Source organism: Vulpes lagopus, chromosome 1 (genome assembly GCF_018345385.1).
Source record: "Vulpes lagopus strain Blue_001 chromosome 1, ASM1834538v1, whole genome shotgun sequence".
NCBI classification, from domain to species: domain Eukaryota; kingdom Metazoa; phylum Chordata; class Mammalia; order Carnivora; family Canidae; genus Vulpes; species Vulpes lagopus.
In genome coordinates this window covers 145,008,638-145,130,533 of record NC_054824.1, presented here as the reverse complement: position 1 = coordinate 145,130,533, position 121,896 = coordinate 145,008,638, and the positions used below count along the sequence as shown (strand labels likewise).

Sequence of the window (121,896 nt, the reverse complement as noted above, 5' to 3'; positions counted from 1 at the left end):
TTCTGAGCTTCAGTTTATTCCTCTGGAAATGGGGGTAATGTTCCCTGCCCATATATTTGTGAGGATCAAATGAGCGAGCAATGGGATTGGTCTCTGGTGTGGCAGCAAATATAGGCACAGGGAGAGTTTAAGAAGTCAGCATTGATGTTATAATAACTGCTCACAATGTTGCTTCGGATCATGACCTCCATCCTCTGGATCTCCCCTCCTTCCTCCAGATTGTCCCTCCACCCCCCAGGATTGCCAGATTTTGCCCTAACCCAGTCCTATTATCTGCTGGAAGGTGAAGCCAGCCCCCCTTCCTTCCCACTCACTTCATCTCAAAGATTTCGTATGACCTCAGAAAGTCCTTCCAGAAGTCTTTCCCACATCCTTCCTGTTGCATCCCTGCCCGCGTCACTCCTCATATGTCCTAAAAGCACAATCCTGAGTAGGAATCTCCCAGGACCCCAAATATCCTTTTGAAGTTGACATCCCCATTGCTGCTGCTCAGAACAAGCTGAGGGGGAGACAGAGAGGGAGGCAGGGAGAGGAAAGGTGGTCCCAGATTGGAGCGAGGGAGTAGAGGGAGAAACAGGAGGGATGGAGGTCAGACAGCAGGCAGGACCTCCCAATACCCAACAGCCAAGGGCAGAATGACACAACTACCCACCACCACAGCATCACACCATCACCACCTTCAGCTGCCTGGCTTCCGGAGGAGGGACGAGTGTCTTACAGCTTTCCATGACGTGGGTCCTCTGCCAGGGTTAGGGCTGTGGGTAAGGCGACATTTCCTGCCCTCGGGGGCTGGGGTGAGAGAGATGAGTTGCTGAGTGTGCACATCTTTTGAGAGCACATACACACACCCTGCTCCAGGGGCTCAGTTCCTAGCCTGGCCCCATGGAGCTCCCCCTGGCCCAGATCTGTCCCCAAGGTAAGTGCGAAGCCTGGATGGCGGGTAGAGGGACATCCAGACCCTCAGATCCCCTGCTGTCTCCAGGCCTGAGCTCCCACTTCAGGGGTGAAGGACCCACCCCAAGCCAGAACTGGCTGGGCAGATGGGCAGGGAGCCTACAACTACTTCTCCCGGCGCCAGCCAGTCGGCTCAGCCCTGGGGACATAGGTGGCAGGGTCTGCTGAGCGCTCCTTAGCAGAGGGAGGGATATGAGCAGAGGATCTGGAACATAAAGAGCAGAGGTCTGCCCTGAAGAGACACACCACCCTACCCCCTCGCTGTGCCCCGCACCCCACACCTGCACTGTGGGGCTTTCTGCTTCCCCATGCCCATCTCCCTGCCAGCTTGTGCCTCCTGGACTCCTTACTCCTCCCCCTTGAGAGACCCCCAGTTGGTACCGTCCCTGTCCTCTCATCAGAGGCACACAGAGCTCCTGGGAGCCTGGGGGAGAGGTAGCCCCTCACCCAGACACCCCTCCTCTCCCCCCCCCTACCCTGTCCTCTTTGTGCTAACAGGAAGTGGCAAAGCCCCTGCCCCTACCTTCAGCACCTTCCAGCCCCTGGAACTGCCCCGAAGGAGCTGCCAGGACCTGGGCTTGCTCCAGGGGCCCAGGCTCCAGGCCCTGAAGGCTGAGGAGGCCCAGCCCAGCCCCAGGGTCCCAGCTGTCCACACTTCGGTAAGGGGGAACCCGGCTGGCACCACTTCCTCCTTGGCTCCCCTCCTCCCATCGGTGAGGACTTGAGAGTAGATAAAGGCCAATAGGGGAAAAGCAGGAATGATCTGGGGCTGCCTATAGGGCTAGGGCATGGAAGGAAGGAGGGAGGGAAGGGAGATGGGGAGGGAGGGAAGAAGGGAGGAAGGGAAGGAGAGAGGGAGGGAGGGAGGGAGGGAGGGAAGAAGGGAGGGAGGGAGAGAGAAGATGGGAAGGAGGGAGGGAGATAGGGAGGAGAGATGAGGAGGAGGGAGAGGAGATGGAGAGAAGGGAGAGATGAGGAAGAGGGAGGGGAGATGGGGGGGGCAGGAGGGGAGATGGGGAGTACCTCCTTCATTCATTGCATTGTCCCCTTACCATCCCTGGGATGCACAGGCTGAGTCTGAGGGTGACCAGGGTACAGGGTACCAAGTCCCAGAAGCAGACCTCTGCATCTCTGTCCCTGGCTTTCACCTGCCCAGTGCATCCGGGCCTCCTTCCCTCTCACCCACGGGGCCATTAGAAAGTCCTCCCTATGATCCAGCCCAGCCCCTCCCACAGGAGGCTGAGTCCTCCCTCGTTCTGTCCTCTGGGGTGAGAGGTTGTAGCATCATCTCACTGATCCTGCAGGCCAGGGAATGACTGCCTGTCCTTCCAGAAGCCTCACACTCAGGTTAAGAGCTAACTGCTACTGGGTAAAAGGCCTGCAGGCCCAGAGGGAAGTGGGCAGAAATTCCCTGGAAAAAAAAGCAAGTGCAGCTGAAGAAGGGGTTTTAAGCTGGACCCTGAAAGGCACCTCCTGGGTAGTTATAGCCTAGAATGGGCAACTGGGATGGGGAGCAGGGGTGAGGCTGCAGACTCGCAGCTGGCTGACGGTCAGGAGGAAGCCCATACATCATGGCTAACTCCCCCTCCTTGAACCTTCCCCCTGTTTCAGGCATCTCCTCAACCCCGAGAGGCTGCTTCTAGCCCAGAGGATGCCGAGAAGGCTGATGAGGTGTTTGGGGAAGGAGGCCAGTCCCTGCAGGCCGAGACCCGGGCTTGGTTCCAGAAGACCCAGGCCCACTGGCTCCTGCAACACGGGGCAGCCCCAGCCTGGTTCCACGGCTTCATCACCCGGAGGTGAGTCACAGAGGTGGTGGAAACAGGCCCAGAGAGGGGCAGGGCAAGTCCTGGGGCCCAGGCCCAGCAGAGTGTGGAGGCTGTGAGTCCAACCAGGAGTCCTGGAGGCTCCCAGGCCAGTGTCTGAGGCATCTGTCCTGGGGGAGGTCACCAGGGAGGCTACAGGCCCCCCCCCTCTGGATTTCAGCTTCGGCTCCTGTCTCTGGCCCTCCAGACCTCATGGTTTCCCCCACACACACCCCACACCCCACCCCCAGATCTCCTGACCTTTCTGCCCCACCAGCCTCTGCTCTTCCTTGTCTCTCTGGTAGGCCCTTCCTCCTGCATCCCTCAGCTTTGCCTCCTCTGCTCCAGTTCAGCCTGTGACCTTGGAAATCTACAAGTCTCTTGCCACCCCAGGGCACCCCCACCAGGCTGTCCTCCAGGATGAGGCAGGGCTGAAACCTCTCCTGTGTGGGACCTCTGGCCCCTGTGTTCTCCAGGCCCTGCACCTGGGAGCAGACCCCACTTCTCTCTGCTATCTTCTTCACCCTTCTACATCAACTGAGTCTGCTTGGCTGGGGGTTGGGGTCTGCCTTGAGAGTCCAGGACAGGCTGGAGGCTGGAGAAGTCTTCTCCACCACCCACAGGGAGGCTGAGAGGCTGCTGGAGACCAAGCCTGAGGGATGCTACTTGGTGCGGTTCAGTGAGAGCGCTGTGACCTTTGTGCTGACCTACAGGTGAGGGGGCAAGAGCAGGGGCAGTGCCCTGGCCACCCCAGCGGGGTGGGCTGGGTGCTCCTGATGCAGGAAGGGCAGGGGCCAGCCGGGAAGGAGAGAGACCCTGGCCTGGGTGGCTAGCCGGGCCTGAGGTGGCTCTGATCCAATGGGTGCCCTCCAGGAGCCGGACTCGCTGCCGCCACTTCCTGCTGGCCCAGCTTGGGGATGGGCGCCATGTGGTGCTAGGCGAGGACAGCGCTCACGTGAGGCTGCAGGACCTGCTGCGACACTACACAGCGTGCCCGCTCAGCCCCTATGGGGAGACACTCACCGAGCCCCTGGCCCGCCAGGTACCCCCAGCCCCTGGCCCCAAGGACCCTGGCCACCACCTCATCCCCCCCTGCGATGCAGCCATAGGTCTCTTGTCCACCCTGTGCCCCTAGGATCCCCTCGAGTACTGGGGAGGGGTCCTTCACGGATGAGCTCAGCCACACAAAGACAGCAGGCACTTGGGGTCATTTGTGCTTTTAAGTAAGGACTATTTACTGAGTATGGGGCTACAGGGCTACAGGACAGTGCTCCTGCTGGCAGGCCCTGGAAATAGAACCATGAATAAGACAGGCCTCAGTCCCACAAAGCTCACTTACCAGCAGCAAAGACAGATGAATAGGAGCAATCAAGTGTGAGAAGAGAGGAAATGCAGAGTGAGTGCCACCAGGGCCTGTGTGGCAGGGAGCACACCAGGGAGTGCCTCCCCCCAGGGTGGTCAGGCAGTCAGAGGACACAGGTGCCAGCCAGTGATCAGGGTCTGGCAATACAGCAGGAACAACTGACCAGGACAGCCCTGCCTTCTGGACCTTACATTCTAGTGTGGAGACAGCGCTCACATAAGACAGAGAAACAGATAATCTGTAGTATGTCCAGTAATGCATGCTAATAAGACAGGGAGTGACAGGGTTGGGGTTGTTTTACACAGGGACACCAAGGAAAGCTACTCTGGTAAGGAGACATTTGAAGGGAGGCCTGGATGAAGTAAGGGAAGGAGCCATGCAGGCAACTAGAGGAAAAACCTTCTAGGCAGGAGGAACAGCAGGTACAAATGTCCTGCAGTAGGAAGCTGCCCGAGGTGTTTGAGGAAGACTGACAGCAGTCAGGAAACTAGCATAGGTGGATGAATTGGACATGAGAGCAGTGATGAAAGAAGGGAACCCTGTATGTAGACTCTCACACAGATTTCGGATTTTATTCTAAGTGAGGGGGGATGGCACCACACAGGACTGACATGATCTGGCAAGTTTGGAGGTGGGGCAAGGAGGACAGATGGACAAACTACAATACTTCAGGTGAGCTGGTGGCCGCCTGGGCTAGGGTGGCTGAGGTGGAGGCAGAATGCAGGGTGTGGGGTTTTTGGTTTTGATTTTTTTTTAAGTTTTTATTAAATAAAAGCTTTAAGCTTTTATTTACTTATTTTATTTTTTAAGCTTTTATTTAAGAGACACAGGCAAAGGGAGAAGCAGGCTCCACGCAGGGACCCCATGTTTATTGGGGGAATCGATCCCAGGACTCTAGGATCACGCCCTGGGCCAAAGGCAGGCACTAAACCACTGAGCCACCCAGGTATCACCCTTTTTTAATGGGGATGTTCAGTAGGCAGTTAAATATGTGGGTCTGGAGCTTGGGACAGAGGTCTGGGCTGGAGATAAACACCTGGGAGTCATCAGCATATAGAAGGATTGATTGTCAAGCTTTCAGGAGGGCTGAAATTGAACTTGGGAGGGAGTGTCAATGGACAAGAAGGGAATACTAAGTCTCCAGCATTTAGAGTTTGCAGAAGGGAAAGCAAACCTATAAAGAAAATTGAGGGCAGCCCGGGTGGCTCAGCGGTTTAGCGCTGCCTTCAGCCCAGGGCCTGATCCTGGAGATCCAGGATCAAGTCCCATGTCGGGGAGCCTGCTTCTCCCTCTGCCTGTGTCTCTGCCTGCCCCCCCCCCCGTGTCTCTGTGTCTCTCATTAATAAATAAATAAAATATTAAAAAAAAAAAAGACAAAGAAAATTGAGAAGGATCAGCCAGGGAGAGAAGAGAAAAACCAGGAGCATGTGATGCTCTAGAAGCCAAGCAAAGAAAATGCCCCAAGGAAGGGCATGCCAGTGGGTCCCGAACTGACCACTGGCCTTGGCCAGGAGGAGCTCACTGGTGGTACTGGCAGGAACGGTTTCTCAGGCTTGACTGGAGTCGGTTCAAGGAAGTGTGTCTGTGGGCAAGTCTTGTGTGGACCTTCACCAGGAATGGTGGACATGAAGATCCCCAGCAGTGGGCACAGGGTGCAGGGAAGTCTGGAGGTGAGGGGAGCCGATGCACTGGAGAGCTGAAGGCAGAGCTGTCAGGTGCCAGCTCTACAACCAGGTCTCAAAGGGTCTTGTCCCAACACTCCTCTGGAGTTTGGACTTCCCCCTGGAGGACCAGCAGCTGCTGAAGATTGCCAGGGGAATTTCTTCAGCTCACCTTGGCCGCCAGTGAACAATGGGTTGCAGACCAAGATGAGGCAGGGGAGGACTTAGGAGGCCTGAGCTGGGGTAATGGTTATGGCACACAGAGAGGGGAGCAGGTGTCAAGTTGTTGAGGCAGCGGAAGGAGCAGGGCTGGTGCCCCATAAGATGAGTTGGGGGGTGGCTCCCGAGAAGCTGTCTCAGCAGCAGGGTGAGGGTGCTGCTTTTTTAGTCACAAAAGGAATGCAGAGAGAGGAGGTGGTAGGGGCAGGGAAAGAGAATTCTGACGTGGATCCAGAAAGCCCGCAGTACTGGCACATCTCCAGATGCGGACATGCACTTGGTGAACACGAGAAGCATGAGGAAAGCCTTGTGGCCTGAGTCTACCAGAAGCCCTGGGCATGTGCACAGCTAGGCTACTGAGCTATAAAGCCCAGCTATCATGGAAAGGGACCTTCCCGCCTTCAGGGTCATCTTCCTGGAGGCTGTCTCTCTGCCCCTCAAATGTCTAGCTTAAAACTCCAAGGAGTACTCCCCGCTCCTGCAGAAATAAACAGATGGGACAGTCTTGGAGATCTGTCCCCATGCTGAAAATATTTAGGCTCAAGACTTCTCAAGTCTTGTTGCATTTTTACAACCACAGGCACAAATGCAGACTGGCTGTGTTCCCGGGGGAACTGAGGTCAATGCTAGATACAGCCTGTGAGCTGAGCTGCTTTCCCCCCTGCCGTGGGGCCCCCTTACCATCTCCAACCCTGCTCCTCACCCAGGGAACCCAAGGGGTCCGAATCTCTGTGCCCCTCCCCACACGCACCCTGCACCAGCACCAGCTGATTGTCTCCCGGATGACCTGGCCACCTCCACCCACCATCCCTCCTGCACCAAATCCCTGAGGCTTCCTTTCCCTGCAGACTCCCGAGCCCGTCGGACTTTCCCTGAGCACTGAAATGCCGGACTCTGGAAACAAAAGCCAGGACTCACACCCTCAGTATGGCTTGATCCTCAAAAAGTTGCAGAACGTAACCCCCACGCAGAAGGAGGGGGCCGGGGAGCCCAAGGAGGTATTGGGCTCCGAGGGGCTGAGGGAGGGCAAAGGGCGGGTCCAGCGCGGGGCGGGGCCTCGAGGACCCGGGGGCGGGGCCCCCAGGACACCGGCTGCAGCCTCAGCCCCGCCCGGGTCGCTCTGACTCCCCCTCCCCTCCGGCCTGGCCTTCTCTCCCAGTCTCCCCAGCAGCCCAGGCCCAAGCCTCCCTTGCCTGCGAAGCCCCAGCTGCCCCCCGAAGTCTACACAAGCCCGGCTCCGAAGCCCCGCCCAGCCCCTCCCCCCAAGCCCTCCCATCCCATCTACCAGGAGCCCGACGAGCCCATCGCCTTCTACGCCATGGGGCGGGGCAGCCCCGGGGAAGCCCCGTGCAACGTCTATGCGGAGGTGGAGGTGGAGGTCCCGCCTGGGGCCGGGGGGCCCTCCTGCGTCCTCGGGCACCGGGCCCTGCGGAAATGCCGGTCCAGGCCTGTCCCGGGAAGCCAGGTAAAGCAGTGCCCAGAGAAGGAGGACCGCGGGGGGGACGTCCTGAAAGCCAGACTGGGGAGGATAGCGAAGGTGTTCGAGTGGATGCCGGGGCCAGGGTGAAGGTCCGAGATCGCGGGGCAAAGAGAGACTCCGGGCTGCCAGGAGCCCGGAAGCGGCTCCCTGTCTTCGCCCTGGGGTCACTGGGACAAGCCTCCCCTCTGTCATCCCTTTCCACTTCTCAGGAGAAATAGTGGTCCGCCCCGCTCGCCCAGACACCCCCCCCCCCCCCCATACCAGGAATCTTGGCTCCAGCCATCGTTCTCTCTTCCTCGTTGGAACTTGGGCCTCTCCCACTGGCTCCCTCCCCTCCCCCTTCACAGCCTGAGAGCTGGGAGCACTGGGAGTCCCTCCTGTTGTCTCTGATGAGCTCAAGGGAGGGGGCACCTGCTCTCCTGCTCCTCCACACACTCCCTTTGCCAACCCTCACCCCCAACCCGCACCTCTTCAGTCCTCTGATGAGTGCAAGCCAGTGTCCCAGTCCAGGGCGGCGTGACACCTCCTGGCCACCTCCACCCTTTCCCTAGGCCTCTGCCCCCTCTACAGGCCTTTCCCCACCCTCCCTGCGATGCCCCAGACCTGCCTCAGCCCCTAAGCCTGTCTCCCCACCCTCACCCCCAGCTTGGGCACTAGAGATGAACCAGCAGCCCACGTCTCCCACTCAGCCCCCAGTACCCCACAGCCTCCTGAAATTGGCACAGCAGCCCACTCAAGCTCTCACCTTTCTGCCCAGACTGCCCCTCCTCTGTTTCCCAGCCAGAAGAATGACTCTCCAGCCACCTGACTATCCCAGCCAGAACCCCAGGGCTCCCTCGACATTCCCTCTACCCTGACTCCTCATAGGCCTCAGATTCCTGCTGGGTACCACCTCCCCCCCCCCCCCCCCTGCAGCTGCAGCCTCAGCATCCATCATCAGGATTTTCCAAGCTTCCTAACTGATCTAACCACCAATCTTGCCATTTCTGATTTACTCTGCCCCAAGGAAGCCAGAATGGTCTTTCTAAAACAGCTAGCTCAGGGCGCCTGGACGGCTCAGTTGATTAAAACAGCTAGCTGGCCCATGCGGCCATCCATACTGGTGCAGGCAGAGGACCTCCTCGTCAGCCCCCCACCAGCTGCTGCCATCTTCACTAAGCTCTTTACGTCTCTCTGAGCACACCTCCCACTGCCCTAGCCATCCTTCAAGACAGTTTGTCCTTCTGTTCCCTGCAGATTTCCCAAACACAACCACAGTGGCCATCCCCCTGTGCTACATACACACCTGCCACACATACCACTGATCACCTGGGACACCCAACTCCACTCGTTCCCAGGAGAGTGCAAACCCCCTGAGCAGGGGCTGGGACTTAGTCATCTGTTTCCAGAGCACCCAGCACAGTGCCTGCCACAGAGCTGGTCCTCAGGAAATGGTTACTGAATGAATGAGAGCAGTTTAGGCCTCCTCTGTGCAGGCCAACATGCATTAAGACCAGAGGACAGCCCTTGAGGCTGCAGGTAGGCCTGAGAGGTGAAGGGTAGAGGGCGTGACCTAGGATCATCCTTCTCTCCGCAGAATACAGGAGCCTGGCGACCACAGTCTGAGAACTCTGTGACTGGACAAGGCCCTCCTGTGCCCCACCAGCCTCTGCCCTGCTGGGGGCACACCCTCCCTCACAATCTTTCTAGACAGAGGACAGAAGACAAAGGACAGGTGTGGCTTCCCCTGGGGCCTCCCCAGTAGCATGGTGAGTCTGAGCTGGGGGGGGATAACCTAGAACCCCAGGTGCCCTTCTCAGGAAATGTGCACAGAACAAACCGTAGGCAATCAGACTAGAAAGGACCTCAGCCATCATCTATTGCAAAGATGGCACAGAGGTGTCATCTCACATGCCAACTGCCATCCATTGGTCGCAGCTGCCTAGAGCACTGTGCTGTGAAGGATGTTCAGGTCATCTCCACACTCAGCAGAACAGAGCACTGTTATTGATTAGTGATGTCTGCTGTGGGCAGAGAGGGAGGCAATATAGCAGCGTCTCTTTTGCCATCACTGATCCAGGCCAAGTCCCTGGAGGTGCAGATGTGGAGACAAGCCAGAGAGGGATAGTGACTGGGCCAGGGCCAAGGACTAGAACCCAGGCTTCCTAGGTCCCTTGACTGGCACCCTTTCTTACCCCATGTCCTCCTCTCCACAGGAAATGTCAGAGATTTCCTGACAGGAAATCTGGCTGCTCTTCAGAGTTCCACAGCATGGAGGCCTGGGTGCCGGTGGAACTCCAGATCCCAGTTTAGCCCCGTTCCCTGGACAGATCAGGGCCCCCACAAGGAAGCCTGGAGTTCAGAGGAGCCGATGCAGACTCAGCTCCCTTTCAGGGACCCAGGCACTGGCCCCCTCCCCAAAGTCCCGGAGAACCCGGTGGGTGGTGGTGGTGGTGGCTCGGTGATGCGCAGTCCTCCAAGGAAGGGTGCAAGGGTGCCCCTGCTGCCTCCCACTGCCCTAGCTTCTCCTCCTGGAGTCTGATTTCCTTGGCCCTCTGAGCCTTAGAGTCTGGGCCCTGGTCCAATGCTGCTGTTGTCTGAGGAATGGTTTGGCAAGAACAGATGTTAGAACTTGTTTGTTGATTCTTGCCTGGCTAATAAATCATTGCCAACAACCTCTTCCCACAGGGATCCAAGTACTCCGGGCTCCTTCTGTCTCAGACTCTCTCTCATTCTCTCTCTCTCTCTCTCTCTCTCTCATCATGGAGGGTAAGGGCTTGAATCGCCACTGCAGTGGGGGGAGCAGGTCTGGGGGTTCAGAGACACCCGGGCAGGGGTCACAGATCTGGGCATTGTGGGGTAAGGGTGATTACACCTGGGCTGCAGGGTAAGGGGCCGCAGATTCTTCCCTGGCAGGGCTAGGCAGGCAGCTGGAGGCAGAGGGGTGGCTGTATCATCTGGGGGTCAGGCAGGAGCAGTTGGGGCCTGCACCTCATTCTCCACAGGACTGGGGGGCCCCAGCGGTGGTCCGGGGTCCCTCTGTGTCACCCCAGCCTCTTGGGCGTTAGCCTTGCCTCTGTCAGGACCTTACTTCCTCCCCTGACTCACCCCTGACCCTCTCGTGAGGCTTCTTCACTCTCTGCTCAGACCCACCTCAGCACCTGCCTGTCGCCCTGTGCAAAGCTCCCCACTCTGGGCTCCCACCCCCTGGAGGAGTCAGCCTGGGGTCTTCTTTTCCCTCAGACCGTGAGCTGCTGGAGGCAAGGCGGCATCTGCACACACACCCCCCACCTGAGGCGCAAGGCTCTGGGTGCTCCTAAGGTCCCATGTCTGCAGCCGTCCTTATGCTGTTTCCTAGGAGAGCTTGGGCAGGACAGTCTGTGCCCGTTGGGATCCCCTCCTCCTGCCAAGGAGGCCCCCACACCTGTCTGGTACACAGTGCATCACCTGCCCTGCACCTGCCTGAGTCTGTCTGCAGACCCCTCCCTGAAGCAGTGCCAGCCACAGACACACACCCCTCACCCCACACCCTGCGCTGGGGCACCAGCCCCAGTGACTAGTGATTCCCCTCCTTTCCAGCTGTGGAATCAGCCTGAGCACTTGCTGCTGAGTCAACAGTTGGGGTTCCATTCCCTTCTGTCTGCATCTCTCCTAAGAGGAGAGATGGGGGGAGGGGAGGGGAGCAGATGGCTTTGCTAAGATCAGGGAGGCTGAAAGGACAAGAAACGTCTCATAGTAGACTGGGGCGGGGCCCTGGCTGATTCTTGGCAGAGGGGGGTGCGCAGAACAAGGAGAGGCTTCCTGCAGAGCAATAGCTAGAAATCAGTCAGAACGGCATTTCCTTACACTTGGGAGTATAACAGGATGGCAGGTGCAGGGAGGGGACAGAAATGCCTAGTGACCCCCCTGGTGTTTCTGGAGGAGCAAAGTCTGTGAGGGGGGGGGAGCAGGGGTCCTCCTCCCTCTGCAGCTCAGGCTAGAGGTCAACTCACCCAAGGGGGCATTAGCAAGAAGCCTGGGTGGTGGTGTGGAGCTGTGCTAGCTGGTGGCATGGCAGTAGCCCCTGCACCACAGGTCTACGGGTCCCCATAGGATGCCTCCATGTTTGCACACGGGATGCCATACAGGTCAGAGGGGACATAGCGGCCAAGGGCTCAGGGAGGGAGGGCTGCTGGGGCTCCAGGGGACACTAAATCCTTTGTGGCTGCTCCTCCCCACCCCTTCAACCAAACAGGAGACTGAAGTCTAGAGAGGGGAGGGGACAGGGAGCTGGAGGCAGGCCCTGCTGCAAGCCCCACCCCAAAGCCCCAGGTGGGGGAGTTTCTCCTGCTCACCACAACCACCAGCGCCCATGCACTACCCTCCCACTCCACTCCCAAGCTGTGAGCTGCAGGGGTTCCGCGTCCCCTGGGTGAGAAGCTGAGGAACTGGTACAGACAAGGAGGGAACAGTTTGTGCAGCAGGTGCTTCTCCTAGCCAGAGAGCAGGGCACCACAGGGAAAGGGCATTTCACCGCGGCCTCCAAGGCCCATGGTCCTTCCAGCCTGCCCCCCGCGCTCCACACAGGGCCTTCTGGAGCCAGAACAGCCTCTCACCCCAGCTGGGGCCTCCCTCCAGCACTGGGCAGCCCTGGCGGCTCTCTGCACTTTCCCCGGGCTCCTCTCTCCCCTGAACTGTCCCTTCATCCTGCATGCTCCCTCAGCCAATGCAGCACATGCTCCATTACAGCAGCACATGCTCCATGACATGCCCTGTAAGTCTGGCACCAGGGCAGGGGGTGAGTGGCAGTTAACACATGACCACATGACCTCATTTGTCCTGGTGCACAGGGCATTGGCCCCCCACCCCCAACCCTGACCCGCTCCTGGAGGACCAGGAGCCAATCACTGCTGAGGCCCCACTCTCCACCACTCTACCAGCTGGAAGACATCTGTCTCTACCCAAAACACAGCTGGGCAAGGAAGAGGAGGCCAACAAGGCTAGGTGCAGGCCCTGTGGCGCGCTCCAGCGTCCTTGCAGCTTCCCCAGGTCCCACAGACCTTGAGCCATCCCCCCAAGGGCCTGCGGCCTCTTGCACAGCAAACAGCATACAGCCACAGTGAAGACCTTGAGGAGGCCCCTCTCCAGGGGCCAGGGCCTTGAGGGAGGGTGGCGGCTTATGAGACTTGCATCTCTGCGCAATTCCAAAGTCTGATTTTTAGGGACCTCAACCTCTGGGCTCTGCTCCTAGACCGTGCCACCCTGCACCCTCGGGCCCAGGCCAGGCCTCTGGGGCCCCCGGGCTATCTGGATCCACTGACCACAGCCTCTGCCGTTCCTCCCTCTGCACCTTGGCTGGTGCTGCCACTCCAGTTTAGCCAAGTATCACTCCTTGTTCCTTTTCTCTCCACCATCCTTTGTCTTCCCTTTGCTGTTTGTTTATCAGAACATGAGGCTACCATCTCCAGGAAGCCTTCCAAAGAACTGTTCATTTCTAATTTGTATTTCTCTTGGTGACCAGGAAATTCCAACCACCAAATAAAATGTCCCTTTTGGTAAAACTAAAAAGTGGCTTTTCAAAAAATGGCAAAGGCTGTTTGCAGAGCACAGATGTGGGGGGCCAGAGCCTCAGACAACTGGCCTGAGTCGTCCATGTCCACAAGACGCTGGGTCCCTCCGTGCCCACCATGTCCTGGCTCCCAGCCCAGAGCCCTGCTGGCTCCATCAGGATGCAGGCCCTCAAGTGACACTAGGGGCACAGCATGCCAAGAGGGCAGGGCTGCATCTGCAGCATCTGGGGCAGGAAACAAAGCTTGTGACTCCTCTGGATCTGACCTGGGGCTCTATTGAGCCCACCCCCCCACACACACACACCACCCCAGGGGAGGTGACCTCAGCCCCTGCTCCCAGTGCCTCTGTGGACAGGGAAGCAGTGGTGGGTTGCTGCTCCTTCCTGAAGACTAGCTGGATGCACGGATTTGGACAGCCCCAGTGTCCCTGTGGGATGCAGAAGCCCTGTCTGGCTCAAACCCGAAGTAGGTCAGATTTCAGATAAGTGGGTGGTTTTCCTGTAAGTGACAAAAGCCTCCTGTGTACTTAATAAGAAACAGACTCCTCAACTTACCTGGCACACAAGAATGGGGGCACAGTGAGACCCTCTCTCCTGCTGCCTCCCCCTCAGCCCCAGGTCCCCACACCACACCTTCTGATGGCCCCATGGCCGGAACCTCCAGTCCTTCCCCCCAGTGCTATACCCAAGAGAAGCCTGCAGTGACTGGAGGCGAGCTACTGTGTCTAGTCAGGGCTTCTCTCTCAACACCAAGCTTCTCTCTGCAGGGCTCCGCCAGCACCCTTGTCCCAGAAGCAGGAAGCCACTGCGGCCGGCAGGAGCCCCAGTGTCTTCGGCAACACACTGCAGTGGTGGTGTGCACAAGGACTGGCTGGTCTGGAACCGCAGGGGTGGCTCTCCCACCCCTACTGGAACCTCGGGCAAAGAGGGAGGGGCCCTGCCACCTGCCGCACTGCTGGTGGGCATCCCAGTGCTAAGCTGAGAACCGAAGCCCATGACTCTGCCACCAGTCTCCCCTGGCCACCTGCTCAACCCTCCCCTCCCTCTCTAGCATAAAGCTGCAGGCCCAGAAGTCTCTGATGAAACTGGTCTAGCCCCCCAAGCCCTACGCAAAAGTTTCCAGACAGTGAAGACCAATGGCAATCAGCGTGAACACGCATCCTCTTCAGGGGCAGATTCGCCACTCCTCCTGCTGGACTGAATTTGCTATAAGGACTCTTGTGTCACAAAAAGTACCTCCTTGACTTCATCTCGTCTTCAAACATACCTGAGATCAGCAATATTCCAGATTTGGGACCCCTGCCCCACACAAAGTTGTACATGGAATTCTTAGGGTCTTCAATGGCTGTGAACCCAGTTTAGAAGGCAGGCACAGAGGATAAGGCAAAGCTATCACTGAGGCAGCTCATGACGTTTTGGAGGGTGCTCTGCACAAGGTTAACATCAGATCCAGGAACAGGAAAACAAGTGAGAAAGCTCCACAATGGAAAAATGAGACCATGCTAAGATGGAGGAAGGGCTTAGGGCAAGCAGTGTCTGTCAGACTGAATGTTTTATTTCAACAGACATCCCTGGTTTAAAAAAAAAAAAAAAAAAAGTGGAGGGAAGAGCTCCCCATTTCATCACACCCACCAGGGAGCAACAGTCCTGTTCAGGAACTCAGAGCCCCGTCCGAAGCATCACTCGAGTCTTTGCTAGCTCCCAGACAGAGGAGCTGAATTTTCTAATTTCTGTTAAGAAAAATCTATCAAATGTGTTCATTCTCGCAGAGGCGAGGGCTGGCTCCTCAGGGACGGAGACCCTGGGCCTGGAACAGCTGGGGTCCCAGAGGCAAAGCCAGGTGCCAGGCCACAGGAGGTGCCAGAGCGGTGGGGCCCAGAGCCCTAGAATCCATATTTGGCTTGGGTCTGCCGGCGGCTGAGCCTGTTCTCCGACCAGGTGTTCTTCAGTTCCAGCTCTCGCTCCTTAGCCTGTGGGAGGGGGACAGGCAGGGGTGAGCCGACTGGGGTGCCGAGGGGCCCCTCTCTGGCCCCGAGCTTCCCAGTCTAACCTCTTTCTTCCCCGGAGCAGTTAAGGGGGAATACCAAATCCCTTCAAAGACTTCATTTTCTCTTATTCAAGTAGAAGGGGAAGACCCTGGGAAAGCAGAGAAGAAACATCTCTTTGGGGAACTAACAGCATATCTCTGAGGCTAACAGGGTTTTTTTGTTTTGTTTTGTTTTGTTTTTTATGATAGTCACACAGAGAGAGAGAGAGAGGCAGAGACACAGGCAGAGGGAGAAGCAGGCTCCATGCAGGGAGCCCGACGTGGGATTCGATCCCGGGTCTCCAGGATCACGCCCTGGGCCAAAGGCAGGCGCCAAACCACTGCGCCACCCAGGGATCCCACTAACAGGGTTTAAGCAGAAACAAAAACTGAAGAATCCTGGTCCTGAGGCGCCTGGCTGTCTCAGTCAGGGAACATGCCACTCTTGATCTCAGGCTCCTAAGTTTGAGCCCCATGTGGGGTGCAGAGATTACTTAAAATTAAAAACAAAACAAAACAAAACAAAAGGTTCCTGGTCCCTCACCTGTTGGGTTTAAAACTGAATCGCTCAGGTGGAAGAAGGACAAAGAAGAGCTAGAGTGTGTGCATCTGAAAGGAAGGCAAATCAGATGCTTGAACCACAGAATGGGAAAGGACATGAGAAAGGACGGAAGAGGAAGATGACAGGGGAGGATGGAAGAGGATAGAAGAGGATGGGGAGGATGAGGGAGGAAAAGGGTGACTGGGGAGGACAGTCTCAAAAAAAGTGGACAGAGGGGATCCCTGGGTGGCTCAGCGGTTTAGCGCCTGCCTTCAGCCCAGGGGGTGATCCTGGAGTTCCAGGATTGAGTCCCACATCGGGCTCCCTGCATGGAGCCTGCTTCTCCCTCTGCGTCTCTCTCTCTCTCTCTCTATGTGTGTGTGTGTCTCTCATGAATAAATTAAAAAATCTTAAAAAAAAAAGTGGACAGAGCCACACAGGACCCCACCCCACAAAAGCTACACCTAAAGATGCAGTTTTGTGTTGTGCTGAATATGGTGGTGGACGGGGTACCTGAGAAATTGACACCACTTTCTGACACAAATGGAAGCCATGGCAAAAGGACTGGAAAGTACTAGAACTGAGACTCCTCTGCTGACCATGATGTAGCACTCAGGGAGTAGAGGAACACCCCACGAGAGTTAGAGGATGCCTGCTCATCTCCCCTGGATGAGGGGTAAGGGTGAAGAGTTTGGGTTTAGAAGAAGTCCCTACCCTCAAATCCTTTCCCTACAAAAAACAAGATAGGGTAAGGACACAAGGGGATCCCTGAAAAGGAAGGCGAGACTATGACCAGAACAATGGAAGCAGATTTCCCACTTAAGTCACCACATAGCATATGCGCCCCCAGGGAAAGGGCCTAGACAGCGCTCAGTACAGTGGGTCTCAGAAAGATTTCTGTTTTGGGCACCTGGGTGGCTCAGCAGTTGAGCGTCTGCCTTCAGTTCAGGTCATGATTCCAGGGTCCTGGGATCGAGTTCTACATCGACTCCCCACGGGGAGCCTATTTCTACCTCTGCTGGTATCTCTGCCTCTGTCTCTCTCATGAATAAATAAAATCTTAAAAAAAAAAGTCTGTTTTATGATTAAATGAGTATTTAAAAGTTGTCAGGTCCTAGCATATAAATAACATTCTAATTCCAAAAGACATTTTTGGATTATGTGATTTTTAATTATTTGTGTTGGTATCTCCTGCCACAGAAGTGGAGAATATAAAACCAACCTCCTGGGGTGCCTGGGTGGCACAATCAGTTGAGTGACTGTTGGTTTCTGCTCAGGTCATGATCTCAGGGTGTGGGATCGAGCCCCATGTCAGGCTCTGTGCTCAGCAGGAAGTCTGGGATTCTCTCCCTCTGCCCCTGCCCCCTGCTTCTCCTCACTGAGTACTCGCTCACACATACTCACTCTCAAGTAAATAAATAAAATATATTTTTAAGATTATTTATTTACCCATGAGAGAGAGAGGCAGAGAAGAGACATAGGCAGAGGGAGAGAAGCAGGCTCCGGGCAGGGAGTCTGATGCAGGACTTGATCCCAGGACCCCAGGATCACATCCTGAGCCAAAGGCAGACACTCAACCACTGAGCCATCCAGGCTTCCTAATAAATAAATCTTAAAGAAGGAAAAAAAAAAACCTTCCTTATCAGGTAGATGTTTTGCTAAAAGCTGGTGGACCATTTTTCTTTAGAATAGTTTCTTAGGGGATCCCTGGGTGACTCAGCGGTTTAGTGCCTGCCTTCGGCCCACGGCGTGATCCTGGAGTCCTGGGATCAAGCCCCACATCGGGCTCCCTGCATGGAGCCTCCTTCTCCCTCTGCCTGTGTCTCTGCCTCTCTCTCTCTGTGTCTCTCATGAATAAATGAATAAAATCTTAAAAAAAAAAAAAAAAGAAAAAGAATAGTTTCTTAAATCCCTAAACAATAAAATTGCTGTTTATCTATTTTTGGTAAATGGGCTCTTTAAAAGAACCATATGAGAAACCACTTCACTGCCCTTTGTGTTTGTTTCAATGTCTAAATGTCTCTGCAGTGGGTGATTCAGAAGGACACATCCCCCTCTAGTGGCCAAGTGGAGGAGCCGCCAGGGGTGAGGCGGGAGGGGCGGGGGAGGCGGGTACCAGGGACTGGAAACTGGGCCTCAGCCAGCACTTGCCCAGGTGTTCAGGGCCCAGCAGGCAGGGGGGGGCCCCAGCTCTCTCACCTGATGGATCAGGTACGTGATCTGGTGCTTCCGCCGCTGCTGGCCTGTGGGCTGCTCGCCTTTCTTCTGCAAGGGAGAAAACACAATAATTAAGCCACTGGAAGAAAAGTACAAGTATCTCATGTGCCTAGATGGTGCAAGGCTGGAGACTGAGAAACCGACCACATAGCCCAGATCCTGGGGGAGAAGAGTCAGCATGGAGCTGTTTCTATGACTATACACTTACAGTTATTTTTATTAAAGCTATTTTCCAAAAAACCCAGACTCAGAAGATCTGCCTGAAATAGCCTGCTAATATCCCCACTGGCCTCGAAATACTTTGAGGTCAGTACGGTGTCTTCTGTTTCTCTGGTAACCCCACCCCACCTCACCCTTAGCAACAAGCACAGGGCTCTGCCCACAGTGGACGCTAGATGCCAACTGTAGTGCCCGCAGGGAGCTTAACACAGTGTCCCTGCAGACTGGCTCACAACCCTGCTCATCTCCCGCGTTGACCCTCTCAATCTCTACCTCCTTCTCCTGTCAGCCCGCCACCAGCCCACTCCTACCTACTGCTTCCCAAGCTCTCCTATCAATGGCTAGCAGCTGCAAGCCCGCCTCCCCCATTCTAGCCAGTGCCTATGGGACCCTGCAATTTGAAATTCCACCATCACCCCACCAGTCTCCAATATTTCAGTATCCACCCCTAGCTGGCTGAAGCCCTAACCAAGCTCTGATGCAAATGCCTTACTGTCCAAGCCTATATGGGTCTGGGTTTCATCCTGTGGTGTTCTGTCCTCCACCAGTGCTGTCTCAGACCAGAAGCTTCCTAATCTGCCCCACCCAGCTCCCAGCACTCTTCTCTGGAGTGTCCTCAGCACACCCACCATTCTGTTAACACTCCAGCGTCCTGAAGTCTCTCTCCCAGTTACGCTGTAAACGCCTCAAGGACAGGAACCGTATCTTTTTCTTTTTAAAAACTCTAGCTTTAATAGCTTTAATACAATGAGATGGTGGCAAGAGAAGCCAGACCTGGGAAAACTGTGAACTTCAATTCCTTGCTGCTGTGTGACATCATTTAATATGACCCTCAAAGATGGCAAATACTAACCACCCCCAGCCCTCGGTAAGCGCGAACAACAGTAGCTGTTACTATGTGATGATGCTTCTCGACCCATAGTCAGGAAAGCATGCTCTCCTAAGTGGTTTTTCCAGGAAACAGTGATGGATCTACGCCGATCTAACCACAATCCTTTGCTCTGTCCTGTATGACCGCCAGCATTCAGTTAAAACAAACGGCTGGGGCTCAGATGGCCATCTGTGGCCACAGAACAAAGCAGAGAAAGTCAGGGGGAGGAGAAGGGAATAAGATGCCCGACCTTGGCCTTGCTGGTGCTGGGCTCGAATCCAGGGCTCCCCCACATTTTCCCCCCTGTGGCAGGTTCATAAATGTCCACATTTGCTGTACTCAGCTACTAGGTGGAGAGGGGTTCATCACGCTGAAGAAAATGAGCACAGAAAGGCAGGAGCTCGGTGTGGGAAGCATGAGGAATAAAGCATCTGAAAAGCCCACAGCTGGCTACAATAAATAACAAAAAAGGAGAGAGGAGGGGTTGCACACGCAGAACCTAAGCCCCCAGGACTTTGCTGTTATGCCCACACCTCAAAAGGTGCTGAGCCAGGCCCCAGCGCGACAGGACAGAGGAGGGATCTGACTGTGGGCAGAGGGCAGAGCAGCTGCAGGCTCCGTCCAGCCGGGGAAGCAGCCACAACATATCAAAGTTCTTCCCAAGTGCAGGATGGGAAACTGCTCCAACTGCTCAATCTCAGCAACCAGACCCCACCATCCAGATAGGAAGCAAAGTGCTGCAAAGTTCTGGAAGGCAGAGGCTGCATCCATGAGGCTGGGGGCATGCCCCAGTACCGTGGGCAGCAGGCATGTGTGAACTGGTGCTGGGGCAGTAATGATTGGGTGTGGGCTCAGGATGGGGCCACACAGCAGATCTTCCCACTTACTTTGCTGAATGACTTCATGGTTTTCTCTTCTGTCAGTGACTTGGTCATCCACTGCTGGGCCCCACTGAGCTGGTCATCCCCTTTAATCTCCACAAAGTTGACCTCCTCCCTCCCTCGGTTCCTCTTGCCCTGCAGCCGCTTAAACTGAAAAAGGAAAAAGAAGGCAGGATGGGGGGATCTGGGTGGGGGATCAGGGGAGGTCACTAGGGGTCCAGACAGTATGGAACGGCTTTGTGACTCCCTGGCCCCCCATGCCCTTTCACCCCACCACCTACCAAGCTCCCCTGAGGCCAAAGGAAAGGCTGCTGCTCAGAACTTCTACACTCAGGGGAAGGATGCCTCGGAAATGCAATACCCCGGTCACTACTTGGAACTGGTCACTGCTTGGAACTTGTACTTGTTATATATACACTGTATCTGCCTCAAAGGAATATACACTGTATCTACCTCAAAGGACTGTGTACAATTTTCAAATTAAGAATTCAGGGTAAGGGGCAGCCTGGGTGGCTCAGCGGTTTAGCGCCACCTTCAGCCAAGGGCGTGATCCTGGAGACCTGGGATTGAGTCCCACGTTAGGCTCCCTGCATGGAACCTGCTTCTCCCTCTGCCTCTCTCTCATGAATAATTAAATAAAATCTTTAAAAAAAAAAAAGAATTCAGGGTAAAAAAAAAAAAATCTAGAATTTCTCCTCTAAAACTTGGTTTTTACACATCTGCTCCTTCCTCTTGGTTTGGTATCACAAAATCAGCAGACCCCACACCAGACTGGACCCAGAGAGGGAGCCTCATAAGAAAGGCCTGGCAGATCTTCTAGGAGACTGCTACTCTCTCCTTCCCCTCCTCACCAAAGTCACCCAAGATGTGCCTGGAAGGTAGTGTGGGTGGACTCTAAAAGCACTCAGGGGAAAAAAAAAAAGCACTCAGGGGCACCTGGGGGGCTCAGTCGGTAAGTGTCCAACACATGATCGGCTCAACTCATGATCACAGGGTCCTGGGATTGAGCCCCATGATGGGCTCCCTGCTCAGTGGGGTGTCTGCTTCTCCTGCTCCCTCTGCCCCTTCCCGTTTATATGTGCATGCTCTCTCTCTCTCAAATAAATAAAAACATTTAGGGAGGAAAAAAAAACCACTGAGAGACTTGAGTGGAACCCAGGTCCTGGTCTGAGCATTATTAGCGAGGCTCTGAGGGGCATTCCACCTACAAGAAACTAACTTTTGCCACAGTATGAGCTCAATGCTGCCTCCTGGGCTGAGGACCTAACCCTGAAACTTGCCAAGGAAATACCCACAGGGGATTGGGTGAACAGTAACTAGGAACAGTATGCAGGGCAGCTTTGGTGCCGCCTGTGGCCCAGGGTGTGATCCTGGAGACCCAGGATCGAGTCCCATGTTGGGCTCCCTGCATGGAGCGTGCTTCTCCCTCTGCCTGTGTCTCTGCCTCTCTCTGTGTATCTCTCATGAATAAATGAATAAAATCTTAAAAAAAAAAAAGTATGCAGAAGAATGGACACTCCTCTGTGAAAAGGTGAGCAGATGATTATTTTTCATAAGAACCTGTATGTAAAGAGGTAGCACCCTGGATTCCTCCAGCCCCTCCTACCAGGTCATGACCTCCCTACGAAGAGAACAATACTTTCCATCCTGCACACAGGCTGATGGCACAGGACGTGGGGTTTCCATCTCTCCCTGGGCAGAGATGATGGAGCTCAGCGCAGGGACCCACGGGTGTAGAACACGAGTTATTCACCATGGCTGTTATTCCCTCACCAAATCCATTCTCCCCTTCTTTTATGCAAGTGAGCCCGACATTCTAGCGAGGCATGTGACCACCCAACTAAATAAAGTCTACACCCCTGGGTGCCCCTGCAACCACGTGTGGCCATATGACCAGACTCTAGGCAATGTGGGAGAAGTGGGAGTGTTTGTAGGAACTTTTAGGAGGTCTCCTATGAGAAGCTGCAGAGGGTTGGCTGGAACATAGGCCTGAGAGCTGCAGCCTCACCTGCCACTGCTGGGCAGAAGAATAAAGGCCACGTGACCCAGGGACAGCAAACTAATGATCAGGAGGGGACTGGACCCCTGGGCCTACCTACCTCTCATCTTCTTTTACGAGAAGTTAGCTTCCCTGAAATAAGCCATTATGCTTTAAAGTTTCTCAGTTACATGCTGCTGCAGTAAATCCTGACTGAATATAGTTAGAAAACCTTTTTAGTTTCAGATTGAAACCTGGTGTCCATACGTCAGTCACCGTGCTTTAACTTACTGCTTCGTCATCGATGAAGGAGGCATCTGGGGCAATTTCCTGGGGGGGGACCAGAGCCGGGTCCTGTGCAGGATAGTAGCCACCACTGTAATAATCCTGCAGCCAAGAGGGAAAAAAACATACCAACTGAGGGGCACGGTGGGCAGGGGACACGGCCTGCCCAGGAGCAGAGAGAGCCTTTGTCAAACAGCAGCAGTAGTGCCAGTACCACAGACAACTCCATTGGACAGGTAAAAGTGCCAATCCCAAGGACCCAGCAGCGATCCAAGAACAATCTGCAGCTTTTCTGATGTGCACCATCCAGACAGGTGGGTATTTTTTAGGGAAAGGTGAGAAGAAATAAAGACATTCTCTCCTGCTTCAATTTCCACCCTGATCCCTCAACCCGGCTCCCCCTCAGCCCTGCTCTAGAGGCAGAAGAGACACACTTGCACTGAGCAGGGGGAGAGGTGTGAAGGCATATCACTCCTGTTCTTTGTCCTTTTAGGGCCTCTGGACCCAAGGACACTGCCTGAACCAGGAGAGGGCGCACCTGAACTAATTTAACGTTGTGCATCCACTTCCACAAAAACATGAGATAAAATAACTGGCTATAAGGGTGGTATGGAATTAAAGCTGAGACCATGCCAGGTGTGTGTTACCGGACACTTAGCAATCTGAGGACCAGCCTGAGGTGAGCTGTTACATGCTGCCATGGGTCCCAGAGGAAGAGGGGTGCAGGCAGGATGAGCCCCCAGGAGGCCAGTGGCCCTTCAGCTGAGAAACAGGTTTCTACCTTGTGCACATTTTCTCCCAATTCTTCCACTTTTGCCCCAAGCTCCAATAAATGGCCCTCTAAGAACATCCACTTTTTGGTGAGCTAAATGGAAAATAAGGTTTAATACTGACGAAGGGGCACCTGGGTGGCTCAGTGATTGAGCATCTGCCTTTGGCTTGGGGTGTGATCCCAGGATCAAGTCCCACATTGGGCTCCTTGCATGGAGCCTGCTTCTCCTTCCTCTGCCTGTGTCTCTGCCTTTCTCTGTGTGTCTCTCATGAATAAATAAATAAAATTTTAAAAATATATACTGATAAGATACATGAAAATCCAGAGTGATTGGAGCACGATTTTCTATGAAAGTATTCACGTAAGATACATGCAATTGCAGGGTCCCCGAGTATATGTCAAGTGTTTCATGTGCACAGACCTCGGTGCAGTTTATAAATGGATACAGAGCTCTCGGTCATCTCCGCTCTGGGAGCAGCTCTCCTGCTACAGCCCCTCATCCCCTGAAAATGTACACCTGTGCAAATTTCGTCTCCACCCCCTTCTTGGTCCGGAGAACCTCTCAGCTGTTGAGCCGATCACTGTCTGCAGTGGTGCTAAAACCACGGGAGACACTGACAGATAAGAGCCTCAGCAGCTTGGCAGCCCCACATCCCCTGACCTCACTTATTCCTAGCCGCAGCTTCCAAACCAGCGCCATTTCAAGGGACATTGACATGGCAGCCAAGTTCACTGGGGCTGGGGCTGCCACTGTAGGGGTGGCTGACTCTGGGGCTGGAATTGGGACTGTGTTTGGGAGCCTCATAATTGGTTATGCCAGGAATCCCTCTCTGAAGCAACAGCTCTTCTCCTACGCCATTCTGGGCTTTGCCCTCTCGGAGGCTATGGGGCTCTTTTGCCCGATGATGGCCTTTCTCATCCTCTTCGCCATGTGAAGGAGTCGTCTCCTCCCATAGGTCTTTCTCTCATGTCTTGTCTGCCCTATATGCCCTGTATGTTCCTTTTCCTATACCTCCCCAGGCAGCCTGGGAAAAGTGGTTGGCTCAGGGTTTGACAGAGGAAAGACAAATAAATACTGTATTAATAAGAAAAAAAAAAAAAAAAGGATACAGAACGCCGGTTACTCATTTAACTGGCTTTTTTTTCCTTTTGAGCTAAAGAGGTCAAAACACTCTTATCTTCCTTCTAACTATGTTGAAAGGAGACATTTTGTTCCTGATCTGCCTACAGGGTACATCGAGGCTCAACAGCAAATATTCAGGAAATACAAATACTTAGAAATTGTTCTTAAAGTCTTTGATCAGAACAGGGTCCCCCCAGGGCACCTGGATGGCTCAGTTGGTTAAGGACCTGCTTAACTTGTGCTCTCTCTCTCAAATAAATAAAATCCTAAAAAAAATAAAAAAAAAAGAACAGGGTCTCCCCAAAGCCCACCCTATGGGTCCCTAGCCATGCCCAGGATGAAGGTTAAAGCTGGCCATTTTAGAGAATCACAGGGGTTTCAGGGGACCTAAGTTTTGCAAATGTCCCGAGCTGGCAGGAAAACTGCCGCCAGCTGCCCCTGCTCAACCAGCAGCCCGCTAAGAGTCCGAGGGCCCCCGGAGTCCTCTCCACCTAGCACATGCTGGCTGCTGGGAAAGTCTTTCCTAAACCCACTCACAACCTGGCATGCTATACTCATTCTCACGCCACCCACAACAAAGCTAAGAAGCTCCTCCAAATGGCACTTGGATAAAAAATCATCACAACCAGGCAGCCCGGTGGCCCAGTGGTTTAGCACTGCCTTCAGCCCAGGGCATGATCCTTGAGACCCGGGATCGAGTCCCACGTCAAGTTCCCTGCATGAAGCCTGCTTCTCCCTCTGCCTGTGTCTCTGCATCTCTCTCTCATGAATAAATAAATAAAATCTTAAAAAAAAATCACAACCATTTACTGGGCACTTGCTCTGTCCCAGGCACCACACACTAAGCTAGCTGATGGGATAGCCTAGCAACACCACGAGGCTGCCCGTTAGGCCCCCTTGCACAGCTGAGGAAGCAGCTCAGACTCACACAGCTTGCAATTCAAAGCCCAAACTGCCCTCAGACCTCATTCTGTCCCACTGTACAAACTGCAGTCCCCTGCCTCCCCACGGTAGGCATCTCCACCCTCCCAATTTCCCAGGGCTCGGTCTCCCATGTTCTCTGTTCTCCCTTTTCCCTCTTCCCTGCTGTGTCAACTCTCCAGATCCTTCCAGCCTTCAGCATCTCCTCTCTTTCCGTCCTGCTCTCGTGTACCCCCCCTCCACCTCACTCATCACCACCATCCACACCCACGAGGCCATCCTGGATCTCCCAGACTAGAGGCCCTTCTTCTTCCGCTTTCTCCCTCCACCTCTCACCAGCTCTTCCGACAATGAGGGCTGGTTTTCAGAACAAAGTTACCAGTTATGTGCTTCTACTTGTCAGACTTTGAGACTTAGGCAATTTTAGACCAGTATGGTTCAGAACAAAAGTAGTATGTATCGAGGCTCAACAGGTACAGGAAAATCAAGACATGAGAAGACATAAACTCAGCCAAAGTGATGCCACAGAAGCTGTATCACTGGCTCAAAGCTCTCCCTGGCCATCATACCCCAGCATGCCCTGGTCTACCCTCCATGCCTCCTACCCACCTGATAATAAGCACCAGCGGCATTGGCATCGCCATATGTGGAAAACTGATTGTAGCTGTAGTCATCCCCAGGCTTAGGCATCCAAGGGGCCCCACTGGAGCCTGCTGCCATCTTGAATTCAAGGGGGGCATTGGCTGCATCGTCCTGGAAGGCTGGCTCTGGTTCCGTGCCTGGAGGCAGCTCTTCAGGGACAGTGGGGATAGGGTAAGGGTATGGCTCAACTCCAGGTGGCTCAGCCTTGTCAGGGAGGGAGAAAAAGTTCTCGGGGGCAACTTCCTCATCACTGTCGTCCTCCTCCTGCGTGATCTGCTTTGTCACCTGCAGGGCAGCACTCTTGGCGGCAGCCTTGATGGCAGAGGGTGACGGAGTGGTGGTTGTGGTACCCACGATAGAAGCAAGGGGAGAGGGCTTGGTCTTAGAAGCCTGTCTGGAGGGCTTAGTGTCAGAGGAGCCATCCGAGGGTCTCCGGGAGAAGGCATGGGGCAGGAGCAACCTGTTAGTCTCTTTCACGGTCAGGTTTTTAGGTTGGGGAAGCAGGGCGGACAGACCAGTCCCCTCACCGGATCCCTGGTGAGCGCAGGTTTGGGGAAGGAGGGAAGAAATGGGACAAGTGAGATCTTGTGATACATATTACTAACATCAAGAACACGAATCACGGACAGGTGCTGCAGCCTAAAATCTTACCAGCCCTTGCTTCCTGTTTACCTCTGCCCACTTGGCTCATCCAACAGGGCTGGAGTCCTCCCACCCCAGGCCCTTCCGCTGGCTGCTGCTCCCAAGGTTAAGATGCCATGCCTGTTCTCCTTGGTTCCATACCAAACCAGCTCCACTGTCCTCTGCCACAGACCCTTCCCTGATTCTGGGTTTTTGGCAAATACGATGCTTTTTTAAATATATTTTTATTTAAATTAAATTTAATTAACATATACCATATTACTAGTTTTAAAGGTAGAATTTAGTGATTCATCAGTTGCATACAACACCCAGTGCTCATTACTTCAAGTGCCCTCCTTAATTAAGCCCATCACCCAACTACCCCATCCCCCACCCGTTCCCCTCCAGCAATCCTCAGTTTGTTTCCTAGAGTTCAGCATCTCAGTTACAATGCTCTTAGTCCCACATCATCCTCCTTCCCCAAAAGCCCAGGGCTCTCTCCAGCCAATCACTCTACCTTTCTCCATATCTTGAAAAGTTCCTCTTAACATAGGAACCCTCTGCTTCCTTTAGATTGCTACTCAAAAGTAAAAAACAAGGCTCTGTCCAAAAGACATCCATTCTTGTTGCCCAAAGTCCTCTCCTCTGCCCAAGGAAAGGCCTACGGATTTAGTATATTCAGCTTATGGCTGAGTCAAGCATTTAACTTCTCAATTTGCAAGCAAGTTGGCTCACCCCATTCAGAGTTCCCAGGACACGTAAAAATCTCCCCGATTCTGTTTTCTGTTGCTTTAGGGCCAGCCTAGCCTAACTGTAGGGTTGAGGGAGGTGTCAGTTTGAAAAAGGAGAACAGAATAAGATCATTTCCAGAGGACCAGTATACTTCAGCCCCTTGGTCAAGCAATGCCTGGACCCTGGGCTTGGGAGTCAGGCAGGCAGAAGAGTTCATCTGGCAGGCAGGCTCCTCTCCAGGCTGTGTATCCTGGTAGACTGCAGAGACCCAAGTGTGCAGGGACCCAGCCAAGGGGCCATGTGGAGCACCTGCTCAAGCTACCTTGAGGTGTCCAACTTCTTGGATGACATCTGGGGTCACAGCCACACCCCCTGCAGCACCAAGGCCCCACTCTGCCCTCAGCTGAGCTCCCTCTCCACCTAGCCCCTCCTGCCAGCTGGGGAAACTGTTCTTTCCTCCTGAGGCCTTCTGCACTCCCATGACCAGAGCTGCCCATCCACCTCCTCCAGGCAGTCATTCTGGTAACGGGCTTCAGCTGCCAGTGGGTGCGTGTCTCCTCCTCCGTCACCCCCTATAAACAGGGCCACAATATCACTCCCCAGTCATGTCTCTCATTCCCACAGGACTGTGTCGTAAAACCTCCCAGCAGGGGAGGGGACACCTCCACAGAGTCATGCAAGAGGGCAGCTTTGGCAGCATACACCCGAGTCACCAAAGAACAAGTGTACAGAGGAAGGACCACTTTTGCTTTTGTTTTTCTGGAGACATATGATCCATGAGATCAGAGAGCACAGAAGTCCTGAAGTGCAGAGTAAAAGGGAAGACACTCCCAGGGGCCAGAATCAAGGCTCTGGGACAGGGAGAACAGGGTAAAGGGCAGGGAGGTCATCTCCTGGCACTGTGTAGTTGAGGACTTTAGGCTCCATTCTGGAGCAGGAGCCAAGCGCAGCAGGGATGAGCTTGGACTCCACCGTCAGACACCAGTGGACTCCCCACCCTGCCCCACTAGCCACTTGGCCCTGGGCGAGCTCCTTCAGCTCCTGGGTCCCTCAGGTAGGATGCGGGCATGATGCGGACACTAGGCCTTCAGCACCACTTTGAGGATTAAATCAAGTAAATGCTGATAAAGCACTCAGAACAGCGCCTGTTACACAGTGCTATTTAAGTGTTAATTTTCCAGGTTAAAAATGAGATGGGGAGAAAATGGAGAATTTTAAAATACAGACGTTCCCCATGAGGTTTTCACCCATCGCTTCTTCTACTCTACCCTTCCTGCATAATCTCTGGAGCAGAAATGTACCGATTCCAGTGGTTTCCATGCCCCCTGCCCTCTGCCCTCTAGGCGAAGGGATGCCACCTCACCAGCACCTGGGCGCAGTGAGGGGAGGTCACCCAGGGACACAAACCATCTGGTAACAGTGGGTCCCCCAGCACTGGCATCTGCTCTAAGTGTGGTGGAAAGTACTGGGTGTTGTAAATTGCTTTCCGGAAGCTGCGTGGGATGAGAAAAGGGGCTGTGCTGCGTCCAGAGCTTACCTGAAGGACAGTTTTCTTCTTTGACGGCTCTTCTTCCTCGGAATCTGACTAAGAGAAAAAGAAACAGAATAAGGCCATCCCATTCAACGGCAGCGGAGGAAGAACCCAGAGCAGATGAGGAGCAGGAGAGATCGCCTGACTGTGGGATCCTACCCCTGCCCCACAGAGGCAACCACCGAAGGCAGAGCTCTCCTCCTGCCGGAGACCTGCGTCAAAAGAAGGGGCTATGCTCACCTCCCCAGGCCATTCATCCCCCCCCCCCCCACCCAGACTTGTTGCATAGCTTTCCAGCCATCAATTTCTATTCCATCAAAGCAGAACTATTTTCTCTCGCTTAGACTTGGTGGAAAGAAAAGGCTATATGCCCATTCTCCTTATAAATCTGTCCACAAGAAGATGAATGTGATTTGGCCCACAATCGCCCCCCATCTCAGCTTCACTTCTGAAACCACTCATCCAGACTACATAACCACACAGCTGGGGAACTCCAGTGGGAGTAAGTGGTGTGTTAACTACTCTTGTGTGCAGCATTAAAGGTCAAAGCCATTGGAGAAATCCATTCTCTCTCCAAATATGATCTACTGTCTGCCAGAGAGTTGTCTGTGTCCAAGAAGGCGAGCCAATGGGGACAGTGAGCACTTGGGGCACAGGAGACCACTTTGTCACCCCTAACTCACCAGGACTGTTCTTAATACAAGCTCTCACACTGAAAACTACCTGAACTTGCAGCTCAGTACCAGTTCCTGAGCATATTCAACTATCAGCAAGGTGCGAGGCATATGAACAGCAAGCTTCACCACTACTTGACTTCTAAACATTAATCCCCAAGCCAAGAATCCTGAAAGCTTTCCATTTGTTCTTGGGGCCTTGGTTTGAGCATCTGCACATGAAGGGCCTCCAAGGCCCGTTCATCTCCCAACACTCTGCAAGAACTCAAACCCTCTGCCTGACTTTCACAGCTGACACACACACACACACACAAGTTCCTTTTTGGGTTCATGGATGACAAAGACCTCACAGTAACAGAGGGCCTCCTCCCTGCAAGACACAGTGCGAGGTGCATAGACAGACTTCCAGGTTGCTGCCCTGGAGGCATTACAGGTAAGATGATGTGGATCCCATATGCCCTCGGGCACAAGATAGGGCCCAGTGCAGGTAGAGTCCTAGCCCACTGGTCTCCAAACCATTCACCTCAGGGTGCTTCCAAGAGCTTGTGTGTGTGCTGTGACACAAAAGAAATCTCTGCCCTCAAGGAACTTACAGTCCAGTAAGATGACGAGCACCCTAGTAATGGTAATAAAGGCATTAAACATAAGGAATCGAGGGGCGCCTGCGTGGCTCAGTTGGTTATGCTTCTGACTCTTGATTTTGGTTCAGGTCATGATCTCAGGGTGGTGAGATGGGCCAGCCACGAGCTGGGCCCCGTGTTCAGCATGGAACCTGCTTGAGGTTCTCTCTCCCTCTCTCTCTGCCCCTCCCTCCCCTGTTCTGTTGCAATAAACAAACACAAGGACACCAAGCAACCCCTCAAAGAACCTGCTGGTCCTACATTTCTTCCTTTCATGGGTGGCCTGGCTTTAGCACCTCATCCCTGCGCCTGTATCTCAGCTGCCGGGCACTCTCCTATGTCTGTACTCTGTACTCCTGACTCCAAACTCCCAGGAACCTTCCTGGTGACTCTCAGCTTGCTCTTTTCCACTGTGTCCTAGCATCACTCGTTTGGGGTGGCGTCATGCTAACCCTGGTCCACATATGCCTGCTTTGCTCATTTTTCTTTTCTTTTTCAAAAAAAATTTTTAAAAGATGTATTTATTTATTCAAGAGAGAGAGAGACAGAATACGTGAGCAGGGGGAGTGGGAGAGAGAATCCCAAGCAGACTCCATTCTCAGCGTGGAGCCCAACACAGGGCTTGATCTTTCGACCTAGAACTCATGAACAAAACTGAGCTGAAACTGAGTCGGACTCTCAACTGACTGAGCCACCTAGGTGCCCCTGACTATGACATTTTTCTTATTTGTATTCTCACCTTTTCTGCCATATAGTTCAAGACCGTCTCACAGGATTCTGTGTGCAACGATCTCCATTACTAACTGCTGCCAAATACATATGCATGATGAAATCCTTAAGGGCAGTCTGTCTCAGTACTTAAACGTAGAGGATAAATAAGGGGGAGGCGGTAAGGGGAGTCATCTCGGTAGCAGTCAACTCACTTGCGATGCTTCACTTAGTCCTTCTGGTAACGCTTCCCAGCAGGTGTTATCACCTCAATTTTGCGGGTAAGGGAGGTGAGGCTCGCCAAGGCTAAACAGCAGCTAGAACACAGCAGAACCAGGCCCCGGCCCCTCTGTGAGCCCACATCTCTGCAGAGACACCATGCCCAGCTGTCCGAGCCTGCCCACAGCCTGCCCAGGCCTGACAGCCACATGGTCAGGCCCCTCAAGAACCCCCACATGATGCGAGAGCACAAGGCACAAACTCAGAAACACAAGTCTGAGTCTCCGCTTTGTTACTTATCTGCCACTCCCAAGCCTATTGGAAATAACACACACGGCACAACCAAGAATGCACAAGCTACTGGCCATGAAAATATACATAATTTTAAAAAAAGAAAAAAGAAAAAAAGAAAAAGAAAATATACATAATTAACATTGTGGGCCGACTTCAGGGATTATCACCCTCCCTGGCCTATTAGATGTCAAACTCAACCAAACAGCCTCAGGCCCCACATGCCTCATGTTTTGACCTATTCTCTCTACTCCCTCTCCCCCCCACCCCACTGCCTTCAGAGACTCCTGACCACTCCCTGCCTTCTGGCCACAAAGCCCCGCACCCCCCCCCCCTCCCCACCCAACTGCAGGGAACTGCCTCAACTGCCTCAAGGTTGGAAGGCTCTCACTGCGGGAACCACCTCATTGTGGGCCTGGCTACAGAGCATCCTTGAGCGTCCTTGAAGCCTGGAGGTACAACTCCACCTCAGCAACATGTGCAACAAGTCTCACTGCAACAACCTGAAAACAAGCAAATCTTAGCCTAGTTTAAGATGATGACATCTATAAAACTGTACAAGCATCTTCTTATTCTCCAGATCTTATGATGACCAGAACAAGGCTGCAGAATGCCTAACTGTCCCTGCAGCCAACAGAGGTGGACGCCAGGTGTGCTGAGGAAATGCCATTTGTCTCTCAAACAGTACACACTGTCTCCGTTATACCGACATTCCAAGATTAAGGTCTGAAAGCACAAAAACCACATCTGTACAGACCCTAGGAGCCACTTACTGTTCCTGCATTCAGGGAGCTGCGCAGGGCCCTCACAATCACCCTCTCTCTGGAATGCCTGGTCCTTATCCCCGAACCATCTTATACACTACTTCGTGAAACACATGAGCTACAGCAGATCCTCCAAAACATGGCAAGAACTTCCCCAAATCAGAATCTCCTGTGTGCTGGGCCCACAATCTCGTGAAGTCCTGCCTTTCTACCTCTGGGGAGGGACAGAGCAAAATCTCTCCCTCTGAAAGCTGACAAGAGGGACTCGGGGACATTTGGAACTGCTTTTGGGCCACAGGACAGGTCTAGGGGGCTGTGGGGCTTGGACAGAGTAAAACCATCCCTGCCGTTCACACAAACTCACGCCAATTCCGCCCTAGAAGCTGGTGGCCACATGGAGCTCCCGGGCTCACCATGGAAGCTCAGAGGCCACTCAAACGAAGATCATGTGGCCATGGGGGTTCCCGACTAAACACTCACAGGAAACAGAAGGAGAGCTTACAAAGAAAACCTATTTCAGCACAGAGCACCAGAGAGCATGGAGGGGGCCAATGCCCAGGCTGAGAGACAAGCCATCATGCATGCCTCAGTTGCCCAGGACAGGGGAGTTGGCACCCCTTGGAACTCCGCAGAGAAACATCAGTTCAGCTTCCCTGGAGACCCTGCTGGAGGTAACGGGCTCAGCCTCAGCATTTAACTTAGACCCAAGGAGAACTTCCTGGACAGGAACAGGGACAGAAGCACATTAGGGTTTTCTCCTTTATCACAGAAAAACATATGGGATACAAAATGTGCCATTTTATCAATTTTAAGTTTACAACTCAGTGGCATATGGGATCCCTGGGTGGCTCAGCGGTTTGGCACCTGCCTTCAGCCCTGGGGTGTGATTCTGGAGTCCCGGGATCGAGTCCCACATCAGGCTCCCTGCATGGAGCCTGCTTCTCCCTCTGCCTGTCTGTCTGTCTCTCTCTCTGTGTCTCTCATGAATAAATAAATAAAATCTTAAAAAAAAAAAAAAAAACTCAGTGGCGTAAGTGCACTCACCGTGCTATACCACATTCATCACCGTCCATTTCTAGAACTTTCATCACTCAAACCAAGTCTGTACCTCCTGAATGACAACCGCCCAGGAGCTACTCCCTGACCCCCAACCCCGGGGCATGGCGCTTTTCCTCTCCAGGTCTGCGATTACACACACTGTGGGTACCGCACACATCAGGGCCACCCGGCGCACACTCGTCTGTGGCCGGTTTGCTTCACTTAGCACCCATGTTGTCCACATGCCAGCATTTCCTTCCTTCCCAAGGCTGAAGGATACGCCACCGCACAGCACCCACGCTCTGCTCGTCCACTCCTGTGCAGACACCTGGGCTACTGCCACCTCCTGGCTAGAGTGAACGGCAATGCTGGGAAGACAGGTGTGCAGGCATGTGAGTCCTGTTCTGGGCTCTTTTCACCTAGGAATCAAACTATTAGATTATAGGGGAGGCCAGCTGCTCAGGAGGAAGAGGATGCAACTCCTGTCTCAGGGTCATGAGTTCGACCCCCACGTTGGGTGTGGAGCTTACTTAAAAAAAAATTGGGGGGATCCCTGGGTGGCTCAGCGGTTTAGCACCGCCTTCAGCCCAGGGTGTGATCCTGGAGTCCCAGGATCGAGTCCCACATCAGGCTCCCTGCATGGAGCCTGCTTCTCCCTCTGCCTGTGTCTCTGCCTCTCTCATATCAATAAACAAACAAACAAACCTTTAAAAAAATAAACAAATAAAAAATAAAATTTTTTAAAGAAAATTTTAAGGGACGCCTGGATGGCTCAGCGGTCAGGCTCTGCTTTCAGCTTAGGGTGTGATCCTGCAGTTCAGGAATCAAGTCCCGCATCGGGCTCTCTGGGGGGAACCTGCTTCTCCCTCTGCCTATGTCTCTACCTCTCTCTCATGAATAAATAAAATCTTAAAAAAAAAAAAGCAAAATTTTAAATAAGAAACTGCTGGATTACAGAGTAATTCTAAGTAACTTTTTGAGGAACTGCCAAATTTTTCCACAGGAGGCCGTCCCGTGAAGGCCCTGGAGTCCACTTCTAGAGAGGCCAGATCCCAGCCGACGGTATAGGGCAGTGCCGTCAGACTCGAGACAGGGGTGAGGCCCACGACACCAGAGCACCAAGGCCTGGCCAGGATGAGCCCTCCAGGGTTTTGGAGGCACAAACTGGTTGTCTTAAAAAGAACGTAATGAATTTCTTCTTGACCTCACAAGAGCCCGAGCCTCAGTGGCCACCACTGTCCTCTCTGCTCCAGCTGCCAAGAGTGACAAGACACACACACCAGACACTGCTGAGCAAAACGGAAACAGACCTGTTCCATTAAGCCAGCCTGGTGGGATCTGCTAATCTATCAGAGCCTCGCTCCTGGTGGCAGCCTCTTGCTTATCTTCTCAGACTCTGGTTCTGACAGACTCCCTCTCCAAAAACCAATCGCTAGCTGCCAGGGCCAGGAGCCAAGGAGGAAATAAGGGCCCAGGCACAAGCCCCCAGGGTCCAAACTCGAATCACTACTACACTCCTCACTGCTATTATCCCAATTAGCCAGATTCATCAACTTGTTTCCCTCTTTGGTCTCCGGGCCCTTCAGTTAGAGCTGGGCCTCCTCTCCAGCTCCTGCGCCTCGCCCCTGCGTCCCCCACCCCCACCTCTGCTCCTATGCCCCGCACTGCGCCTGGCGCCTGGCTCCTGCACCCCGCTCCTGCACCCCGTTCCTACACCCCACACTGCGCCTGGTTCTTGCGCCCTGCTCCTATGCCCCACACTGTGCTGCCTGCACACCAGCGGCTGCCCCAGGGCACTCTCTCCCACAGGCATAACGAGATAACAAAACACCTCTGCGGTCAAAGAGAGGCCAAACCTTGATCTTAGATCCATCACCTCTGTTCTCTACACTCCTCTTTCTGTAAACCAGGGACCATGATGAGCTGGCAGAGGCAGGGTCCTGCCTCAGGCAGGGTCACAGCCATTGGGCAGATGCCCCACAGATGTCTGCGCTCCTTCCCTCGCAGTTGAGGGCGGAGACTGTGCTCAATCTGCTGCAGTCAACTCTTATTTGGTCAACAGAAATAACCAAAATAAGTGAAACCTCCCATCTCACCACTGCCAGTTTTCCAGTATCTGGGTAAATGATCTGAAAACGTGGGTATTACCAATCCAGATAAACCTGAAACGTGTGGGCTCTGGAACGCACATCTAGAGACCAAAAACTCTTAGAGCAGACTGATTTTCTTTTTTTTTTTTTTTTAAAGATTTTATTTATTTATGAGAGACACAGAGAGAAAGAGAGAGAGAGGCAGAGACACAGGCAGAGGGAGAAGCAGGTTCCATGCAGGGAGCCTGACATAGGACTCAATCCCAGGTCCCCAGGAACACGCCCCGGGCCGAAGGCGGCGCTAAACCGCTGAGCCACCCGGGCTGCCGCAGACTGACTTTCCTTCTTCTGACTTTCTGTATCCTGATTTTAGAAGTCTGCATCCCTGAGCCCACAAAATCAACACTCAAGCTGCCCAAGGAGACAGCTGAGACAGTAAGAAAAGGAGGTGGTGATCCGGCATGTTGCAGGTCACTCTCAATTCCTCACAGTGGAAAGCTGACCTGGACATGGAACTGGGCCCTGCCCGTCCCCTGGCTGCAGCTGCCTGCGGAGCTGACTACGAGCAGCCCCACCATATTCTCGCTCGTGGAAAACCAGAATTGGGACTAATAATGTGGTTCCATTTGGGACCTAAAGGAATAAGGGAACAAGGTGTGAGGGTGGGGGTGGCCATCAGTCCTCTGCAGCAAACGTGGAGCAGAGGAAGCTGCTCTGCAGACAAAGAATGGATCAAACATGCAGAGCTGTGTGGGTCCCCAACAGACCTCCAATTCCTGACTCCCGGCCCTTTCCAAAGTACCATGCTACGCTTATGATGTATTACCATTCAAGCCAGCTAGAGGTGCTGTCTGATAACTGCAACCAATTAAATCCACCTAACCCCCAACCTGCCCTGTTTCCTGTACTCCCTCATAAATGGCACCACTACCCTGCCCGCTCCCTGCACTAAAAGGCAGGGGTCAACCTCGAACCCTGGCCTTTATTCAAGCCATCCCATCAACCACCTAGACTGGCCAGCCACTTCTGCCTCCTGACAGATCCGCAGCCTACGGATCTCACTGAGCTGGCGCCCCTGTCCAGGCCAACGCCCTCTCTCACGCTGCCCCCTGCCAACCCCCACCCCACCCACTGCCAGTCATGCTCCCTGCCAAGTCCTCGCCACTCTGCGATCTGAGAGTCCTTGCTTGGCCTTTAGGGGCACTTACCTAGCACTACCCAAGGGTCACATCAGAGGCCTTCCGGTGGTGCTCCAGGCCCAAACCTCTGGCCTCGGCACCTCCCTCCCCATACTCCTGTGAGTTACTCACTTCAGGTGCCCCTGGAGCACTGTCACTCTCTCACCACTGGGCTTTGTGCCACATCCTGCTTGTCTTCTCCCCGCAGCACCTCTTCCCTGGCTCCCTCCTCCTCGCTTTTATTATCTCCTTCCTCTGGAAGTCTCCCCAACTTCTAGACTGGATCAGTGCCTACCAGGTGTGCTCCCACAACCCCAGCTCTCTCCTGGTTCTTCTTCTTTTCTTTTTTTTAAAGATTCTATTTATTTATTTATTCATGAGAGAGACAGAGAGAAGGCAGAGACATAGGCAGAGGGAGAAGCAGGCTCCTCTCAGGGAGCCTGATGTGGGACTTGATCCCAGAACTCTGGGATCACGCCCTGGGCCAAAGGCAGTCGCTCAACTGCTGAGCCACACAGGCGTCCCTCCTGGTTCTTCTCTGACTTGACCTAAAATCTACCTCCTTGTCAGTCTTCTCCATAGACCGTGGCGTCCTCGTGGGCAGAGCGATCATGTTCACCCCTGTACTCTCGGCTCCCGGCACAGACAGGCAGCTTTGTTCCAAACGAAAGTGAACGAATAAATGCACAAGAGTTCAGAGTTGGTTACTTCTACTTCAACACCAAACTCTGAAGGGAAGTCACTTAAGGAAACCTAATACATTTCTCCAAACACGTACTGAGAGCCTACTAAGTGCAGGACACAGAGCTTAGAAGCAGAAGTGCTCGGAACCCTCACCTGGCTACCGCGAAATCTCTCAGGCCACCTTTCCGCAGGAATTGTGCTTTCAGAGACCACCACCAGTTCAGGCGGGACGAAAATAGGAAACTGGAGAAGCTAAGGTCTCGGATCTGGTTTCTCTGACGATTGTGTCACTGTTCACTTCAGAATTTCATGAATTCCACTGATGGAGGAGAACAGACTGCATATCATCAGAGTGACCCACCACCTGAGCCAGCCTGAATGGACGGTTCTACGACCCCTACCAGCTGCATTTCTAAGGCTGCCTTCGCAGACTTGGAAATGAGCTTCTCCACTGCCACAGGGCAGGGGGCCCGCTGGCCCCAGACATCATGCCTGCTCCCAGACAAACACGTGGAGACGAACAGGAAGGAGAAAAAAGAGAATGCCGAAGTAATGAACCTAGTTTTCTCTGTCTTATCCAGAGACTTTTCTCTGTGTGAGATTAAATCAAGGCCCGAGTAAGTTTCAGCAGAGTGACAGAGCCTGCCTTGGATTCTAGATGTAGATGCCACGGTCTCAAGTGAGCAAGAAGGGGGACAGCTAGAGAGATTCTGAAAACTCCTTTCCATGAACAGGCCACCTTCACCTGAGCTCATTCACTTCGAAAACGTTGAGGTGGCACTCAGCAGGGATACAGTAGTGCTTAGAGTAACAGCCAGCCCTGCCTTCACGGGGCTTGTGCACGCCTGCAGGGAGATGGGCAGTAAGACGTGCTGTGTGTTTGACGGTGATAAGCGCACAGAGACAGGAGCGACAGGAGTAACAGGAGACTGTAGTGCAAGCCGGCAGGCCAGGATGTCCTCACTGAGCTCCTGTCTTCTAAAGGAGATGAGAGAGAGGATGGTGGGCTCTCTGGGGAAGCAGCTGAGGGACCAACCAGAGCAAACATGGACACGGCCCCAAGCCAGAGCTGGAAGCCTGCAGAAAAGCAAGAGCAAACACAAGCTTCTCTCCGAGGGTCACCAAAGGGGAGCGATGGGCTGACCAACTAACTTTTCGGAAGAGAGCAAGGAAAGAACTCAGGAAAATCCTGAAACACCACCTGTGCACAGGCCTATGTCTCCTTGGTTCCCACCGCGCTCACCCCAGAAAAGGGCTTCTGTTTTCTGCTCCCACATACAGAAGACAACGTTGACGTGGCTGCCTCTTGTAGAACAGGATCCCACGGTCCTAACTCACCTGGCGAGGCAACACCTAAATGGGGACACCAAGGCACGGGCGGAGGCGACCCAGGCAGCTCTTCACAGCCACCACGTCCCATCCAGGTAAGATCCTACGTGCTAGTCGCCTGCTTCTGCTCTGTAAAATCTGCCATGTTATCTCCCAGAGTTCTGTCAATCCGAGGGCAGGGCTGATGCCTCAGCGGCGCTGTCCTCCACCGATAATTTCTTCCTAACTCCCTGGAACACAGAACCTGGGATCCCTATTCCTTTCCCCAGCCCCTGATGGCTTTAAGTTCAGGTGGAGGGAAGCGGGAGCGCAGGAACCCTGTGTCCCGTCACTTCCCCAGGCACACCTTTCACGGGCCGAGGAGCAGGTGCGACAGGGGAGCGGCGCCCCGACCTGGGGATGGCGGGCGGCCGACCGTGTGGCCCTCCCGCAGGGCGGTGCAGCCCCCGGGAGCCCGCATGGGCACGTCCCAAAGCCCACGAACTCGCTCCTCTGACGGCAGGGGCCCAGGTCCGCGACCACCGGCCGCAGGTCCCCGCGCACTACCCGGCGCAGCCCCCCACCCCATACTCACATCCCCCTGATGCAGCTCCGGCGCCGCGATCTTCACGGGCTCCGTCCTCTTCTTTGGCTTGGGAAGGCCCAGGGGGGGCCCGGCACCGCCCATGGAGGGGGGCAGGCCGAGGCCGGGGCCCCGGGGCGAGGGCAGCCCCAGCCCCTCCCCAACTCCCGCCGCCTCCGCCGGGCTGACGCCCGGAGGGGGAGGGAAGCCTCCCAGGCCGAACGGCAAGGGCGGCGGGGGCTGGAGCCGGGGGTCCCCGGAGGGCGGGGGCAGCAACAGTGGCGGGGGGAAGGCGGGGGCCAGCATCTGGGGTGGCGGAGGCAGCAAGGCCGGGCCCTTGGGTGCGGGGAGAGAAGCGAACAAGCCCCCTAAGGTGGGCCCGGATGGCGGGGCCGCCGCCTCCTCCTCCTCCGGCTCCGGCTCGGCCTCATCCGGCTCACTCTCATCGCTGCTGGCGTAAGCAACCAGCGACATGGCGCCTCCCGCCTTTGGGGCGCCCTTGCCGGCAGACCAGGCCTACTTGAGACCGGGGATGCCGGGAGGCCTGGTGGACCCTGCCACGGGGCGGGGCGGGGGACCGAAAAGCCCGCCTTCTCCGTATCCCCGGGCTAGCCCCGGCAGGAGCCCATGGCCACAGTTGATTTCCAAGAGTAAGGCTTCCTTCTTCACTTAAGCTCCCAGTCCCAGGCAACTACACACAGCTAATGGCCGCCGAGTCACTCCGCCTCCTCCTCGCCTCACCAACACGAGAACTACAATCCCCAGAAGGCACTTTGGCCACAGCCCCATGCTCCGCTGTCGGGAACTCAGCGCAAGGCACGGCGGGAGTTAGAGTCCGAGGAAGGATTAAGGGTCGCGCAGAGAGCCAGGAGGGAAACCCGCCTCTGACGCGAGGACGCCTGGGATGAGTAGTTTTTGGGGGCCACTGGCAATTCCGAGGGGACTACAAGCCCCATCGGTCTCCGCGGTCGTCACGGAGACGGGTAGAAGAAGCACTTCGGTACTTGAAGTTCCCTAGGGCAGCCGCTTGAGCGCTAAGGTTGATGGGAAATGTAGTGCTCTTAGAAACTGCAAGCGGTGTCGGGAAGGAGAGGGAGTCTGCGAAGGTGGCGGATGGGGAAAAGCGCTTAAAGGGGAAGTGACCTCTGAATGAACAGACGGAGTTCCCGAGTCGCCCGAAACCGGGAGTTGGAATAAAACACCCAGTAAGAGCCAGGGCCCGAGAAACGCGTACGAAAGTGGAGGGGGGGAGGGGGAAGTGACAAATAAGCGAGACTTGAAGTCTGAGAGCCGAGATGAATATAACCCCTGAGTGGGGAGGTGACTCCCTCGCCATGACCGAGGTGCACGTCCAGGAGGACCCAGCCCTTCCAGACTGGCGCCTGGCCTCTCTCTGCAGCAGCCAGTGAGGAGAAAGATGGGCAGGGCCTGGAAGGCAGCCGGGTGTTTGAGCTTAGTCCGTTGCGGCTGCACCCCCTCGGGCAGAGGGGGGAGAGGAGTCCGAGGCATCACCCGAGCCCGTCCTTGTCCTGCCCGAGGCTCCGTCCGTCTGCGGACGTCCTCTGCACCCTCCGCATCTTCTGCATCCTCTCCATCGGTCTCTCTCTCCCCGCGCCCGCTGTTTCCTGCTGTGCCTTTGTGGGTGACCTTCGTATCCATCCGTGTGTGTGTCCCTTCCCAGCTCAGGAATGTCTGCCCACAACTGCTACCTGTCTACCTGTGGTTTTCTTCCCTTTCTTCTTTATGCATCTTCACCCTTTCTTGCCTGCTTGTGTCTGGATATTCTCTGTTGTCAGTTCTGTGTGTGTCCTTCACATGCTAATCCACCTCGGTGGGCGCCGCCTCCGTGCTCCTGGACAGCAGAAGATTCCACGGAGCTCAGCCCCTGAAGACTGTTGACGTTCTGTGAGGAGGCCAAAGAGGAATTCGGAAAGGACGCTGGGGGGAGACGATGATGATGGCAATAAGCAAGAGGGACAGTGAAACTTCCGTTGGACAAGCTTGCATGGCCCCTCCTGCCACCCTGTCCATGTGTCTAAGGTCTTGTCCTGCCTTCATAGACAAACTGATACTCCACCTTCTCCATGAAGCCTCCCAAATCTGTTTGCTTTGTGCTCTGGATGCAGAGAGCAGTTTTCCAGCATTCCAATTCTTAAATTTTAATGTGCCTAAGATCACTGGGAAAGCTTAAAAATGCAGATTTCTGAATTCCAGCCTAAGAGATTCCTATTCTGTAGGTGTGGAGGTGGGGCCCAGAAGTCTGGATTTTGAAGAAACTCCTCACTTGATTGCAAAGCAGTTGTGGCAAGGACTACAGTGAGAAGCTACACCTCCCAGTCAGACCTCAGCTAGTATGCTTTGCACAATGCTGACTTGGACCTAGGACTAGCTGCTTTTTTTTTTTTTAAGATTTTATTTATTTATTCATTCATTCACGAGAGACACAGAGAGAGAGGCAGAGACACAGGCAGAGGGAGAAGCAGACTCCATGCAGGGAGCCCCAAGGTGGAACTGGACCCCAGGTCTCCAGGGCCCCACCCTGGGCTGAAGGCGGCACTAAACCGCTGAACCACCCGGGCTGCCTGGACTACCTGCTTTTCAAATCTAGGTTACTGAGCCTGCTTTCTGGTGACTTTGGCCAGTCACTTCTCTGAGTCTCAATTTTTTTCTTTGAAAAATGGGTAGAGTATTAAGGACTCCTGTCTTGGGATCCCTGGGTGGCCCAGCGGTTTGGCGCCTGCCTTCGGTCCAGGCATGATCCTGGAGTCCTGGGATTGAGTCCCACGTCAGGCTCCCTGCATGGAGCCTGCTTCTGTCTCTGCCTCTCTCACTGTGTCTATCATGAATAAATAAATAAAATCTTTAAAAAAAAAAAAAAAAAGGACTCCTGTCTTAGTCCTGTAAGAAACACTTGATATTAACACACAGTGAAATGACTTAGAATGTAAGTCATTCAACAACACATTTTGCTGACCTGCAGAGAAGAGAAGCCCCAAATATGGTCTAAGCTGGGTTCTCTCACTGTAAAGATTAACGATTTGTCTCATGAGGTATATACCTGCCCTTAAAAGTTGTTTTCATGTAAGAAATTGATCATAAAACTCCACAACAGGAATGGGAAGAGGATATATTTCTCACTGTGTACTCTTTTATACCTTCAGAAATTTATAACCCGAACGTATATTACCTATCCTAAAATAATAATTACAATAATAAAGTCTTCCAGGAAAAGATAGTGAATTGAACTGTCATCTAATCTGGTTCCCCCTGAAATACCACTAAAACTTCAATAAAGGCATGTTTAGGGAAGAGGCATTAAAGATCATTTTGAAAAGATTTCAACCCACAAAGATGGGAGATGGGCAGACCATGGTAGCAGCACTTGGGCAGGTGAAAACTGATTCAGCATGCCCTAGAGAGCTGAGAGCCACGCTGGCCTTGGGGAGTGGTTAGAATCAATCTCATCTATAGTGGAAGCCTCCAGAGGCTGAGGTGTGATGGCAGCAAGTACTTCTAGAAGTGAATGAGAAGAGAAGGGGACAACGTGAAGACTGGTTAAAAACTGTTTAAGAAACAGATGCAGGGGACAGCCAGGGTGACTCAGCGGTTTAGTGCCACCTTCAGCCCAGGGCATGATCCTGGAGACCCGAGATCGAGTCCCACATTGGGCTCCCTGCATGGAGGCTGCTTCTCCCTCTGCCTGTGTCTCTGCCTCTCTCTTTCTCTATCTCTCATGAATAAATAAATAAAATCTTAAAAAAAAGAAAAGAAAGAAAGAAACAGATCCAAGGGCACCTGGCTGGCTCAGTCCATGGAGCATGAGACTCTAGACCTTAGGGTTGTGAGCTTGAGCCCCATACTCAGTGTAGAGATTCCTTAAAATGAGATCTTAGAAAAAGGAAACGGATCCCTATATCCCCTCCTTCACTTTATGCTGGTGGGAGACTGCCTCTCTGCAACCCCAGAAAAAAAATCAAAAGTTTTTTGTTTTTGTTTTCTTTCTCTCAGGAGGGACTAAAACAGGGTTTCTGCCGCTGGGAAAACCAGCCACAGAGATAGAGGCACTGCTTTGAGAACAGGGGAAATAAAGCAATATGCACATTAAATACTAAGACCCCAGCCCTATTTCTTCCAGGACACTGGCCACTGGGCCTTTGTCCTCCTGGCTAGATATTGGGAAAATCTCCACTGAATATCTTCAGCCTGAGAGGAAAGACCTATGGAGTGTGATATCGGATTCCTGCCACCAACTCTGCACAGACAGGCCCGACTATGACATCCTCAGGTGTCAAGAGGCAAGCACCCACTCAGAGGGAGAACAGGCCTTTGTCCCTCACTCTTAAACATGAGCAGCACCAAGGGTTATATGCTGAAAAAAGCCTCCAACAGGAGCATGGAAACCAAGCAAACAACCGGAAATAGAGAAAGTGCAGGGAGAAGAAGACTTAAAAAAACTATCAATAATTTTCCCAGATAAACAAGAAAAATACTGTATCCACGAAACAAAACAGAATGCCATAAAAGGTAATATACTAGGGTGCCTGGGTGGTTCAGTCGGTGAAGTGTCCGACTTGATTTCAGCTCAGGTCATGATCTCAAGGTCACGAGACCTTGTTGGGCTCCATACTGGGGGTGGAACATGCTTGAGATTCTCTCCCTGTGCCCCTTCCTCCCCCAAAAAAGTAATATGCAGAAAATAAAATAGAGCTCCTGAGAAATAAAAATGTAAAAGCATAAATAAAATTCCCACTAGCAGAGTTGGATGACACAAGAAAGTCCAACATTGAGTAATAAAGAGTTCCAGAAAAAGAGAACAGAAACAGGAGAAAAAAAAAAAAACATAAGGGAGGAAATAATTAAAAGAATTTTCTTTTTAAGGACACTCTCTGCCCAATGTGGTGGGACTTGAACTCATGACTGCGAGTCACACTCTCCAGTGACTGAGCTGGGCAGGCTTCCCACACCTGAAGGACAGGGGGTTTCAGACTGAGAAGCCTACCAGCTGCTCGACCTAATGGATAAAAATAGATTCGCACCATCGGGAAATTTCAAAAGGCTGGAGACACAGAGATCCTACGAGCTTCTTCCTCCAAAGACAAAACACAGACAGTCAGGAAAGAATGGCTGCAAACTTCATAACGGACACACTGGAAGCTCAATTACGGTGCAGTGAGGCCTTCAAAACTCTGAAGGAGGGATCCCTGGGTGGCGCAGGGATCCCTGGGTGGCGCAGGGATCCCTGGGTGGCGCAGCGGTTTGGCGCCTGCCTTTGGCTCAGGGCGCGATCCTGGAGACCCGGGATCGAATCCCACGTCAGGCTCCCGGTGCATGGAGCCTGCTTCTCCCTCTGCCTGTGTCTCTGCCTCTCTCTCTCTCTGTATGACTACATAAATTAAAAAAAAAAAAAAAAAAAAAAAAAAAAAAAAAAAAACTCTGAAGGAAAAATACTTCCAACCTGGAATTTGACACCCCGTTTACCAAGTGGGTGAGGAGAATGAAGACATTTTCAGCCGTGGGGGTTCTCAAGACATTTCTGTTATGAGCACCTTTGCACAGGAAGCTACTAGAGACAGATGCCTGGGTGGCTCAGTGGTTGAGCGTCTGCCTTTGGCTCAGGGCATGATCCCGGAGTCCTGGGGTTGAGTCCCACATCGGGCTCCCTGCATGGGAGCCTGCTTCTCCCACTGCCTGTGTCTCTGCCTCTCTGTGTGTCTCTCATGAATGAACAAATAAAATCTTAAAAAAAAAAAAAAAAAAAAAAGGAAGCTACTAGAGAGGGGGTGTTCCATCAAAAAACAGATTAAATCGTGTAAGAGAAACACCTGCAGAACATACAGCCTACAGCAGGAGGGTGGGCCAGGCCCTGGGTGGGGAATTCCAGGTGGGCTGTGGGGCCCTCCCCTCAGCTGCTCCCCCCCAGGTCCCCCCAAGCCCCTCCCCCAGGGTCTGGTTCAGAACTGGAGGCCTTTAGGAGGTACATCAGCAAGAATTTGAAATCCATGGTGTATTTGATGTGTCCAGACTTTTTTTTTTAAGGATTTTATTTATTTATTCATTAGAGACACACAGAGAGAGGCAGAGACACAGGCAGAGGGAGAAGCAGGTTCCATGCAGGGAGCCTGATGTGGGACTTGATCCCAGGAATCCAGGATCACGCCCTGAGCCAAAGGCAGATGCTCAACTGCTGAGCCACCCAGGCTTCCCTATGTGTCCAGACTTTTGAGAAGAGATGGAAATAGTAGGAAATTGCGGCTGATTTAGTGAGAACGTAGAAAACCAAACAAACAAACAAACAAAAAACCCTCAAAAATAGTTAACAACTCAGGGAAAACAGAATGTTATGTGTAAGAGAAAAAAATACTCGTGGCTCAGATGTAAGCGATATGTGAACACCAAATATGAATACAACAGAAATGATCATGCAACGCTACTGGGGTGATGGGAATTTGGGGGACAGTGCAGCTGAGATGGACAGAGGAAGAGCAAAATGTATACTCCAGAAGGTTCTGTCAATGGATAATGTCCACAACGAAGAAATCAAGATGCAGCCGTAAAAGTATGTTGCTTAGAAATATGGAATTAAATCACTAAAATTTACTTAAAATACTCTGCATGTTGAATGTTGTCTCTGGAGAGGCAAGAGAAGAGGGCCGGGACCATTGTCTTGGATGAAAACTCATAGAACTCCGTTTCTCTGAACCATGTGCTTTGGTGACTTGACAGCAGCGACAAAACTTGGTGCACAAAGTGGAGTGTCTGCAACTCCTGGTCGATTCTTCATTGGCTTTGAATGTGGGTCTGTTAAGGACCCTCTTTGATTTACCTGTTGAAAAATGTGTATGTATGTAATCAACACCCAGAAACTGGCCACCAACCTTTCCCACTGACCCCTGCCTTGCCCAACACTAACTAGGTATCCCTGCAGGGAGGCCAATGTGGGACTCAATCCTGGGACTGAAGGATCACGCCCTGAGTCGAAGGCAGGAGCTAAACCGCTGAGCCACCCAGGGATCCCCCCTGTATGTACTCCTGAAAATATACTAGTCATTCTTAGCTGTTCCTTTCTTTAAAGATATTTATTTATTTGTTTATTTATTTATTCATGAGAGACACAGAGCACAAGAGAGAGGCAGAGACACAGGCAGAGGGAGAAGCAGGCTCCATGCAGGGAGCCTGACGTGGGACTTGATCCTGGGTCTCCAGGATCACACCCTGGGCTGCTGGTGGCACTAAACCGCTGAGCCACCTGGGCTGCCCTCAATGCCATTTTTTTTTCCCACTCAGTGGTATATTCCTTAGATTTATCCACACTGAACGTTGTCTGTTATTTTTTTCTATTTTGAAATTCCTTTGGACGAATCTACTACAGTTTATCTGTCCATTCTCCTGCAGATGAGCATCTGAACTGCTCCTCGATTTTTGCAGCTATGCACAAGGCTGAGGTGTTCTTTCTCCATGTCTTTAAGCGCGCACACACAATGGCTTCTCTTGTGTGCGCATTCGGGAATGGAGATAATGGGTCACAGAATGTGGGGAAGACAGGCCTGACAACATGCTGCCAAACAGATTTCCAAAGCAGCAGAAGTGACCACAACCTTCCAGCATCTGGTGCTGCTGTTGGGCTTCTTAATTTTGCCTGTTGGACGAGTACGTGTAGTCTCTCGCTGTGGTCTCAATTTGAGTTTTGCTGATCACTAATGAGATTGAGTATCTTCTCACGTGTGTTGGCCGTGTTTTCTTTTTCTTATGTGAAACTCTTGTTCATGGATTTTGCCCATTTTTCAATTGGGTTGTTTGTCCTTTACTGATTTGTAAGTGTTCTTTGTATATATAGTCTTGATGTATTAGGTTGGTTTTCATGAATAATTTGAAAAAACAAATAAACATACCAAAAAATAAAGGTTAAGTGAATTTGGAGTGAGAAAACTGGAAGCTTCCAAATTGGAACATGAAGTCAGGGTAGGACCGGGGTGTGTTGGGGTGACAAAAGCATGCCAGGCTGGAGCCTAGACTATTCACAGCTGGCTACCTATCTTATATCTCCAGACTGACCCTTTTCCCTACAAATTCACGGGGGGCCTGGCTCAGCTCCCCACAATGCCCAAGGAAATGTGTGGGGGTGAAGGAATGAATGACTAGGTGAATGAATGAAGCCCCAAGCCATAGGTAATGTGGTGACAGCAATGCCTTTGCATCCCCACAGAAGCCACCATCAGCCTCCTCCTGTAGGGCCATCCTGCTGCCCCACTTGGGGGGATGCTATCTCTCCTGGGAGGGAGTGAACCCACTAGGGCTCTATCTTATCAGACCAGGAAAGAGCCCTGACCCCAGAACAAGATGAAATGTGGACAGTCGCATTCACTATAGCACTGCTGGTGTCATCGAGAATGAGGAGACCTAAGGACCCACCAGGAGTGGACTGGTCCAGGAACTTACGGCCCAGAAGTACGGCGAGCTGGTGTGCTGGCATCACAGAGTGCAACAGATCTTTGTGCCCAATGTAAAAGGGATCCCCAGGTGCTCCGCCAAAGTAAATAAGGTACAAAATGGCACACAGGGGATGGTGTGATTTGTGTGCCGGGAACAGCTCTGCATGTGCTTGAAAGTTATACAGAGAGAATACCACTGGAAGAATACGTGCACAATTGGTCATATTTTTTGTCTCTAAGAAGAAAATTGGGAGGGACGCCTGGGTAGCTCAGTGGTTGAGCGCCTGCCTTCGACTCAGGGCATGATCCTTCAGTCCCAGGATGGAGTCCCACATTGGGCTCCCTGCAGGGAGCCTGCTTCTCCTTCTTCTTTTTTTTTTTTTTTTAGTTTTTTAAATTTATTTATGATAGTCACAGAGAGAGAGAGAGAGGCAGAGACACAGACAGAGGGAGAAGCAGGCTCCATGCACCGGGAGACCGATGTGGGATTCGATCCTGGGTCTCCAGGATCGCGCCCTGGGCCAAAGGCAGGCGCCAAACCACTGCGCCACCCAGGGATCCCCTGCTTCTCCTTCTGCCCATGTCTCTGTCTCTTTCTGTGTCTCTCATGAATAAATAAAATCTTTAAAAGAAAGAAAGAAAGAAAGAAAGAAAGAAAGAAAGAAAGAAAGAAAGAAGAAGAAGAAGAAGAAGAAGAAGAAGAAGAAGAAGAAGAAGAAGAAGAAGAAGAAGAAGAAGAGATCCCTGGGTGGCGCAGGGGTTTAGCGCCTGCCTTTGGCCCAGGGCGCGATCCTGGAGACCCAGGATCGAATCCCACATCGGGCTCCCGGTGCATGGAGCCTGCTTCTCCCTCTGCCTATGTCTCTGCCTCTCTCTCTCTCTCTGTGTGTGTGACTATCATAAATAAATAAAAATTAAAAAAAAAAAAAGAAGAAGAAAGAAAGGAGAAAGAAGAAAGAAGAAGAAAATTGGGGCAGCTAGGAGAGAGAGGTGCCATGGAGACCGCTTTTCTCAAAATCACCTTTATCTCTTAAATCTTGTATCATATGCATATACTAATTACTTATCTGAAAAGTTGAACTGAGTTGTTAAATTGGCGATGTGGGCCTACAGGGATCTTGAGGGGCTCTGGCCCTTCCTGCTCTGAAAGGGACAGGGTCTCTCCCCTGAGAGCTGAGGAGCTATGGCCACACAGAACTTGCAGAGAGCAGAGAGAAGAATCCCAGGGCCTCCGGGGCTCTCCCACATGGGGCACACCCACAGCAGGGGCCACACTGTGCCATCTCCCCTGACCTGGCAATCCCAGGCCTCTCCATTTCCATGTAGCCGCCTGGTGAAGCTTCCAGAAGTTCACCTCTGCTCACATTTCCTTCCTGTCCAAACCCTTTAATGGCTCCCACAGTCAACCAACTAAATATAAACTCTGGGGACTTGGGCTCATGCATTAGCTTTTTTTTTTTTTTTTTCCTTAAGTAAGTTCTCCACCCAACATGGGGCTTGAACTCACGACCGTAGGATCCAGAGTCACATGCTCTATGGACTGAGCCAGCCATACTAAATACTTCTTATTTTTAAAATTTTTCACTTCTTATTTTTTTAAATTTTTCAACTGATTCTAATATAGAGTTCACGTGGAAAGTTATTGCCTTGGAGCCATGCTATCCAAGAAACCCTCTGTGATAACAGAAATGTTCCACATCTGTGATGTCTGATACAGGGGCCACTAGCCACGTGAGGCAACCAGGCTCTTGAAGTGTGGCCTGAATGAACGAGGAACTGATTATTTAATTGTGCTTAATATTTAAGTTTCAATACTCAATTTAAGTATTAAGTATTCAATAATCAATTTAAGTTTCAATACTCACACATATTGGACAGTATAATCTTAGAATATGAATCCACTGATTGTCACTTTTTATAAAACAGAGCCCTCTTTTAATTTTTTAATTTTTTTCAGAGCCCCCTTTAAATTTTTTTTTAATTTTTTTAAAGATTTATTTATTTATGATAGACATAGAGAGAGAGAGAGAGAGAGAGAGAGGCAGAGACACAGGAGGAGGGAGAAGCAGGCTCCATGCCGGGAGCCCGACGTGGGACTTGATCCCGGGACTCTAGGATCGCGCCCTGGGCCAAAGGCAGGCGCTAAACTGCTGAGCCACCCAGGGATCCCCCAGAGCCCTCTTTTTAAAAACTATTTCTGTAGGGGTACCTGGGTTGTTGGCTCAATGATTGAACATCTGCCTTTGGTTCAGGTTGTGATCCCTCGGTCCTGGGATCAAGTCCGCACATCTGTCTCCCCGCAGGGAGCCTGCTTCTCCCTCTGCCTATGTCTCTGCCTTTCTCTGTCTCTCATGAATGAATAAATAAAGTATTTTTTTAAAAAAAGAAAAATTCGGGATCCCTGGGTGGCGCAGCGGTTTGGCGCCTGCCTTTGGCCCGGGGCGTGATCCTGGAGACCCGGGATCGAATCCCACATCGGGCTCCCGGCGCATGGAGCCTGCTTCTCCCTCTGCCTGTGTCTCTGCCTCTCTCTCTCTCTGTGTGACTATCATAAATAAATAAAAATTTTTAAAAAATAAAAAGAAAAATTCTATCTACATCATTTGCCAAAAGCAAGATTCAAACCAGCTTCCTTGACATGCAAAACCAGGTGGTTTCCACTAGACCACACTGCCCCTTCCCCAGCATCCTGAGCACCAGCCCTCCTGCTGTGCTATTACTCCTCCTTCCCCATCCCCTTGACCTTGCTCCTCCGGGAGACAAGCTTCAGGACCCTAGAGCCAGGTCTGCCCCCCAAACTCCCTGACTTCTGTCCTGATCTCCCTTCCACACAGAAGTTGAACCAAACACCAGGATCAATGGAATTCTTTCACGGAGACATTTGTGAATTGGAATCTGGGGGCCTGTGACCTGACCTGTGTGCTTTATTTATTTACTTAGAATATTTTATTTATTTATTTATGAGAGACACACACACACACAGAGGCAGAGACACAGGCAGAGGGAGAAGCAGACTCCCTGGGATCTCCAGGATCACGCCCTGGGTTGAAGGCAGACACTAAACCTCTGAGCCACCCGGGCTGCCCTGACCTGTGTGTTTTAGATCCTACTACTCAAATGGTGGTCCAAGGTAGAAGCAGCACCTTGGGGGTTGTTAGAAATGCATCCATCCCATGTCTATTGAGTTTTGTTTATTTTTTTTTAAGATTTTATTTATTTATTCATGAGAGACAGAGAGGCAGAGACATAGGCAGAGAGAGAAGCAAGCTCCATGCAGGGAGCCTGATGTGGGACTTGATCCTGGGACCCCAGGATCACACCCTGGGCCAAAGGCAGGTGCTCAACCGCTGCGCCACCCAGGAGTCCCCTACTGAGTTGTTTTTTTTTTAAAAGATTTTATTTATTGGGATCCCTGGGTGGTGCAGCGGTTTGGCGCCTGCCTTTGGCCCAGGGCACGATCCTGGAGACCCTGGATCGAATCCCACGTCGGGCTCCCGGTACATGGAGCCTGCTTCTCCCTCTGCCTGTGTCTCTGCCTCTCTCTCTCTCTGTGTGTGACTATCATAAATAAATAAAAATTTAAAAAAAAATTTATAAAAAAAAAAGATTTTATTTATTTATGATAGTCATAGAGAGAGAGAGAGAGAGAGAGAGAGTGAGAGGCAGAGACACAGGCAGAGGGAGAAGCAGGCTCCATGCAGGAAGCCTGACGTGGGATTCGATCCCGAGTCTCCAGGATCGCGCCCCTGGCCAAAGGCAGGCACTAAACCGCTGCGCCACCCAGGGATCCCCCGAGTTTTTTTTAAGAGGATTCCCAGATGATTTGTTTGCACACTCAAATCTGCAGAGCATATAAATTAGGTCTGACTCCCAGGGGAAGTAGGCTTATGCCTGGCCACCCGTGTAACTGACCCTCTGCACTTGGCTTGGTTATTAGGGCCAGCTGTGAGGTGGCTGAAGATGTTATTGTAAGGAGAACTTGGATATTAAATTGCAACCAAGGCCCAGGAGATTATTGCAACAAAGGGAACCCTGCTCCTTTTATTGCAACCAGCATCTGCATGATGGACTAAGTGACGGGCCCAAGAGATTTGTTGAAGAATTGTGAAGCCTTTCTGTGGCCTCCCAACAGGCTGTTATGATGCAACAGAGTGGAGAAATGGATAGGGCTCTGGGTTTTAACTGGACCAGGGTGCACTAAATTGGGAAAACACTTTAAAACATGTTTGTCGCATGGGACACCTGGGTGGCTCAGTGGATGAGCATCTGCCTTCTACTTAGGGAGTGGGATAGAGTCCCAACAGGGCTTCCTGCATGGAGCCTGCTTCTCCCTCTGCCTAGGTCTCTGCCTCTCTGTCTTTCATGAATAAATAAAATATTTAAAAAAATAAAAAAAAGAAAAACGTTTGTTGGATATTTATAACACCAGCCTGGACACTTGAAGGAAACTTATCGTGGCACCATATTTACTGAAACACATTTAAGAATTTGTGACAAGATCCTTTGCTAACAATAATCATAACTAAGGAAAGTACTAGCCTGAGAGAAACCAGAGGATCACACTGACAACATTTCAAACTGGAATGCCTCGCAGAGTAAACATCAACTGGAATCTAGCAGCTCTGTTGCAACAAGTTTAGATTCCTATTGAAACCAATTGACAAGTCTGTGGCTGAGGCCATGCACGGTTCTTTTATTGCAACAGGAGTGCCCCTCTGTGCCAGCAGCGCCTGTGCACAGGCCAGAGAGACTCCTATCATAGGGGGAATTATGTGGAGAGGCCACACTGTTATAAAGGCAAAAGTTGTGAAATGCATTGCCATAACGACATAATGTATAAGGACAGCCAACTGCTATGGAGGGAGGAGTGCCTAGAACAGCTGCAGGCTCAGCTAACAAATAACCATCTCTCCTCTCAGACCTGGCAGGGCGGGAAGGTTATCCCCTGACCACTTAGGAAACTGACTCAGGAAAGCTCAAGGGGTCCGAATTGTCAGGAGAAGGTGGGGCTGGGCCTTTGGGCTGCATCCCATCTCTGCTTCCTTGCAGGGGGACTTTGCATATGCTTTGAAATCAGGAAACCAGTGGGAAGAAAAGCATGTGTATTTTACCTATTCAAATCCGGAACACCCAGTGCAAAATATTAAGGATCTGGAAGTGCTGCAAGAGATCCAAGTATCTTATTTCTAAGAGACCGTTGGTCTCTGGATTTGAGCAAATCCAAGATGCGCAGTGACGGCAAAGCAAAGAAATAATTACGGTAAATGTTTGGCTTCGTGGGAAGAGACCCGAGGTCCAGCTCTGACTCCAAACACTTGCCAACACAGAACAGCAGCTAAAACGTGGTCCGTGGAACCCAGCGCGAGCGCTCGGTTCTCTCGGGCCCAGCTCTAGGCACCACCTCTGTGAAGCCCTCCCGGATTCCGCCCCAGTTCCATCCAACCCCCGCTCCCCGGAACGGTAGTGCGGGTTCCCAGGCTTCGCGGCTCTGTGCGCGGGCGGCTTGGGGTTTACTGGCTTTGTGCGGTGCACCGCTCATCCTTGAGGGCTTAGCGCGTGGCGAGCCCGGGAGCAGCCCCAGGACGCGACCGCTTCGTGCCTCGAGCCCTCGGACACCCGGCGGCTCCCCGACTCGAGCGTCTCCCTCCCGGCCGAGGCCGTCCGCACGTCGGGCCCCGCAAGGGCGGGGAGCGCCCGCGTCCACACGAACCCCGTGGCCGCGGCCACCCCGCGTGCGAGCGCCCCCCCGGGCCAGGGGAGGGGCGCCAGGCCGCTCCGTCCAGCCCGGCGCCGGCTCCTCCCGCCCGGCGTGCGGGCGGGCGCCCCCCGACAGCAGCACACAAAGCCCGCTCGGCGCGCTCGGCGCTCGACTCCTCGCGCCTGTGCCGCCGCGCGCCGCCGGGAGGCCCCGGGTTGGGCGTCGGGCCGCGGCAGGCCCGGGGCGTCGAGCGCCGCGCGCATCGAACCGGCGCGGGAGGGGGAGGGGAGCGGGGGAGGAGGGGGAGGGGGCCGGCGGGGGAGGAGGAAGAGGCCTCGCGCCGAGGAGGGAGCAATTGAATTTCAAACACAAACAACCGCACGAGCTCGCAGCACCGCGCCGCCGCCTCCGCGCCCGCCCCGTCCGAGCGGCGGGGGCGCACACCGTGGCCGCGCCGGAGCTGGGGCCGGGGGCCGCCATCGAGGCGGGGGCCGCGCGAGGGCCGGAGCGCAGCGGCGCCGCCACCGCCGCGCGCGCAAACTTGGGCTCACGCTCGCCGGCGCGGCGCGGAGCCCGGGGCGCCCGGAGCCCCGCCATGTCGCGCTCCAACCGGCAGAAGGAGTACAAGTGCGGGGACCTGGTGTTCGCCAAGATGAAGGGCTACCCGCACTGGCCGGCCCGGGTGAGCAGCGCGGCCCGCCGCCCGGGCCCGGGCTGGGTTGCGTAACACCCGGGAGGGCGCAGAGGGGGCGCGGGCGAGGGGCGGCCGGGTCCCAGTCCCGACCCGCCGCGAGCCCCGGCGCCCCCCGCCTGTTACATAATGGTGGGGGCGGGGGCCCGGCGAGCGCGGCGTCCGCCCCCGCCCCCACCCCCACCCCGAGCGCGGCGGCCTGGGGCGCGGGGCCTGGCCGGGGACCCCCTGGAGAGCCCCGCTGTCGCCTCTGGCCGCCGCCCCCGCTCAGACGTTCCGCGGACCGCGCGGTGGCGGGAGGGTCCTGGGCCGGGGAGGGCTGCGTGGAGGCGGAGTTCGCTCCTGTAAAACTTTGGTGTGGGGCGGCCGCAAGAGGTCTGAAGTTGGGAGGGTCGCCGAGCGCTCGGGGCGGCGTGAGAAGGGGGCTGGCTGCCTGGCCCGGGACTTGCCGCCAGGACCTCGGGCTCTGCGGCCCCGCGCAAACATCCCTCCATATGCTGGCGATTCAGATTGGGGGCTGCGGGGTGGGGACCCCCGGGAGGCCGGGAAGACTGCCCAGGCCGCCTCTTCCTGGTGTGTGGGGGGGTGGGCTCCTTCTCCTCCCTCCACCGTGGCCCAGCCTGCCATGTGGTGGAGTTAGCCCGCCAATATCAGCGCCCCCCCACCCCAGCACCTGGCCAGGTGGGAGGGTGGAGCCCAGGGCCCTGCCTGCTGTGTTCATCAGGTCTCCCTAAGGACTGGGTCGGCTCCTGGAAGGACGGAGGGGGGAGGGAGGCTGCTGGAGGAGGTTGGGGGTGTCACAGGGGGCCGTGTTTTTGGCAACTTACTGCAAAGTTGTTCTGGAGAGGCTTTTGAAATTGGGTGCGGTTGTGACTCTGTCCCCTAGAGGTAGGACTCAGGGGAACCAAATAGGGCTGAGAGCGGTTTACCGAGTTGAGGGGCCATGCAGAACTGCCTCTAGACTATAGGTCGCTCTCCACGCGAGTCCCAGCGTCTTCAACTGGTCCGGCCGTTGCGCTGGGCCTGGTTCAGGCTGCCAGGCCAACTTTTGGGGCTACTTAGGCCACTTCGTCACTGGGTACCCTCTCCTGAAGAGTGTGATTAATTCACTATCTCTTGAGCTCCTTCCCTGAAACTTCTACATGTCCAGCCTCTGAGTGGGAACGGGTACAGAGAGAAGTGCGGCTCTCCCAGCATCCAGGGCTTCCTAAGGGCCTGGGCCGTGTGCTGGGGGGAGCAGTGTGAGGACACAGGCACTTTGCCATGTGTGTGCATGCTATATGTGGCCTGTGAACACTCGTGTACTTTACCCTGCACCTTTGATCCATCTGGCTTCTCAGCCCAGATGCCCAGGCCTGCCGGGCAGGGCAAGAACTGAACCCAGGTCTCTACCACTCCTATCTCCTGGGGGTGGGACAAAGTTCGAGGCTGGCCCAGTGGCCCAGGCCCCTGGGAGGGGGTGCAGCTGGAATGTAGGTTGCACAGAAGAGAGAAGAGGGAGGGGGCGCAGACCTTCAGGGAGAGGCAGCATGTGGGACTGGGGATGCCCAAATATCTTGTCTTCACTCTCACCCTCAGCCTCCAGGACAGAAGGGCGGGACAGGGAGGCAGTGTCTTCCTTTCAAGGCCTGGACCTTTTAGATAGAAGTAGGCTTGGCAGGGGAGTCCGACTGGATCTCAAGGAGGATCTCACCCTTTGCTTGTGCTCTGGCTTTTGTGACATCTGGGGAATGGGACCCCAAGGCTCCTATCTCCCAGGTAGAATCCCCCCTGAATGCTGAAAGTACCGACAAATGCGAGCCTCCTCACCATGCCTGGGTGCTGTCTCAACCCCTAGAGTGGCGGAATCTGAAGGGGCCCGGCCCCTCCTGAGACAGCTCCTCGACTGCCCCTCTGATCAAATAGAATCCTCAGCTGTGGTGAAGGCCACTGAGTGGACTTTGCCTCCCCAGCCCCGCTTCTGGGGAGGATGGCTGACTGGGAGAGACTGGAGAGCTCAGTGCCTGGAGAGCCCAGCCAGAGAGGCCACGTGGTAGGCAAGACCTGCCTGGGGAGAGCATGACTCCATCTTAACCTCCTCCTTCCCCTCTTCCTCCTGCTTGACTTCTTGGGGGATCTCCAAGCACTTAACAGTTCACCTTCAAGACTCAGGGCTGTTTTCCTCCCAGGTTCCTTCCTCCTCTCTGCTTCCTGTTTCACAATCCCAGAAAACCTGAGCAGCTAGAGGGCCTCACCCAGCTTTACTCCCTCTGCCCCCCCACCCCCCATGTCCCGGCACCACCTTCTCCTTTCTGCCACTTAGGCTTGCCACACTTTCCCGGCCCCAACTGTCTCCTGCCCCAGATTTTCCGGTTCCTGGGTCAGGTTGGGCCTGGCTCTGGGTGTGGTGGTCAGAACCCTGGCTGGCAGTCTGAGCAGGCTTAGCCTTCCCTGCTGCCTTCCTATTGTGTGGGCAGGCGGCCCTGGGCTCTGCTTTGGTTTGAGGCTGGGGAGAGGTGTTCAGTCCTCCCCTGTTCTTCACCTGGGAGCTTCAGTTCGCCAGACCTCTGGCGGGGGGTGGTGGATGTGGGCTCAGGGATTTTAGTTTCGTTAGCTGGGGTCTGAATGATGGAGCCAGGCCGATGCAGAGGTTTCGGCGTGGAGTATGGACTGGCCCTGTCCTGGGAGAGTTGGCCTTCCTAGATTCCTGGAGTGGCTGAGAAGTAGAGCCCCCTCCCCTGTTGGCCAGTAGAGGGGGGGGGGTGTACAGTGGGGTCCCTAGCACTCTGGCCCCACCCTGACCCACTTAGCTTTGACTCACTTGTTCTGAGTCACAGCCTGGATATAAAGGCACCGCCTGGGAGACATATGTCTGTATTGGGGGTACAGGCTTCCCCTGAGACCTCATGTCCTCTATATGGAAGAAGAACCGCCCTTCACTTCAAAATGCAAGAAATGACATTTCCTTTGTAGCTTGAAAGATGGAAGGGATTTCTCCCATTTTGAGATGAGAGGCTGGGACTTGAATTAAGTGAAGAGTGTACTCTCCTGGCACTTCCCCCACAGGTACCTGCAGTCCAGGTGAGGCAGGAGCAGGACTGACTTCCTCCCGGTAGATGCCCATCTAGCTAGGCCCCTGGCTTCCTTCTTTCCTCCAGACCCACCCTTTATTTGGCGAGAAGTCAGCAGGGCGGGTATATCTGGCGTGTGGTTCTATTTTTAATTCTCATCCATTCTTTTGTTTCTCTTCCACCCCTGAGGCTGGGCAGCTGGTGGCCTCCTGGGTCCCTGTCACACCATTCAGCTGCCTCTGACCGCCTTCCACGGTTCCCCATGGCCTTGTGGTTGGAGCAGCCCTGGCCATGGCAGTGCTCCTGGAGAGACCTTCTCACCCTTCCTTTTGACCCTCACCTGCCCCACCCCCCCTTCTCCTGAGCCTCAGTTTTCTGACTTTGACCCCTTGAGCATGTTAATGTCCTGTCGGGGGTTTGGGCTCAGGTGCGCGCCAAGAATGCAGAGCTCAAGGTTCCCTGCTGTGCTCCCAGCAAGACCCTTGGCTCCCCACCCCTGTGGCTGGTTCGTTGGGCCGAAATCCACAGAGAAGAGGCCTCAGGAAGGGCATCTGCTATTGTTGTACCGAGCCTGTCTTCTGGGACCTCTAAGCCCTGGAGGCTCTCATTTTGTTTTTCGCTTGCCCCCCTCTGAGAGGTCTCACAAGACCCAGGTGTCCTGGCCGAGGCCTGACTCCTCCAGCTGCACCCTAGGTTTGGCTTCCCAGAGAAAGGCCTGGGCCCTCCAGCCCTAGCTGTGGTTTCAAGCACAGCCTGGGTCCCAGGTGCCAGACTCCGGGCTCAGGGGTGGGGTGTGTTAGTGTCCCCTCCTCCCCAATCTGGAGAGAGGGCCTGGGGGGAGGGGTGGTCACATTCCTGGTTGCTGAGTGGCCCCGGGGGCGGGGTGGGTTGTCATGGCGATGGGGATCCTGTTTGTGGGGGGAACTGCGTGCCTTTCCACCCCCTGCTAACACACCCCAACCTCCTGGTCATGGGGAGGGCCCAGTTGGTGCTGGGCCTTCCTGGGGGGAGGGGCCGAACTTCTGTCCCCAGAGGCCACAGGGCAAGGGGGGAGGTGCCCAGGAACCTGCAGACTCCATGCCTGGAGCAAGATGCCCCTCAGATTCCTGCCCAGGGCCCCGCACCCCCTCCTGGGCGTTCCTCAGCTCTGGCCCATCCACCCAGGCTCTCAGGTCAGGCTCCGTGTTCCAGTCCCTGCTCCTCACGGCCATGGTCTGCTGTGTCCTATCTGCGCCTGGGGCCCCAGTCAACATGGCCACCTGGCCCGTGTCCGGCGAGAAGCCAGGCTGCTAGGCTGCTGGGCTGCTGCAAGTGTTGCTGGGACTTGTAGTCCTTCCCACTCCCCCAGCTCTGCTGGGCCTCTCCAGGGCTCTGGGGAGGCTGTGGGGGCCCCTGCCTGTCCATGAGCACACACCTCTGCACCTTCCCCACCATGGCTCTCCTTGTGCCCCCAGGACGTGGCAGGCAGGGGGTCAAGTCAGGAGACCAGCTCAGAGACCCTTGCTGACTTCCCCTGTCATTTGGGGGGCCTGTTTCCTTATCTGTGAAACGAGAGCGTCCGACTACATCAAGAGGCTTTCAAAGCCTTCCCCAGAGACCTTTGGCGTTGCTTTGGAGGGGGCTGTTGGATAGGCAGCCCCTTGGCCGTACCTGCCAGAGAGTCCACCTAGGCAGTGCTCGGTGCTGACGTGGGTAACTGTAACACGCACTCTGCTGGAGAGGTGCAGAGACTTCTGAGGGGGTGGGGTGGGGGAGGTCACGGGAGTGAATGAGCGTGGGAGACCGGAGACCAGTATGGTTGAGGAGGACAACTGGCACTGTGGGCGGTACAGCAGGCCAGGTGATGGCCATTTACTCTCCACTCTGTGGTTTCAGTACCATGACACTCTCCATCTTACAAATGAGGTCACTGAGGTAGAGGATGGTTGAGTAAGTAGCCCAAGGTCATCCAGATATTGGTGGCAGCGTGGGCATTCAGGCCTTGATGCTTGAGAGGAGACGTGAGTGGGTGGGCCCTCTAGTCATGAGCCTAAGCCGCAAGGTTTCAAGCAGGCAGCACGGAAGGCAGCACTGAGGGCACAGTGGCTTGTAGGCGGGCTGTAGTCCAGCGGGAGTGGAGGGAAAAGGTGACTGGTTGGGCTAGGGTGAGGGCTAGGACCTGGGTGCGTGGGCAGGCAGAATGGGTGCTGTCTAGCACCTAGAGGAGAGATGCTGACGCTGGTTTCCAGTGGGCTTCATGTCTGACTTCCAACAAAGTTTTCCTGCTTAGAATGGTTTAAAAACTATCATGGTGATCTGGGTCCCTCCCAGTCTGGTTTTACAAGTATCTTGGAGGCCAGCCTTGGCCCCAGTTTGGTGACTTCAGGACTCCACTCACTCCTGTCCCTACTCTTGCTCCCAGATTGATGAGATGCCGGAGGCCGCCGTGAAGTCCACAGCCAACAAGTACCAAGTCTTTTTTTTCGGGACCCATGAGACGTGAGTGAGGGGCTGGAGGTGGGGAGGGCCAGAGGTGGTGCCGGCACGCCTTCCCCTTGGCACCCCTTCCCCTCGGGTCACGCAGCTCAGGCAGTGAGGGCTCCAGAGCACAGTCTCCCATCTCTCACCAGGGCATTCCTGGGCCCCAAAGACCTCTTCCCTTACGAGGAGTCCAAGGAGAAGTTTGGCAAGCCCAACAAGAGGAAAGGGTTCAGCGAGGGGCTGTGGGAGATCGAGAACAACCCTACCGTCAAGGCCTCGGGCTATCAGGTGAGCAGCCACGACCCCAGAGAGCCCCTGGAGAGCAGGTGTGGCCACTGGCTCTGGAGCAGGCTTGCACCCACTGGGGATGCTGAGCCGGCAGGAGCTCCTGGGGTGGGGCTGGGGGGGGCCTGCAGGAAGGGCTGGGAGGGTGGGGGATGGAGGGGGGCAAGGACAGGAGGACGGAGGCGGTAAGTGGAGACAGCCCTTTCCCCTTTTCTGAGGCCCGGGGTGAGCGTAGGACTTGGCCTTAACTCTTTCCACAAAGGCTTCCAGGAGGAGGTGCTCGTGAGCCGGGCAGGATGAGGCGGGAGGGTGGGGGGCGGGGGTCGGCGGGGAAGGGTCCCAGCTCCCTCTGGGAGAAGTTGACCCGAGGTTTTGCCTCCTGCTCCAGCCCTCCCCCCTCCTGCACAGAGCCCTGCCTGCCCGGCCGGTGGGTTTAGCCCGGGGCTAATCCGACAGAGGTGGGTCTCAATCACTCGTGAGACTGGGCACCTGGGCGGGGGCGGGGGCGAGGTGGGAGAAGGAAGGAGTGAGTGGCCGTGGGTGGGTCAGGGAGGGGCCCCACGGGCCGCGCTGGTGCCACTCAGCCTCCACCGTCTCTGCACGCAGTCCACCCCGAAGAAGAGCTCTGGAGATGAGCCCGAGCCGGAGCCTGAAGCCACGGAGGGCGATGGTGACAAGAAGGGGAACGCCGAGGGTAGCAGTGACGAGGAAGGGAAACTGGTCATCGACGAGCCAGCCAAGGAGAAGAATGAGAAGGGGGCACTGAAGAGGAGAGCAGGGGAGCTGCTAGAGGTAAGTGACCACCGCTTAGGCCCTGGGTGGGGGTGGGGGGCAGTGGTGGCTCCTGTTGCTGCTGCTGCTGCAGGGATATTCTAATCTGGGGGAGACCACCTCCCAGTGTGGGGTCCCCTGCTGAGAAGATGGGGCACAGACCCTTCAGCTGGCAGAGAGCTGGGGACAAGGACTGTGGACATGGTCTGGAAGGAACCTCTGGGTGGGGGGGGACTAGTTGGTGGCTGATGGCCTCCCTCCCCAGCCTCTGTGGCCTTATCTCTGCCAATCCCACCTAGGACTCTCCTAAACGTCCCAAGGAGGCAGAAGACCCAGAAGAGGAGGAGAAGGAAGTAGCCTCCTTGGAGGGTGAGAGGCCCCTCCCCGTGGAGGTGGAGAAGAACAGCACCCCTTCTGAGCCCAGCTCTGGCCGGGGGCCTCCTCAGGAGGAAGAAGAGGAGGAGGAGGAAGAGGAGGAAGAGGCTGCCAAGGAAGATGCTGAGGCCCCAGGCATCAGAGATCATGAGAGGTGAGGGAGCCCCCTGCCCTGAGGCAGCTGGACTGGGGCAGGGGGGGTGGGGGGGTGGGGGGTGGACAGCCACCTGTGGAGAGGTGGCAGCAGAGGAGGAGGAGGAGGGCCTGCAGTGAGGCAGGGTGGGCTCTCCCAGGACACTGGTGCTGGCTGGGGTGTGGCCAGCCCTGGGGTCACACGGATAACCCTTCTCCCCTCCGCCCCTCCCCTGCAGCCTGTAGCCACCAATGTCTCAAGAGGAGCCCCTGCCCCGTTCCTGCTGCTGTCTGGGTGCTACTGGGGAAACTGGCCATGGCCTGCAAACTGGGAACCCCTCCCCCACTCCATCCTGTTCTCCTCTTCCACCTACTCTCCCCACTCCAAGCCCAGCTCCTGGAGATTGACCTGGATGGGGCAGGCCACCTGGTCCTCACCTCCATGTCGCCAGCACCCCTGTGATCTGAGTCAGGGCCATGTCTTCTGCTTCATGGGCTGAGATGAGGTGTCCCTCCCTGCCTGGAGTTATTTTCAGGGTATCCGAAGGGGCCTTGGACTGGCTGTTTCCATCTCCTAACGCCTCCTCCCTGCTCCCCAGCATTCTGGACCTCTGGGTTAGCTGGGATCAGACGTAAGAGTGGAAAGGATGGAGAATTCAACAGTGGGGTAGGCTTCTGGGCCTGAGAGGCCATCTCCAAATTGTAGAGGGGGGGTCTCAGGCAGGAGGACGTGTCTTCCTGCACTTCTGTCCCTTCCTCCCTTGCCTGTTATCCCAGCTGCCTAGATTCAGGGAAAGTGGGACAGCTTGTGGGGGAGGGCTCCCTCTGTACATCCTCGATGATGATTGATAGCACCCTTTCTTCCTTTTGCTGACCCCAGGCGTTCTGGGAGCTGTAATTGGTCATCAGAAGGTCTGGGGCTCTGCAGGTGTTGGGGTGGAGGACCTGGGATGGGAGGGTTGGCTTCCCCCAGCGAGGCTGGGAGTGCCGAGGAGTAACCATCCCCTCTGATCTCTGGCCAGAGATTGGATGCCCTGTGCCCCCTCCCCACCTGCTCAAGGCCAGCCTGCACTCACACGTCACCCAGACATAAAGGAAAAGACACATTTTTTAGGAAATGTTTTTAATAAAAGAAAATTACAAAAAAAATTTTAAAGAACCCCATCCCTTTGTGTCCCCCCCCCCTCATTCCCCACTGCTGCCTCCATTTCTGAGGTGCCCTAGGAGGCTTCCCTCCATTTGGGGTCTGAGGACTTTTCTTTTTGTAGCTGGGGCTTTGGTGTTCCTTGTTGTGTCATTTCCCACTCACTTCCCCACCTGGTCTCCTGGGTGTTGTCACCAGACCTGAACCCGCGAGAGGACAGGGAACCAAGTGCCCTTCCCGCTGGCCTCTCGTGGCCTCTCTGCCTCCCTGTCTCCTGTCTCCCCTCTCCCTTGGGCTCTGATGAAAAATTGCTGACTGTAGGTTTTGGGAGTTTAGTTCTTAGAACCGTAGACGATTTCAGTTCTAGGAAAATAAAACCCGTTGATTACTAGATGGAATCTTGACTGCTTCTTGGGGGTGGTGGTGGTGTCTGGGGGGTGTGAGGGGGCAGGAGATGCGGGGGTCTCCAGTCCCTTGGCCTGAGGTGGGCCAGTGGGCAAAGTGCATGAAGTGTCTCCTTGTACTCATGCCAGCAGCTGGGGAGCAGTGCGTACCCCCCAGTCACCTGGGGGCTTGCCCCCAGCAGTGGGGGTGAGCGGTGCGGGAACCTGATCCCCACCCCCGACCCAGGACACAATGGGACGGGAGGTGCAGGGGCTGGTTTGGGGGAGCCCTGCTGCTGCCTCGAGTCCGAGCTACGGATGCCTGCCACCTGTAAGTGGCAGGAAGGGCCGGGAGCTGGCGACACCCAGTGCACGGAGTGCGCGGAGTGGCCAGAGCAGGTCAGCATCTTCCACGCCTCCCAGAGCTGACATTTTGTGACAAGCTTATGGACTGGCCTTTGAAGGGCCCACGTTTCATCCCTTCCTGCAGAAGCCCTAAGGCAGTTTCTTAACCTGCCCTGCCCCCTGCAGCAGACTGGGGGGCGCGGGGAGAGGACCGTCCGCAGCCCAGCCTGGAAAGGGAGGCCCTGTGTTTCCAATAGGAAGCCACAATCCTCTAGAAAATGGAGACTTCCTCTCTGGAAACTACAATTTCCAGCGGCCCTCGGCAGAGCGCGTGCGGGGACTTGCCCCGGCGCCGCAGCCTAGCCTTCCCGGCCTTCAACTCCCGACGTGCCTCTCGGTGTTCTTACGCTGCCTGATTTCCTACCCGACCAAATTTCCTGTTTCCAGCTCGCCTCATAGTGACGGACGGACTACAACTCCCAGCCTGCAGCGCGAGGTTGATTTGCGCGTCGGCTCCGCATTTGGACTCCCATTTCCCAGAAAGCCGAGGGACAGGGGCGGCGGGCTCAGGGCGCATGTGCGGGCGGCGCGGCGGCGCGACGGGAAGCGGAGGTGAGCGACCGGCGCCCGCGGTCCTGACCTCGTCGGGCTCGCCCGGGAACTGGGGGCGGGAAAGATCTTGGTTTGCCCGGGCCGTGGCTCGGTTAGCTGCTTGGAGCCGGTGGGTGCTGAGGACTGCTGGGGCCGGGGGCGGGCGGGACGGGCTTCCCGAGGACAGCCCCTCTGGGGTGTGTGGGCGCGGAGGGCCGGATCCTGGGGGTCCCCCCGCCCCCCGGGGCTGCACCGCGCGCGGCCGAGCAGCGACCCCGCGGGCGTCCTGGCCGGGACGCCGGTGAACTAGCTCCCGGGGCTCCGTCGTCCACGGGCTGGCCTAGTGCTCGCACCTGCCGCTTCCCCCCAGCGTCGGGGTCGGCCGATCTGCGCTCCGAAGCGGGTATCCGGTGCACATGGGAACCCCGAGGCCGCCGTTGGTCGGCAGGACGTTGGCAACTTTTTTTCCACGTGAAGAAATAGAAAAATGGGGATCTCTGGGTGGCGCAGCGGTTTGGCGCCTGCCTTTGGCCCAGGGCGCGATCCTGGAGACCCGGGATCGAGTCCCACATCGGGCTCCCGGTGCATGGAGCCTGCTTCTCCCTCTGCCTGTGTCTCTGCCTCTCTCTCTCTCTCTGTGACTATCATAAAAAAATAAAGTAAAATAAAATAAAATAAAATAGAAAAGTGATCCGACGTTTCAGATAAACCACTTGGTTTCTTTTCTTTTTATCCCAGTGTGCATAGTTGGAACCTGTAAACAAATGTCGTGAAAGGAACTGTGCCCCCAAACAGTTCCTTTGCCCGGAACAAGTCCTGGGGCTCTCTCCTTCACGTAAATGTTTAAAGCCTGTGCCAGAATATGTATGTGTTTTTTTTTTTTTAATTTGCCTAAGCAGCACAATGCTATTTGCATTATTCTGTACTTTGTTAAAATATTAGTAGTTTGAAGGACACCAACAACCCTGTAAAGTTTCAAGGATGACAAAACTAGCCCAGGCATTAAGTTGCCCTGGGTCCCAGAGGAAGATGCTGAGCTAGTGGGCACCCAGGTCTCCGTGCCCTCCTTGTGCCACAGGAGTGCGCTTTATTTGCACTTTTAAGTGAGACTGTGCTTAGCTGTAAAATAACATTAACGATCCCTGCTCCATCCCCCCCCCCGTTTTTTCCTTTTTTTTTTTTTTTAATTTTTTTATTTGCACTTTTAAGTGAGACTGTGCTTAGCTGTAAAATAACATTAACGATCCCTGCTCCATCCCCCCCCCCCCGTTTTTTCCTTTTTTTCTTTAAGATTTTATTCATTCATGAGAGACACAGAGAGAGGCAGAGACATAGGCAGAGGGAGAAGCAGGCTCCATGCAGGGAGCTCGACGTGGGACTGGATCCCGGGTCTCCAGGATCACACCCCGGGCCGAAGGCAGTGCTAAACCGCTGGGCCACCGGGGCTGCCCCATTTTTTCCCTTTTTAAAAAAAGATTTATGTATTTCTTAGAGTGCCCGGGGGAGGGGGGTGGGCAGGAATCTCTCTCCGCTGAACTTGAAGTCCAAAGTAGGGCTGATCTCACAACCCTGAGATCAGGACCTGAATGGAAATCCAGATTCAGTGGCACCTGGGTGGCTCAGCGGTTGAGCGTCTGCCTTTGGTTCAGGGCAGGTCTCGGTTCAGGGCTGGAACTAGATGGCATGGCATGGTCTCTGGCCTCAGGGAACTTTTTGGACCTTGAAATCAGATATGTGTGGGTTTGAACGTCAGTTCTCATATAGTAGCTTTATGAGCACAGACAAGTCACTGAACTTCTGTTAAGTCTTCCTTGCATCTTTGCCCACATGTCTCTATCCGTCTATTCTGGGGGTTTGTTTTTTAATCTTTTTTTTTTTTTTTTTCAGCAGGCTCCACACTCAATGTGTGGGGCTTGAACTCAGGACCCTGAGATTAAGACTCAACATGCTCTCCTGACTGAGCTGGCCAGGTGCCCCTCTGTCCGTCTTCTTGAAAGCTGACTAGGAAGGTTTCTGGATCTTCCCTGGCCAGGGGATTCCTCACGGCCTCCAGCCATGCGTCTCTCTGCCCTGCTGGCCTTGGCATCCAAGGTCACTCTGCCCCGAGACTACCGCTATGGGATGAGCCGCCCAGGCTCTCTCGCAGACAGGAGGAAGAATCCTCCAGGGACTAGGCGGCGCCGGGTGGCTGTGGAACCCATCTCTGATGAAGACTGGCATCTGTTCTGTGGGGACACAGTGAGAGCCTTGGATGGGGCAGAGTGGTGGGGGTCTCCCAGGGCAGAGGTCCCCTCCCCAACCCACATGTCTTCCCGCAGGTAGAGATCCTAGAAGGCAAAGATGCTGGGAAGCAAGGCAAAGTGGTGCAAGTCATCCGGCAGCGCAACTGGGTGGTCCTGGAGGGCCTGAATACAGTGAGTGGAGAGAGGATGGGGGGCTCAGGAAGCCCGTCCCGTGTCACTCTCCGTGAAGAGCAGCCAGGGAAGGAGGGAGGGAGACTAGCTGCAGGGGTGGTGGACAGCCGACCGTGCTGTTCACTGGGGCCGAGTGCTAGCTGTGGGAGGCAGGCCCTGTCACAGTCCTTGGTTTTCACGTCCCTTCTCTTTTGGACAGCACTACCGCTATGTTGGCAAGACCGCCGAGTCCCGGGGAACCATGATCCCTAGTGAAGCTCCCTTGCTTCACCACCAGGTCAAATTGGTGGATCCCGTGGACAGGTAAACACAGGGGCTCTGGCCAGAGGGCTCCCCTCTGTGAGTCTGCGTAGGTGTTGGTCACGCATACCAACGCATTCCAAAAGGAATGGTGGGTCGGATGTTCTGAAGTTGAGAGGGGACATCTGTCTCATGGATGTGACCCCTACAGGTCACCCGGGTTAGAGATGGAACAGCAACAAGATGGTGACCTTCATGTTTTCAGCCATTGACTTTTTGGGGTGAAATGCAGCAGGAAGACCGGGTTCTCAGGCTGGATTTCTCTTTTACATCCACCAGGAAGCCCACTGAGGTGGAATGGAGGTTCACGGAGGCAGGCGAGCGGGTACGTGTCTCCTCAAGATCGGGAAGAATTATCCCCAAACCTGATTTTCCCAGAGCTGATGGCATCGTCCCTGAAACATGGACTGGTAAGGCTGGGGGGAGGGGCAGGAAGGTGGGCTGGGGGGAGGAGTGGGAGGGAGGGTGAAGAAGCCCTCCCGCCCATCTTCTTTTCTCTGGCTCGACAGATGGCCCCAAAGACACATCAGTGGAAGATGCTCTCGAAAGAACCTATGTGCCCCGTTTAAAGACACTGGAGGAAGAGGTGATGGAGGCCATGGGGATCCAGGAGACGCGAAGACACAAGAAAGTCTACTGGTATTGAGCCTGGGAGAGCACTCCTTCCTCTGCTTCTAGCCCTGAAGGACAGGCCACTCCTGCTGCAGACACCAGCAAAGAGCCAGGAGTCCTCCCCTGGGTGCAGCCTCCCCATCCTCTGGTAGCCTGGCACCCCTAACCACAGTGCACTGGCTTCTGGGACTGACGCAAGAGGTGTTGGTCCTCACACAATGATAGAGCCTGGATGGAAGTTAGCCAGCTTCCAGGGGGGCCAGGCCTGCAGGTTGTGGGAGAGAGACTGTCCGTGTCTATGTCTATGTCCGTGGGTGTGGGTGGTCCAGCTGTGGCAACTCTACGACTCAGTAGGGGTTGGTGCACGTCTGTGTTTTCTTACACTGACTAGAAATGGCAAGGAAATAAAGATTTCACTTGTTTAATAAATTAAAAATAAAATTTTACATAGCATGATGTTATCAGAGATACCAGAGTTCCAGGAACAAAGAATACTGGTTCTTTGGGCAAGTGTGGTGGCTGGGTGGTTTCAGAGAGGGTTTGTCAGCTGTCTTCCATCTCCAGAAGAGAGAGGGCTTCACCCAGGGGCCTCTTGGTAGCCACTAGAACCAGGTTTCTGGGTGAGAGTGCAGGACTGAAGATTGGCAGGAGCTCAGCATAGAAGCCTAGGAGAAAGGCAGGGCCGTGCTCAAACTCCACTCAGATTAGGCTCCTTGCCTAACCTATGCATAGCCCTTCCCCTTGCCTCCCAGGGGAGGCCTCAGGCTATCTAGGGAGACCTAGTTCTCTACCAGGAATGTGGGGGTTCTGGCTTAACATGCAGCTCACGGATGTGGGCCTGATGAATGGGAACGTGCACTGACCAGCCCTCTTCGCCACCACCCCCCGACCAGGGAGGAACCCAGGCTACCCAGCAGGTGTGGGAGTTGGTAGCCACCCTTACCCTGCTCCTGAACATACAGCAGCCGGTCCAGCAGAATCAGTGTCTCTACCAGTGGGGCCAGAAGCAAGGCCAGGCTGAAGAAGGCCACCACTCGGTTCTCCTGGGCCTGGTGGGCCTGAAGGGCAGCCACATTCAGTGGCAGCTGAGGATCCAGCCCCACCCGCCGGAGTCCCCGCCGCACGTATCTGTGGGGTCAGCCACAGACAGCAATCAGTTTGCTTTTAGGAACCTCTGCCTCCCACTCAAAACTGCTTCCCTAACCCAGCTGGAACTTTGCTCTGTGTGCTACCTACTGCGCATTTTCAGATGTTTCCCTGGCTGTGAGCTGTCTATCAGATAGCAAATTAATCGCAAAATTTACTTTCAGCTAGATCTGTCCGACTATTCAGCCATTTTTTTGCATTTAAGAAATTTGATAGAGTTGTCTGATAAAAAACTGCCTTCCTAAAGATGTTGAGGAGCTGCCCCTGAGACTTCAAAATCAACCCCCTGGGCACATCTGGAATGTCCTTCAGGATAAACTGACAAGTGAAGATGGGAGGGGCATCAGACCTGCAGTTGGTGATGTCCCCTCATCAACTCCCCCCCCCCCCCCCCCCCCCCCCCCCCCCGGCCTCACTCTTCAATCTTCAGCTCGTGGACCCTGGGGATCCCCTGCACGCCTGGCCGACGCAGCTCGGGCTGGGCACCCCGGATGACGGTCTCCAGTGCTGCCCGGTAGCAGTGGGTCCGGAGGCCAGGGCCTGATTTCTGCAGCCGCTCTGCATACTCCTCCAGGGCGTGGCAGGCTCCTTCCCGCAGCCTGTAAGGCAGCTCATGGCCGGGCAGCCCAGCCACCCATTGACTCAGTGGGTAGCCACCAGGGTCACTCAACTTCATGTAGCAGCAGCCCACCGAAGCCAGGGCCACCACTTGAGGACAGGAGAAGTGCCTCAGCAAGGTAACGCTCAGATCCCCACAGGCATGCAGGCCTGTCAGCAGCAAACGGGCCCTGCTCTGAGGTGAGGTGTCCAGAGGAAGCAGAAGCTCTTCACACAGGGCCGTAGGCTCTACCCACCTAACCACGTGGTGAGGGGAGTATCGAGGGCTGGCTCGGACCACCTGTGAGGCAGGAAAGAACACAGGCAGGTGGGAAGTCTGTCTGCTGTCCCTGGGCCATGTCAGGTCATAGGAAGGGACATGTCCCCTGCATTCCTTCCCCAGGAAAGAAGCTGGAGAATGGGAGAGCTGGGCCTTGAATCAGGAGACAGGCTGAACTCTGGGCTTATCACAAACCCCAAACCTCTCTGTGTTCTGGCTCCCTCCTCTGTCAGAAGCCTGGTACCTTACCGGCCACCTCGCACGTGGCTGGAAGGACACACCAGTGTGCAAAGTACTTGGTAACTAGAAAGTGCCTTTAAGATGTGAGGAGGCAGGGAAACCTGGGTGGCTCAGCAGTTTAGCGCTGCCTTCAGCCCAAGGCCTGATCCTGGAGATCTGGGATCGAGTCCCACATCAGGCTCCACGCAGGGAGCCTGTGCCTGTGTCCCTCTGCCTGTGTCTCTGCCTCTCTCTCTCTGTGTTTCTCATGAATAAATAAACAAAATCTTAAAAAAAAAAAAAAAGATGTGAGGAGGCTCTGGTGTAGGGAGCCCATGGGCAAGGGGCAGCAGAGTTAGGTTAGAGACCACCACCTCAATCTCAGAAACTGAAGAGTGAGTCCAGCCTTGGTGCCCGATTCCAGCCAACCAGACCCTCCCCTACAGCCCTGGCTGCAGAAGTTGGCCTACCTGTGGGTGCCTCTTCTCTTCCTTCTCCAGAGCCTGCAGCAGCTCCTGGTCCAGGCGCTGGGCTCTCTGCACCAGCCTCTGGTCCCCCTCAATGCTCTTCACCAGCAGCCCCAGCCCCAAGGACATGAACCGGGAGAGATGGCCCTGCAGTCACAAGAGGGAGGGTGAAGACAGCCCCACTCAGTGTTCCCTCTACTGGCAGCCTCCCTAGCCTCCCTGGACACCTGAGGCTCTGGCCCCCAAAAGGCTCATCTACCCTGACTTCCACGACTCCTCAGCATCTGCCTCCAGCTTTCTATCCCCACAACTCAAACTATCAGGGGTCTGACTCACCTGGCCTGAACCTATATCCACAACCTGGGTGCAGCCCGTGAGGTCACTCAGCTTCTTCACCAGCTACAAGAGGAGGGAACAAAGCTCTCCTGGCCACTGGTTGCTGGCTCCCAGAGCAAACACCCATAATGAGGGTGGAGGAGCTGCAGAGGGTAGAGGAAGATGGACAGAGGGCCACAGAAGAGACAGTAGATATGGAAACCAAGAGCAAGGGTGCTGCCCCCAGGCTCAGGTGGTTCTTACTACTCAGCACCGAGAAGAGCTACGTGTTGAAGCCCTGAGCACGCTATGGAGGGGCAAGACAGGAAGATACAGCCACCAACCAACCCATCAAAGGACGAACATATAAAACAAACACAGCATCGAGGGGATGGCCCCTCAGTGCCAGTCGTCTCACCTCCCCCAGCCTCCGGATCTCATGCTGCTTCTTGGGCCTGACGTGTTTCCGGAAGGGAGCTGTCAGCCGGGAGCTCTGGCTGGGGTTCTCCAGGAACTCCGAAGGAGTCTGAAACCCAGGTGTCCGGGTAAAGGCCAGGGCACAGGCTGTAGACTTCAGGGCCAGCAGGGAAAGTGGCCACACCGACCTGTACCTGAGATAGGCCAGCCCCAGTGAATGGCTCTATTACATCCTAACTGTGCCAGTTTACAATTCAGGAAGTCCCAGGGGGACTCTGAGTCTGAGTCCCCCAGCACGGGGCCCCTCTTGCCCATACCTGACCACTTCCCCTTCCCCAGGCATCCCCAGCAGCTGCGTGGCCAGCTGTGGTGGGTTCAGTCCATCCAGCGCTTCCTGCCATGAGCGAGGAAGTGTGCCCCACAAGTTGTCTGTAAAGAATTCCTGCAGGAGAAGGGGAGAAGCAGTCAATTTCTTTAAAAAAAAAAAAAAAAAGATTTATTTATTTATTCATTCATTCATTCATTCATTCATGATAGACATAGACACAGGCAGAGACACAGGCAGAGGAAGAAGCAGGCTCCATGCCAGGAGCCCGATGTGGGACTCGATCCCGGGACTCCAGGATGGCATCCTGGGCCAAAGGCAGGTGGAGAAGCAGTCAATTAGCCACTCCTCCCTGCCCCTCTGGACACAGGGCCTGGCTGGCTGCAGCCAGCAGGTGCCTCCTGCCCAACCCAGTCACCTCTCTCTGAAGCCTGTTCTGCCTCCCCCTCCCTCCTCGGGGACCAAAGGACTTTGTGGACATACCTCTCCTTGCAGCACCTTCCCTGCTATGTGTGTTTTCTCCATTCAACTGAACCTAAGGGCAGGGACAGTGTCCCATCTGCATCCCCAACACCGCAGTGACAGACCTGTGGTGTTAGCACATCGCCATTTAACAATCTACCAGTATATGCACCGAACACTTTATATGTCAGACATTGGATATAATAATGCATTTTTATTCATTCATTCATTCAACAGCAATTCTGGAGCTTTGGTTACACACCAAGCTCTAGTTTGGGCTCAGATGATACAACAACTGATACAACAAGGAACCAGAGAGAATTCTTGCTCTCACAAAGTTTACATTAAAACAAACTTCAGGCAACACTGAATGCTACATAGACAATAAGACACTAACGAAACAGTAACACATGAAGTTTGAGAGAGCACTACTTTGGAGAGGATAAGGAGGGAAGACCTGTCTGAGCAGCTGGCACCTGAACTGAGATGTGATGATGAGCACACACCAGCAGGTTAAGAAAGGCCAGTCAGTGGCTGCCAGAGGTCGGGCAGCTAGGGAAATGCAGCTGGGCCAGGGAGGAGTAAAAAAGTACAAACTGCCACTTATAAAATAAACACATCACACAGGTGTAATGTGCAACAAGATGACTATAGCTAATAACACTGTACTGCATATCTGAAAGTTCCTGAAGAGTACATTTTAAAAGTTCTTATCCCAGAGCAAACCTAACTTTAGAGGTGAACGATGTCAACTATACTCACTGTGGCAATCATTTTGCAATATACACAAATATCAGATCGTTACATTGTATACCTAATATATGTCTCATGTCTCAATAGAAAAAAGTTCAGCCATGGGCAGCCGGGTGGCTCAGCGGTTTAGCTCAGTGGTTTAGCACGGCCTTCAGCCCAGGGCGTGATCCTGGAGCCCCGGGATCGAGTCCGACGTCAGGCTCCCTGCATGGAGCCTGCTTCTCCCTCTGCCTGTGTCTCTGCCTCTCTCTCCCTCTGTGTGTGTGTGTGTCTCATGAATAAATAAAATCTTTTTTTTTTTTTTGACACACACACACACAGAGGAGAGAGAGGCAGAGACACAGGCAGAGGGAGAAGCAGGCTCCATGCAGGGAGCCTGACGTCGGACTCGATCCCGGGGCTCCAGGATCACGCCCTGGGCTGAAGGCCGCGCTAAACCGCTGAGCCACTGGTGCTGCCCAATAAATAAAATCTTAAAAAAAAAAAAAAAGTTCAGCTAAATAGCAAATACTTAGAAAATATTTTAATATGCTGTGCACTGTCCAAAACATTTTCCATGTGTCAATGCATTTAATCCTCAAACAACCCTATTAGATAAGTACTATCTTCTCTCCCATTTTACAAATAAGGTGACCGACACACAGCAACTAACTCTTTCAACTCAAAAAGCTAGTAAGCAGCAAAGCTGGGATCTGAAACCAACTGGACTCTAGTTCTTGCTCCTAACCACTCTGCTCTACTGCCTTCCTGTGGAAGAAAACCCTCCAGGCACACAAGTAACTGCAAAGGCCCAGGTACCCGCCATGTTTGTAGCACAAAAATCAGGCCAGTGTAGGAGCCGCAGAATGAACATGGGAGAAGCTTGTGTCAGACTTCATGAGGCAGCAGGGGGGACGCCTGCCTGGCTCAGTGGTTGAGCATCTGCCTTCAGCTTAGGTCATGATCCTGGGGTCCTGGGATCGAGTCCCTCCGTCTATGTCTCTTATAAATAAATACATAAAATCTTAAGAAAAAAAAAAGAGGCAGCAGGGGATGGGGATGGGTCATGCAGTGCTTTCTAGTTAATGGTAAGGAATTAAGATTTGATCAAAGCACCTCGAAAGCAAGGCACTATCTTGATCAGATTTACTTTTTTTAAAGTAAATTTTACACCCAATATGAGGCTCAAACTTACTACTCTGCCACTGACCGACCCAGCCAGGCGCCTGTGATCAGATTTACATTTTTATTTATTCATTTATTTTTAATTTAAATTCAGTTTGCCAACATATAATACAGCACCCAGTGCTTATCCCACCACAGTGCCCTCAGTGCCCCTCACCCAGTTACCCCATTCCCCCCCACCTCCCCTTCTGCCACCCTTGGTTTGTTTCTCAGAGTCAGGAGTCTCTCATGGTTTATCATCCTCTCTAATTTCTCCCCACTCAGTTCCCCTGCTTCCCTTATAGTACCTTTCACTATTTCTTATGTTCCACATGAGTGAGACTATATGATAACTATTTTTCTCCGACTGACTTATTTCACTCCAGATTTACATTTGAAAGAGCTCAATCAGGCTGCTTTGTGAAGAAATGTCATGGAGAAGAAGTGGACACAGAGGTTAGTTAGGAAATGGTCCAGGAGCAGAGGATGGTGGCTTAGTCCCCGGTGGCATCAATGGAGATGGAAACACAGGGGTGAGTCTGGTATCTATTCTGGAGACAGAGCCCCAGGAAGGGCCGGCGCGTACATCAATGAAGGAGAGAGCTGGACCAAGGATGCTTCTGGGTCTGGGGGCTGACAGTCAGTGGACGCTGGTGCCACTCATACATCAGCGCATTTACTCTTCAGGTGAACCCTCCGACGGGGATTACTGTGGCAGCTGAGAAACCCGGGCTAGGCGGAGTTTCTTCAGACGCCTAAGGCTGGCCCAGTAAAGGAGGCAGCTGGTCTGTCGGCCTCCAGAGCTCTCACTGTCCCTACACTACTGAGCCAAGGACTGACTCAAAGCTCGGGTGAAGAAGCACCTCGCACGTTCCCGGCAGGGCTCTGTGGTCCACACTTTGACCGTGGACTTGGGACGGTAAGAAAAACTACCTGTGTACTAGGAATGTTAACAGGTACGGGGCGGGGGGAGACGGTTCTAACCCTCTCTCGCACAGACACTAGGCTGAGACGCAGAGAAGAGAGGTCGGAAGCCTGCACCCCAGATTCTCGGCCCGCCGGGCGCACCCGCCCACACCCCCGGGGCCTCACGATGATGTAGGCGTCCACGATGGAGCGGTAGCGCGCCAGCACGCGGGTGAGGTTCACAGCCAGCTGCCTCCTCTGCTCCAGAGAGAGGCCGCGCGCCGAGACGCCGGGCATCCCGGGGGCAGGCGGCGGCGTCGGGAGCGGGGCGCGCTGAGCGGAGAGAGCGCCGGAGCCAGGCCCCACTCGGGGACCCCTTCCCCGGCCGTCGGCAGGCGCGGAAGACTGGACGCGCCCCTGACGTCACAGGTCGCGACGCGGCGCGGAGGGGGCGTCCCCGGGGGGCGGAGCACCGCGCAGCACGTCACAGAGGCGAGACGCGGCGTCCCGGCTCGCCCTTCCCCGCGCATTTCCCTCCTTGCCCGGAAGTGAGGCGGGCCCTGCGTGCGGCGTTTCCCGCGGGGCGCGGCCGTCCCACCTTCGAGTTGTACCTCCACGGGGCTAGAGGGGCCGGGGAGCGCATCCCGCCCCCGCCGCCCCCCACGCCGCCACCGCCGCCGCCGCCCCTGCCGCTGCTCACGCACTCAGACTCCCTGGCCTCGCTCCCGGAGGCGGGGGCGCTGCGGGCGCGCGCACGCCGGCCCCCAACGCGGTCCAACCCGCGCGCCTGCCGGCCCGGGCCTCGCCGCCGCGCACCCACTTCCGCATCCGGCGCCGGGCGCTTCCGCTCATAGCGGCGTCTGCCGGGAGGTAGGTGTGAGCGTCGGGGGCGCTCTCCTGGGCGGGGACCCCCCCCCCCCGGCCTGGGTTCCCTGGGCGGCTACATGTGGTCAGGGGACCTGTCTCGGGAGCAGGGCTGGGGCGCGGCGCCGGCGGAGGGTGACCGGCGGCCCCGGGGGCCGGCCCCGATTGCCGGCAAGCGCGCTCAGCCGCTCTCGGGCGGGCGATGCAGCCCCCGCTCCGGCTTTCCAGCTCCGCTTCCGAATGGGACTGAGCTCTGGAGAGTGCCAGTGACCCTTCCCAGGCCCTACAGTTGGTGCATTATGGGGCCGCGCCACAACCGAGGCCCTCCTGGCTCACACGGTGCCCCTGACATCCCTCCACATTACAGATTCGTTCCCACTCTGGGCAGTCGCTCGGATGCCTTTTCAACCTGCAGCCCACGCAGACAGGTCTTGTTTCCCAGGCCTGAAGGCTCTGTGATCAGGCTCCCTTTCTTTCCCAGGGTGTGCTACAGACCTCCAGATGTGGGCCTGTGGGATTCAGCAGAGGATGAGTCCTCTGTCGTGCTGTCGTCAGTAAGCCACTCTTCCCAACTGCTTTCCCGCTATCCACTGTCCTCATGTCTACCCTGCTTCTCAATCTGGATTTTGGGGAACCTCCCCCTAAAAAAGCCTTAGAGGGGAATGCCAAGCACCGAAAATTCGTCAAGAAGCGGCGGCTCTTGGAACGGAGGGGCTTTCTGAATAAGAAGAACCAGCCCCCGAGCAAGACACCTAAGCTACATTCAGAACCTATGAAGAAAGGGGAGACTCCTAAGGTGGATGGCACTTGGAAGGTTTCTCCCCTTCCAAAAAAGAAGGCAGTTGCCTCCAGCAGTGGACCAGAGCAGTCCCTGGACAAGAAGACTGCAGTGCCGTGGCTGACACCTGCCCCTCCACAGAAGGCTGGCTCTGCTTTGGCTAAAGTAGATTTGCTGGGGGAGTTCCAGAGTGCCCTTCCAAAGATTAGGAGCCACCCAACTCGCCCCCACAAGAAGGGCCCCCAGAAGAATCCTACTCAGAAGAATGCCCCACAGAATTCCATCCAGTCTCATTCAGACAATAAGTGCTCCGGAACAACCCAGAAAACACCGAAGAAGATGGTGGCCATTGACTGTGAAATGGTGGGCACGGGACCCAAGGGGCATGTCAGTTCCCTGGCTCGATGTAGCATTGTCAACTACCATGGAGATGTGCTCTATGACGAGTACATCCTTCCGCCCTGCCACATCGTGGACTACCGGACCAGGTGGAGTGGCATCCGGAAGCAGCACATGGTGAATGCTACACCCTTCAAGGTTGCACGGGGCCAGGTGAGAGGCATGGGGTACGACAGGAGCAGCAAGGTGGCTGCACTGAGGTGCAGATCCCTTTTCAGCAGAGGATATCGCCCTAGAAGGTGCCAAAGAAGTTTGGAGGAGGGAAGTGGGAGTGGACTGCCAGATGAAGGGGGCAGGCATGGTGAAGGCCCAGAAAGTTACACAGTTAACGGCTGTGCTGAAGCGAGTTAGCAGAGACCGAGCTGAACTCCCCAAAGGAATCATCACCTGGGAAACTAGGAACCTAGAGGACTAGCAGCACCACAGGGCAGAGTAGCAGGTGTGAATGGCGAGGGAATGGGCTTGATTTGGGAGTGCCTTGTAGAGATGTAGTTTGGGGTTGAGAACAGAGAGGTGGAGAGGGTTCCCAAGCAAGTGTGGGAAGTGTTGGTGGCAGGAGCTAGGTGGTTTGTATTCTTGGGACAGGTAGCCTGAAGCGGAGGGGTTGCGTGTCGGGCTCTCACCTCAGTCATGAGCAAACTTCTTTGTGGTAGCCCCATGCTGGACCCTGGGAGCATCACAGAAGGATGGGAAAAGGAAGGCGAACCTGGGAGGCACAGGGAGGAGGTGGAGGGGAAGCCAGCTGGTCTTCGGAGGCCTCCAGAGGGCGCCCATGATCCATATTTTTGTCTTTTCAACTTTACATTCTTAGTCTTCTTGGGACATGCTTTGTTCCACTAATTCTTTTCACTCCCTGGTAGTTGGAGGCTCTTCATCAGAGGCATAGGTGCTGAGTTTTAGAAAGTACTTGAGAGGTGTGCCACAGGCCACCAGTGAGCAGGGCTGGGAGAGGCAGAAGGTGGGATGGGTCTGAGATCTAGAATCTGCGCAGCTTGAATGAGGGCTGGATGTGAATTAATGTGCAGTAGAGGTGTTGGTGGACAGTAAACTGAAGGTGCGGTTAGGAGCAAGCAGGAACCTCATCAATTGGGCTCCCATTGAGTTTTTGTCATAAATGGATTCCCCAGTGCCCATGCCAGGGTGTGAGATGGGTACGTTCAGATGGTCTGGCCCCTTCCAGGGGGTTCCTGCTGGCTCTGCACGGATTGTAGGACTGTGGCTTTTGTTTACAACCTGTTTGGAGCCCTCTTGGGGAATGGCCTTGAGAGCTTGTGCCTTATTCTTGGTTGTCTTTTTGGTTGCATGCCCTCATGCGTTAAGATCCTGAAATGGTGAGGTGACCTGGTCCTGAGACTAGTGTGAATGAGGTTCCTGAGCAGCTGGTGAGTGAGTGGGAGGAGCTGTAGAGCTGATTTTCTGGGTTGCTTGACCGATTCCCTCTGCAGCCTGAGTCTACAGGTGATTCTTAAGCTTTTATAACTTATAGGTCCTTCCAGAGTCTGATGAAAATCAGAGACACTCCTCCCCAAGCACCATATATGTAACTATTGGCATATGATTTGGGGTTTCTTTTATCTTCCTGGAGCCCATCTTTGACTCCATTGGTTCAACCCTTATGTCTAAGGCCAGAATATGGTAATGGTTAGAGAACTTCACATAGCAAGCCAGAACTGAACTGGTTAGCAAACATCTGACACATGAGTGTGATTTGGGACTGGGGCAAATTAATGAGAAGATAAGGAGCCATTGGTGATAGGAGTCCAAACCAGGTTACACCACGGTAACAGCTGCTCATCACCTGGAGGTGAATCTCAGATGGAAGAAACGTTGTGGGAGAGGTCGAGGTAGGTGAGCACATGGTGCAAAGAGCTTGACAGGATCTATGACCACATTGGGCTTTCAGGATAGAGGGGCTCTTCTACCTTTACTGCCTCCTCACCACCGCCTTTTCTGCTCCTATTTCAGATCTTGAAGATACTCACAGGGAAGATAGTGGTGGGCCACGCCATCCACAACGACTTCAAAGCCCTTCAGTACTTCCACCCCAAGTCCCTCACCCGTGACACCTCCCACATTCCCCCCCTCAACCGGAAGGCTGACTGCCCAGAGAATGCCACTATGTCTCTGAAGAGTCTCACCAAGAAGCTTCTAAACCGGGATATCCAGGTAGTGTCTCCCCAGATGCTGTCAGGCCCCCAGCTTGGATGCTGGGGGGCCCTTCTTGCTGCAGGCACTGGCCCCGAAATTGCTCTGGTTGTAGATGCAGGTGGGCTGCTCTGATGGGAAGAGCTTTAGCAAAAGGGCCCAGTGTGTAGGGTAACAGTTCCTGCTTTCTACCTTACAGAATGTCCCAGAGGGTGCTTGGAAAGGGGGGAGGTCTTCAAGTGCTGGCAAAACCCTAACTGAGAAAAGAAAGCTTCTTCTTTAAAAAAAAAAAAAAAAAAGATTTTATTTATCTGTTTGTTTGTTTATTTATTTATGAGAGACAGAGAGAGAGAGAGGCAGAGACACAGGAAGAGGGAGAAGCAGGCTCCATGCAGGGAGCCTGATGTGGGACTCGATCCCTGGACTCCAGGATCACACCCTGAGCCAAAGGCAGATGCTCAACCACTGAGCCACCCAGGCATCCCGCACATAGTGCTTCTGAAAGTCCGCAAAGTGGATGCCAGGATCTCTTGTGTGGGCGACAGGTTTGCACTCAGAGAAAGGTGTCCTGCCTGACAGGAGGGTGAGCACACGTGTGTAGAGAGAGGTTGAGGTTGTGGGGAAGGTGGGAGACTCAAGGCCTGTCTGTGATCTGGTTGTTGTGTTTGCAGGGTGCCGAACAGCGTGGTGTGTATGGTCCACAGAAAGGTCTGAGGCAGACAGTGTCATAGGAGTTGAACCCTCAGAGGTCTCCGGCAGTGGCCCACTAACTCTGCAGCAGCAGCAGCATTTGTGGGGGCTGGGGAGAGCCAGTTGGGAAGGAAAGAAATAGTCTCTTGTGGCTTCATGATACTCTCTTTCTCCTGTATTCAGGTTGGGAAAAGTGGACATTCCTCCGTGGAAGATGCTCAGGCCACCATGGAGCTGTACAAGTTGGTTGAAGTCGAGTGGGAACAGCACCTGGCCCAGAATCCCCCAAAGGACTAATGGCAGTGGGGGCGCTGTGATGTGGGGATACAGAGGCGGCACCATACCCAGGAGAAAACGGGCCATGGACCAGTGGACAGCTCTACCAGCTCCACCTCTTCGCAAGCTCAAGCTGTGAGGGAGAGAGAGGCTCCACCCCAGGCTTAATATTCATTGAAATTTCCCCTCAGGTGTTGTGTTGTGTGTCTGGCTAAGTGTTCCGCGGAAGGAGGAAGCCTCCATGTCAGAAGCAGCCGTATACTGTTTACCTCTTCAATGGTGCTAACCGTGGGTCCCAGGGTGCTGGCTCCAGCAGGCCTTCTGACCTTCAAGGGGCAGGGCATACTGGGAAGTGTAGTTTCCCAAACTGCCTTATCGCCAGGGTGTCCCATTTTATGCCTTTTGTTCTCAAGTAATTAGCAGCACCTTGTTTCACTCTGAGAAGGACCCTGGTTGGATGATGGTGCTGCGAATCACAGACTCAGCTTTTGTCTCAGTCTCCACCTAGTTTGTGGGGGCATACTGCTTGTCCTTGCCACTCTGACCTCCCGAGGAGCCATCCCTGGTGAGAGCTTCAGTTCTCCTCTGGGTTACGCAGTAGAGGTAAGAGAGCGTGACTTGGAAATCAACTTTTCTGATTTAGGAAAGCAGTGTCTTTCCTAAAGTCATAGAGGATTAATTTAATTTAGATCTCACTTGGTAGGTTTAAAAAGAACTTAAAGTGTTTTCATGGGTTTTAGTCTTTTACTTTATTAAACCAAATCTCTAAAGACTCAAATTATTCCCTTGATAAATTTTTATAATGGAAAAACAATTGTGTGCTGTTTGTTGTTTAACGTTACGCTAAAAAGTGTTTACAAGGAGGGGCATCTGGCTGGCTCAAGTAGAGCACACAGTTCTTGATCTCTGGAGTTGTGAGTTCAAGCCCCACATTGGGCATAGAGCTTACTTGGGGGAAAAAAAAAAATCTTTGGCAGCCCTGGTGGCGCAGCGGTTTAGTCTGCCTGCGTCCCGGGGTGTGATCCTGGAGGTCTGGGATCGGGTCCCGCGTCGGGCTTCCTCCATGGAGCCTGCTTGTTCCTCTGCCTGTGTCTCTGCCTCTCTCTCTCTCTCTCTGAATAAATAAATAAATCTTAAAAAAAAAAAAAAATCTTGTCATAAGGCCTAATGGGGCTATGATGCTGTGAGGGGTTCCCAGATCTCTGTGGATAGCACTAACTGGGCTCTCTTGCTGGAAGTCCTCAAGAAGCACTGACCAAGCCTTTGCATGTAGCCCAAGTACTCTGCTGCCTTGTCCTCATCCCTACCACAAGCTGAGCAAACCAAAAATGATGGCCCAAACCACGCAAACATATTCACACAGTGGGTGTGTGAACAGCAGAATGATTCAGAGTGGGCATGTGGGAGGGATGGGTCGAGGGAAGGAAGGGTGCTCGGTGACACCAGCCTGGTTGGTCCTGCCAGCTCTTCCTTGGTGGCACACGCCCTCGTCTTGGGAAGGTGAGTCATAGGTCTGACCTTGTGTCTGGGATCACCATGTGCACTGTGGCTTGGGAAAATGCAGCTTCCACATATGCACCAGGACTATGCCGTCTTGAGAGGCTGGTTTGGCTCCAGGGGCAGAGTTACAGTCATGGCAGGTGGGAGAAGGGAGTTTCCTACAGCCAAACCGACCTCGGTCTTGCTGTCCTGTCCTGCGCTGCAGGATCTGCTTGCACAGGCAGCTGCTGAGCTGTGAGCAAGTTGGTTCCTGCTGAGCATGACATAAGGAATGTCCATGACACTTCAGAGGTGCCAAGTGCCCTCACACACCTCTAGGTGGGAATAATGGAAGAAGGCCACACCCAAAACTGGGAATACTTGCGAAAGCAAGTCTGAGTTACATCATAATTAGTAAACTGGGAGATACCCAGGAAAATCTTCAAGGTCAGCTTTGAGGGTACGTGTCAGCTGCAAGAGATGGCTTTGTGTGCATCTTGGTAGATAGCAGGCGGCTCTGGTGCCCCACTCGCTGCCTATGTCCTGAAGGGCACCTGGTCTCAATGCGGGGCCTGAAGGAGCGGTCTACTCTGGGAAGAACCTGGCCAGAGGACCTTGCAACTATTTCCTTACTGTTTATTCTCATCACTCTTCCTGGTCAGAGCCCAGCTCACCCCACAAGGCTGCCTGGGGTCCCCTCTACTCCAGTTCCCTTCCTTCTCTGCCCCTCTGCCCCTCTGTCCTGGCTTCCTCCAAGGGTGGCCGCCTGAATCCCAAACAAGTCTTTTGCCTGAATGCGGGTCCTTCGGATGGAGCAGGCACACAATGAAATGCATGCTTCTCTTCACAGTAGAAGGATGTGTTGTGATTCAGAGACCCCTCTGGAGGTGAGCTCAGGAAGGAGCAAGGCGCATGAAAAATGTATACTGCCAGACGTCATCTGGACAGTGTGAAATGTCATTTAACTAAGTGGTTCTCAACGGGAAGGGGAGTGGCTGTAGGAGTTCCAAGGGATGGCACTGCTCTCCCTCTACTGGTGGCCATAGCATGGCCGCAGGAGGAGTCATTTGATTCCTAGGTTAACAAATGATTGTAGCAGACAATAGGAAAGCTCAACAGTGCTGTAATGAGGAACTTGTCCCAAGGCACAGGAGCGAGAGTCCAAGTACAGAGACAAATACCTAGGTACGAAGTATGCCAGGTGAGTCCACGAGCATCCACCATCTGCAGTGGGAGCGTTGCTCACAAAGCGCTTCGGTTTGCCCTGTGGTGCCATGAGAGCAGGTCACCTTGTCCTGATAACCATGCTTCAAGTTTAATTCTGCCACATACTAAATCTCTAGCACTTTCCTTCTTGTGGCAGCAAGGATTCCAGCATTAAAACATTGGGATTGGGACGCCTGGGTGGCTCAGGGCCTGATCCCAGATTCCCGGGATTGAGTCCTGCATTGGGCTTCTTGCATGGAGCCTGCTTCTCCTCACTCTGCCTGTGTCTCTGCCTCTTTGTCTCTCATGGATAAATAAATCTTAAAAAAAAAAAAAAAAAACATTGGGATTTCTTTCCGCTCTTGATGTTAATGGTGGCTGTCAATAATGACCATCACAACCATTTACTGATTGCTTCTGTGTCAGGCACTGTGCAGGGTCCCCTGGTGCCTGTGGTGTCATTCTCACTGAGGTAGGTGGTGGTGGTCTCACATAACAGTTGGAACAGGCGAGGTTGACAAGAACTCTCACCCGGGCCCAACAGCTGCCAGTGGGCCACGCGGACCTGCCAATCTGCCGGGCTGCAGCCTCCACTCTGTACTGCTGCTGTACTCTGCTGCTGACAGAGCCACGCCGTGTCTGGTGACCCTTGGAATCATCAGACACTGATTAAGCACCTGCTGTGTGCCTGGCGCTGTTCGATGCTGGAGGTGGCTTGCCCTTCGTCCACTAGTTGTTACAGTCTGGAAAAGGGAAGCCAGCTCACTAATTTCAGTTTGCTGTGGCAAGGGCCGGCTAGGACCACTGTGCAATTTCAAGCAGGGGAGTGACATGATCACCTTTGTGTTTCAGGACCATAATATTGGCAGCCAGATGGAAGCCGGATTGGAGAAGAGCCAGGAGACGAGTTCTGTCTGAGTAACCCGGGTAAGCAATGATGGAGGGAGGCCTGGATCACAGAGGTGAGAGGATGCACATGAACACCCCGGGGAGGTAGGAGCTACTGAAGACCTAGAGGTCAGAGCAGGACGATTAAAGACAGTCTTGATACTTCTGACCTCCGGAGGATAAGCAGCAGCAATGTCGTTCACCAGGACAGAGAGCGATGGGCAGAAGAGTGGTTTCCCAGGAAGCTGACTCTGGGGTGCCTTGGAGCTGCCTGAAGATACTGAGTGAGAGACCTGGGACTGACGGCTCAGAGACCGCCAGGCAGCTGCAGGGGAACCTTGGACGGGGAGGAGGCCTTTCCATATGAAGGTGCATGCAGGAGAGCGCAAGGCCAAGATGAGAGGCTTGGGATCCACCCTGGAGGGCAGCCTGAGGGAGGCTACCAGGTGGGCCAGAGGGCAACCGGAGAGGCTCTCCAGGGGGCAGGGATAATATCAGACACCACGGAGAGGGCCAGCAGCATGAGAGCCAAGGAAAGGCTCTGTTTTTGTATGAATTTGGTGCCTTTCATCTGAGCAGTGTCTGCGGTGGGGGCAGAGGGCAGCAGAAGCTCACCCGAGGTGGGTTGCAGAATATATTGGAGGTGAGGAGGGAGAGAGGTGGTGTGCACCGCTCTCCAGGGGCTCCAAAGAGGGGCCCATGAGGACCACATGGGAATGAGGGGTCTGAGGAGGCTGCTGGCAAAGCCGTCAACCACGTGGCAGAGGAGGTGGCCGCTATAGTGGGTCCCAAGAGATTGGGGGATGAGCTTGACCTTGGCCAGCAGGGGGGCCCTTGTCTTCTAGGTCCAAAGGGAAGGAGGAACCGATGGGGCAGACGGGTATGTTTCTGGGCAGCACCCGGATTGTTCATTAAATCTGAGTAGAGGGACGCCTGGGTGGCTCAGTGGTTGAGCGTCTGCCTTTGGCTCAGGTCTTGATCCCAGGTCCTGGGTCCTTGCATGGAGCCTGCTTCTCCCTCTGCCTGGGTCTCTGCCTCTCCCTGTCTCTCATGAATAAATAAATAGAATCTTTCTTTTTTTTTTAAGATTATTTACTTATTTATTCATAGAGACAGAGAGAGGCAGAGACCCAGGCAGAGGGAGAAGCAGGCTCCATGCAGAGAGCCTGACTTGGGACTTGATCCAGGGTCTCCAGGATCACGCCCTAGGCTGCAGGCGGCGCTAAACTGCTGCGCCACCGGGGCTGCCCTAAATAGAATCTTTAAAAAAAAAAAATCTGAGCAGAGTAGGAGCCAGAAGTCAGGGGGACAGAAGTTAGGAGCAGCCACGGGAGAAGGGAGAATGAGCTGATGGAGTACGCCAGGGGTCCTGAGTGAGATCGGACCTGAGTTTGCGGAGGTGCTGCAAGCTGGCTGTCGGGTCTTTTTCACCTGGCAGCGCAAATCTAGAAGGGGAGAGCTTCCACGGTTGGGAGGATGAGGTGTGCTGGAGTCCTTGGACTTGCAGCCTTGAGAGGCTGAGCTGTTGAGTGAGGGTCAGAGACCCTCCTCCCAGTGGCCAGCCTGACCTTGGAGACCTGGAAGGGGGAGCCTGGGCCAGATCTGCAGTGCCCTGGGCAGGCGCAGCAATGAACACATGGCCTTTCTGAGGAGGAGGCTGAGTGCTACTGAGAAGCATGAAGAGTCCTGGCCTCTCCCAGCTGGGGCAGGGCTGCCCTTGTTTGCAGACTTGATTTTTGTTAGAGCGCTTCTTTTATGAGCCTATCAAGGACAGTAAATAGACGATTAAATCAAGAACAGAAGTACTGGGGTGCCTGGGTGGCTCAGTCGGTTGGGCATTTGCCTTCAGCTCAGGTCATGATCTCAGAGTCCTGGGATCAAGGACTTTCACCCTCCTTCAAATAAATAAGTAATCTTAAAAAAAAAAAAAAAAGAACCAGGTCCGTCCAAGTGGCTCAGTGGTTTAGCACCGCCTTCAGCCCAGGGCCTGATCCTGGAGACCCAGAATCGAGTCCCATGTCAGGATCCCTGCATGGAGCCTGCTTCTCCCTCTGCCTGTGTCTCTGCCTCTTTCTCTCTGTGTCTCTCATGAATAAATAAATAAAATCTTTAAAAATATGGGCAGCCCCGGGGGCCCAGAGGCAGCTTCCCCAAAGGAAGGGTCAGTCTCATCATTCCCTTCTACCCTGTGGAATCCTGTTTGGTCGCTTCTTTGGAAAGATTCCATGAGAGGGATCCAACCATAACCACAGGAAGAAGGGGGACTGCCCCTGCCCTGGGACCCAGAGAGGGAGCAGAGGCAGATAATCCAGCCTGGCAGCTTGCTCAGGCTGGGGCTGGGGCTCTGGGCTGGGCCAGGAGAGTGAGTAGATCTGGGAAACTTTCCTGGAGGGCGAGCGGGTGGAGCTGCAGGAGGAGCCTTTGGAGAAAGGGCTGAGTGTTCTGGCAGCCTCCTCCCAGGCTAAGACCCACTCCATGCACACCCTCCCACCAAGGCAAGGAGCACCTCCTCCCAGCTTTGGCACCAGTTCCCTGGGCAAACTCAGAGCTCAAAAGAGGGGATTTGGTTCACAGAGGCCACAATACTCAAAAGCAGCAGAGAAAGGCCTGCGAGTGTCCTGGACCCAGGCTGACTCCCTCTCTGGGCCAGTTGCTGCAAGCTCGGAGGGAAGACAGGCCCAGCAAAAGTCCAGATCATTTGGATACCTGAAATCCTGAGGCTGACCACCCCAGAGCTCTGGGGTTTAGGAGGCGAGAGACTACAAAATCCAGGAGACACAGGCTGGCTCCTTTGATCTCCCAGGGACATGTCCCTGCGGATCCCAAGTGCCAAACTCCCCCTTGGATGTCTTCCCAGGGTCGGTGGAGGAGACACAGGCAAGGGAGGTGGGGTTTTGTCAAGGCAGCCTGATGGAAACTCACTGGCAGTAGCCCAGTGCCCTCTGTAATCCTGGCAGGCTGAGGGGCCCTCATGGGACCCGGGGTAGTGGGCAGAGGGAGGCCGGAGACTGTTGAGTCTCTCTTTCTTTGACAGCTAACATTTTCCAGAGCTACCGCCTGCAGGAGAAAGGAAATCAGAGCTTCCCACCTCACACATCTTTTTCCCATTTTGTTCGTGCTGCCCAGGGAAAGCCATTAGGGCTAGGTCCGTCTGGGGCCTCCCCCACCGCCCATCTCTCCAGCCGGCTACAAGGAGGGGCAGGGATGGAGGGGGGTCATTGGGAGGACAAGGCCCTAGCCTGCTAAGGGGCCAGACTCTGAACTCTTGCACCCCCTCTTCATTCCCTGCCCTCTCAGGATGGGAGTTGGGGGCGGGGGCCCGGCATCTGGTTGCTGGGGCCCTCCCTCACTTTGCCCCTGCACCTCTGCTTCTGTCTCCAGGGAGTCTGGCCTGCTGGCCCTAAGAAAGGCTGGCTTGCTTGGCCTGAGTCTGCAGCAAGAAGCGCCTTGGGGTTGGGGGCTCTGGAGCCAGGCAGGGGGTGGTACATGGCTGGGTACTCTGGTCTGGAAGTGTGATGCACTGGGAGCATCAAGGAGCCTAGAAGGGGAGTCCTCCCCAAGCTGACTGACCTCCTCCCTGAGGCCAAGCCATCAGCCTGTCATCCTGCCCCTGCTCCCGGGGACAGTGAGTCCACTGCCCTCTTTCGAGCCCTATCCAGTACCGCACACACACACCCGCTCTGTCTTGTCTCTGGGACCTTGCCTGGCTCCCTCCCTCTCACTCCTTCTTCAATCCTAGAGTTGGCTTCTCTGGCCCAGGGCCACTCTCTGCAGTTCAGGTCAGAGAAGGAGCGTATCCCCCAGCCAGTCTGCAGCCCTGCTGATTTCTTTCTTCTGCCAGAAAGTCCAGGTCATCTCAATGGGGAGAGGGATTCCCTGGAACCCCAGAGCTCCTTCAATTTTCCACCCTCAGAGAGCAGGAGAGGAGGCATCTGGGAGATGGCCTGAGCTCCCCAGAACAAGTCTGGGGCCAGGCTGCAAGCTGCTCATCTTTTCCAGGCCAGGCCACTGTCCCCAGGTACCTGGCAAACCCAGGTGTTCAGCCCACCAAACTTGTCATGGCCCAGGCCTTCCCCGCCCTGCCCTGGGCTGCCAGGGGTTAAGGGACTGGTACAGGGCAAGGGGGGGGGGGGAGTGGCAGAGGGGTCTGGCCCTAGTCTCTGACTCATAAAAGCCAAGAGGAGTTTAACTGCAGGTCACAGGGCTGCCTGACTTCTCCATCCAGCAGTGCAGCCAGGAGGGGGGGTGATCGTTCAGGAGGGGAAGTAGGGGCCATAGCTGGCCAGGCTCAGGCCCAGGCCCATCCAGCTTCAGATGCTGGCAGCTACCATCAACAGTGCTGGCGATATTGGTTCCCCACCTCACCCTTGGAGGTTCCCTCAAAAGCAGGAAGACTCCAGAGTAAGGGGAGTGGGACGTTGGTGCCTGTCAGTGCAGCGGGCTAGAAACATGGGCAGTGGCCTGGATGGGGAAAGAAGTGATGCCCTCTGCCAGACCAGCAGGAAGCACTAGTCTGGGTGCTGCCACAAAAGCACAGTGACCAAGAAGCAAGCACCCCAGGGTCAGAGAGCAAGAAGAGTGTGACGGCTGCTCTCACCTCCGCGCTGCCCCCTGAAGAGGCCAGCAGAGCCAGGGGCCTCTCTCAGGGGACAAGACTCGGTCTGGACATGTCCTCAGCCAGTGCATCCTCACCTCCTCCTGCTCGCCTGCCCGGCTCAGCGCGCCCAGCCCAGCCCTGAGAACAGCGTTGGCAGCTGGGAACCAGGTAGCAGAGCCAAAAACAACAGAGGAGCTGCTTGGCCGCCTGGGTGCCGCTCAGACCCTCCCCTGCTCTGTGATTTCCCCTGGAGAGGGCAGCCCTCCTCCCACCTGAGGCTCTGACCCTGCTCAGTTCAGCAGGGCTGGGGGCTGGCCCTGGAGGTCACCTCCAGGCCCTCCTTTCCAGGCCAGCCCCCAGCCCTTTCTTTACATCACTAGGGCTTCTCTGCTCGCACCTTCCCTGGCTTGAACGGACAGGAGTTGCCTGCTTTCCAGATGTCTGACCCGGTCTACCAGCTGGCTGGAAGCCCTGTTCCCTGCTGTAACAGCAATCTGTGGGGAGAATCCGAGCCAGGCCTTACCAGATCTGAAAGGGGCTAGATCCCTGAACCCAGGCAAACAGACAAAACCGGAACATTCCCCTCTGTACTGAGGGTCAGACCAGGAGGCAAGATGCTTGAGTTCACGCTGCACCACACTGAATGCTGAGGGCTTGGGGCCAGGGGACACCACTGTCTGGGCCCAGCTACTCCTAGCTCCTTTATTCTACACTCGCCCCCCCCACCCCAAAAGTTCTGCCCACGCTGCTGCCCCTCTGCTGAGTGGCAGAGACCCCGTGTCCAGCCTCGCCTGGGTTTAATTTCTACAAGACTCCCAGCCAACACACTCTGTGACGCAGCGGATACAATAACACTGCTTGGGGTGAGGCTCTTCTCCAAGTGCTGACCTTGACCAGAGAATCTTCTTGGTCCCAGGTTGGGGAGCGGGGAGGGGTTCACGATTCTCCCACCCTTTCCTTTTTTTTTTTTTTTTTTAAGATTTTATTTATTTATTCATGAGACACGGAGAGAGAGAGAGAGACAGACAGACAGACACAGGCAGAGGGAGAAGCAGGCTCCATGCAGGAAGCCTGACATGGGACTCGATCCTGGGTCTCCAGGATCATACCCTGGGCTGAAGGTGCACTAAACCACTGAGCTACTGGGACTGCCTGTCTCCCACCCTTTCCATCCCCAGCTGAGCTGGTGGTCCCTCCTGCCCCATCCTCAAGAGAGAGTGGAGAGGGCTAGAGACAGCTTCTCCTCCCAAGCCCCTGACTCCTCCATCACGCACACATCTATACCCACTCATGCTCAGGCTTCTCCACCCAGCCAGAAGTGTGCCCACCCCCATTCCTTCCACGGCAAAACCAGCCACCTTCCTCTTAGCCACAAGGCCATGGGAACAAAGCCCCAGAATGTTCCTTGCTGAGCTCTCAGGCCTGTTTCCTCCCCACCCCGCTCCACCCCCATTCTGCTGATACTCCCCCAGCTTTTCTTACCAACTTTACACTGCTCCCCAGTATCCAAATTCCTGGGGGAGCCCCCAGTAGGGGTCTGACCAACATTCCTAGAAAGGAAGAACGGGTGCTCTCCGCCGCCCCTCCACCCCCCACCCAGCGGATCTGCAACAGGTTTGGTCCTAATGAAAAGGCCAGCGACACTCAGGAAATTAAAGCCAGTTGTTTGTGACTGAGTGACAGACAGGGGCTAAGCCCTTCCCTGCGGCCTGGCTCTGGGCCTGGTCCCTGCCCCTGGGCTCCCCCACCTCCTCGGTTAGCCCCCTGTCCCATCCCCCAACCCTCTGTTCCACCCATAGTATCCCCCAGCCCTCTGCATGTTCCCTAAGCCGCCCCCACTTGCTGACCAGATGCTCCTGTGGGCTGAGACCCCAGCCCAGCTTCCTGGCACCCTGCTCCAGACCCTTTCCCCTCCTCCCCCAGCCAGGGTTGGGGTGCAGAGGCTGGAGCTCAGGCCCAGAGCTGCCAAACCACAAACACTCACATCTGGAAAAAATTCCCCTCCTAGTCTGACTTCCCTTTGTCTTACTTGTGTCTCTCTGGAACTTTTGGCTGCCAGGCCAGTGGGGGGGAGTGAGGAAGTGAGGGGGGGGGAGTGGGCGCAGGCCTCCCTGCCCCCACCCCAGGGAGCCCCCCTTCCAGCCGCCCCAGGATCCTGAGCCAGACCACATCCCCCCCCCAGCCCCCCTGCTCCCCATAGGGCTGGCCTCCTGATGAGTTCTCTTGGTGAGGTTCTGACATCCTGAGTTGCCAGGCTTATGGGGGACAGGGCCTGCACCGGCCTTCTCTTCTGCAGCAGGAAAGATGCCTCCTGAGCCTGGTACTGGACTCTTCCAGCTAGGGGCTCAAGAGGGCTGGAGTGGAGAGGAGGTCGAGAGAGTGACTAGAATGGAAAGGGGGGCAGGAGGGGTGTCAGGTGTCGGGTTCCTGCCAGCTTCCCTCCTCCCCCAAGCCTCTCCTCATCCCTTTGGCTGGGAGCCTGATTCACAGTCAGAACCTAATTCCCCTCTCTTTACCTACAGCAGCAAGAGCCAGCTGGTGGGGGGAGGATGACAGGCGGCTGGCTGAAAGGCTGGGTCTGAAGCACTGCCCCCCAGGGGCTGCCCCTTCCCTCCACCACCTCTGCTTCGGTCTATCCTTCCTCAAAGAGCTCCCCCACCCCTTGCTTCCAGAAGCCCAGGCCTCCCCCACCGGCTAAGCCCTCCCACACAAACCCTGGACCCTAAAGCCAGGCTGAAGGGTCTCTTCTTCAAACCTGACCCTTGATCGCTCCCCTTGCGGGGCCCATGAAGTCCCTTCTATCATAGAACCCCCACATCTCCTGCTCCAAGGCACCCTCGCTGCTTTAGTGTTTCTACACATCCATTATTCAGAGATTTCCCTCCTTGCAGCACAGTGGCTCCAGCCCTCTCCGGTCTTTGGAGAAGCCTCCAGCCCCTCAGCTTTGGCTCTGTTTCCTCGACTCCTCCCCACCCAAGGCCCCCAACTCTCAGACCGGTCCAGGGCTCTAACGGAAAGGGTTCAGGATCTCAGCAAGCCTGTCCTCTGCTCCACCCACGGCCACGCTGGCAGGGAGGGGCCGGCGCAGGCACCAGATGTGGGGTGTTTCCTGCTTGCCTCCCCTCGCAAGGAGCTGGGAGCACAGTCCCGGGAGGGTGGCGGCGGGGGGTGCAGCGCCGGCAGCGGGGCCACGTGCATGCCTTCGCCGAGGGCAGCTGGGCCACAGCATCCCCAGCAGCCTCCCGAGAGCGCCGCTGGCCAGGAGAGCGCCGCTGGCCCGTCCGCCTCCACCCATCCGCGCTCTGCGGCTTCGGACCTCCCGGCCGCTCTCTGGGGCTCCCCGCTCGCTTCCGTCAGTTTCTGGCAACCAGCCCTCCCAAAACGGGGCTCGGGGTGGGGAGCTGGGCCCTGCCCCCTCCTTTGAGCTCCTGAGCAGCCGCAGGTGGGAGGTGACACCTGAGACCCCGCTCCACCCCTCCCCGGAGCACCCGGTCTCCCTCCAACTGGGGTGGCCACGCGGCGCGCGGGGGCTCCAAGCCTCCATCCCCACCCCCGCCGCCTGCTGCGATCCCCTGGGGGTTGGGGAGCCCGGAGACAGAGAAAGAGCCTTAATTAAGAGCTCGTGTCAAGTGATTGGCTGTGACCTCTGCCCTCCCCAGCCTCGAGCCCGGGGCTCCTGCTTAACCCTTCGATGCCCGTCCAACTCAATAAGAGGAAGGAGTCTCCTGAGCCAGTCCCCAGAGTCCCCGACCCTGCCGCAGCCCTGAGCCCCTTGGAGGCCCGCGGGAGCTGGTGCGGCACCCCCTCCCACCCCCAGGCCGTTCCAGCAGGGGGCGCCATTAGCCTATTCGAGTGTCTGGCGCGACCGCCCCTGGCCTCGCCCGCGGCTCTCTCAGCTCCCTGCGGTCACCCTAGACCCATGGGGGTCAGGCCCGGTGGAGCCCAGCGCCGCTCGGCTCGGGGTGGGGATCGCCCGCCCGTGGTGTCACTAGGTGTCTGGCGCCAAGGAGTCGATTGCCCCGAGTCAGGAGTCAGGTCCGGGAGGCCCGGGGACCTGGTGAGCCGTGACCCTGGCGACGAGAGACCCGTGGATCTGCACCCCGACCCGGCGCCCCTTCCTCTTGGTGGAGAGCCCAATCCGAGCGCTCGCCCCGAGCCAGCTGCCTTGGCCCCTGGCCAGCCCCCGGACCCGCCGAAGGCGACCAGATCCGGAGCCCGGGCTCAGGGCCCCCCAGGTGGGGTGGGGGGCGGGGCGGGAGGCGGGGCCACCTCTCTCTCTCCCTCTCTCCCTCTTTCCCTCCCTCTCTCCCTCTCTCCGGCAGGGGCGGGCCGTACAGGGTATAAAAGCGGCCGGCGCGGAGCCCAAGCCAGCTCTGGGGTTGCCCTGGGTGGGACGTGTCCTGTCCTGAGTCTCACCACCAAGCAAAGGCCACCGCAACAGCCCTTTTGACTAGGAGACTCAGCCTCCGGTGATCCAACCAAAGCATCTAAGGGGACCGCCACCCGCACCTCTACCATGCCCAACTTCTCTGGCAATTGGAAGATTATCCGATCAGAAAACTTCGAGGATTTGCTCAAAGTGCTGGGTAAGGAGATGGTGGAGCTTGCAGGAGCGGAGGTGGGTGTGAGAAAGAAAGGACAGTGGGGGTCAAGGCACGGAGGTTGGGTATCTGCATCCCCAAAAAAGGGGCCATTCTCCTGGGTCGGGGGGCCTTAGGGCCAGGAGGTTTAGATCCTTTCTCTGGCGGGGCGCCCCAGAGGCCAGCTGCTGTAGTGACCAGCTTGTGAATCAAATGGAAACCAGAACAGGAGGTCAGTATTCCTCGGGGGTGGGGCCAGGGAGCTCTCCACAGGTCAGAGGCTGCAAACTCTGCACCCAGGCTGGGAGCTTGGGTCCCTACTCAGCCGAGCCCCTCGGACCTGGTCCAGCCCCTCTGCCCCCACTCTGCTGCCAGTAGCCCAGTCCCTGGGGCAGGTTCCTTCTCCCTCTGTGCCGGGCTCCACCTGCCAGGTGACTGGCCACCCCAGCTCCCATGGTTGCCCCTTCCCTCCCCCTTCAGCACTTTCCACTCTGTGCCCCCACCCTCCATTTGTGACACAAATATTTTCCTACAGTGGGCAGTTCCAGCGTCCTAAATCACTCTGGATAATTATCACTTTCTTAGATTTCAACAAATGGCTTCGTGTGAAACCCCAACCCCCCATTTCCGAAAATGCCAGTTCTCTTCTCCCTCCCTCCCTGAAGCTGCAGCCCTGCTGGGTGTATTGGTTAAAAGTGGGGGAAGCTAAGTCTACTCTGCCTTTCCCAACTCCTGTGTGCCCACTGGTGTGTGGGAGAGGCTCTGGGAAGAGAGGGAGGTTGCTTAAGGACCTCAGCAATTGGGAAGCCCCCCAGGAGCTGAGCAGCCAGAGGGTAAGCATGCCCTGGATCTCTGGGCTGAACACGGTGACCCCCTCCTTAGGTAGGGGGAGGTGGAGGTCACAGTCCATGCAGGGCAGGGTGTAGGAGTGAGTCCAGACCTGGGAAGGGTCTGGAATGCTGTGTTTCCATCATTCCTTGCCATTAGTTCTTGCGTCTAAACCACCATACGTCTTCAAACCCTGTCTGTCTTTCCCGCTCTGCCTTTGCTGCAATTAAAAAACAAAAACAAAACAAAACAAAACAAAAAACCCAAAAAACCAAACGTGTTCCTTTCCCCATCCCTGGATTCTGGCCCCTCTCCAGTGGATGAAGCAGGAGGTGGCTGGGCACACCCGAAGGCCCAGCTGCAGAATAGGAGCCAAAGCCTGGCCCTGTTGTCTGTCTGTCTTTGGCCTGTTTGTCCTCCCTGCGGGGTCTCTCAGAGCCACGTGCCCTCCTCAGGCCCTGCTGGGGCAGATTGAAAACAGATCCATTAGACAAACAGCCCTGGCTGGAGTGGCCTCTCCGCTGAGCCCGAGCCCCTCCAGCCCAGGCTGGCCCCTGCAGGAAGCTTGGCCCCTCCTTGCCCCCTCTGCCCTTGGTCAAGTATCCCTTTTCTGGAGAGGAATGCTCAGGTGTTGGGTGATAAATGTCTCACTCACTGTGCTAGGCAGAGTGTGTGAGCAGCTTCTGCTCCTGTAGCAGGAAGGGTGAATGTTAGATGGTGAGGTGACTTCCAGGTGAGGATGGGATGAGATGTGTCTCCCCTGCCAAGGCCACTGGATCTGGGAATCCTGGTCACTTCTCCCTGGACCCATGAGATCAACAGCCAAGGAGGGGGCTCCCGGGGCTCCAGGGGGAGACCTCTGCTCTCCCGCTCTCTTCTTTCTGGAACAAAGTGGGTCTGCTTTAGTGCTAAGGGAAAAGAGGATTTGTTTCTCTAGGAACCCAGGTCTGGAGGAGGGCCAGGAAGCCCAGGTTGCCTGATCTACCCCTTCTTGGCCCTCTTGTCCCCACCCATTGCCTCTCTGAAGCTCTCTGCTGGTTCAGTGTGGGGGCACAGGCAGGTGAAGTGGGTTGGTGATGCTCAGACCTGGCCCTGGCCAGCAAGGCCTACCTGGTGGCTTGTTGTCTCACTCTCCTGGCTTCCTCACCCTTCTTAATGACAGGGGAGCCAAAGAGAAGGGATCCAGTTTGGGGAAGGACACGGTGGATAGGCTCGGGAGACTCTGAATCCACAGAGAAGGCCTGACCGCCCCCAGGTCAGGGTGATCCTAGAGTAAGGAACATATAGGGGCGGGGGGAGGACAGGGTCCCCATCTGTCCCTTCAGGGGAGATGGGCACAGGATCCCACCTGGAGGCCGGGCCAGCAAGGGTCTGATGCAGGCAACTTGGTCTGAGCCTCAGCGCTGGCTTTTTCTTCGGTTTCCTTTTCTCAGTAAAAAATAAGGACAGCAATAAGGACAGGTGTGCCAAAAAAAAAAAAAAAAAAAAAGGACAGGTGTGCCTAGCGCTGTGTGTGCTGGGTCCCATACATGCCTCCCATTTGCCCAGGGTCACCTGGCCTAAAAGGGAGACTCAGCCAGGTGGACATTGGGGTCCAGTGGATCTACTGTGGAGCCTCTGGCTTCCTTGGGCTAGGCTGCTCTATAAAGGGGGAGAGCTGCCCCAGCTTGTCACTGCTGAGGGTCTCTGCTCCCCATTGCGGAGAGGGACAGGGATTGGGCAAAGGAATACCGGCCTAGCACTAGGAAGGGGAGGTGCCCAAGGCAGAGAGGAAGTGGCCTCTACTTCCAAGACAGGAGTGGTAACGCCTGGCTGGGGAGGGTCTGGCCTGTACTTGGGCAGGGGTGAATCATCACGGAGGGTCGCAAGCAAGGTGGACAGAGGGCCCCAAGGGAGGTGAACAGGGCTAAGGTGAAGATGCCTGCTGGGTGAGGGGAATAGGGAGAGTCTGCCCCTGAGAATGCCGAGAGTGAAGAGCTAGACCTCGAGAGTGAAGAGCTAGACCTCGGGGTCGGGGCTGCTGGTCAGCGGGGTAGGCCTGCAGGGTGCTGCTGCCCTGCCCTGGACTGAACTGTGGGGACGAGTGAGGCATGGGCCCGGGGCATCCCTGAAAGCCAGCCTCCCTCCTCTCTGCGCAGGGGTGAACGTGATGCTGAGGAAAATCGCCGTGGCTGCGGCTTCCAAGCCAGCAGTGGAGATCAAACAAGAGGGAGACACATTCTACATCAAGACCTCCACCACGGTGCGGACCACGGAGGTCAACTTCAAGGTCGGGGAAGAGTTTGAGGAGCAGACTGTGGACGGCAGACCCTGTAAGGTGAGTGCTGGGACGTTGTGGTGTCCATTACCCAGCCTCCCAATCTCCCAAAGGCCATTTTCCAGTCTTCTCCAGGATTCGTGGCTCCACTTCCAGGGGATGAAGTCCCTCTGGCTGCATCATCCTCGCTGCGAGCCCCACTCACTTGGCCTCTCTCTCGCAGAGCCTGGTGAAGTGGGAGAGCGAGAACAAAATGGTCTGCGAGCAGAGGCTTTTGAAGGGAGACGGCCCCAAGACCTCCTGGACCAGGGAGCTGACCAATGACGGGGAGCTGGTCCTGGTAAGACCTGCCTCCTGCCAGCCCAGCGCCAGCCCAGCACTAGCCTCGGTGGGGGGCGGTTCTGAGACACTCTAGGGCATAGGAGGTGCAAGACCAGCTGTACTGGGCACCCCCCAGCTCCTGGGGGGCTGCTGGAGCAGGACTGTCCCTGTCCCTCACGGTGCTACTCTGTGACTATGATGTGGTCCTCTGTGTGGAAAAAAGCATGTGCCCCGAGAGGCCCAGCAGTTCCCTGGGTGACCCTCCCGGCTCGGGGAGGAGGCTGGAGCACAAACCCTCGGGGCTCCATTGCCATCCTCCCTCCCAGGACACCAGGGCATCTAGGGACCAGCTCCCACCTGTTGGTCCTGATTCTAGAAGTAGGTTTGGTCTCCCAAGCCACAGGAGCATGGGCCTTCCAGGTTCACAATGACTTCTGGCTTCTGTCCCTCTAGACCATGACAGCTGATGATATCGTGTGCACCAGGGTCTACGTCCGAGAGTGAGCAGCTGGCTGTGGGTCCAGGAGCTGCCAGAGCCGGCCCCCAGCCCCCCCAGCCGCCCCCCTCAACTTGCCCTGCCTCACTGCTCCCCCCCGGCCCCCCCCCCCCCCGGGCTGCCCCTCCCCCTTTCCTCCTAGGCTAGCTCTCCCCTCCCCCTGCTCACTTCTGGGGATGCTGGGATGCCTCTAGCAGGGTTCTGCTTTTTAGGGCCCCTACTCACACCCTCTCCCAACAAAGAGGGATGGATGGCAAGAGCCCACATCACCCATTCCAGAATCACTCCCCCTCCCTAGCCAGCAGTCCCGAACCTGCCCAAAGCACAGCCTCTCTTTCTGCACAGTGACCTGAGGGCCCCAGTGGGAAAGATGGTCCTCTGGCTTCCACCCCTTGTCCCTGTAGCCTACACAGTGTAGAATATTTATTGGTTAATTTTATTAAAATGTTTTAAAAAAATACAACCTGTCTCTGGTTCATTGGGAAGGGGACAGATAAAGTCACGAGTGCCACTTTGCTTCTGAAGTGCGGTGTGAGAAGCAAGTGTGTCAGCAGCAGGGGGAGTGGGGCCACAATGAGGGGGGCCTTCCCTCATCCCTCGGCTCCTCCTGCAGCCTCCTGCACCGCCCTGGCTTCCAGGCTTGCCCTGGACCTCTCAGCAGGGACACTGGGTACTGAGGAGCCGACTCCCACCTTCTCCCACACTCTCCTCTGATTGTTCCTTCAGTCCTCCGCCTCCCATCTGTGGAAGACCCCAGGTCTGGCCTTGGCCTCCCACGCGGTTCCAGATGAGCTCACCAACGCCCACAGGCTGGCCTCGTTCCCACCAAGGTCTCCTGATGAGACCATTGTCCTGCCTGCCCTCTGGTTCTGAGCTATCAGCCTTGAGACCTACACAGCCCTCCTGCCGGCTCCCACCCACCTTCCCATGCCTCCTCATTTGGGTCAAGTCTCCACTGCACGGTGCCTTCCAAGTTCTTTTTTTTTTTTAAAGATTTTATTTATTTATTCATAGAGACAGAGAGAGAGAGGCAGAGACACAGGCAGAGGGAGAAGCAGGTTCCACGCAGAGAGCCCGACCTGAGACTCGATCCAGGGTTTCCAGGATCATGCCCTGGGCTGCAGGCGGCGCTAAACCGCTGCGCCACCGGGGCTGCCATGCCTTCCAAGTTCTATCACCATCTCCCCATCAAGTGCCTGCCCTCCTTCTGCAGGCCGAGGCCCTCGACTGGACCATCTCATGGCTCACCTAGTTTCACGCAGCAGTACCTTCTAGCTGGCCTGCCTGGCCTGCTTTTCCATCATCATGGCTTCATGGGGTGAAGTGAGCACAAGTGTTAGAAGAAGGGAGGTTCTGGGACGCCTGGGTGGCTCAGCGGTTGAGCACCTGCCTTTGGCCCAGGGTGTGATCCTGGGGTCCCAGGATCAAGTCTTGCATAGGGCTCCCTGCATGGAGCCTCCTTCTCTCTCTGCCTATGTCTCTGCCTCTCTCTCTCTGTTTCTCATGAATAAATAAATATCTTTTAAAAACAAAAAAAGAAGAGAGGTTCTGTCCTACTTCTACCACTTGCTCCATCCATGATCTCCGAGCCTTCGTTCTGTAACCTAAAGGCTTGTGCTGGGAAGCTTCAGTTGGGGGCCAGCCAAATCCAGGCAAAGTCGCCAAGTGCTTCTCCTGCCCCTATCCTGCTCATTCAACTCTGTCAAATAGAATGTTTCCCTACATCATGGAAAGTTGACTTCAGATGCTGCAAGCTTGGGACCTCTGAGTGGCTTAGTGGTTGGGTGTCTGCCTTCAGCTCAGGGCATGATCCTGGAGTCCTGGGATTGAATCCCACATGGAGTCCCTGCATGGAGCCTGCTTCTCCCTCTGCCTGTGTCCCTGCCTCTCTCTTTCTCACGAATAAATAAAGTTAAAAAAAAAAAAAAAGGACATAGCATTTAGCAATAGTAAGCCCCCACAAAGTGAAGGTCCCACCTCTCTGACCCACCCCTCCAAAATGCGAGGACTGAGGTTGTCCTTCAAAACACAAACTGGGGCAGCCTGGGTGGCTCAGCGGTTTAGCGCCACCTTCAGCCCAGGGCCTGATCCTGGAGTCCCACGTCGGGCTCCCTGCATGGAGCCTGCTTCTCCCTCTGCCTGTGTCTCTGCCTCTCTCTCTCTCTTTCAGGAATAAATAAATAAAATATTAAAAACAAAAAAACACAAAAAAGGATAAACTGTATTAGGTCAGTGCTCTGTTTAAGAAACAATAAAACAAAACAAACTCACCTTGGTCAGATCCCTCTTTTTGCCCAGAATACAGTGCAGACTGGTATCAGCAGCCATTCAAGACGTGGCCCCTACTCCTTCCTACATGTGCTCCTCCCCTGCTCAGCATGCCACCCACTCGCCCGTGGGTGCCCAGCTCTCCTCCAGAGCTTGGCTCCCCACCTAGCCCCAAGAGGCCTCTCCCACCAGCAGAGCTGACAGCCAGTGGTTATGCTTCACAGCCTGTATGTGGCAGGTGAGCCTCTTCTCCCTGCAAGACCAAGGTGCCCCAGGAGAGGCCACGTACTGCCCCAGAGGGCAGTGGGGTAGGGCCAAGGAGTGGGGAGACGGTGTCCAGAGTCCTGGGGAGGCCAGTCGTGGGGTGGGGGAGCTGAGGGCCCTTTCATATGTGCGGCCAACCACTATTTGCTGAGAGCCTCCTGGGAGCCTGACGCCCTGCCTTAGGCTGGGAACTCAGAAATGCATCCTGTGGACAAGATCCTTGCCTTATTGGGGCCTCCGGGAGGGCATAGACCTTTAGTGGGAAGGGACAATGAAACCACAAATGCAGACACTTGGGGGAAAAGGGGCAGAGGGAGGGGAGCACCAGAAGAGACCTGGCTTAGACTGGGGGTGGGCGGCTGTGTTGGGAGAGCAGGTGTTTTGGAGAACAAAGAACTTAGGGGGGCCTGAGGGATTTAGTGGGGTGAATCAGAGGGGAAGGTACCCCAGGCAGAGAGAACAATGGGGTCTAGGCCTCCTCAAAAACAGTTTGGGGCTGCCCAGGGTCTGGGGCCTGGAGTGCAGGGCAGTGGGGGCCTTCAGAGAGCCACAGTCAATATTCCTTATTTGCTTCCAAGAGTAATGACAGGCTAGTGAAGGATTTAAAGGGGGCGGCATCCCACCTGTGCTTTAGGAGTCCCCCCTGGCTGCCAGGTGAAGATGGATAGAGGAAAGCAGTGGGGGGTGGGGTGGGGAGGCAGGGCCAGGTGGCAGTCAGGGAGAGACTGACTGGAGCAGAGGGTGGAAAGAAAGTCAGGGACCACAGAGACCCAGTGATGCATAAGGCAGGAATGAGGGGTGAGAGAAAGGGGGGTGTCCAGGGTGGCCCTCTGGCTCCAGTCCTGGGGGGCTGGAGGGCTGTTTTCAGAAATGGAGAAATGAATCTGGGGTTTATGGATGCCAGTTTTATTTGTTTTAATCCAGAAGCACCCTAATTCCTCAGCCTGAGGCCTGGCTCCATCTCCTTTTTGCATCACCTCCTCCCCTCCCACGCCATCCTTGACCTCAGCCCCCATGGATGCCCATCCAGGCTGTGGACTCCCCAGCCCACCCTTCCCACTTTAGCTTCACTCCCATGCCCACCCTGGAGTGACCTTTTCTCAGACTCTTCCTGCCTACTTCTCATGCCCTTGTGACTGGAGCATCTGCTCTTGTTTTTCTGACCAGTTTGTTTATGGAATCAAATTGTTGAGGAAAGAGAAGCCCTCCCAAGAAGTCCAGGAGGGGGGATCCCTGGGTGGCTCAGTGGTTTGGCGCCTGCCTTTGGCCCAGGGCGTGATCCTGGAGTCCCAGGATTGAGTCCCACGTCGGGCTCCCTGCATGGAGCCTGCTTCTCCCTCTGCCTGTGTCTCTGCCTCTCTCTCTGTGTGTGTCTCTCATGAATAAATAAAATCTTAAAAAATATATAAGAAAGTCCAGGAGGGCAGGGACTGGGCTTTCCCCATCAGACTGGGGGCTCCTGGAGGGTAAGGACTGGGTCTCCCCCATCAGACTGGAGGCTCCCAGTGGGTGGGGACTGGGCCTCTCCAGTCAGACTGGGGCTCCTTGAAGGCAATGGCAGTGTGTCTCCCCTGAGCTTGGGACTCCCCAGGGTGAGGCCCTTCCCCTGGCTCTGCTTCCCCTGTGCTCCCCCGCCCTCCAGACTAAGATGACAGGGAAGTTAAGTCCCAGACTCAGGAGATGGGATCAGGGAGGGGCCACCTCACCCATCTGGTCCAGCCTGGCGCAACCCGTGAGAAAGTCCCTCCAGCCTGCCCTCCCATCCCCAAGGCCCTCTTCCTCCTCTTCCGTTACCTGTTACCTGGGCCTTCATTACTCAGCAGTGCTTTTAGGAGAAAGTGCACAGGGGCCCCCAACGCCCCCCTACTTGCATCCCCAAAATTCTGTAGGCAGAACCTTCTCTACAAGTCAGGCTTCTCAGAGTTCAACCACGGAGGGGGCAGTGGAGGGACCTGGGCCACCCAGCCTCCCTTGCTCCTGCGACCAGGGCAGAAGAGCCAGAAAAGGAAGGAGGGCAGGGGCCAGGGAGGGGGCATGTGTGACTCTCCCCGGGTTGGGTGGCTGCCATGCCACAGCAAGGGCACGGAGCCTGCACCAACATCTCAGGGAAACTGAGGTGCACACACTTGGCAAGGGACAGGAGCATGGGGCTGAGAAGGCCTAGCAACGCCAAAACCAAGAGATTCAGGGCATGGCCAGATCAATGAGGATAAAGTCTGAAGGGAGCCCAAGGCCCGGGTGCCACAGAGGCCCCCAGAACCCAATGGCAGCTCCGTGGCTGTGTGTGGCAAGAAGGGCCAAGCCTCCTGAACCCACAGGGGAGCTAGGCAGAGTGGGGCCAGAGCGGAACCCTGAACCCCAGAGGGTGCCTAGGAGAGGGAGAGGCTGGGAGGAGCCCATTGGAGGAGACATAGGGGTCAGGGAGGAGGGGGAATCCAGCGGGCGGGAGGGGAGCTGACTGAGGGCCAGTGGTGGAGGGGGCCCGAGGGAGTCGGGGGAGGGGGCGCTGGTCAGGCCCTCTGACCCCGTCCTGACAAAGGGCCGCCTGAGGACTGCCACAGGAGCAAGATGGATGGGGCTGGGGCGGCCAGGCCCTTTGTGGCGGGGAGATGAAAGGGAACAGCCTTTGAGGAGATTCTCCAGCCCACCCCCTCCACCCCGGCTGCCCCCCACTCCTGCCTGTTGGCTCCCTGCCCCTCCCCCCCACCTCAGGAGCCTCGAGTATTGTGGGGGAGAGGGGGTGGGGGGAGTCGGAAACAGGGCCGGGAGGAGCTGTGTCCAACCAGGTATTTCCCCTGGCTGGGCCCACATACCTGAGAGATGGGGGGCAGGCCGCTGGATGGGGTGGGTGGGGAGCTGGGTCCATACAGAACTCGAATGGGCGAGTTGTCGAATGAGCGTAAGAAGCAGGGTCTGTGCCTGTGCCAGTGAGGCCCCGGAGGAGCTGGGGGAGACTGTGGATCCAGCGGGGACCAGGGGTGTCTGGGCGGGCCCTCCCCCCACTACCACAGGCCTGCTGCCCTCCTGACCTCTCGGCTTCTTCCTGTCCCTGTCCCCCTTGGCGCTGCCAGTCGAGAAACCAGTTCTGTGCATGTCCTGGATAAGGATCTCTGGCTGGGCGCTTCCCAGGCAGCGGCAGGAACCTGGCAGGCTGACTGGCACCGCCGCCCCCAGCCAGGGCGCAGGGGTCTCTCCGCTTCACGTCTCTGTCATGGGCCAGGGCCAGGGCCGCCCTCCCTCCCTCGCCCTCGAGGAAGAGATCTCCTCCAGTAGCCTTGTAGGGGGCAGGGGGCCTCTGTTGCCTTCCCCCCTGGGTGTCCCAGAGGCTGGGTCCCTCTCCTGCCCCTTCTGCCCCCTCTGCCCCCTCCCCCCAGGCTCCCCACAGGCTCCTAACACCGGCTCCCTACACTAGGGTCAGCCCCACCCAGCCACTGGCATGGAGGGGGGCAGGGGAGACAGGGTTGACCATACTTAACCCCAGTCCATGCTCTTCTCCTGAACCATCACTCAACTCCCCTGACATTCTGGTCCCTTTCTCATCCCCCTACTCGAACTGGAAGGGACTTTCAAAGGTCATCTCCATTCTTCTGCCTCTCATCACATGTCTGCCTAACCTCTGTCCCTGCCCAGCACCCCAGAAACCACAGACCACTCCTAGCGCCGCTGCCCGCCTGCTCCCCGCCCTCCGCAAGTTTGGCCAGTCTCTCCCAACTGCCAGAAGAGCAACTCTGGCAGCCTTCAGGGAGACCTGAGGGCGTCTGGAGGCGAGGGGACTCAGGTCTCAGCTCCCACCCCCACCCCTGGAGGTGAACAGGTGTGTCAAGCCAGGCTGGGATTCAAGCTGGTGACTCAAACCCGCAACTGAGCCACCGACAGCTGTGCTTGTCCTCAGCAATGAGCCCTCCCTTCCACTGCCACCCAAGATGGAATCTTAGAAGCTGGGAATTCTAGAAGCCAGGAATAGAGTCCCAGAAGGAAGGGCCCTCAGGGATCATGCCTCTCCTTTGTCTGAGAGGAAACTGAGGATCAGAAAGAGGTGTGGCTTGCTTGGGGGGTCACTCAGGCAGCAGGGAAATCACTGGTCTCTTGAAAGGCTGTGGCTTAGGCCCAGTAAAACCCTTGTGGTCCCAGCACCTATCAGCTGGGCCCCTCACACCTCTTGCTCTCCAGCAAGGGGAGTGGGTTCACTGGTGTGGAGAGGACTCTTCCCAGTCTCCTGCCCTGGAGCCCTGGAGCGAGTCAAGCAGGTGCCCCTCGCTGGGCCTCTCTCCTCTTCTGGGCCGCAGATTATGAGGCCGGAACAGGTGCGGGGAGGGGGGGGGGGGCTTCAGTCTCAGGTGGGGGATTAGAAGCTAAGGTTTCAGCAGGAGACTGAAGGCAAGGGTATCCCTGGCTCAGCCCAGAGTTGCAGGGGGTGGGAGAGCCCTGCTCCCCTGGCTCAGCAGGGGCGGGCAGGACTCCCAAGCGCCTTCCACCTCTGCCCAGCCAGGGATGTGTGGGAGCATCCAGAGGCCAGGGTGCCGGGTCATCCCCCAGCCGGGTGACACACAGGGAAAGGTGGTATCACTGTTTTCAGGGGAGCCTACAAAGGGAGGAGCCAGGCCAGGCCTTTCGCAGCAGCAGCAACTTGTGTCCCCCTGACAAACATTTTCAAAGCCCAGACTCCGTGCAGACATGGAGCAAATATTCTCTGACCCCTGAGAGGTGCCAAGCGTGTCATTTCAACTCCCCTCTCCGCAGTTCCAGAGTCAGGTGGGCCCTGGGAGGTCGCTGTGCAGGATGGGGTCCTCTCCTGCCACCCTGCCCAGACTGCCTGGGGCTCAGCTCCCACCTCTCCTCTAGGCCCTGCAGAGGCTCAACTTTGCAGACAAGCTTTCCTGTAATTGTCCTTCTGTCATCACAACTCTTGACACAGAAACCAGCCAAGGGGCTGTGGAAAGGCATAGGCAGAAAGGTGAGGTCGCCCTTCCAGGACCCTGTCTGTGGGCGAGACCATGGGGCCACAGCCCAGTTAAGTCCAGAGACTCGCCAGAAAGAGATTTGCCCTCCCCCAGCCTGCTCTGACTCACTTCTGCCCTTTGTCCCCAGCCTTCCAGGGAAGTCCCTCCTAAAGCTAACCTAAGTGCCTCCTGCTGTAGCATCAGCTCCTCTGGGGATGGAACCCAGGGGACAGGCTCCGGTCTCAGGGGGCCTCAGGAACCAGGCTGCGGAGTGGGTAGGCACACCTGGGTGGAGATGCTGCTGCTGCCTCCCTCACCTTCCCTCCCTCGTTCTCCACCCAACACCCAGCCCTCCCCTCTCCTTAGCCCCCCACTCAAGCTCTTGGCTGGGAGCCAGCATTGTTCCCTCCCGGCTCCCACTCCCCTCCTCCTTCCCTCCCTGCCATCCAGAGGCAGCAGGCCCTGGGCAACCCCCCCCCCCCCCACCGGGTCCCTGCTTGCCCAGAGGGAGGGAGGTGGGAGCAGAACTTCGGTTCCAGGTTCTGATTCCTCATCAAGCTCCACCAACAGAGAAGGCTGGGAGCTTGGGTTACTTGGGGCCCCTGGTTATTTTTAATGCCACCAGCTCACAAGATAAATATACCTCCCCTCCCCCAGCTGCCCCAAGGACTCCCTCCTTCCTCACCATTCCCCCAGGCTCCTCAGACCCTAGGGGCCTTTCCTTCTTGTCACATGCTGTCCTGCTGGGTCCCTTCTTGTCTCCCTGGATTCCCAGCAGGGAGACAACTTGGCCCCCAAATCCCATGGATGAGTTGGGGAGATGTGCTGGCGCTACCCTGTACCTTCTTGAGAACTGGCACTCTGCAAAGGACTTCCAGGGGAGACTCCCCCTGGGAGGGGAGGCTGGGGCAGGCCTCCCAGAGCCCTGGGAGGAGGCGCTGGACAGGACGCACTCCTGCAGGTTGGTCTGTCTCCTTGACACCAGGTGGGGCCTTGGGGCCCCACTCTTCCTTGGCCAGGGGCAGGGTTTGGTGGAGGGGTGGGGAGAGGGCTGGTGGAGCCCACCTCTGCCTCCTCTCTTATCCCACTCCACTCCCGCTGGTTGGTCCCACAAGGCAAGCAAGTTCTGCCTGCAACTCACTTCTAGGCCTCTTGCTTTGATCCAAAGAACATTCTGACAATAGTTCAGTGCAGGGGCTGGAGCTCTGAGGGAGGGCAGAAGAGGGAGACTGGGATTGGGATGGATTGTTGTTGGTTCCTTGATTGTTGGAGTCCCCAGACTGAGAAAGCCACCCAGGTCCTGAGGACAGATCCTGTGAGCCAGCCTGCAGCAGGTAGCTGGTCTGCGCAGCAGATACCTGCCACCACACAGGAGCAAATCTTGTGATGGTCGCCTCTGTTGGGCTGGTCCCACAGCTTCTGCCTCACAGGCCTGATTGTTCCCTGGATCCACAGAAGAAAAGTCTGGGCCATTTTCCCAAGAGCCCCCAGATGCCCAAGATGACCTTGTCTTCTATAATTATTTTCAAATACTTCGGGCAGTCTATCAATTAAGAATTATATTGGGGGGCAGCCCAGGTGGCTCAGCGGTTTAGCGCTGCCTTCGGCCAGGGGCGTGATCCTGGAGACCAGGATCAAGTCCCACATCGGGCTCCCTGCATGGAGCCTGCTTCTCCCTCTGCCTGTGTCTCTGCCTCTCTTTGTCTCTGTGTCTCTCATGAATAAATAAATAAAATCTTTAAAAAATTATATTGGGGCACCTGGGGGGTTCGGTGGGGGAAGCGTCTGCCTTCATTCGGCTCAGGTCATGATCCCACATGGGATCCAGTCCCACATTGGGCTCCCTGCTCAGTGTGGAGCCTGCTCCTCCCTCTCCCTCTGCTGCTCCCCCTGCTTGGGCTCTTTCTCTCTCTGTGTGTCAAATAAATACATTTTTTTCAAAGATTTTATTTATTTATTCATGAGAGACACAGAGAGAGCGAGAGAGGCAGAGACACAGGCAGAGGGAGAAACAGGCTCTGCAGGAAGCCTGATGAGGAACTTGATCCCAGGTCTCCAGGATCAGGCCCTGGGCTGAAGGCAGCACTAAAACGCTGACCACCCGGGCTGCCCAAATAAATAAAATTAAAAAAAAAAAGACATACATGGCACAACTTGACCCCTGCTTCTCCCTCCTTCCCCCCAGAGGGAGCCATTGTCCTCTCCTTCAGTTTTGTTTTGTTTTTTAAAAATTTTTTTCATTTATTCATGAGACACACACACACGCACACACACACACACACAGAGAGAGAGAGAGAGAGGCAGAGACACAGGCAGAGGGAGAAGCAGGCTCTATGCCCGGAGCCCAACGTGGGACTCGATCCCGGGACTCCAGGGCCCTGGAGCTGAAAGCAGGTGCCAAATTGCTGAGCCACCCAGGGATCCCCCTCTCCTTCAGTTTTACCATCCACTTGCTTTCCAGAAATACTTCTACATACACACATCTGTCCAGATGGCACATGGTTTTGCAGTGTTTTGAAGCCCCTTGCTTTTCCAGAATGAGAACAGCATGATGCTCCTGAGGTTCATGCACATGGATGTGATTCCACAGTTCTATCAAATGAACACACCTCACAACCAGAAAACATTTAAAACGTGACAGCACCCCAACTATTTGGAGCCCTGGGACCTCTTCAGCCCTGCTGAAGTTTAGCTTCTGCAGGGCCTAGATGAGAGGCTGGAGCTGAGCCCCAGGCAGTCCAGGGAGGGTGGCAGGAAAGGACCCCTCCTGCAGGTCTCTGAGGGTCCTCAGGGTGGCATTGTTCCTGCAGTGGAGGTCGAAGATGTGCAGTCCCTCCTCCCAGATGGTGCCTATGAGCTGGGAGGCCTGGGTGAGGGTGGCTGGGAGGCAGTGGAGGCAAGGACCCAAGTGCCCACCTCCTTCCCTCACTGCTCCACTTCACAGACATACCCTGATCTGTGGAGGACCAGGTGCTGGGAACTTGCAAGGGGCAGGCAGAGGTGAGCAATCTGGTTCAGGGTGGGTACGTATTACTGTCCCACCTTAATGAGAAGCTGAGACTCAGAATTTGGGTGTCTCTCCAGGACTCAAACCCGGGTCTGCCTCTAGAGCTAGTGCTCTCGACAGTCTTGTCCCCTCGCCTGCAGTGGCCTGGGCCCCCAACAGGCCTACTCTGTCAGTGGGGTGCTCGGGTGCAAACTCAGCCCTCAGTCAGGAGGGCATCCAGGCACTGGCACCGAGTCCTGCGCCCAGGCCTGCGCCCAGGCCTGCGCCCTACCCCAGCTCCTGTCCACCCCCAGCAGCTCTCCTGGTTTTCTCTGCCAGCTTTTCCCAGAGCTGGGCGGACCAGTGGTAGCGGGAGACAGAGACTCCACTTTAAGCAGGGTAGAGGGGCTTGAGTTCCATGTCAGTCACCTCCTGGTTCCATGTGGTCTATAGTAGCCCCCAAGTGAGATGACAGGAGAAGCATGAGGGATGGCAGAGACTAGAGGTCCTTGTTCGTCCCCTCTGACTCATCCTGTGAGCACCACCATCCGCTTCATTGCTGGAGAGAGGGACAGGGATGCGCAGGCTGAATCCGGATCCTGAGTCCAAATTCTGATTGTGTGGTCTTGGGTAGGTTACTTAACCTCCCTGAGTTGTTTTCTCCAGTGGAAACCATGGATGATCACAACATTACCTGCCTCACTGCATAATCTCTAGTTTTTAGAAATCCTGTTTCAGGCACCTAGGTGACTCAGTGGTTGAGTGTCTGCCTTTGGCTCGGGTTGTGGTCCCAGAGTCCTGGGATCAAGTCCCACATTGGGCTCCCTGCAGGGAGCCTGCTTCTCCCTCTGCCTGTGTGTCTGTGTCTCTCATGAATAAGAAATCCAGTTTCCTGGGGAGGGGATGTGGCACTTCTTGAGGCAACAGCGGCCCCTGGAGGCTGCACTCTGCTATGGGGTGCAGCCACACCCTGAGCCCAGAGCAGGAAGGTGGCCTCTCTGTGGGGGTGCTTGCCAAACCCTAGACCCAGAGGGCCAGAGACAGGAGGGGACAGCGTATCTCTGTACCTTCTCTCCTGGGGCCGCCTCATCCACCCTCACGGTGCCCCCCATCTGCCCCACTCAGGCATCATCCTATACTGGAGCCCTGCCCTGCACACCTCCCCAAGCCCCGGACCTGGGGCCAAGCCACAAGTGCGAGGTCTTCCTGGTACACCCCCCACCCCCCACCCTGGAACTGACGTTCTGGGTATTCCCACGTCTCTTTCCTCCTCTCCACCCGGGGCTCAGGTCTCATCATGTTGAGCCTTGATGGTGGCAAGGGCCTCCTGACAGGCTGTGCTGCTGTCTCTCCCACCACACCCCACCCCACTTTAATCCTCCCCCAGCGCACCCCACCCCACCCCACCTCACCCTACCCCACCTCAGTTCTCCACAGTGATCTTCCTAAGATGTGCATCTGACCAAGTCACCCTTCCACCCATCTGACCAGACCCCTGCCAGGCTCCTTGCTGCCTTGAGGGCCAAGGCCTCAATTTAACCATACTGCCTCCTCCTCTGCCCACCCGATCACACTCTGGCCCTCGTATGCGGCCCCCCCATGTGGCCGATATGCCCAGGAGCTCCCAGGGATGGGGCTCCATATTGGTCCTCTGTGATTGCAATATTTACTCGGTGCATACCTGGCAGTCAGTATGGGCTTCTTGAGGGCTATTTGAATAAATTAATGAGAAAACAGACCCAGAGAAGTACACTGACTACTCAAAGTGGCCTAAAGGGACAGGGCTCTTTGCTCAGTGCTCTTTCCACCCTACTCGCTGTCCCTTGGCCGCCTGGCCAGGAAGGAGGTTGAGAAGGCCTCCCACCCTGTTGCAGAGGATGCAGCCAAGGTTGAGAAGGAGCAGGTCAGGGAGCCAAAGGCTAGGGGCTAAGTTAGGGATGGATGCCCTAGCCTCTTCGTTATGAGGCAAAGAAGGTGGGAGAGAGGATAGAAGGGAAATGAGACCTTCTGAGATGTCCCTGATCATCAACTGCGATAACCTGCTGCTGTAGCTCCCTCTCCCATCCCTGAAGGGCAGCTGGCAGAAAACCCCTGAGGTGTTTTTTTTTCTGTTTAAGATTTTATTTATTCATGAGAGACACACAGAGAGAGAGGCAGAGACACAGGCAGAAGGAGAGGCAGGCTCCCCACTGAGCAGGGAGCCTGATGGAGGACTCGATCCCAGGACCCCAGGATCATGCCCTGAGCTGAAGGCAGATGCTCAAACACTGAGCTACCCAGGCGCCCCCCCCCCAACTCTGAGCTTTTCTGTCCCCTGTTGTCTGTCTGAGGGGGGCAACAGGGGTGAGTGTCCCTTACCCAGCCTCCCTCAGTTGTGGGCCTTCCTCCCCGGGGCCCACGGGGGCTCCTTTCACAAAGTCCTCTTGGCACACCAAGCCTCACCTGTCCCTCCCTGTGGCCCCGTCTATTCCCCACCATCCCTCTCCAGGAATGGGACACCGGTGTGCCCCTCAGGCGGACCCCCACCCCTGAGGACTCATCCCCTCGGAAGCCCGCTCTCACTTGCCCTTGTGGGCATCACAGGTCCCCTCTGCGCAGAAGAGGGAGAAGCTGCATCTGCCTTCCAGGGATGGCTGACACCCCCCAGTGCAGCTGCACTGGGCTCTTCCAACTCCGCCTGCCTTCCCCACGTAGACAGGGCGCAGAGGCCTTCCTGGCAGCTCGGGAACCGCTCTTCAGGGGGTGTGCGGTGCTCAGAGGCTGTGCTTTTAGCTTTGGAGCTTAGCTGGGACATGAGTAGATTGAGAAAGTCTTCATCAAACATTATTCCAAGTTCTCTTGTCACCCTGTCTTCTTCCTCTGGGATCTATTCCCACCTCTCAAGGTCCCTCTTAAAATACAGCATCCAGAACTATACTCCATGCACGGAGGGCCACAAAGCTGTCGCCCCTTGGTCTGGACACCCTGCACCCGCTCAAGGCAGGTGGAGTCATTTTGCCACGTTGGTTACATGAGGACCTTGAGCTCCGCAGAAACCCCCAGGCTGTCTTCAGTGGACACACTCTCTCTTCACTGTTCCTTTCTTAGGCTGCTGACTTTGAAACCAAAAGCAGAATTTTACATTTATTCCTATCAAATGTCATTTGGTTCATTTTTTGGTACTCAGTCAAAACGTAATTCTCCGGCAGCCTGGGTGGCTCAGCGATTTAACACCGCCTTCAGCCCGGGGTGTGATCTTGGAGACCCGGGATCGAGTCCCACGTCGGACTCCCTGCATGGAGCCTGCTTCTCCCTCTGCCTGTGTCTCTGCCTCTCTCTCTCTCTCTCTCTGTGTGTCTCTCATGAATAAATAAATAAAATCTTAAAAAAAAGAAAACCTAATTCTCAGTTCTTGCATAGTCTGTAGATCGGACAAATGCGGCTTCTAGGCTTTCAACCCAGTCTTTGACAAACATTTGCGATAGTAAAGTCGGAGGGCAGAACTCTGTGAGGTGGCCCCAGGGCCTTACTCTGCCTCTGGGTGTGGCCACTGAGCTCTGTATCTACCCACCACAGCATCACATGGCCCAGGTGTCCTGGGTCCAGGGACAGAAAAGTGCCGCCAAAGTCCTCACAAAAATCCCAGGAATCCATGGGGCGCCTGAGTGGCTCAGTGGTTGAGCGGCTGCCTTCTACTCAGGTAGTGATCCCGGGATCCTGGGATGGAGCTCCGCATCGGGCTCCCCACTGGGAGCCTGCTTCTCCCTCTACCTGTGTCTCTGCCTCTCTTTCTGTGCCAGGCTGTGGTTGCTGGAACCTACTTCCCCTGCTTAGGAAAATCAATACCACATTTTTTCTCCAGCATCCCAGAGCATCTCTGTTCCCCATGAGCCCCCAGGTTCACCAACAGTGTCCATGGGAGAGTTTGCTCCAGTGCAATGGCTTTCATGGTGATGGTCTTCAAAGACTTCCCCACACGTGGTCTTGTTTGATCTTCAAAGAAAATGTATGGGAACGGAGAAGTATTAACCTCCTTTACCAACAGGTACACTGAGGCTACTTAGAGAAGTTACACAATTTGCCCAAGGTGGTTAGCTAGAGAATGCAAAAGTCAGACACGGTGCTCTCTCCTGGACACAGCTCTTGGGAGCCCCCAGCCCAAGCCAGACAGCAGCTTTGTGAGGTAACGTGAGGATGGAGAAGCCTCAGCCTCAGGTGTGCACTGATCCTCGGTCACCCCCTCCATTCTACACCCACCAGCCCCTCCCAGCCTTCATTCCATGTGCTGGTAGTAAATTCCAAATCCTAGCTGGCCTGGGGATGGGTGGTGGCATCGGTGGGATGGACTTCTGGTCCCTGACCCCGTTCTATCCCCCACCCCATTCTCTGTGCTTCCCTAGCTCTCTGTAGACACCCTGGGAGCTGAGTATTGTAATAATCTCACTATTTTTACCTCCACCAGCCGACCCTGAGCATTCATCACTGTTGTCCTCACAAACCAAACCGTGTGCTCCTCTGGGGCTGGGGCAGAGTGATGACACTTAGCGGGTACACAGTGAACACTTACTAGCCTAAACTGGATTTATGTGGGCAGAAATTCCTTCCCAAGAGACAGCCTCCGATTCTTTTTGGCCCTGCCTCCCTTTACATACTCCACATTTACCCTTCCCTCATTAACCAGCTCAGGGATCGCCCCCTCCAGGAGGCCTTCCCCACTGCTCCCACTCTGGTGAGCTCTCCACTTGCAGAGCTGCAGAATCCTCACAGGGATTTTGTTTTGTTTTGTTTTTAAAGATTTTATTTATTTATTTATTTATTTATTTATTTATTTATTTTTTTAAAGATTTTATTTATTTATTCACGACACACACACATAGAGAAAGAGGCAGAGACACAGGCAGAGGGAAAAGCAGGCTCCATGCTGGGAGCCCGATGCGGGACTCGATCCCGGGACTCCCGGATCGCTCTCTGGGCCAAAGGCAGGCGCTAAACCGCTGAGCCACCCAGGGATCCCCTATTTATTTATTTTTTAAAATATTTTACTTATTTATTCATGAGAGACACACACAGAGAGAGGCAGAAACACAGGCAGAGGGAGAAGCAGGCTCCATGCAGGGAGCCAGATGTGGAACTTGACCCCAGGACTCCAGGATCAGGTCCTCGGCCAAAGGCAGGCACTAAATTGCTGAGCCACCCAGTGATCCCCAAGATTTTATTTATTTATTCACGAGAGACGCACAGAGAGGCAGAGATACAAGCAGAGGGAGAAGGAGGCTCCCTGCTGGGAACCTGATGCAGGACTCAATCCCAGAACCCTGGGATCACGACCTGAGCCAAAGGCAGATGCTCAACCACTGAGCTACCCAAGTGCCCCTCCTCAAAGGGATGTTTTGAGGATTCCGTCAGAGAGTGCCAGTAAAATGTCAGAACATGATGTGGCACTGCCAAGGCTCAGGACATTTGGGCTGTTTCTGCTGGCTTTCTCTTCCTGGCCCTGTCTATCCACCACCAGGGGGCACGCTCTGCCCAAAAAACCCCCCTGACACAGAGGGCAAGATGGGACCCCTTTCGCTGAGAACTGGGGGAGGCCTTGACTTACCAGAACCGTGTGTTTGTGAGCCTTGGGTCATATGGAAGAGCAGTGGGAAGGATGGAGGTGCATAATGGGGAGCACATCCTCTCCCCCGGATCTCCCCGTTTCCTGGTGTGTGTGTGTGCGTGCTGCGCCTCCTAACAGAACATATTTGTTCTTGTTTTCCAGGCTGGGTCCCTCTGTCCTCTCTCTGCAACGCGGCTTTCTCTAGGCATTTCAGGAGGGCGAGCACTCCTATCTGCCAAACAACCAAGGTCCGGTGGCCCAGCGATAGTCTTATCATTGATCCCATTTTATGGGTGAAGAAACCGATTCCATGAGTGGTACCTCTCCTGGGCATGCTGAGTAACTGGGACTCGCCCTGCTGCCCCCCACCCCCACCCTCCACCACCCGTAGGATTGGATTCCCCAGGAGGCCCCCCACTCCAGGATCCAGCACAGCCGGGCGCACCGACGCCAGCTGCCAGCCGCCGGCTTCCCGAACTCCAGGGGTTAAGGCCTGGGTCCCGCCCCTTTTCCCGCCAGGCTGGCGGGAGTATGAATAGCCTCGTTTCCCACTCCCGACGTTCAGTCGCTCGGCTGCTCCTCGCCCCGCCCCGTCATTGTCCCTGCCGGTCTCCTTTTCCCTCCCGTCCGTCCTCAGGGCTGGGAGAGTTGCTTGCTGGCTTCTCCCGCTGCCCCGTGTCTCTCCGCCTTCGGTGGGTCAGACTCTGGAGCAGGATGGAGGGCTGCCTGGGGGAGGAATCTTTTCAGATGTGGGAGCTCAACCGGCGTCTGGAGGCCTACCTGGCGCGGGTGAAGGCCCTGGAGGAGCAGAATGAGCTGCTCGGCGCGGAGCTCGGGGGCCTCCGGGCACAGACCGGGGATGCCTCCTGGCGGGCCCGTGCAGACGAAGAGCTGGCGGCCCTGCGGGCCCTCGTCGAGCAGCGCTGGCGGGAGAAGCACGCGGCCGAGGTGGCGCGCGACAACCTGGCGGACGAGGTGGAGGGTGTGGCCAGCCAGTGCCAACAGCAGCGGCTGGCGCGGGAGCGGGCGGCTGCCGAGGCGGCCCGCAGCCGGCGTGCGGCCGAGGCCGAGAAGTGCGCCCAGGCCCGGCTGGGCTCCCGGGTGGCCGAGCTGGAGCGCGAGCTGAAGGCGGTGTGCGCGGCGCACGAGGAGGAGCGCGCCGGCCTCTGCGCCCGGCCCCGCGTCCCCAGCCGCCCCGCCGCGCCCCGCGGACCCCCCGCGCCCGCCCCGGAGCTGGAGGAGCTGGCGCGGCGGCTGGGGGACGCGTGGCGCGGGGCCGTGCGGGACTACCAGGAGCGCGTGGCGCGCATGGAGACGTCGCTGGGCCAAGCCCGCGAGCGCCTGAGCTGTGCGGTGCAGGGCGCCCGCGAGGGTCGCCTGGAACTTCAGCAGCTGCAGGCGGAGCGCGGCGGCCTCCAGGAGCGCAGGGCCGCGCTGGAGCAGAGGCTGGAGGGCCGCTGGCAGGAGCGGCTCCGGGCCACCGAGAAGTTCCAGGTGACCGGGGAGGCGCGGTCCCTGCCGGGCTCAGGGACCTGCGGGAGGCCGTGGGGAGCGGAGGTGGAGGTGCTGCCGGTGCAGGGGCCCCTTCTTAGAAAATCCGTCCTGGTGCAGAGGCCCTTGACTTTGCCGACTTTGTCTAGAGGCGGTGGGAATGGCGGGGGTTCAGAGCGTGTCAAGCACTCCCCGCGCCGGCAGACAGGCGCAAGAAAACGGCAGCAGCCTCCTCCTCGCTGTCTGGACAGGCCCCGGGCTTCCTGGGTTCTGCTATGGCTCAGAGGATGCGCTCAGAGGGTGCACAGGGCACCACTCCCACCCCTACGCCAGCCTGCCAGCCCCCAGCGCAGAGTCTGCCCGACTGGCCACTGGCCACTGCCCAGATCTTAAAGGCCTCTTCCCCAGGACAGGAGGGGTTCGAGCCCTGGGTGTGTGGCCACCAGCCCTACGACCATGTCACGGCTTCTCCGCTCCTGCAGCACATTCCAAAGGCCGGGTACAGTTGCTCGCTCTCACAGGGTGCAGATGGGACCAGCAGCTGAGGAAATAGCCTCCAGCCCGGACCAGACAGAGGTCTGGCCATGGCCACCTCCCACCCTTCCTCTCTGAGGAGAAAGATTCCAGAACATGTGGGAAGCGGAGGGGGTAGGGGCCTGGTGTGAGAACCTGGAGACAGGGATTGGGACCCAGTGTTTGGCTTCCAGGCCTGCGGGCTCCAGGCCTCTTGATTAATCGTTTTTCCTTCTGCTTCCACTTTTTTTTTTCTCTCCTCTCTCACCCCCCCGCTTCCTGTGGGAGCTGAAATCCAGGCAGCACTGGCTCCCATTCACTCTGCATCCTCTGAGCGGCAGCCAGACCTTGGGAGAGGCCCGAGAGGGGCCACCATCCTCATCTCCTCATCTTGGAGGCTCCAGAGGGGGTGCTCTGGGCAGGGCATAAGGCAGTAGAGGCAGGAATTTGCTCTATGGAGAAGCCAGAAGCCAGAGAACAGAGGCAGCAGCAGCAGGGGGGTGGAAGGGGTAGTGGGGTGGGAGGGGGAGAGGTGGGCACAGGTTAATTAGCAGGAGGAGCCCTGCCCCTCACTGGCCCTCTCTGGCTTGTTCTGCAGCTGACAGTGGACGCCCTGGAGCAGGAGAAACAGGGCCTGCAGAGCCAGATTGCCCAGGTCCTGGAAGGTCGGCAGCAGCTAGCACACCTCAAGATGTCCCTGAGCCTGGAAGTGGCCACATACAGGTATGGGTTGATGGTGACCAGCCCCAGCACACAGATACACACCTGCTCAGAGGCGGAGGCTCCACTGCAGGGACCCAGAGCTATGGGCCGTGGCAGCTGTGCTACCAGTAGGTTCCGTGACTCTACTGATTCCTCCCAACCCAGGATGTGTGCCCCTACCCTCAAGCCCACCTGCTCCTGTGGGTTTGGGACCAAAAAAGTATCCTGTGCCTAGGAAGTCCCCCAAGGAGAGATGATGTTGCTCAGTGGATGGCCTCAGGAGAGACAGCTGGACACACGTGGGGCATCTCCATCCAGACCTTCCCGGAAGGGGCTGAAAAGCCTGTGTGTATATGTGTGTGGGTATGTGTGTGTGCACGCTGAGGTAATGATGTCCTCTGGCAGCCCCAGAAAGAAGGAATTGCAGGTTGGGTGGAGGATGGCACTGACTTGCCACCTGATCTGGGCCTCAGTCTCCTTGTCTGGAGATGGGAGATGGGCTGGGTAACATCCAAGGCCCCTTCCGTCCTGAACATCATGGGCTTGACTCCCCTCAAGCCCTAGTGCCCCGGTTCTGCCCAGACCATCCATCTGCTGATCACATTTCCTGTTGGCTCCAGAAAGGCTGAGACCAAGGAAGTGCTGCCTCTCTGGCTCTGTGGCCTTGGGCCAAAGTCCAGTCTCTTCTGGAAACCTGATCTGTTGTGTGGAGGACCCAGTGATGGAACCCAAGGAAGGGGCTTTGCCATAGGGTGGGGGCCAGCACTGGACACACCATGAGGACAGTACCCTCAAGAATTTCCAGGCCAACCAAGACAAGGACGCTGGGGCAGGGGAGGCAGGGCCGTGAAAGGGAAGGTCAGTGAGGATCTTGAGATGAGGAAGAGGACACTGTACCTCCTTGGAGCACAGAGCTCAGAGAGCAGGTACCCGGTAGGCAAGGACAGGTGAGACCATGGCAGACACTAAGCAGACTCCGAGTCCTTGAGAGGAGCAGAGTTCATGTTCAGCATGATCTGTTGAATTGGTTCGTTCCCCTCCTCCTCGTCCCTTCTTCATTCCTTGTGGGGCATGGAGGCAGGGCTGTGGACACAAAGACTTCCATTGCCCTGAAAGGCTTGTGATCCAGAGTACTTAGAGATCTCAGGATGAGGGCCTTGACCCCCAATCAAAACACGCAGGGCAAGGGTCCGGGCAGGCTTAACCACTGGTTTTTGAGGCATGAAAAGGATTTGGAGAGAGAGAACGGAATTCATTTGCTTTTGTCTGTGACCAGCTTTGGGGGCCCTGGGGGAGAAAGAGGGAGCCTATCCCATGGGAACCGCCTGAGAATTCCCACTTCCCCTGGGAAGCCCCCTACTCAGACCTTCCAGACAGCCCTGTGGACAAAGGCAGCAATTAGCATGAGAATCAGCCCCAGAGAGAGGATGAGATCACTGGCCTGGTGTGGGGGGGATGGGGGGAAAGGGGGGGAGGTGTGTGAGTGTGTGCGCGCGCGCTGTGTAGACTGTGTGGGAATCTGCTCCTGTGTCTGTGAGTCTAGCGGTGTGTTCTAAATAAGTGTGCGATGCTGTGTGACCTAGTGTGTGATATCTGTGGCGTGTGTCCATGTGATTTCCCGAGCACAGCCAAGTATTGGCCCGCATGTGGCTTTTGTGTGGCGGCAGAAATGAAGAGAAGTCTGGCAGGACCAGGGACACAAGCTCAGTGGAGTCCTTCATGGCTGACTTGCCAGAGGCCTGTGGGCAGAGGGGTGACCCAGCTTTTCCTCCTTCATCCCCAGGACCCTCCTAGAGGCTGAGAACTCCCGGCTGCAGACCCCTGGCAGTGGTTCCAACCCTTCTCTCGGCTTCCAGGGTAAGAGGAGGGGCCAGATTCCCCTCCTGACTCTTTCCTTTGCTCTTTATACCCCGAATGATTTCTCTCCCGGGAGACAGAGTCTAGATCTTGACTCCTGGGGCTGCAGTAGCCATGGCCTCTCAGCCCAGCCAGTGGAAGGTGGGGGCAGGGCTCATGGGCACTCTTGCCACACATGGTAGCTGCCTGGAAGCTCCCCGCCACTGCCAGTCCCTCCTGACACTGTTTCTTCCCCTCTGCCTTTCCAGACCCTAAACTGGAGCTGCATTTCCCTGGGACCCCAGAGGGCCAGCACCTGGGACCTTTGCTCTCTGCCCTGAGCCCTACTTCCCTCTCCTTGCCCTTGCCTGATACCCTTGAGACACCCATGCCAGGCTTTCTGAAGAGCCAAAAATTCCTTCAGGCCCGTACCCCAACCTTGGCCAGCACCCCCATCCCGCCCACACTTCAGGCTCCCTGCAGTGTTAGAGATGCAGAGATCAGAGCTCAGGATGCCCCCCCCTCCCTGCTCCAGCCACAGATCGGGAGGCAGCAGGTTCCAGAGGCTATACAGGCTAAAGCCAAGGTGGCCATCCCTACCAGCATCCTGCCAGGACCAGAGGAGCCTGGGGGCGAGCAACGAGAGGCCAGTACAGGCCAGTCCTCTGAGGATGCTACCTCTTTGGCCTCATCCCTCAGCCCTTACCACTCTAGTTTAGAGGCCAAAGGTAGAGAACTCAGTGGGTCTGGAATGGCCAGCAGATTCCAAGAGGAAGGCAAAGGGCAAATCCAGAAACTGGCAGAGGAAGAAACAGCCATAGAGGTCAAAATGGTGAGCAGTTTGCAGCAGGAAACACAGCAAGAAGATGAGGGTCTGAACATGCAGGAAATCCAGGACTCCCAGGGTCCTTTGGAAAGAGAGACTCTGAAATCTGTGGAAGAGAAAATTCAAGAGCCATCAATGTCTCTGGAAAAACAGAGCCATGAGACATTGAGATCTCTAGAGAGGGAGTATCTAGAATCTCTGAGGTCTTTAGAAGAAGACAAGTTAGATAGATCAAACAGTCTAGAAAAGGAGAATCAAGAGCTATTGATGTCTTTAGAAGAGGAGAATGCAGAGGTAGTGAGATCTCTAGAAAAAAAGACTCTAGGACTAGTTAAGTCTGTAGGAAAGGAGGACCCACAGATATTGCAATCTCTAGAAAAGGAGAATAGAGAAATAATGAGGTCTCTTGAAGACGGTCTGGAGACATTTTTATATCCAGAAAAGGAAAACCAAGAGTTAGTAAGGTCTCTGGAAGAGAACGTTGAGTCAGTGAGAGATCTAGAAAAGGAGAATCAAGAGCCACTGTGGTCTCTGGAAGATGAGAATCAAGAGAACTTGAGACTACAAGAAAAAGAGAACCAGGAGTTGCTAAACTCTCTAGAAGATGAGAAGCAGGAGACCTTGAGGCCTCTAGAAAAAGATAACCAGGAACCACTGAGGTCTCTAGAAGATGAGAACCAGGAGACATTGAGATCTCTAGAAAAAGAGAACCAGAAATCCTTGAGGCCTCTAGAAGAAGAGGACCAGGAGACAATGACACCTTTAGAAGAAGAGAACCAGGAGCAAGTGAAGTCTCTAGAAGATGAGAATCAAGAGAACTTGAGACTACTAGAAAAAGAGAACCAGAAATCCTGGAGGTCTCCAGAAGAAGATAACCAAGAGACATTGAAGCTTCTAGAAGAAGAAAGCCAGGAGCCAGTGGGGTCTTTAGAAGAAGAAGACCAGGAGACATTGAGGCCTCTAGAAAAAGAGAACCAGGAGCCAATGAATTCTCTAGAAGATGAGAATCAAGAGAATTTGAGACCACTAGAAAAAGAAAACCCAAAGTCCTGGAGATCTCTAGAAGAAGACAACCAGGAGACACTGAAGCCTCTGGAAAAAGAAACCCAGGAGCCAGTGGGGTATCTAGAAGGAGAAGACCAGGGGACATTGAGGCCTCTAGAAAAAGAGAACCAGGAGCCGGTGAAGTCTCTAGAAGATGAGAACCAGGAGACATTGAGATCTCTAGAAAAAGAGAACCAGGAGCCAGTGAGGTCTCTAGTAGAAGATTTGGCAACACTGAGACCTTTAGAAAAGGTGAAACCAGAGCCACAAATGTCTCTTGGAAAAGACCAGGAGATATTTAGACCTTTGGAAAATGAGGATCAACAGTTATTAAGGTTCCTAAAAGAAGAGAGTTTAGAGGCAATGAGATCTTTAGAAACAGAAAATTTAGAACCACTGCAGTCTGCAAGAAAAGACTTGGAAATATTGAAACCTCTAAAAACTCAAGAGTCACTGTGGTCTCTAGAAGAAACGAATCAGGAGACAATGAAGCCTTTAGAAAAGGAAAGTCAGGAACCACTGGAATCTGTGGAAGAGCACCAAGAGACACTGAGACCTCTAGAAAAGGAAAATCTGGAATCACTGAACTCTCTGGGTGAGGGGAACCTAGAGCATCTGAGACCTCCAGAAGAGCTTGGTAAGGAAAGTCAAAGGTACCTGGCTGAGGAAGAGACCCCGGAGCATATGGAGAATCCAGAGTCACCAAGGTCTTTGAAAGAGGAAGGACAGGAGTTGCCGCTGTCTGCCATCCAGCAGGGGTGGGAAGATATGGTGGGGGGCCAAGAAGTGGATCAGAAAATGCTCCCTGGCAGGGCTGCAGTGGGTCAGGAGGCTGAGGCAAAGCTGGACCTGAGAGAGTGGGATGGCTCTGGGAAGGAGTCTGTAGGGCATGGAGAACTGCAGCTGGCAGCCACAGGGGTGGTCTGGAGCCCTGGCAAGGGGCACCCAGGTTGCCCTGAGCCCAAAGAGCAGAGGATCCCGGTTAAGGGAGTCGGTGGGGAGGGAGGCACTGAGGGTTTCCAGGACCTTGAGGTTCAGCCAGAGCAAGTGGGGGCCCCAGGGCTCCAAGCTCCCCAGGGAATGTCAGAGGCAAGACAGCTGGTATCAGAAGGTGGAGATGAGTCCCCAGAGGGTGGCCAAACCTCCCTAGAGGTCACTTTGGGGTTGGAGACAGCTGTAGAGGACTCTGCTCCAGGAAGCCTACAGGGACCAGAGCAGGAGGTGGTAGGGCTGGAGGACCCAGGCCACCTGGCCAGAGAGGAGGTGATGGTCCCACCCATAGGTGAGGAAGGTTTGGAGGCAGAGAGGATACAGGGCTTGGAAGGACCCTTTCTGGGCTCAAAAGAGGCAGTTGCTCTGGATCCAGAGCCTTCAACCCTGCTCAGGAAGAGCACAGACCCCCTGGCACCTCCCCAGTGCTGGGAGGAGGTGGAGCCTGAGGCCCCTTGGGGAGCAGAGGTGGGGCTTCCCATTGAGACCCAGGACCCCTCTCACAGTGGAAACAGTGGGGGTACCCCTCAGCCCAGGCCCCTGGGGGCAGAGGAAGCAGGAGAAGATGCAGACCTAATGCTGGGACCCCTCAGCCCAAGGCCCACTGAACCCCAGGTGCCCACCCCAATCCCTGGAGATGCTCCTGGGCTCCAGCTCCTGGCTGAGGGGAGCCAGGAGGCTGGCTGGGGGCTGGAGGGCAGAGCAGAGGATCTGGGAAGGGTGGAGGGCGAGCAGGAGGAGTTGGGTTCTGAGGGGAGCCCTGAGGATCTCCAGGAGGAAGGAGAGGAGAACAGAGAAGACAGTGAGGCCGATGAGCTTGGGGAGACTCTTCCTGACTCCACTCCCCTGGGCCTCTATCTCAGGTCCCCAGCATCCCCCAAGTGGGACCAGGTTGGAGAACAGAGGCCCTCCCCTCAAGGCCAGGCTGGAAAGGAAGGCTGGGATCCTTCTGCCCTGGCCTCCCAGCTTGGGGAAGAGGAGGAGGAGGAGGGGGAAGAATGTGGTCAGGACTCTGACTTGTCGGGCGAATTTGAGGACCTGGAAACCGAGGGTTCTGTCCTTCCTGGGGTCCCTGGGGAGGCTGCAGAATGTCCAGGCCAAGTGCCTCAGCTGCTCCTGGAGCCAGCAGCCTGGGACAGGGATAGGGAGTCTGATGGGTTTGCAGATGAGGAAGAGAGTGGGGAAGAGGGAGAAGAAGAAGAGGGAAGAGAGTCAGAGGCTGGCCACTGGGGCCCGGGACTCGCTGTTGGCACCCTTCCAGGGTCAGGTGGCCCTCAGAGAGGGAGCTTCCTGGGGTCTGAGAGCGTGGATGTCAGTGTTCCCTGGGATGATGGCTCAAGGGGCATGGCAGCTGCTTCCTGCGTGAGTGTCCTGGAGACTGAGTCCCGGGACAGCACGGAGCCCTCAGGCTCAGATGAGGAGGCTGACCCTGTTCCCTTAGAGAGGGGAGACCAGGTCCCTGGCCCTCTGGGAACCCTCACTGGGGTGGAAGAGCCAGGCCTGGGAGGAGGGGACGGGCTTGGTGTCAATAGCCAGGGCCCCAGCCTGAAGGAGGAATTAGAACATATGAATGGGGAGGTTGTGAATGGGCTGCAGCAGTCTGAGGGAGGAGGGCAGGGGGAGCTGGGGGGCCCCGAGGGGGGCCAAGGGAGCCCCTTGGAGGAGGATGAGAGGGGTGCCCTGAAGACCCCTTGGGCGGGACCTGCTCTTCACCTGGGCCCCGGCCAGTTCCTGAAGTTCACTCAGAGGGAAGGAGATGTAGACTCCTGGTCCTCAGGGGAGGACTAGAGAAAGTGCCTCCTCCCTCACTGACAACTTTGTGTGTGTGTCTGTGTGTGTCTGTGTGCGCACACACACGCACATGCACCCATACTTGTAGGAGGTCCCTAAGCCCCCTCCCTGCTCAGAGGCAGCACCCTTAAATTATAATCTCTTGACCTGTGGTTTCTGTCCAGGAGGTCTGGCTGGCCAAGGTGAGGTGTAGGGATGTGTTCCAAGAGAATACAGCCCAGCCCCTTAGACCCTGCGATGGGGGACGTCTGGCCTGCCCTGTCCTGTAAGGCTGAAGCCTATTGAACCACTCTAGGACTAGGCCCCTTCCCTCGAGCACCCCTTCTCCCATCTTATCATTGGGGAGGAGCTCCTCCCAGGAGAGGGGGCTGGGTGGTGCTCACCACAGGGCTCACCAGCCCTGTCCCTCCTCGCTGCATCCTCTTGGGATGCCTGGCCACCTGGTGAGGGTGTGCTCCCATGTCCTGATCACCGCCCCACCCCCACCCCCACAACGTATTCCTGCTGTGTTGTATCTGGCTCCTCCCTGCCTGAATAAAGTCATTCTCTCGCCTCCAAAATCTGGACTCTTCCTTCCCCAGTGTGGGGGGGCCTCAGGGCTGGATGGAGTAGAGGAAACAGGGTGACTGGGGAGGAAGCTAGTGCGGAGGAGCTGTCCTCTGAGGACAGAAGGACCTGGAAGGCCTCACAGGGCCCTGGGAGGGCAGGGTGGCAGTCCAGGTGACCCCAGTGCCAGCAGAAGCCAGGCCCATCATCATCTCTGCCCACAGTGCTGATGACAGGGATTAGGCCTGGGGCCACCCCACCTTATGCATCCTACCCCCCTCCCCCGGCCCCTCAGTGCCGCCATATAATGAGCCCCTTGCCTCCAAACCCAAACAGTCTAGCCTGTGATGTTTGCTCCGAGTGGCTGGGTCAGAGCAGGATGAGGGAGGCTGTGTGGCCTCTCATCATGTCTAACCTCTCTGAGCCTCAGACTCAGCCGCAATGTGAGGTGTGCTGGACAGGGTGATGGGGGAGGGGGCAGGGAAGGTGTCTTGGGGGCAGGAAGAGCAGGAGAAGGCCATGGGAGGCTGGGTGGGGAATGCAGCTTAGATCTTCAGTAGGACTTCCTCAGAAGATGGGAGGAGAGGCGGGATAAACTCAAGCTGTCAGGTGTGAAGGAACCAGCGGCTGTGCTGCCAACGGGTTTTGACCTGGGGTCCCCACAGCTGCAGCTTCTCCCCATCCCCACCCCTCTTCCCAGGAGTTATCCCGGTCCCTGTGTGGGGCAGGGAGAGACCAGGGGCTCCTGGATTAGATGGGGCCCGAGGCCTTGAAATCAGGATACCCAGCAAGAAACCACTCCCGCTCAGGGCCGCGGGCAGAAAGAACTGGCAACCCCTCTAAAGGTCCCAGTGCCGGCAGGCTGCCACATTTGGAGGGCAGCCCAAGTCCGGAGCAGGCTCTTCCTCTCCCCAGGCCCAAGGCTGAGGGCAGAGGGACAATGAGAGGATGAAGTCCCAACCCCTCTGGCCCCACTCAGGTCCTCTGGCCAAAGAGGGGTGGCTGGACAGGAGGTGCCCTGACGGAATCTCTCTGTCCCCTTCTCTGCTCGGGAGTCTCTGGACGCCCAGACCCTCATGTCACA

At 55.5% G+C, this 121,896-nt stretch overlaps 9 protein-coding genes across 23 annotated transcripts; 7 read left to right on the top strand and 2 right to left on the bottom strand.

The window, feature by feature from the left end:
* The first annotated feature begins 800 nt into the window (after positions 1 to 800).
* On the top strand, positions 801 to 14,395 carry SH2D2A (SH2 domain containing 2A). 3 transcript variants are annotated; one of them, XM_041762076.1, is made up of 9 exons: positions 801 to 916; positions 1,453 to 1,613; positions 2,566 to 2,750; positions 3,380 to 3,469; positions 3,630 to 3,798; positions 6,848 to 6,997; positions 7,288 to 7,464; positions 9,056 to 9,227; positions 9,675 to 14,395. In XM_041762076.1, exons 1-8 carry the CDS (start codon positions 883 to 885, stop codon positions 9,221 to 9,223), a joined length of 1,134 nt encoding a protein of 377 aa, XP_041618010.1. In that variant the 5' UTR covers positions 801 to 882; the 3' UTR covers positions 9,224 to 9,227; positions 9,675 to 14,395. The 3 variants fall into 3 exon arrangements, with proteins under 3 accessions (XP_041618010.1, XP_041618002.1, XP_041617992.1); XM_041762068.1 differs by having other exon boundaries at positions 7,159 to 7,464; positions 9,056 to 9,193; XM_041762058.1 differs by having other exon boundaries at positions 7,159 to 7,464.
* Positions 14,396 to 14,539: 144 nt separating this feature from the next.
* Positions 14,540 to 39,269, bottom strand: PRCC (proline rich mitotic checkpoint control factor). Its single transcript, XM_041762045.1, has 7 exons — positions 38,536 to 39,269; positions 28,373 to 28,420; positions 25,450 to 26,016; positions 22,031 to 22,126; positions 19,768 to 19,911; positions 17,773 to 17,838; positions 14,540 to 14,976 (listed from the first exon to the last, which is right to left on the bottom strand). The coding sequence occupies exons 1-7, from the start codon at positions 38,995 to 38,997 to the stop codon at positions 14,890 to 14,892; spliced, it is 1,470 nt and encodes a 489-aa protein (XP_041617979.1). The 5' UTR covers positions 38,998 to 39,269; the 3' UTR covers positions 14,540 to 14,889.
* LOC121494943 (ATP synthase F(0) complex subunit C2, mitochondrial-like) lies at positions 22,153 to 25,443 on the top strand. Its single transcript, XM_041762091.1, has one exon. The coding sequence runs from the start codon at positions 23,192 to 23,194 to the stop codon at positions 23,729 to 23,731; it is 540 nt and encodes a 179-aa protein (XP_041618025.1). The 5' UTR covers positions 22,153 to 23,191; the 3' UTR covers positions 23,732 to 25,443.
* A 13,689-nt stretch (positions 39,270 to 52,958) lies between the features above and the next one.
* HDGF (heparin binding growth factor) lies at positions 52,959 to 61,949 on the top strand. 2 transcript variants are annotated; one of them, XM_041751033.1, is made up of 6 exons: positions 52,959 to 53,332; positions 58,793 to 58,869; positions 59,001 to 59,139; positions 59,743 to 59,928; positions 60,207 to 60,436; positions 60,654 to 61,949. In XM_041751033.1, exons 1-6 carry the CDS (start codon positions 53,246 to 53,248, stop codon positions 60,658 to 60,660), a joined length of 726 nt encoding a protein of 241 aa, XP_041606967.1. In that variant the 5' UTR covers positions 52,959 to 53,245; the 3' UTR covers positions 60,661 to 61,949. The 2 variants fall into 2 exon arrangements, with proteins under 2 accessions (XP_041606967.1, XP_041606970.1); XM_041751036.1 differs by lacking the exon at positions 52,959 to 53,332 and adding an exon at positions 55,119 to 55,373.
* An 800-nt stretch (positions 61,950 to 62,749) lies between these two features.
* Positions 62,750 to 66,639, top strand: MRPL24 (mitochondrial ribosomal protein L24). Of its 3 annotated transcripts, none has more exons than XM_041751048.1 (6): positions 62,750 to 62,898; positions 64,765 to 65,115; positions 65,196 to 65,291; positions 65,491 to 65,594; positions 65,871 to 66,001; positions 66,101 to 66,639. In XM_041751048.1, exons 2-6 carry the CDS (start codon positions 64,933 to 64,935, stop codon positions 66,235 to 66,237), a joined length of 651 nt encoding a protein of 216 aa, XP_041606982.1. In that variant the 5' UTR covers positions 62,750 to 62,898; positions 64,765 to 64,932; the 3' UTR covers positions 66,238 to 66,639. The 3 variants fall into 3 exon arrangements, with proteins under 3 accessions (XP_041606982.1, XP_041606986.1, XP_041606990.1); XM_041751052.1 differs by having other exon boundaries at positions 62,879 to 63,007; positions 64,768 to 65,115; XM_041751056.1 differs by lacking the exon at positions 62,750 to 62,898 and adding an exon at positions 62,918 to 63,007.
* Positions 66,611 to 74,098, bottom strand: METTL25B (methyltransferase like 25B). 9 transcript variants are annotated; one of them, XM_041750978.1, is made up of 8 exons: positions 73,938 to 74,098; positions 69,962 to 70,086; positions 69,646 to 69,753; positions 69,249 to 69,311; positions 68,916 to 69,059; positions 67,766 to 68,247; positions 67,147 to 67,331; positions 66,611 to 66,868 (listed from the first exon to the last, which is right to left on the bottom strand). In XM_041750978.1, the coding sequence occupies exons 1-8, from the start codon at positions 74,083 to 74,085 to the stop codon at positions 66,747 to 66,749; spliced, it is 1,377 nt and encodes a 458-aa protein (XP_041606912.1). In that variant the 5' UTR covers positions 74,086 to 74,098; the 3' UTR covers positions 66,611 to 66,746. The 9 variants fall into 9 exon arrangements, with proteins under 9 accessions (XP_041606912.1, XP_041606924.1, XP_041606954.1 ...); XM_041750990.1 differs by having other exon boundaries at positions 69,646 to 69,838; positions 73,845 to 73,971; XM_041751020.1 differs by having other exon boundaries at positions 73,845 to 73,971.
* On the top strand, positions 73,966 to 79,196 carry ISG20L2 (interferon stimulated exonuclease gene 20 like 2). Its single transcript, XM_041751042.1, has 4 exons — positions 73,966 to 74,103; positions 74,579 to 75,427; positions 77,240 to 77,440; positions 78,293 to 79,196. The coding sequence occupies exons 2-4, from the start codon at positions 74,696 to 74,698 to the stop codon at positions 78,404 to 78,406; spliced, it is 1,047 nt and encodes a 348-aa protein (XP_041606976.1). The 5' UTR covers positions 73,966 to 74,103; positions 74,579 to 74,695; the 3' UTR covers positions 78,407 to 79,196.
* An 11,234-nt stretch (positions 79,197 to 90,430) lies between these two features.
* On the top strand, positions 90,431 to 95,492 carry CRABP2 (cellular retinoic acid binding protein 2). 2 transcript variants are annotated; one of them, XM_041762698.1, is made up of 5 exons: positions 90,431 to 90,790; positions 90,997 to 91,141; positions 94,102 to 94,280; positions 94,444 to 94,560; positions 94,995 to 95,492. In XM_041762698.1, the coding sequence occupies exons 2-5, from the start codon at positions 91,072 to 91,074 to the stop codon at positions 95,043 to 95,045; spliced, it is 417 nt and encodes a 138-aa protein (XP_041618632.1). In that variant the 5' UTR covers positions 90,431 to 90,790; positions 90,997 to 91,071; the 3' UTR covers positions 95,046 to 95,492. The 2 variants fall into 2 exon arrangements, with proteins under 2 accessions (XP_041618632.1, XP_041618622.1); XM_041762688.1 differs by lacking the exon at positions 90,431 to 90,790 and having other exon boundaries at positions 90,811 to 91,141; positions 94,995 to 95,491.
* A 16,126-nt stretch (positions 95,493 to 111,618) lies between these two features.
* NES (nestin) lies at positions 111,619 to 120,848 on the top strand. The gene is made up of 4 exons (XM_041762390.1): positions 111,619 to 112,567; positions 113,676 to 113,800; positions 115,563 to 115,636; positions 115,885 to 120,848. The coding sequence occupies exons 1-4, from the start codon at positions 111,788 to 111,790 to the stop codon at positions 120,261 to 120,263; spliced, it is 5,358 nt and encodes a 1,785-aa protein (XP_041618324.1). The 5' UTR covers positions 111,619 to 111,787; the 3' UTR covers positions 120,264 to 120,848.
* Positions 120,849 to 121,896: the final 1,048 nt, after the last annotated feature.

Excerpts from the sequence above, each read along its gene's own strand:
- SH2D2A (XM_041762058.1), top strand. The coding sequence starts at position 883 with ATGGAGCTCCCCCTGGCCCAGATCTGTCCCCAAG. Across the intron at positions 2,751-3,379 it reads CACGGCTTCATCACCCGGAG|GGAGGCTGAGAGGCTGCTGG; the intron begins GTGAGTCACAGA and ends CACCACCCACAG. Across the intron at positions 7,465-9,055 it reads GGCCTGTCCCGGGAAGCCAG|AATACAGGAGCCTGGCGACC; the intron begins GTAAAGCAGTGC and ends TTCTCTCCGCAG.
- LOC121494943 (XM_041762091.1), top strand. The coding sequence starts at position 23,192 with ATGTCAAGTGTTTCATGTGCACAGACCTCGGTGCAGTTTATAAATGGA.
- PRCC (XM_041762045.1), bottom strand. The coding sequence starts at position 38,997 with ATGTCGCTGGTTGCTTACGCCAGCAGCGATGAGAGTGAGCCGGATGAG. Across the intron at positions 26,017-28,372 it reads AGAAGAAAACTGTCCTTCAG|GGATCCGGTGAGGGGACTGG; the intron begins GTAAGCTCTGGA and ends TGCGCTCACCAG. Across the intron at positions 17,839-19,767 it reads CCATGAAGTCATTCAGCAAA|AAGAAAGGCGAGCAGCCCAC; the intron begins GTAAGTGGGAAG and ends TCTCCCTTGCAG.
- HDGF (XM_041751033.1), top strand. The coding sequence starts at position 53,246 with ATGTCGCGCTCCAACCGGCAGAAGGAGTACAAGTGCGGGGACCTGGTG. Across the intron at positions 58,870-59,000 it reads TTTTTCGGGACCCATGAGAC|GGCATTCCTGGGCCCCAAAG; the intron begins GTGAGTGAGGGG and ends ATCTCTCACCAG. Across the intron at positions 59,929-60,206 it reads GAGCAGGGGAGCTGCTAGAG|GACTCTCCTAAACGTCCCAA; the intron begins GTAAGTGACCAC and ends AATCCCACCTAG.
- MRPL24 (XM_041751048.1), top strand. The coding sequence starts at position 64,933 with ATGCGTCTCTCTGCCCTGCTGGCCTTGGCATCCAAGGTCACTCTGCCC. Across the intron at positions 65,116-65,195 it reads ATCTGTTCTGTGGGGACACA|GTAGAGATCCTAGAAGGCAA; the intron begins GTGAGAGCCTTG and ends GTCTTCCCGCAG. Across the intron at positions 65,595-65,870 it reads TTGGTGGATCCCGTGGACAG|GAAGCCCACTGAGGTGGAAT; the intron begins GTAAACACAGGG and ends TACATCCACCAG.
- METTL25B (XM_041750969.1), bottom strand. The coding sequence starts at position 73,530 with ATGCCCGGCGTCTCGGCGCGCGGCCTCTCTCTGGAGCAGAGGAGGCAG. Across the intron at positions 70,087-73,419 it reads TCGTGGACGCCTACATCATC|GAATTCTTTACAGACAACTT; the intron begins GTGAGGCCCCGG and ends CTTCTCCTGCAG. Across the intron at positions 67,332-67,765 it reads CACGAGCTGAAGATTGAAGA|ATACGTGCGGCGGGGACTCC; the intron begins GTGAGGCCGGGG and ends CTGACCCCACAG.
- ISG20L2 (XM_041751042.1), top strand. The coding sequence starts at position 74,696 with ATGTCTACCCTGCTTCTCAATCTGGATTTTGGGGAACCTCCCCCTAAA. Across the intron at positions 75,428-77,239 it reads TCAAGGTTGCACGGGGCCAG|ATCTTGAAGATACTCACAGG; the intron begins GTGAGAGGCATG and ends CTCCTATTTCAG. Across the intron at positions 77,441-78,292 it reads TTCTAAACCGGGATATCCAG|GTTGGGAAAAGTGGACATTC; the intron begins GTAGTGTCTCCC and ends TCCTGTATTCAG.
- CRABP2 (XM_041762698.1), top strand. The coding sequence starts at position 91,072 with ATGCCCAACTTCTCTGGCAATTGGAAGATTATCCGATCAGAAAACTTC. Across the intron at positions 94,281-94,443 it reads TGGACGGCAGACCCTGTAAG|AGCCTGGTGAAGTGGGAGAG; the intron begins GTGAGTGCTGGG and ends TCTCTCTCGCAG. Across the intron at positions 94,561-94,994 it reads ATGACGGGGAGCTGGTCCTG|ACCATGACAGCTGATGATAT; the intron begins GTAAGACCTGCC and ends CTGTCCCTCTAG.
- NES (XM_041762390.1), top strand. The coding sequence starts at position 111,788 with ATGGAGGGCTGCCTGGGGGAGGAATCTTTTCAGATGTGGGAGCTCAAC. Across the intron at positions 112,568-113,675 it reads GGGCCACCGAGAAGTTCCAG|CTGACAGTGGACGCCCTGGA; the intron begins GTGACCGGGGAG and ends CTTGTTCTGCAG. Across the intron at positions 113,801-115,562 it reads CTGGAAGTGGCCACATACAG|GACCCTCCTAGAGGCTGAGA; the intron begins GTATGGGTTGAT and ends CTTCATCCCCAG.